Below are 106,426 nucleotides of genomic sequence, written 5' to 3' on the forward strand. Positions count from 1 at the left end.
GCTCTCACTTTGTCGGGAGAACAGCATAGCCTTAGACACAATGTAAAAGAAGTGGCTCTACTCTGCTCCGAGTTTTGTTAGGTAAAAAACTATTAGCTGGAGTCGGGAGCAAACAAATTAAATTCCTTGCGCTATGCTCTGGCGTAGCGGTAGCAAAAAATTGGGAGCGGTAGCACGGCAGCGCTAAATGAAAAATGTCATGTCGTACAACTCCCGAAGAACCGCATGTGTTTGTTGTTTTTTTTTCTTTTTGTGCTCATTTTCTGTCAGTAATATTGGAATTAATTGAATAATTCAAACAAAAAAATGTTATGCAAATCATATTGGCACTTGTTGCCGGTCAAGTGGACTTTATAAATCTAAAATCAAATATTTTAAGAAATATATTAATAAAGAAATATCCATAGATAATAATTGAATAAATTATACATATATATTTTTTTATTATGTAAAATATTTACCATTTATTTTACCTTGGAAAAATACCATACAAAAAAACTTCCTTGAAATATTTAGCCCTAAATATTAACATTAAAAACTGGACCAAGGAATGTAAAAACCGTCCATAGAAAATACACGACCAATCCTGATTTTTTATCTTGAAAGGTATTTTAAGGGCATCGCTTGACTTTAGGGACGCATGTTTCTCAGAATTGATAACTCTTCTTCTTCACAATTTCGTGCGAATGCGAATTTCTTGGAAAAATCAAGTTTAGAGCCCCGTAATACCTCGACGGTGTGAGTTTCCGACTTTGTTGCTGTGGGCACTTTTGTCGAGTGAAAACAATTCTGAGAAACATGTGTTCTAAAGTCAAGCGCATCATTACTAAGACCTCTGATCTGTAGGAATTTAAAGATAAGAAATCAGCGATTGTCGTGTATTTTCTATGGACAATTTATTACATGCCTTGGTCCAGTTTTTAATGTTAAATATTTAGGGCTCTAAAACATTTCAGGGGAAACCTGAAAAAAAATAATAGTTAAAAAAAAAACCCCTAATCGTATATAAAAAAGGGGAAAGTAAATGTAGTTAAAATTAATTTCGAAAATTCATAGAATTTGAGTATTGTTAATACATTAGGAATAGATGATGTGTTTGGTAATATAAAAACTGTGTAAATATTTTACTACCTAATAAAAAAATATACATGTAGAATTTACGCCAATTATTATCCGAACTCTCGGACTATCCGAAAGCGCCGATTATCCGAATCCACAATGTAGGAGAGTGGATGGCTTGTGACAACGTCTGGACCATGGTTTTCAAATTCTCATTGACGATGAAATTGTTGTAAGTGTGAGGAGAAGATGTTGAAGTGGAATTGGAAGAAGAACTTCTTGCTGGTGTTGAAGTAGACGCTGGACCATCAGCGAGTGAAGCATTCTGCCGGCCTCGAGACTGCTTGGGAAGTGGGTGGAGCGTCAGCCCGAGTGTGACCACTTGCAAACTGAATCAACCGTGCAAAGCGACCTGCGTGACCTGGCTGCCTGAAAACGGTTGAAGACGCCCAAACAGCTTACATTGACGGAGATGTTTAAAAAACTATGGATTTTTCTTCTAAACTTGTACCTAAGTACATTTTATTTATATTTACAACATGTGAAACATTTAGGTTTATTTCATTAATTCAATAAAAATAATAGCGCAATATAAAAAACGTAGCTTTTATTCTCTCCAATGGCAAGTTTAACAAAAAAAAATCCGATTATGCGAATATTGATTATCCGAATGGGTCCGAGTCCCATTAATTCGCGATATTGGGAGTTCTAGTCGTATATATAATTATTCAATTATTATCTAATGACTTTATTAATATATTTCTTAAAATATATTGATTTTAGATGTGATAAAGTCTACTTGACGCAACAAGTGACCAAAATGAGTTTGCATAACATTTTTTTGTTTGAATTATTCAATTAAATTCAAATTATTATGAACAGAAAAATAGCAAAAAAAGAAAAAAAACAACAAACACATGCGGGAGTTGTAGCACATGAAAATTGTCATTAGCTCTGCTGTGCTAACCGCTCCCCAATTTTTGCTACCGCTACGCCAGAGCATAGCGCAGAATTTTAACTTTTTTGCTCTCCGCTCCAGCTCTAGTTTTTTACCTAACAAAACTCGGAGCAGAGTTAGAGCACGTCGTTTACATGGTTATGCTACGACTATGCTGTTGGCTCCCGGAAAAGTGATAGCGGTTAGGCGATTTAGCATAGCAATAATTCTAGAAATTGTGCCTGCTACGGAGTAGGTAAGTGGAGAGCCCTGGTGAAAATAATCATAAAAGCTCAGGACCAATTTGCTCGATATGACACATCCTTTTGCCCGTAAAAACTTATGGCCTCCAGGGACGGTCAAAAAACGACAGTCTGTTTGTTTCATTATTATCGAATCGACGTGAAATACGGGGTAGCGCATGGATCGGCAGTTTTAGTTTGGGAAACTAGAATAAATAACACTTCACACGGAAGATGGCGGTTGATGGACTGAATTCATGGAAAAATTGATTCGTGATTCGTAAAAAAAGTTCAACTTTATCGGCGACGAGACCAAAATTAATTAGGTCCGTATGTCATGAAAAAATAAGGCCGTCCAAATATGGTGCCTTTCATGCGGTCCTTTTCAGATAAACAACAATTTTTTTGAGAACCAATATATTTCTAGGTCACATAAATCTTATAATATCACACGGAGTGGGGTCACATTAGTAGCTTTTTAGAAACCGAAAAATATGGATCATAGACTTTTTTTTAGGACTATAATAGCCAATTGCACAATGGTCTGTTTGTAAGCGGATGGAGTCATTAGGGTATTTTTCAATGTATTGATCCAGCGCAGAAAGAGCGTGTTTTGTGCGCACTGTAAGGCTGTCTCTGAGGTTGCGCAATATCCACTACACTTATTATGGTGCGTGACGAGTCGTGCGACCCGCCCGATTGTTGTGGTATAATAAAACTTGGATCGTATTGTAAGAAATGGAAATTAAACTGGTTCCCCTTGGGAATCACGTAAGAGGCTGTCTCCGGAATAAGTATTCTCCAATTGAACCATCAATACGTCTACGAGCAAAACACTTCTATATAAAAATGTGGTTAGTTTAAATGTAATTATATATATCCAATTATTTGATTCTTTACAAATTTCATGGATACTGAAACAATAAAAGTATAGTATAGTAATATAACCAACTTTGATTGGGACTCAAAGTTGCACGCAAATGAACGTGTAGAAAGAATAAAGAAAAACTTGTATTTTTATACACCTAAAATTCGTTCAACATTAGAGTTAAATTAGTGCCAGCAGCGCGGGATAGTATTAAAATTGCAAATAAAAAACGAATTTAAATGTAATTTTGTGAAGTGTTTGTGGGAGTAATATGTGGAACAAGTAAAAGACGCAAATTGGCGGCAAAGTTTGAATAGCCCAGAAAAACACGCCCCTCATTATTCACACATTCCGCATAAATGCAGGTGTACACAAACAAACTTTTACAAAGGTGGGAAAACGTGTCAGCTTGCTGGGGATGAAGCGCGTTGAGCATCATAAATGGTCACGAACTAAGCCTTATTAACTGAAGTAAGTGGGTGTGAATGCAGTTTTTCGCTACACTCTTCATTATGCCGCGGCGTATACGCAAGACTGTCGAAGTGGCTTTTGAAAACTTCTTTTCACTTTCTAATAAAGGTGAAAGATGCTAGGTGTTTCGTTGAGGCCGAGTAGCAGACTGATGGTAAACCTCACGCAAAAACGTAAGGTAAGCTAAATATAGCTCTTAAAGTTGAGCCCATTGACTCCGAATTTCGACTGTAAATTTGAATAATTTAATTAATTGTTGGATCGTATATCATTTCATGATAAAATGGTAAACATTACCAAAGAGAAATTTCAAAAGAGCTGGAAAAAATATGGCGTCGTTTGTTGTTACTGTCGATCTACTCTTATAGTGTCCCTATTAAAAAACCTGTTATATTTTGCATAGTTTTTCAAATGTTTCGCTTTGGAGAAAGCTTTGTTTGCACAAAAGTTAAATCCACCCTTAATTCTTCAATATGGACTTCCACGGTGGTATATCTACTCAACATCAAAACTAAGTTTTATTCATAAAATTCTATTTATTTAGCAGACTCATTTTAAAATAAAAGATGTATGAAAATGCTGTTGCTCTTTCCTATTTTTCGCTCTTATTGTCTTTTCACGATTTTGTAAACTGAGACAACTTTGTTTATACTGAACATGTTATGCTTAATACATATAAGTATCTAATAATTTGTAGGCCAATCGCTCTTTCTCCACCCAACTGTCAACCAGCAAATGTAAAGCTATTCGAAAGGAATATTATGAAATGTAAAAGTTTACTTTCTGACGCAGCAAATGGATATAGTAAATAATCTTCGAATTTTTATTCTTCTCAATAAATTTGTCGTTGTGCTTTGAAATCTTCATGCATTTTCTTACATGAGTGTAGTTTGCTATGCGTTATCCTTCACTATACTGGCATTACTTTTGAAACTAACATACGAAATATTTAAGAATGAATTGAAGCTTCATTACATTTTTATAAAATGATGGTTTTAGAATGTTTCTAAAGAGACTTATACCTAATAATCCTTATAGCCCCTTTGATGGAGTATATATGTCTTTAAACTACTCATATGCTTAGTACCAACACAAACTATTTTATTACAAATTATGTAACATTTATGAAATCAAACATAGTAATCTATATAAATAAAAATGATCGCCAAAAAATTATTCCACTTTCATAATCGACTGAACCCAAATTGAATTTTTTTTATAAATGTTCGTTGAGGTTCAGGGGAATGGTTTATTGCGGGAGAAAAAAAATCGAAATAATTGCCGGAAAACCCCTAAAACCAGCACGTTTCTTGTTTCCCATACAAAAACGTAATGGATATGTTTGTTTAGTAGTAACCCTGAGAGAACGACTGAACACAATCTTGATGAATATTTTCAGAGAGAATGTCTGTGTGGATTTGGGGGACAGGTTTAGAAATAAAAAAAACATATGCTTTTCTTGAGGAAAAGTCGGAAAATTTGAACGATTCCAAAAAATTAATTTTTTCCATACAAATTTTATTGTTATTGTTTCTTTCCAATTTATTTAAATCTTTCAAATTAGTGTGCTTCAAAAAAAATTTTTTTTAAAAATTATTCAGTGAAAATGTTTATGTGGTTTCACACAAAGTGATTCAATTACAGACCATTGATTGCTAATATCGGTCGGTGTTCTCTTTGGCCATCAAAACATACATTAGCAGGCAAGGACCATGAACGAGTACTCCCATGATCGCGATGACATACGTGCGGTATATGGGTCGCGATCAATCAGAAAGCGATCGTCACGATGTCACAGCAAGAATTTTCAAGCAAACAGCTTTGATGGACATTATCTTGAAGCAACGCATATATGGTGCTGTTAGATGCATTGATGTACTATGGGTTGAGTGGCCAAAAGAGAGGTTTGCCGCACGCACACATTCTTCTTTGGATGGTGGAAGGTGGTTACACCAGATCAAATTGATGAAATCATTCAATAATGCGGCAATTCCTGATGCAAAGAAAAATCCAGTATTATACGAAGTGATGAAAACCAATAAGGTTCATGGACCTTGCGGACGGCACAACCCCACTTCGGTTTATATGTCTGTCAATAAATACACGAAACGGTATCCATGTACTTTTCTTTCGGAAACACAAACTAGAAATGATGGATATCCACTCTATCGGCGTCACTCACCAGACGACAATGGCAGAACATTTAGCATTCAATTTAGAGGCGTGAGTATCGAAGTTGACATCACATGGATCGTACCTTATTCGCCACTGTTGTCTAATTCACATTCAAAAGTCATGTCAATGTTGAGTATTGCAGTTTGGTGTAATCGATAAAATACGTTTGTAAGTAAGTCACTAAAGCAAGCAACATGGCGGTTGGTCTTGAACGATACGGTCGATACGTGAACTGCAATAAAGCGCTCTGTAGGATATTTACTTTTGCAATTCATGAACGACTGTTGTACGTCTCGCAGTTAATTTGGAGAGATGGCCAAACAAGCTGTATATTCAACCCAGAGAATACAGTATAGTCAGTGGAAAACATCGAGAGCAGCAAAATTAACATTGACGAGTTTTTTCTCAACTTTCGTCAGTGATGCGTTTGTGAGAACATTGCTCTATTCGAAAATACCTTGATATTATACTTGGAATGCATCGTCGAATATATACGCAGAAAGCAAGGCCAACCAGTAGATTGACATCCAGGTGTCTTATCAACTAATGCATTAGGACGAATTTACACAATCCACCCGAAAAACGACGATTGTTTCTACCTTCGATTGCTATTGATTAATGTACGCGGTTCAACTTTATTTGAGTCATTGCTTTCACTGTGAATGGTTCGACGTGTGCAAGTTTTGGAGAAGTAAGCCAGCCAATTACAAAAGCTGGAAACACGTTAATCACTGGAATGAAAATGAAGTTCGCATACTTTTCGATATAAACATCGACATTGTCCAAAGACATTTTACATCGTCTTCGCTAAAGATAGGAAATGGTACAATTTCGGTTTGATACTTCCCGGTGGTTCGATATCAATTCAATCTTCCCTTTATCAATTCACGAAAGATTGAACTCATCACAAATGTTCGGACATTGGCCAAATTATCGTAACTAAGATTCCTTAATGATGTTGATGACGATGTTGTTGACTTCAACTGGAAGATTCAAAGTCAAATTCCGGGAGACTTGCGCTCATACAAATCGACCGATTGTCTTGACTATGAAGACGACGTCGTGAATTATCCAGTGGTATTCCTAAATTCTTTGGACAGGCTTGGTATGCCACCGCATCATTTGCGTCTCAAAGTAGAATCCGTCGTTATTATGTTTCCCAATCTTCATGCACCGAAACTGTGTAATGGAAACCGACTGATTGTGACGCACCTATCGAATACAAAGGGACAGAGTGCTTGATCCTACGAATCCCTTTGAGTTCTAACGATTTGCCATTTTCTCAGAAACGTATTCCGTTTCCGTTGAGATGACAGTCAACAGGACCTAAAGATAGTCGCATAGTGTGAGGCACAAATTTGGAAATGCTATGTTTTTTACACGGCCGTAGCGTGCTCACGAGTTGGAAAACCATCTTTTCTGTACACCGGAACAGAAACCGAAAAATGTTGTTTATACAGCTGCGTTACATTGAAAAAAAAAAATGAACATAAAACTTTCTTTTCATTTCAATCTTTATAAATTCACGCAGGGCAACGGCTGCGGGGTCAGCTAGTTTATAAAATTTTTAAAATTTGTTTTGATAGGATTATTATTTTATTATTATTATTATTATTTACTTTAACAATTGACTTTTTCTTTTTTTATAAAAAATTATTAATGCTCTATATTAGAGACTCTTGGTCAAATTCAATGAGACAGCGTTTACAGGTAAAACATTCCACCAACTCGACTATGTTTTAATGAACAATATTGTCAGAAGTATCTGTTTGACGGTAACTTGTGGAAAATAAAAATAACAATGAGGCTCTGTCTACCAAACTGTCGTAGATATTGGCTCAAGCAAAATATTAATTTATCACATAAATACGGTATATAAATAATTATTTCAGATCATCCATTTAAATATTGTCTCAATTTCCGCTCCTTGAACTGTAACCGCGCGAGTTTCATATATTTTTCGCTGGTTTTTCGCTTCGCTCTATGGGCTCTTGAAAAATTTCAAAAATATACGACGTTTTCAAGACAAATTTTCTTCATCGATGAAGCCCAATTCTAGCCCAATGAGTATGTAGATAAGCTAAATTGCCGTGTTTGGGTCGAAGAGCTAGAGAGCAAGCTGAGGACTGTCGTGCATGACTATTACGGTTGAAAGAGTTTATATGTATAGTGTATTTTTTTAATAATACTAGTCTAAACAAAAACTGCACAAATAACTTTTTTAATTATCTAGTAACAATTAAATAAAGAATATTATATATACAAGGTGCGTTCCAAAAAAAAGAGGACTTTTTGAATCTAGCGCCCCCTGGTGGCGCCATCTATATGTCGACTGGTACGTTACAATCTTTATCGATTGTACAGTGACTATTTCATGAGATTTCATAAATGGAAGTGAAGTATTGCATTTTAAGTGTAAGTATGTTTGTGTTATCGGTGCGAAAATAAGCTTCGAACAAACAGCCAACATTACATTTTGTTTTAAAAGTTTTACCGACACTTTTCAATTGATAAAACAAGTTTATGGTTTATGATTGCATATCTCGTAGAAGGGTGCTCGAGTGGTTTCAACTGATTTCAAAGTGGTTGTGAGGACATAAATGACGATGTGGGCCAATCAAAATCCGTGATCACCGGAAATTCCTTCGAAACTGTGCGTGAATTCATCAAAAATCAGGCGAAATCATCATTGAAATTAATGGAAATGGAATTGCACATCGCCAACACATCGATATATCGCATTTTGACCGAACATTTGGGCTTACGAAAGGTGTGTGCACGGTTTTTCCGCACAAATTGACTGACAACCAGAATTCAGCATTCGAAGGACGATTATTTGACCAAAAATCACATTTTAACCATTAACCACTCCCCGTATTCTTCTGCGTGCGATTTCTTTCTTTTCGGAAAAATGCATTTGCCCATGAAAGGAAAGCGTTATGCAGGCGTGGAGGAAATCAAAAGGCTTGCACCGGCATACTTGCGGCCGTACCGACCAACGAGCTAAAAACACTCATTCAAAAAGCTTTATTAAAGCAGAAAGAAACTATTTTGAATACAATAAATTGATTTTGCCGAAAAGACCATTTGTTCTGTTTTTTTGTAAGTCCTAGTAAGATATGGTAAGCGATACATAAACATAACATTCGGTAAGTTTATTATTCGATATATCTTTGATACTGACTCCCTTGGGAAACTTTTCAACGCATAAGTGCCCATAAAAAAAAGGCTGTATAATATATATTTTATGTATTAATGTTAACTATTGACTTGCTATTCATTCTCACTCAAATACAGAAGCAAAATAAAAAAATAGATATTTGTTTTTGGATGTGTTAAGCTCGTTTTTTGTTCAACATTAATGGGCGTTGTGAAGCCTGCGGTTATGGGCAACTACAAATTCATGCCTTACTGTGCCTTGGACAAGAGACAGCAGTAAAGTTACGCCTCTGAACCGCCTTTGATAATAAATGCTGTGAAATATCTCATTAAATTAAAGAGAAATAAAAAGCTGCTGTCTTCACGTTTAGTTTTTGATGATTTTGTTTGCCTGACGTTAAATTTGGTTTGCAGTAATTTTCGAACACTTGAACACTGCAATTTTAAATTTACTGCTGCCATAAAAGATGTATGTCAAGGTTGCTGAGCCCTTTGCAGGCTATGTAAATTTTATTTGTGCACTATAAGTATAAGTATGTAAGTATATGTTTGTATGTGGTTGCTCACGTTCGGAAAAAAACAAATTTCTTCAATAGCTATGTTGAAGTGGTAATCATGTGTGAATATGTGAGAGCTAACCTGCATCAAGCAAAATTTTCTATGCTAAAAAGAAAACACATGCATACCAAATAATACGTTAAGCAAAGCCAAGGAAGGTTAGAAGGTTAGAAGCACGCAAGAAGAGGTGGTAACATGTGGAATAATAAATTACGATATTTACATGCATATATATAAGCACGGATGTTTAAGTTGCCACCACGACGAAGTATTGAAAAGCATAATTCCACAAATATAGGGTGGGCCATATAAAATTTTAAATTTCGAAGATAGGTCGTAAAAGATTGAGTGTAGCGTTTGCTGTATGGAACGTAGCGCCGTCCTGCTGGAACCAAATGTTGCTTGAAGAAAAATTCGATTAACATTGGGCGATATCGCTCACCATTGATGGTTACGGTTCCTTCTTCATTTTCGAAGAAAAATGGGCCGATGATTCCACCAGACCAAAATCCGCACCATACAGTGATTCGTGCATTGCATTGGTTCATTGGCTTCTCGACGATTACGTGCGGGTTTTCTGTGCCCCAAACGTGACAATTCTGTCCGAAAAGATGATTTTTCGGTAAAATTGACCATCCTCGGTCAAACGATCTTCTGCCCAATCTGCGAACTGTAGAATAGTGAATAGCGACCCATTTCGTAAATTTTAGACTTTTACTGAATATCTGTCACTTTCCGAATGGTATTTGACGTTTCCAATGTCGAAATATTATCTATATTCAATTCAAATTTAAAACGTTAGATGGCCCGTTATATGAAAATTTACAGTTCTTGTCATAGTGGTTGAAAAACTAACAAAACGCTTTGTTTTCAAACCCGTAAATGGTGAAAAGACTGGTGAAGTCACTACAGGTGGCGTGAAAATCCTCACCTTTCGTACAAACTGTTCATTGTTTGCACTGTTCATTGTTTGTACTCCTACTACGGTTTTCAACGATTAAATTGAAGTTGAAGCAAGTACGGCTAAAAATCCAACCAAATCTTTTCAAAGCCCTAGGTCCCGAATATGTGGACCCCTGTATCTACAGTTGAGTATGAGATTTATAATTGAATTTCAGTAATAGCTCTGTGTATCAAAAAAGTGTTGACTCTGGTCAATACTTCCCTGAGATCCCATATACCTGATATTAATTTTTCCGGCTGATTTAAGGGGATATACCAGAGTAAAACATGAAAAATTAGACAATTTTCGTTAATTTTTCAAAAGAAAGTACTCGACTGAAAGTTTCGAACTTCTTTGTCGCCATATAACAAACAAATAACTTCCGGGCGTCTTCATTTCAACGATTGGTGATGATATGTAAAGTATCTTAATGGATATGAGGGAAAATAAAGCATGTGCAAAACAGTAAGAAAAAAACTATGTTCGGGTGCCACCTAAATTTTATACTCTTCGGTATTATGTCAAAGTTTTGGCAGGTAACAGTTTTTGTGATCTTATAGTCATTGAACAAACAACATCATATTTTTTCATTGTATTAAAAATGTACAATTTGTACCGCAAAGTGATGATTTGCAAAAAGCATTAATTTTTTGCTTCTATTTAAAGAAAAGTGCTGCAGAGTCGCATTGAAGTCCTGTCAAGGAATACGGTGATAATGCTTTATTCAAAATATGGTTTCAACGGTTCAGGTATAATGAATTTGATGTGAAAAATTAATAATGTGGAACTCGTGGATGTGGAACTGCAATTGATATTGGATGAAGATGATCTTTGAGTCAAAAATAAATGGCTTCCATGTAATATGTTGCACAAAAAATTTCAGACCATTTGAAAACTATGGGAAGAATCCGAAAAAGTGAAAATGGCAGCTGAATTGTCACTGGCGATGAAAACTGGATTTATTTTGAGAATCCTAAATGGAAAAAACCACGGTAAGAAGCAATGCTTTGTTTTTGGTTGAATCAGAAGGGTGTGGTATATCTTGAGCTTATAAAACCTAGCGAAATTTTTACCAAAAGTACAGTTGGTTTGGGAAACTAAGTTTATGTGATTACAAAGCGAAAATCGTTTCTACAACTCCTTCGGCAAATATGGACGGCATGAGAACACACATATACACACAAAACTTTCAATGCGGTATTAGATGAAAGACTCTATGCCACCGTCAACCGAGTGCCCTTAGATCTGTAAAATCAACAACTTACCAGATATTCACCATTCGCTTTTTCTGAAATATAGTGCTGGAAATGATACGCGCCGCTAACCTGAATCACAAGTCACCCAAAGTCCAAGGGAGCCAATTTTTATGAGTAACGGTAAAATTACTCAAAAAAAATCGCTAAAACTTTAATTACACCGCTCAATATATTTAAATAAAATTTGGTTTTAAAATTGTTTTCTGCAGTGTATCGTAAAATTATGACGCAATTTACTTTCCGTTTAGTGTCCTATAATTTTATAAAGTAAATATTTTTTTGAACAAAACAGAGTTTTTAGTTATGTTAAACTTTCATATTTCGTGCATATTTTCATTTTTTGAAAGGTATGCAGAGAGGTATCTCATAAAAGTGTCAAGTTGTCAGCAACAGATGTTTGCTTTTTATTCACAAAATTATTTCACAGCAGGTTCGAAGTCAAATATTTAAATACCTATGTGACAGAAGAGGTAAATGAAAAGATTAATATGGTGGTAATAAATTAGACTATGTTAGAATTAGGTGACAACATGCTAGTTATATTGGTATATTGGTTATTATATTTTAACACAAACTCGTCGTTTGTTTTCTCAAAGTTTTTAAAGAAGTTTTAAAGTGGTAACATTTTTTACAGGATTTGGTTCAGGAAATGTCAGTTAAAAATGACGAAGCATCTTCTGGTAAAAGAAAACAATATTTTTTCTTCATAAAAGATAATTAAAATAAAAGCTGTGAACTTTGCAAGTTAAAATAATGTTTATCCGGTTTTCTCCATCTAACAGTTCGGCTTGTTCAGGTTAAAAATTTAAAGTTGTGAACCCAGAACAAGATATTCTGTACAAAGTATTTAATTATTAATAATTGTAATATAAATCCACTGTTGTTCTGTGTAAGATTAACAAGAGTTCTTTCTTGACAGGGAGCTAGTGCGTATGAGAAACATTTTCGCTCTATACACGAATATCGGAAATCTGTTGACTGAATAGAAAATTTCACATTCATATATGAATTCTTGTGCACATAAAGATGTTTGCAGGTGAAATTGAATCAATATATTTAATTTATAATACTAATAATACTTCCAGTACCATATTTCTTAGTAATTTCTTAATTACCTTTTCTTCTCCTTTGAGAATAATTTTCTAAAAAAAATTTACAATCAAATTTCTGAATTTTTTGACTATTACAGCGTAATTGCTTTTGATTTGCAATAAAAATTATAATTAATTTTAAATATGTTTAAATATTTATAGTAGCAATATAGAAAAAAATACAGATATTCGCCCTAAAATTATTTTTTACTATATTTACGATATTAATTTTTGATATTTTGATAAGCCAAAATTTAATATAATGCGTATGTGTCCTGGTGAACCAATATACACACATTATGCTAAAAACTTATGTGTATGCAATTACCATCAAAATTCCACCCATGGCGTTTCGCACCGTAGGCGCGCTGGAAAATAAATTTATTTACGAAATTGCTGACTCTGTTTGCTAATTTGCGTAAATATTTTTACGTGCTCACAGTCAACCAAAGAATACTAATGGAAAGGTGCAACCCAGACAGGTGAGGACCTGACGGGGGGTAACTAAGTGCGGAAAACAAGCAAATCGTCAAACATGCATATAAATTTGTGTACAAGTAATGTGACAGATCCAGTAAAAAACACTTTACTCTTATAGGCAAACAACAAAGGCTATGTAGATATTTTTTGGCAACTTTGATTTAAGCGACTTTGTAGATGTCGTGCTGCGAATTGTAAATGAAAATACTATATATGTATGTTGAATGCATGATGAAAAAGTTCTGCGTTAATAACACAAGTAACGAAACAAATATATAAACCTTTAAGCACATACATATGTATAATGAAAAACCAACTGTTCATTAGCTTAAATAACTTGGCAAGTGATCAAACACTGAGCTTTCAAGAGCACGTAAATCCAAAGGCTTCAAAGGTAGTGGTACTTTATAATTTACAGCGTAAATAAAACGGACAAAATCAGTATTAATAATGAAATACTATGTATTATGTCTGATAATAACAGGAGATCAACATTTAAGAACACTTAACAAATGTACCTGAGACTTTTAGTAGCAGAAGATGGATACTTGCTCAGTTTTATCAAGGCACTTATTCCATTCAGAAACAGTCTCTTTCTAATAACGGTGTATCGCCTTGCCTTAATTGAATGAAATCACGGCGATACTTTTTCTAGTCCTTTTATGATAAAAAATTGTCAATCTGTTAAGATTATTAATTAAATACAAAAAGCATATATTTCTAGTAATGGTAAGTCGAAATTCCGAAACTGGATACAATTATATTTGATGAAAATATTAAAAAAAATGAAGGTATTTGAAAATCATCAGGCGAGTATTAGAGAGATGACAAGAGAGCTAGACATCTCTCGCGTTCATATGCTCGACTCGTGTGAATAAAGCTGATTTTTTTTTAATATTACCATAAACAGGTCTCTTTGGATATTCTAATGATATGAGTTTGCCGTGAAACAACTTCACAATCATAAAACAAAATTCACTGAGGGAACTGAAACCTATGAAGGAGGACTGGAAAACCCGTAGGAATATGTAGATGTATTTCATCTGGTGGGGTATACTTTGAAGGCGACAAAATAAATATTAATAAATAATTGAATATTTTACGTTTTGTTTACAATTTCCAAGTAATTTTTTATCACAACTTGCAGTAATTTTCATTATTTCACTAACGAAATTAGATTTACCATCCTTTGGTTGATATTTTATATTTTTCTTGATTTAGTTTATATCACATTTATTTGAGATAATTATTGATTTAATATTTATTTTTTATACATGTAATATATAGAGATAAAACCAAGTTTATGACTTATAATATACACTCCGTCGAATAATGTATGTTGATTTATTACGCAATTGCTTTTGCCAACACCTGATTTATTGCTTTCGCTTTGATTCTTGAAGGTTGCGGTAGTATAAAATGTTCGGTTACTCGATAACTTAGTTCTTTCTTGCTGTTCTTGAATCGAATTTGGCATTTGTGGTCAATTTTTGAAACAACATTTTTTCTTTTCAAGTATTCCTAGAAAAAATATATCAATTTATAATTTGTTATTTAAATATCTACGTAAATATAATATCATTATATGAATTACTAATTATTTATTTTAATAAATCTGGAAGGAAATAGCGGATATGTTATTTATACTTTCAGTTGGTGCCTACCATTTTCTCTGTTGTTTGTGGTATTCAACTATGTCCGGTTGCGCAAATTTGATAAGAATTTCTTATAGATACGTATATATTCGAATATTGCGAATATTAAGACACAGCTCTGAAGAAAAGTTTGTCCATCAATAATAATAGTCGAGAATATTATATTTATAATGTCTAAATTAATTTCCAGTAGGACATACATATCTATAAGATATATCAGACTTTCAGTAATCCATGTTTCCGAAATTTTTTTAATATACGAACATTAGTTGCAACTTTCCAAGCACTGGGGGCCTATTCTGTAACTCGATTCGAAAAAAAATTTACTCGAATTCGGTTTTGTATATTCTGTAGCTCGATTTTCGGATTTTCAAGCCAATTTTCGGATAAAATATTCGATAGCTTTTGAGTTGTAGAAAGAAAAAACGAAAATTGTACGTATTTATTCTGGCACAGGGTGGTACAACTTTTGCATAATTATAAATTAGATCCGAATTTCGAATAGAATACATTTTCGAATCGAGCTACAGAATAGGGCCCCCTGTTTCAAAATAAAAGTTTCAAATCAAAAAATTAATAATTATACTATAAACTGTTTAATGCTCTCCACGATTGTTTGTGTTACGCAGTTATTCATTGTAGCATGTAAACATCAAAATAAAGCAACCTTAACAACAAGTCATCTGCACAAAGTCTACATTAAACACCCTTTCCTGGGTGCCCCAGTAGTAACCAAAGTCGCTGCATTAACATGATTTATGTCAGCAATGATTTGTGCGTTGACAGTTACAAAGAAGTGTTAAAGCATATGAGTCGTTTACAATTTTACATATACAAAATAACTATTTAACGTTAGGCCCGCACATAGAGTCTTGAACTAACAGAAATTAACACATTTGAGCCCGAAGGGGCTGCATTCTACCTAATGTTGTCAAAATACATTTATCATATTGTAATGAAGCTGTTTGCTGCCCCTGCTTCTTACAAGAATAAATTGCTGAGGTATACTCGCCGTGTCCAGGGTTCGTTACAATAAATTTGTAAATATTGGGGCTCTTCTGCGAATCGTACTTTATTTCGTTCAACTTATATTAATATGTAATATATAATTAATTTATGTTACACAATTGTCTTCTGCGTTGTACTGTCGTCGCCCGAGGACGACGCTGTTCGGGTAACGGTTCTGTGTGGCCCGTTAGGGCAATACCGTTTCCCGCTTTGTTGCGCTCCTGGGTGCTAGACGACTTGCTGCTCTGTACCAGGACGATCATACTCGGCTACTTCTGCCGGCGCTCGCGTTGGCTTCGCTGACACTATCCTTTGGCATACGTTGACTCTCCCGTGCTACGACGACCACGCTCGACTGTTTCTGCCGGCGCTCGTGTAGCCTTCAATGAGGGTGTCCTGGCGTACACGTTGACACGTTGTTACGACGACTGCGCCCGGCTATTTCTGCCAGCGCTCCTGTAAACTTCGATGACGATGTCCTGGCGTATACGTTGACGCTCTGCCGACGCTCGTGTAGGCTTCAATAACGCTGTACTGGTGTACACGTTTACGCTCCTCTGCTACGCTGGAGAGGTCCTTTTAATCACTTTGCCGCGTAAAGATCCCGGATCACGGAAGACTGCGTTAGCGACCGCGATGTTAAAGGTTGAATTGGTCAGAGGATAAACTCACTACCAAGCTCACCTGTGCCTTTATGGGTTGTGTGGACTAAATTCTGTATAGATATTTAGTTCTCACAATATATATCCATATATATTTAATATAGTCATAATATTTATACGGAAGAGAGAAATTAGATAGTATAATTTTAAATTCACATACGTAAGTGTGTACGGCAAATTATTGAAACTTAATATAAACAACGTACTAGTTTAACATGCCATTGAAGATAATTAAGGAACGGAATTCCTCTTTTTGACAGCCAAAAGGCGGTAGCGACAGTAAATTGTCACATATTACGCAAAATATTTGGTACTACAATTATAAAGTTGGCATTCACACCACATAAACACAAAAACAGAGAAGAAGAAATGATAAACAACACAAAAATGCCAATAAAAAAGCTTGATAAAAAATATATATACGTAATTGATAATTATTACATTACTATCCATTCTCACACTTATAGGAAAAAAAATATATGTGTTTTCGTATGTTAAGTACATTTTTAGTTTAACTTTAATGCGTATTGGAAAGCCTGCGTCTATAGGCTACTAGAAATGCATGCTTAACTCTGCCTCGGGGTTGAGCAAGAGACAGCAACGAAGTTACACCACTGAAACGCCTTTGATAATAAATTATGTTTTTTATTACATCAAATAGCATTTCGTGCTATTGGTCAAAAAGGAATCTCCTGCGCTGCGAGCGCAAATAAATATCGGTTCCAGTTGAAAAAGCACTTGATGATATTTGTGTTTGCCGGTGGATTTTGTTACACTCTGAACAGCTTATATTATATGTATAAATCAGATTTAACGTTTTTAGGGTTTTGTTTAGCTTTGAAATTTATTTTTTGGAATTTTTTATAAATACGAAATAACTCAATACACTATTTATTTGCTGGTCAATTACATGACTTGATTATATGATCGAGTGCAAATTAAGAAAATTTGCTTATACTTCGAACTCTTGTGAGAACGTATGCATATAATCAAACATTTTTGATGCAAAACATTTTAAGTTCATTTTACTTTGTAATTTTCATCCACTGCAATATGAAATTTACTACTGCCATAGAACATGCAGGTCAAGGCTGCTGAGCACTTTTCACCCCATGTAAACTTTGACTATGAGTACATTTGTATGTGGTTGCTAATATTCTTAAAAAACTAAGTTTCTTTTAATTAAAGTTAGTAGCCAACGAATTGGAAGTTAATACTTATACGTCAGCCTTGCTCAAGTGGTAAACAAGTGTGTGAGGAAGCTGACTCACATAATGCAAAATTTCTTACGCCAGGACATACACACATGCTTTGCGAATTCGCGAGCAGAAGTGGTATTATGTGGAATATTGAAATTACAATATTTATGTATATGCATATATGTTTAAGTTGCTACCATGATGCAGTCATTTAAAAGGGTAAGTTTACACATATACAAAAAATATATTAAGTCTCATTTTAGGAATAAAGTGTTCATGTTTCATTACACTGTTGGATAGTGAAAGTGCTATTATATTTATTAAATCTTATCTTTTATTCAATCTCCTGTAAAGCGACAAAATTAAAATCATCAGAGATTACTAGGAAATAACAGTTGCGAAACAAAAATTATAAACAAAGAAAACTAAGCCGTATACGAAAAAATGTTCACTTAAATATATAGTATTGTAAATGTGTCTCCTTTTAGGATATTTGTTGTCGCTAGCAAAGACATACAGGTACTCTCAAAGATTTGTTAAACTTTTCATAGGCGAAAAATTAATAAACTCCTTAACATTGGTAAAAGGTTTCAAATAAGTAATGTAAAAATGTAATGTAATGTAAAAGCGACAACACAACATTAAATTTAAAATAAAAGAGGTTCATTCTTAAATTCTTTCAGTGACAAAAATAATTTAAAAAAATTTGCATTAAAATTTCAAAGAGCTAGGTCTGTGGTCTTATACTTTTTTTCGTCTAAAATGTTAATTTAGTATGCATTTCAATGTCATTAAAAAGCAGCCAACTTGTTGATATATATGTACATATGTATATATAATACACACGACTTCTCTCTGAACGCATTATTAAGGGGTCAGTAGGGTAGTCTTTTTTATTTTTTTTTTTTTTTGCATTTTCTGTTCTCTCATACCATTAGAATTAATGTAGAAACCTACTTTACTATTGGAAGGTTTCGAAAAAGGCCCAAAAATAATAATACCGCTCGACGCTCGGAGCGCTTGTAGTGCAAGTTTAATACCACCAGTTCATATTAGCATGAACATATTCTTTATCTGTCCTAAAGATTGTAACATGACCGTATGACCCATATGGTCCGTATTTAAACATTATATATATGTACTTTGCTAATACTGTCCGCCTTAGGTGGTCCAAAAATATAAACCTCATAGATTGTAAGATGAATCTTTCCACTTGAAACATATGTCCTACATTTTGTCCTATCTCAAGTGGATTGTAGATTGTACTTCCTAGAATGTAAGATTAATATTTGTATCTAGACTTAAGCAAAATATTGTATTTAAGAAAAAGATAATAAAGAAAACGGCAGTTGCCCGTGGTTGCCCACGAAACTCAAACCAAAACTATTAATTGGGCGATCCTGCCAGGAGTATCGCAAAACTCCTGTTTGGACCATAATGTGAAAATAAGATTCGGCGGTAACCATTTAAGGGGGCAAAAAATCCCCGTGTTACCGTTTGAAAATCAACAAGTATCAGTGAAAACTGAGAAAAGGAAAAACAAAAACGCAAACGCAAACAAGTATCGCGAACTCGCGAGAAAATAAATACAACAGCAATTAGAAACGAGCTAAGCAATTAACGGCAAATTAAAAAAGATTGAAAAAATGCTAAGTCCAAAAAGAGACACATAAGCAAAAAAAAATCTTAGCGCCCCTTAGAAAAATATTGAAAAAATTTCGAGTGTGTGTTTGTGCCACCAATTGCCAATCGAACGCGCCACGTCTAAACGGATTACGGGCAAACAACAAGCAAACGTACGCGTTACAAAAAAAAACATAAAAATTTTAAAACAAGAAACTATAACAACACATATAAAGTGATTTCAAAGTTTGGATTGAAAAAAACTCAAAGTGAACATTTGTGAAAATTTCAAAAAATAAAATAAAAGAAAGTGTGATCCACACTACAAACTACAACAGTTTCACAAATAAAGTGATTTTAAAATGTGTATTGAAAAACCAAAAACTGAAAGTGAAAATTTTTGAATATCTCAAACAAATAGAAGAAAGTGCGTGGATCTATAAACTATCCACATAAAAACAAATAAATAAAAAAATTCTGTAAATCAGAAATTTCACAAAAAAAAACTGATTTCATTTAAACCTCGCACACGGCCGCCAACGACGACCATTGCACAACCAACCGCCAAAATTCGTCTTAAAAAGCAACAGCAGCAGCAGCAAAGTCAACAATAGCCGCAACAGTAGTAGTAACAGCAGCAATAGCAACAGTAACAACAGCAGCAGTAGAAGCAGCAACATAAAATTAGTTGTAAGTAAGGCTTATACATATGTATTCATTAATTAAATTAAGTATAAAAATTGTTTATTGTGAGTATTAATTTGCTTCATGAAACTCACAAATACATATAGTATATAAAAAAGGGCAAACCCGAAAAATAACGATTATAAAAAAGAGGCGATAGGAATAAAGAATTTTTAAGAGATCAAGATAATTTTATAATTTTTCAAAATGGCAGTGAATAGTTTTACTGTAGACGATATAGCTAGATTAATAGCTACACAAACCGGCAAACTTAAGAACTGAGATAGCTCAGTTGAGTAATAGAATTAAAATTCTAACAGATGCGTCACACGTAACTGAGTATGAAACCCAAGGAATTAATGATTCCATAACATGTGACGAAAATTTAGACATAATAAAGTCTTTGCCAGAATTTTCCGGTAAATCTTATGTCAGCTGGAGAGAAGCTGCAAAGAATTCGATGAGCCTATATATTGAAGGTAAGTATGAAGGTATTTTGGAGCATTAACTATCGCTCCGAAATAAGATTGTAGGTAATGCCAATGATATGTTAACTAATCATGGGGCACAGTTTTGAATTTTAGAAGCAATATTTGCAAGATTAGACTTTGCTTACGCCGACAGAACGACCAATTTCACGTAATTGATCAAGAAATGAGCGTTATGAGACAAGGATCGACATCCTTAATTGATTAATTATAATGAAGTCAATCAGAAATTGACATTACTAATAAATAAAACTATTAATGACGGCACGGCACCAATTCAGATATTACAAAGCAATTAAATATCAAGAATCGAGAAACCGCGTTAAGAACTTTTATAACTGGTTTAAATTACCCTCTAAATCAAATACTATTTGCATTAACACCTACCGATTTGCCAAATGCCCTTGCTAAAGCACAAGAACTTCATTCAAATCAAATACGATCGCAATTTGCTTTGCAATTTACTAAAAAACAATCATGAAATTGGTTCACGAAACAAGCCTCAAGTTAACCGAAGTTATTCGAATTTTCAGAATAACTTAAGGTACCCCCAAACAAATAATAATTCATACCAAATGTATGCCAATCACCCAGAACCTATGGAAGTGGATCAATCAATCCAATTAACAAATAAACCCAATAACGTGCAAAGAAACCAACCACATGTGAGGAGTAACAGAAATAATTGGCAGACAAATTATCAGCTAACAAAATATACCAAAAAGGTCCATTGAAAGTGCACAAATAAGCACACAACCTCAACCTAAAAATTCAACGAATTAATAATATTGGTGAGAACCATTTTTTAGGGTAAACTCCGATTTGCCGTATGTTATTAAAACCGACTGGGCAAATCTTCAGAAAACTGGGCAAATCTTTACAATTCTCATAGATACGGGGGCAACCAGCTCATATATACGAAGCCGGAATTTTATAATAATAAAAGCATTTTAGTAATTAAGAAGAAGGTTAGAACCATTCATGTTTCGACCATAATAAAATATTTCATAATATCAATCTGTTTGGTATACAGGAACGTTTTTTATGAAATTAACAATTTAGAGAGCGATCTTTTAATTGGCATTAATTTCCTAAATAAAATCGGAGCGACAATTGATATTCCCGAATAGAAAATTGATTTATGGGAATAATAAAACAGAGAAAATAAATTTTCTCAATGATTTAATTATACTAAACCCCTTGGGACCAAAAAGTCCTGAGGCACCCGTCGCAATAATAATATTAGCAAAAATGATACTAAGGATAGAAAAATTAATGAAGCAAATGATCGCAACATTTTGAAAATAAATAATGTTGAAATTTCTAACGAAGTTGCTGATACGTATAACTATAATAATAATGAAAGGAAAGATATCAACATTCCATTGCTAAGAGAGGATGTTATTAAATAATAAATAAAGCTCATCAAAACGTGAACATGGATTTACCTTTTAGAACAGATATTAAAGCAGAAATTAGAACTGAGGATGACAAGCCTATATGGTCCAAACAATATCCTTATTCTATATCTGCAAATAATTTTGTTAATAATGGAATCGAAAGTTTACTCGTAAAAGGGATTATACGACATAGTGAAAGCCCGTATAATTCTCCCGTTTGGGTCATTCCAAAAAAGGAATAAATGAAGGTGGTAGTCCGAAATTGAGAATGGTCATCGACTTTAAAAAAGTTAATGAAAAAACAATAACCGACAGGTACCCAATTCCTAATCCCGAGGTGATACTTTTCAATTTGGGAGAATCAAAATACTTTTCCACAATAGATTTAGAGTTTGGATTTCATCAGATAATGGAAGAAAATGACATAGAAAAAACACCATTTTCTGTAAATAAAAATGCTCCAAATATATTTAAGAGAGCAATAAATAAAATTTTACTTGAATGTATATGAAAATTTTGTCACGTAGTATATGTTAACGACAGAATAGTATATTCAAAATCTCTAAAGGAACATACTATATATATTTGAAATATATAGTACAAACCCCCGAAGAAGCCCATGTGAAAATATCTATGGAAAAATCAGAATTTATAAAAACCGAGGTTGAATTTTTAGAATACGTTGTATCCCATAAGGTTATAAAAACTGATCCCTAAAAAGTAGAAACAATTAAAAATTACCCATATCCTAAGACGTTACAACAACTTAGAGGATTTTGAGGATTAACGGGATACTATAGAAAATTTATAGGAAATTATGCAACAATAGCTAAACCACTAACAAAACACTTAAAGGGAGAAAATGGTAAAATATCGCAGTATATGTCCAAAAACACAATTATTAATCTTGATCAAGAAGGAATTGTTGCTTGTGAAACCTTAAAAAGAGCGTTACAAGAACAAGTTGAATTAGCTCAACCAAACTTTGAGAAAAAATTAATTTTAACTACTGACGCATCTAATGTTGCTGTAGGTGCAGTCTTATCCCAAGAAGGAAGACCAATAACATTTATTTCAAAGACATTAAACACCACCGAACAAAATTACGCAACAAACGAAAAAGAATTATTCGCCATAGTTTGGGCATTAAAGACATTACGCCATTATCTTTATGCAGTAAAAAATTTAGAAATTCATACGGATCATCAACCATTAGCATTTGCAATGTCCGAAAAAAATCCAAATGTTAAAATGAAAAGATGGCGAGCTTTTATTGAGGAGTTTTCTTCAAAAATAATTTATAAACCGGGAACAACAAATGTAGTTGCTGACGCATTATCAAGACAAGTATTAAATAATTTAACTAGTTCATGTGAGTCGAGTGACTCAAGTGAATCACTAATAGAAACCCAACATTCCGCAGAAAGTAGCGATGAGTACCAAATTCATGAAACAAAAAAACCTTTGAATCATTTTAAGCAGCAGATAGTAATCGATAATGGAGCAAGAATTACTGTCTCAGAGACTATTTCTTCTTTTAATAATAAACGTTTTTTAATTGAATATGACAGACCAGAAAATATAATTGGTATTTTAAAAGAATATATGAATCCAAAAGTAGTTACAGGAATATTTGCACACCTGAAGTGCTATATGCAATAAAAAACATTTTGAAGGAGACATTTCCCACGATAAAATTTCTATATACTAAACTATTCCCTAATGATATATGCAATAAAGAAGATCAAGGATCGATAATCGAGCAAACACATAATAGAGCGCATAGAAATTATAGGGAAAATTTGGCACAAATTAGGCAGCAATATTATTGGCCTTTAATGATAAAACAATTTAAACAGTACGCTAAAATTTGTAGCATATGTAATAGTAATAAATATGAAAGACGTCCGAAACTAATTCCAATAGGAGAAGCACCAATACCAAACAAAGAGGGAGAACAACTCCATATAGATATTTTTTCGCACAAAAGCTTAAATTTCTTACATGTATAGATTTCATATTCCAAATTTCTAATCGTAAAATATATAGAAGACAAATTAAATTTAGAAGAAAAGTTTTGGAACTGTTACAAACATTTCCAAATGTTAAAAGTATAGTTATTGATAATGAACCAGGCTTAAGTACGATACAGTTCAAGTCTTTAATGGAAAGGATTAATGTGCAAATTTATTATTGTACACCACGCCACAGCACAAGTAGTGGTCAAATAGAAAGAGTTTCATTCAACACTGATTGAAATCTCCAGATGTTTAAAGCAAGAACACAACTTAATTAGTAATTTTGAATCAATTATGAGAGCAGTTCAACAGTATAATAAAACAATTCATTCTGTAACAGGTAAACAACCTTGCAACATTTTATTTAATAAAGAGCCTCATGATAATATGAAAATGTGTTACAAAATGCTCAAGAGAAAATGCTAGAGCATCATAACAAGAAAAGGCTTCAGAAAAGCTATAAAAAAGGAGATATTATTTATGAAAAAAATTTATGGGGAAAGAAATAAATTGAACCCCAAGTACAAAAGACAAGTAGTATTAGAAGATTTAGGAAATACAATTAAAATACAAAACAGAAACAGAATAATACATAAAGATAATATCAAATCTTAAATTAATATGCAAGAAAAAGAAATTTTTGTCTAAAAGTTGTCACATTTAAAAAGACTTCAATCAAAAAAATAATTATAAGTCAAAGATAATATAAAATGTATCTAGGAGTCAAATTTAAATAAATTGTACATATAAATTAAGATTTTAAAATGGAACTGTTTAAATTGATAAAATAGTCAATAGCCTCACGTACTATATCCCTTTGAATCGGGACGCTTCAATTTAGAGGTGGGGGAGTTAATACCACCAGTTCATATTACATGAACATATTCTTTATCTGTCATAAATATGTAACATGACACTTATGACCCATATGGTCCGTATTTAAACATTATATGTACTTTGCTAATACTGTCCGCCTTAGTTGGTCCAAAAATATAAATCATAGATTGTAAGATGAATCTTTCCACTTGAAACATATGTCCTACATTTTGTCCTATCACAAGTGGATTGTAGATTGTACTTCCTAGAATGTAAGATTAATATTTGTATCTAGACTTAAGCAAACTATTGTATTTAAGAAAAAGATAATAAAGAAAATGGCAGTTGCCCGTGGTTGCCCACGAAACTCAAACCAAACTATTAATTTGCACACCTCAAACTTTAAACGCGTTTTTCTCAAAACACACTTTTTAAACTGGCGGACACGATTCCGGTGGAACTACTCAACCGATTTCTGTAATTTTTCTTTTAATATGTTCACAAAACGCTTAATTGGCCTGGTACAGGCTGCAGCTTCGGCTTTTCCCTCACAACCTTGATGCCTTATACTATACTTCAACACACTTCTAACATTTGCTTGCAAAATTTTCACTCCTCAATGCAATTTTAATTGGTGTATAAATATTTTTCCAAGAGTTGTTATGACAGCCGAGTTTTACTAGCTGGTTGACTATGCAGGCTCTCCTAGTGATTGGTTTGAAGACCGGAAGGAAATGGGGTTCCTTGTTATGTATAACGGGTGATTTTTTTGAGGTTAGGATTTTCATGCATTAGTATTTGACAGATCACGTGGGATTTCAGACATGGTGTTCAAAGAGAAAGATGCTCAGTATGCTTTGACATTTCATCATGAATAGACTTACTAACGGAGCAACGCTTGCAAATCATTGAATTTTATTACCAAAATCAGTGTTCGGTTCGAATGTGAAAATCCGCTTTTTTTATCGACAAATTTTGTTCAGCGATGAGGCTCATTTCTGGTTGAATGGCTACGTAAATAAGCAAAATTGCCGCATTTGGGGTGAAGAGCAACCAGAAGCCGTTCAAGAACTGCCCATGCATCCCGAAAAATGCACTGTTTGGTGTGGTTTGTACGCTGGTGGAATCATTGGACCGTATTTTTTCAAAGATGCTGTTGGACGCAACGTTACGGTGAATGGCGATCGCTATCGTTCGATGCTAACAACTTTTTGTTGCCAAAAATGGAAGAACTGAACTTGGTTGACATGTGGTTTCAACAAGATGGCGCTACATGCCACACAGCTCGCGATTCTATGGCCATTTTGAGGGAAAACTTCGGACAACAATTCATCTCAAGAAATGGACCCGTAAGTTGGCCACCAAGATCATGCGATTTAACGCCTTTAGACTATTTTTTGTGGGGCTACGTCAAGTCTAAAGTCTACAGAAATAAGCCAGCAACTATTCCAGCTTTGGAAGACAACATTTCCGAAGAAATTCGGGCTATTCCGGCCGAAATGCTCGAAAAAGTTGCCCAAAATTGGACTTTCCGAATGGACCACCTAAGACGCAGCCGCGGTCAACATTTAAATGAAATTATCTTCAAAAAGTAAATGTCATGAACCAATCTAACGTTTCAAATAAAGAACCGATGAGATTTTGCAAATTTTATGCTTTTTTTTTTTAAAAAAGTTATCAAGCTCTTAAAAATCACCCTTTATTTCGTTTTTGTGTTATGCTTTAACGGGTTGTGCTGTATGAATTCGTATTCGTATTCGTTGTGTAGAGTAATAAATTTGTTGATTTTGTATTTATATGCTCTTGCAACCAGTTGCTACAAAGTATTATAGTTTACGGTTGTACGTATGACCTATACAATTTTAAATTTAAAGATAGGCCGTAAAAGATTGAGAGTATGGCACGTAGCGCCGTCCTGCTGGAACCAAATGTTGTCCAAGTCTTCCTCTTCAATTTGATTGAAGATGAATTCGGTTCGGTTCGCAATATCGCTCACCATTGATGGTTACGGCGGTTCCTTCTTCATTTTCGAAGAAAAATGGGCCGATGATTCCACCAGACCAAAATTCGCACCATACAGTGATTCGTGCTGGGTGCATTGGCTTCTCGCCAATTACGTGCATGATTTCTGTGTCCCAAATGCGAGAATTCTGCTTTTTAACGTAACCATCGAGGTAGAAATGAGCCTCGTCCGAAAAGATGATTTTTCGGTAAAATTGACCATCCTCTGTCAAGCGATCTACTGCCCAATCTGTGAACTGTAGACGGCTTTTTCTAGTGAATAGTGACCCATTTCTTAAATTTTAGACTTTTTACTGAATATTTGTCACTTTCCGAATGGTATTTGACGTTTCCAATGTCGAAATATAGATAATTCAAATTTAAAACGTTAGATGACCCACCCTATACAAATGATCAGAACGACGAAAGTTGAAATCCGGTTGACTGTCTGTCCGTCCGTGCAAACTGTAACTTAATTAAAAATTGAGATATCATGAAACTTGAGACGGAGGTTCCTTAGTATGAAAAAAAATTCGAGTTCATAGATGAGCGTGATCGGATCACTGCCACACCCACAAATCGTCATTAACCGAAAACATATAAAATGCAATCAATAAGCACAAAATTAAGATATAAAGCTGTTTTTGGTATAGAAGATCGCAGTGGCAAGGAGCACCTGTGAGAAAATTTTTTGAAAATGTGGAAGTGGCCTCGCAGTATAACAAATTTAATGCATATATAGCTTAAACCGCTAAATCTACAACAACCAAATTTACTGAGTACAAATCTAATAAGAAACTCTACTGGCAGCGTGGAAACAGATGAAATCGAAGGATAACCCCGCTTCCCATATAACGATACTGTTAAAAACTACTAAAAGCGCGATAAATCAATAACGAAATAAACACTTCAGAGACATTAAATTTTTCCACCGAGATGGTACCAGAGAGCTTACTGGGAACCGGCGTAAAAATTAGACAACAGGCGTGGCTCCGCCCACTTTTTGGTAAAATCCCATATCTCGGGACCCGACCAACCGATGGGTTGAATCTAACCAATATAACTTCGGGGTACCGCATATATCGCTCAACAAATGAGTTATCCCAATGAAAGCAAGAGAGCGTGTTTTATTCATAACAATGTATCGTACCTAAAATAGATAAATTTGAGCGAAAACTTTGTCAATCCTCTATATAACTAATATCTTGTTTTGCGAATATCCGGGTGACTTTACTATATATGTATAATTGGTTTTACACCTTAAAGTATTTCCCTGGCTTTGATTCTTACAAGTTGCAAAGTGTTCGGTAGCCCTTTCTTACTTGTTGTTATTTTCATTAGTTGAAGAGGGGAAGACCGTGCAGTGACCACGAAGAAAAATGCAAATGGCAAAATATATGCGTTAAGGCACTTACAGTGTGGAATTCTCACTATTTAAAATACATTTACAGTTGTGCCGTTGTGTCAGTCTTTGTATAAACAGCTCATCTCCGAGTAATATAAACTTTCGCTTTTCGATTTAGATCGCATTTAATTTCGGATCATTGGCTTCGCAAAACTGTTTTGTTCAATCGTTTCATATCTTTTGTGTTTGCTCTTTGCTTAACTAAACTTTAGAGTGTTTGCTATACTTCATGGTAGCTTAAACAGATTTTCGTTGAAACTATCTTGCCTACTGCCTTCTTGTTGCGTGTTGTTCAATCGATGTGCGTGTTTGCTTGTGTGTTTTGAGAAAATAACTAGTTATGTCGTTATTCAAAATGAAAAAACAACTTTCCACTTCATTAAATACAACACTAAGTGACAGAAACAACAAAGCTGACAATATATATTATTGTTCATCCAGCTCGAAGGGTAAGGGCAGCCAACAATAATACCAACAACTTTAAAAACACTCTCAATACTTTAAATGTAGTAAATCGTTGAGAATGCTAGTAATTTCAAATGTTCTTAGGGATTCAGATAGATAAAGATGAAGCCCATCCCAAAAGAGGAATTATAAATACCGTTGGTATAATTGTATTATATCTTGTGGGAATTACTTTTAAAACGACAAAATAAATACTGATGAATAATTAAATATTTTTCGTTTTATTTACAATTTTCTGGTCAGCCTGTAAGTTCGAGTTTTGAAAATCAGGATGAAGACATTTGTGATAAGAACCAAAAATGGTTAAAACCCGATCAGTACTTCCCTTAGCTTTCATATACCTAATTTAAATATTTTCGAACTTCCGGCTGACTATCGGTCAACATGTTCAGAAAGAATTATTTTTAATAAAAGTGAATATCTTTGTCTATATGTAGTCCATGCAAAACTTTCTTTAATTAAAATGTATAAGGACATCTCGTACATCTACATATATTTTAGTTTGTGAGAATATAAAAAGTTGCTTACTTTTTTCCGTTTGGATTTAATTTATTATTCATAATTATATCGTCCTCTCAATATAACAATAGCGTATGTGCTCATACGCCATTATTTTTTTATTGCATATTTAGAATCTCCATCATTGATTCTATGTCTGGTCAAAATTTCGTCAAATTCTACTTCCACAAAGTGGGTCAAAATGTCATTGGAAAAAATGGTGTATAATTTCATGTTCAAAAATTTCCTTCAATAAGTGTATAAGCTGATATACGCTATTTTGCTTGAAATTGCCACTGCAAAGTTGTTAAAAGAATAATAGTGTATGCGCATTATACTCCAATTTAGCCTGTAGAAATAAATACAATTTATCAAAACTTTAAGTTATAAAATAGCTTATAATGATATACACTATTGTTTGAGAAATAGTTTTATTCCGACCATTTCTATACTCCACATAAGCTGTTTTATTTTCAATACAAATTCGAAAGTTTTATCAGAAATTTACAAGAGTAGTAGCCTATGCGATTTTTACGTTGTTTTGGCTACATGAATGCCAAGGAAATATTGTAGTCATTTGAAATTTCAGCTTGAAAATTCATTTCGGAGAGAAAGTTTTTTCATTAAAAATATGGATTTTAAACATCTGAGTGAGTATCGTCTTTTATATAATGTAAGTGAAGTAAGTAAGGTAAATATCAACAGGCTGTGACACGAAACCACCAGTCATTGTGGAAATTGCTCCAAAGACTGATGAGTTTGTTTTCGCTGTGGGATTGTCGGACATTGAAATACCTCAAATGAGGTATGATGAGAATGGTATGAGAATAGTACAGACTTCTCTACAGGATCGTCGGACGAGTATGTCCCCGATTCGGATGATGATGCACAGGCCTTGGCAGTTGAATTAGATAATTCAGTGATAAAGACAGCAGATGTAGTTTTAGAAGAAATCGCAGACTGTGGTGATACTTATATCAATAACAAGAATAAAAATGGTAGAAATATACTTACGCGAAAGAGAAAGGTGAGTACAGCAAACAGCTTTTGAGAAATATTGTTTGGGTCTAGCCACGTCTAACTCTGAAATATTTTTGATCAATAGATTGAAAGTCATAAATGGGTGCAGAATAAAAGGAAGTATCATCGCAACAAAGGGAACCCGTATGTCACTAAGAGTGGCAAAAGAGTTGAAGAACGTGTTCCGAAACCCATTGACTGTAAGTGCCGCCATAATTGCACAGAAAACTTCTCAGCAGAAGAGCGCACAGAGATCAATGCAGAATATTCGAATTTAGGCGACTATTCGAGGCAGCGACTGTTCCTGGCCAATTGCGTGAAAATTGAGAAGTGCAAAAGGACGTTGACAATTAGATCACGGCGGCGGCACATTTAATTATACACTCAAAGCCAAACAGGAATGCAAGAAGTTTTTTTTAAATACTTTGAACTTGTCAGACGACGCAATATCTGTGTTAGCCAAGAAGATGTGCCAAAATTAATTTACTGTTAAGAGGGGTCAACATGGCCACCAGAGAAAATTAGACGAAGAGACTGCGCTTATCAAACAGTATATCGAGTCATTTTCAGCCGTCGAAAATCATTATACTCGAGCAAAAAGTCAACGACTTTATCTTGCTTCCCACTTAACAATATCAAAAATGTACGAATTATTCAAAAAACTCCACCCGGACGCTATCATTAAAGAAAACCGGATATTTTGCATGAATTATAATTATTCTTTCCACCGTCCAAAAAAGGACACCTGCTTAACATGCGAGAGGTACAAAAACGCTGGAGACAAAGACTGATTTCAGAAATCCTATGATGAACACATCTTAAATAACACAAAGGCAAGAACTAACAAGCAAACTGACAAGGAATCAGGTAAAAGTAACAGTGATTTAAAAGTGTTACCTTTTGACCTCCAGTCAGTGTTAACGACTCCTTGTAGCAACGTAAGCACGATGTATTACAGTCGAAAGTTCGCCACGTATAATAACACATTTTACGACATTGCCAGTGGAGAAGGTTACTGTTTTCTATGGGATGAAAATCAGGGTCAACGAGGATCGGACGAAATTGGGACCACAATATGGAAAATGATGAACTCGTTAGACGAATCGGTAACCGATGTTATTCTCTACTCAGACTGCTGCGGGGGACAAAACAGAGACAGGTTCATTGCTACACTATTGATTTATATCAACAATACCTTGAAGCTTAATTCGATAACAATTAAGTACCTCCAAAGCGGACACACACTAATGGAGGCAGATTCGATGTACTTTGCAATAGAACGTGCGAAGAGAAGTATATGCGTTTATTCGCCGGAAGAATGGCCAACTATTATGAGACTGGCAAGACGGAAAAATCCATATGCTGTAGAGAGGCTTCAATACAGTGATATGATTGATCTCAAAGCCATGTTTTCGAGTTTAGGCCATAGCCTTAAGAAAAATATAAAAAAATGACTCGGTAAATTGGCTTAATGTTAAATTACTCCAAGTGAACAAAATTCAACGAAAACAATTATTATACAAGGAGGAATGGGATGGAGACTTGAAAGTAATTGATATTGTAACGCGAAAAACAAAAGAGGTGTTCAACTTTTCGTTTACTGGCAAATAAAATAAAGAGCTGCCAATTTGTAATCGAAAGCTGCATGATATTCAAAATTTGTGCAAAAAAAATGTAATTCCTCGTGGCTCGCAGTAATTTTTTTTTTAACTTACGAGGTGGAAACAAGCGAAATTGTTTAGATGAGCCAGATGTAGCAGACGAAGAGAATGAAGACGAATGAATTTCTAGTTAATTTTGATTTACGCAATGTATGCCTTCCTTTCTCATAATTTTTTGTTTATAATAACCCAAATTGGAAAGTAATGAATAAATGCCACTGAGTTAACAAAACTATGAATTAATTACTGTTTTATAATGTTACAAATTGATATTTTTGAGATCAAATATTTTAATAAAAATACCGTAAAATTATTAAATAAAACAGCGTATACCATACAAAATAAAATAGTGTATCATATACATAATACGAATGGCCTATATGGAGGACTTGCGCTTTGAATAACATAATTATGGTCTTAAAGGATGCGTAGAATAAAGAAACTTGGTAAATTTAAAGACAAGAAACGGTATAATGTACTCATCGAAAAATCCCCTATGAAGAATTTTTATTTACCGCGATATTGAGGTTTTAATAGACATCTGATTTGACAAAAACTTTAAACTCGATTTTCTCAAAACCCCCAAAAAATTATACGCTATTGTTATATTGAGGGGACGATACATATAAGTATATGGCAGAGTTTTATTAAGCGGTGAGTACAAAATTTGCATTCCTTTGATACGTAATCTCTAATTTTAGATATGCTGAATCAGCAGAATTTTGCATTTATCAATATAAACCACACATGTATGTAAGTACATGCATACATACGTTTATGTACAAACAAATTAAAATGCATACAAGGGTGTAATTATATATGTACGTGTACACTGCAACTAAAGCAACACTTTCTCTTACCAATTCAACTAGGTTAGTCGGCTAGCTGTATTGCATTGCCAACGACGATAAATCACTTATAACGGGTGTTTTTTTTGAGGTTAGACACATATATTTAGAATCGTTGTTGCCAGATATTTTTCCATTGCATCATGTTTGTACAAGATGTTTCATGTTATGTTAAGCAACATTTTAAAGCTTATGTGCATGACGCTGAAATTGATATTTGAAAATTTAATATTTTAGTATGTATAAACATATATAAATAAAAACAACTACTAATTTAGTTTCAAAATAAAAAAATTAATTCTAAGTAAAATATGTCGATTATTATTTATATTAGAATGGTATTTTAGTTAAATTAAGATTTCATGAATTCAGTTACAAAAATAATCAATTAATATTTGGGTGAATATGTATAGGAGTCTACCATTTTGTAAATTATCACAACATTCTGTGTACTTTATGTTTCAAATGATTAATCTATGCAATAGTAAAGGAAATTTTTCTAAACTTATCAATTATTGCTTTATAAATGTATAACTGTACATAAAGGGGAGCTGTATCGAATTTGGAAGGAATACTTTCCCGTATTCATTGGTTAGCAAAACCGCAAAATAAAAAATTTAAGTGGAAGTTCGCGAGAATTAAATAAATGGGTGGTTTTTAAAAAAGGGAGATTATCTTTTATACTTTTGTTAAGTAAAATTAATAAGATCATGGCTTTAGGCGAATAATGCTTCAAGATATAGAAATCTGCTGTAAATGCTTCACACATTAAGGTATCAGCGCTATATACATAAATATTTATTTTAGGTTACCTCGTCTTCACAAACTGTATTCGTAATTACTGATGACTTATTCAAAATCCAACACGCATATCGTTCATAACTCCAGAATCCAAAAGACAGGAAATTATGTTATCATACGCCATGCCATACTTAATTGTCTACAGCGATTTGTTGCGCAGCGAGCATCCACATTTGATGCAACTATAATTCAGTTAATACAAGTATTTATAATAACTAAGATGTTAAAGGATCTCTCGAAATCTCGAAAAGAATCTTGAGAAAAGGTTACATGGTATAAAGTATTTTAAATGCTGTACATCAAACGTATTTTCAACTGTTGCTTTCTTTAATTAATTCATTTATCACTGACTTCACTAAACAACGTTGCAATAGTATAGACTATAAATCAAGAATTTGGCATATGTGTAAACATTCGCTACAAATTTTCGCATAAATCATTTGTTGATTCGAAACACATGGTTGTTAAAAGTACATTGGAAAGCTCTAGACTGACTGGCTATGTCCGACTTTTATAAGCGGTTATGAGGATGGGATTGCTATAGGCACTAAAACTAGCGGCGATGGGTGGTGAATGAGCGGAAATTAAAGGCGTTAAATTATTTTCGCATGTCAAACGTTTGGCGTAATGCGATGTTTTCAACTTTATCAAATCCCATAACTCAGAACATATAGTTGGCATACGATAGATTTATGCATTCATACAGATGTATCTCGATGAAACTTGGTATGTGGGTTCCTTAGAACAAAAAAAAATTCGGGTTCGTAGGTGGGTGTAATCGTAATTAAAAAAAAAAAATAGTGATTTGGAACCAATCTTTTCTTAGGCCCATACGATCTTTTAAATGTTTTTCACTGATATTTCCAATTTTCCTCAAGTACTATTCTAATCGCCACGGCAGCAAAAATTTTATTCGGCATACAAAAATTCTTCGCTGAAAAAAAAATTAGAAAGACAAGCGTATATTAACACGAATGGTTATTTTGATCTGACATATCTACCAACCTAGAAAGAAAATTATTCGAAGAATGGGATCTAACGCGAAATTTAACTTAATATCTTACTATAGCTCTTTGAACGTAAAATTAATGGGAAGGCTAGACAGTTTTTTAAAAGACCCTCTTTAACAAAAGAAAACAATTTTTTTCATTTATTATTATAAAAAGGTGTTGCCAGGAAAATACATTAAAAATTATTTTCGAAACTCTTAATATAACAAAGGTTAGAGTTGCTCTATGTGTAACCGGTTCAGTAAGTCATAACAATATTGCCATATTCTTTGTGATCTGATTCGTATTTTATATTTTTTATTGTCTATCACCGGTTCCGTAGAGATATATGCCAAACTTGTAGCCGTGAGTACTGCGACAGGGATATGTTATATTCATTGCGTTCGAAACAGTTACAATAACTAAAAAGTTTTTATTCTTCCAATGCTATGCATATGCTGGAGTGAAAAACCAAACAATCAATATCTCAAGCTCAAGATCACTTTACTTGTGCGAACTCCACCAATTTCAACCCATATAAATCTTTTGCACCTAGGAAAGAGTGTTTTCGTGTGTTTTGTTCTTATTATTATTCATCAGGTGTTAATATAGAATAAATTGTTCATAACCTCTTCTTTTTGTAATTCAGATCCTTGACTATTGTGTATTAATTGGTATACTTCTCCGCGTTCTGTGGCTAACGACAAATACAATACTACAACAAAAATAGCAAAGCTTCCTCATAATAACCCAATCAATGTTTAATTTTGCATAATTATTATTAGGGTGCCCGTTATTTCCCAAGCTGATTGCGCTTTTGGAAACGTCAACTGAATCTCTGTTTTTTGCCCTAAAACTAAGAATTTTTGTTTACCTCAGCATTTCTACAAGTGACTTATGCATTCTACGGTAATCAACGGCGGCAGGGTGACCATATGAATACCGAACGTTTGATTCACAAATTTAATTGCATATAAGTTTTAAAGCAATGAAAAAAAAATCATTAACACTCCTTCGGTAGAGCGGAAACTTTAGTCCTATAGTATCAACTTTTTAAAAATGCTGATTAATTATCTTCAATAAAAATTCAATTTAATAGCTAAACATAAAAAAAAACCAATTTTTGACCAAAATTTCAGCCTTAAAATATTCAGAAAAAAATACTTATCGGTCAGAAAAAATCTTCGATTTTTTGCTAAAAAATATATTTAAGAAGGCCATGTTGAAATTTGAGAGCAATCGGTCTAGCAGTCTGTGCAAGAATATAGTTAGATACATATTATGTACATATGTATGTATTGAGGATTTATGCTCTATCTAAAAATCGATTAGTAGGGGTATCAAGATAGGAGAGAACTTAATAGTAATGATGTTTTCAATGTTTATTGAATTTGAGGAAAACATTTCAAATAAATTGCTCAAAGTTGCCATGAGCTCTGAGAATTTACTATTCTTATAGACTGTTTAAATACTTTACATACATATATATGTATGTATGTACACTCCGCCGCGTCGACACCTCACGCTAATCTCTTCCGAAACCAAAATTCAACCACGATCCGTGTCCACTCGATCGCAAGTAGTGACAAACCGTTCCCGGAATTGGAGTATCCCCGCCTAGCCCGTCGATATAATTTTTAATGAGTTTGTACATATGTATAATAAAATCAATAAATTTAAATAAACTTGTTGAAAATCGGAACGTACACAAAATAAAACGGACATTTTTATTTAATTTAACGTAGTGGTGAGTGCTCTACAATACATCCAATATACATTTTAAACATAGACTTCTTTTTAAAAGTTCCTTTAATTGCATAATTTTCTTTGGACTTCAAGACTTACGACAGACTATTTTGATAGTAATAAACTTTTAGTCACATTTCAGTCAACACGAAAACCAACAAAAACCAGCGCACAAAATGGTATCACTAATGTGAGTGATTTATGACAATTTAGTATTCACTTAGCTAAATTTTCAACTTCTGCTGGTCAGTTCTACTTAAGCGGTTAATAGGCTTTTTCTAGTAGCATCTCATACTTCATGCATACGAGTAGAATGAATTTAAGCGTTGCCAAATGTTTGTGTGCATACATTTTCAATTACATTGCGACAAAAATGTTTTATTAGTCAACATAGACATTTATATTTGGTACATGGTAACAGCAGCCTCCACACAGCAGCTTCTAACCTCTGAATGAAATAATGCATTTTTAGCAAAAAACTACTGTTCTACTCACTACTACTACTCAGTAACTTAATCTCTACATACATACTACTTAAAACCAAAGTAATGAAAGCAATAAGAGCGAAAATGCGTTTGCATATTTCGATTATATACATACATATGTATGTAGTCGAGTGTTAGTTGGATGTGACATTCTGACATTTTCACGGAACGACAGCCTTAGCTTTCGTTTTGAAAACCATCCCAGTATTAATAGAAAAGTTATTGCTATCGCATCTTTAGTTCTTTATTGTCTCATATTTTTACAGCTCATTTTCTTTTAGTGCATTACACAGCTCCCTTGAATTCAAAATAAAACTCAAATATTACGTTGAATAATATTTTCAGTCTCAATCTCTCATTCAGTTACTCAATTCTATTGTTGACTGGAAGAGTACAAGTTACTCACTCGAGCTCTCACGAACTTAATACCTCACCTAAAACATGATTTATGCTGAGTTCGGCTTTCGAAATATACAGCTGACTTTAGTTACGGCGAATTCATGCAGTCGTTCTCTCATTATAATTCACTCAGTAATGGTTGTAAACAAAACTGACCTACAATTTCATTAACTTTATTGACTACATTTTATGTAAACTTAACAGAGGCTTTGCAGAACCGGTATGTGTTAAATTTGTATTTATAAACAAATTTAAGGAGCTTGTTTAATGGTAGATGCGGTGGTCTTCAAAATTAACTGGAATTTATCAAATTAAATAGTTCAGTTACAACTGAAATATATCAATATTAGTGCATAACTGTAACTACACACGAGTGTTCCATATATGACTTCGAACAATCGACAGTGAGAGTTTTCTATCATCCGGTGGACTTGGAAGTAGTAAATAAATTGGAAGGAACCTGCTATGGGCACAAATTGTATATTATGTCCCCAAAGTTTGTTTTGGAATTAAAAGTGATATGTAACTGATATTTATTATTATTCAACTAGAATTCTCTTAAAAATTATTAATAGTGTAAAACAAAATTAGCAAACTTGCTTGTTGGGCTTCTTAATATGCAAGTACTGGACGCTGAAGGTAATATTTCTAGCGGATGCATCTCATAACTCGCAGTTGTTTCGAATAAGAAAACTCTACACTTGTTGGACAATATTTATGTTGAGCACAGTGAGAGTATTAACAAAGCTCAAATTTATACTCAGTTATGTTAAAACCAACTTTACGTTCATGCAGTTAACCTACAGTATTCAAGAACGTTTCGTAAATACTCCTCATACATTTATTTACTACTAGCAATTTTTGGCCATATAAACACCAGTTTATGTTTACTTTGAGTTCTGTTAAAACTCTCTACAAACTCTCTGCACGCGCGTTCCGTTAAAATTAAAAATGTTCGCATCTTTCGAAATTACTTCTTTTATGTTTCTGTATTGCAAATAATATTTACTCTTAAACATAATCGGTTCAAGTTTAATTCACTTCTATTTTAAATCTCTACAAACTCCCTGAACGCTTACTCTGTAAAAATTCAAAATATTAACATTATTCTTATACAGAATCGGTTTACGTTTAACTTATTTATGTTAAAAATCTCTACAAATGCTCTCCACGTTTATACAGTTAAAATTAAAAACTATAGCATCTTTCGAAATTACTCTTATATGTATATTTATATATTACAAATGGACTCGGAGAATCGATTCTAGTTTAACTCACTTCTGTTTAAATCTCTACAAACTCCCTTCACACTTATTCTGTTATATCTGAAAATGTTAATCTCTTTCGAAATTATTCCTATATATTTATTATTGAAGGTTACCGTTTCTCTGATACAAAATCGGTTTAAATTTATCATACTTACGGCTTACGCTGTAAAAATTATAAATGTTTCCTTCGAAATTGCTCTACATACATACATATGCTCAGTTATGTTAAAAACATTTTTATATTCATGCACTTGACCTAAAGTTTTCAAGAGTTTTTCGAAAATACTCCTAATAGATTTATTTACTGTTAGTTATTTTTAATCTCCTACAATACCATTTTAGGTTGTATTCTGTCTCTACAAACTCTGTTCACTTTCATGCTGTTAAGATTAAAATGTGAGCATCTTCCGAAATAACATCTTGCTTTTTACATCAATGTTTAGGCATATGGTGTTTCGAAATTAGCCTTCACACATTTATTTATTGTTAGTAACCTAAACTCTTTTTATTTAGTACTACAAACCGTTAATTTTACACTAAATCGGAATAAATTTAAATCACCTATGTTGAAAACAAGATAATTTTATTTCTGCATACTGTCTAGTTTTTTGAAACATATCTTCTGATCTTAAACAATAACACTCACTGTAACTGACATTAGCAATCCAACTAACCAAAATATCATTGTTCTTAGTCCAATCCAATGAGCGGTTGCTAAATGTTTAGAAAGCGCCACCGTACAAAGCGCTACTTCGTGATTCGGATTTGCTAAACGTTTTTCCGACAAATTTCATTCGCCGTTGGTTAGCTACCGAAATAGAACTGTTAACTCACATATTTAACTACACAGTTGTAAATACCGTTCAGACGTCATATGCTCAAATTGATGCTTCGTTTAAGCCTTTCGAGGTTTCGTTAAGCAGCGCCGTCGCTAGTAGTTTCCGCACTTCGCTGGTTGGCCGATAGGACGACTTCGCCAATATAATTTGGTCGTAACAGTGCATGTCGATTGAGATTTAGTTCAGTTTTACTTTGGACTTCGGCGTTAACGGTTGTGTAACGGTGCTGAATTTTTAACCGAACGCGCGCTAAACTTTGTGTTAGTGTACCATATGTATATAAGATGGTTATTGAGAATATACTTATGTATAAGAATATGTAAGCATAAAGCCGGTGGAATCGCCACAGTTCAAAGTTGAAGGTAGAAATAAGTTTGTGGTGGAGTTTAAAGCTGAATTCGATATTACTGCACGAATATGCTCGAGCAGCTGTACTGCAATCGTGTTAGTTTGATATTGTTAAGTTATGTGAAGAAAGAAAGTAATATAAATAATTACGTAGTTATTTTTTTACAAAATGTGAGCAATTAAAAAAAAATAAAATTAAAATCTGCAAAGGAATCGAAAAACATTTAAAGGTAGTAAAAAGTGAGTGAAAATTTGTAAAATGAAAATAGCTTAATAAATTAGTATTAAGTTAATTAGTCATTAAAAATTCTAATCATTTTAGGAAAAGAAAATTAAGATATCTTATAAAAAAATTAAATAAAATCAAACAAAATCACATATACAAAAATTAAAACAAATAAAAATTTGAAATTAATAAATTTAAATAAATTAATAAAACACAATAAAATTAAATTAAAATAAGAAAAATTTAAAAGTAAAAATAAAATAAATTAAAATAATAAAATAAAAAATTTTATTTTTTTTTAAATATTTTGAAATATTTATTTTATTCAAAAAATGAGATAAATTTTATTTAGTGAGATAAAATAATAATAAATAAAACAAAACAAAATAAATAAGAAAACAACAAAGTTAATACTAATATGTACAATAAATAACCGGACAAATGTATAAGGGTCAAACAACGTCAAGTGGGCCATGAAAAATTTGAAAAATCTCCGATTTTGAAAATTAGCAGTTTGTTAGAAAGGGGACCAGACGCATACCCCGTGATATAAATATTTCGTCAAAATTCTTTTTTTTTTGTTAAAGTTGTTGAAGATTGAAATTTAGAGCACGATAAAATTGTGGAATTATTTTACGAAATTTTGTGAAGTCAAAGCAAAATATTTGTGCTACCTTATAGATATTTTTCCACGATCCATTTGTTTAAATAATAGTATTAACCAAAATTTTTTGTTAAGAATTGAAAATTTTCAGGTGTTTTTCAAGCTAAATAAAAATTGTAAAGAATGTGACACTACGCGGAAAGTATTCACCTTTATTAATCTGCAAAAGAATTTTTATTCATTAATACCATTCCAAAAATATTGAATTTTTTGACCCCATAACGCTCTTAAGCCGTATGGCACATCGTCAACCCTATATATACGTACTAATTGATAAAAGTAGAATAAGGTAAACCAAAATAAAATAAAAAAAGTATAGTAAAAAAATAATAATTAAATACTTTAAATGAAGTTTAATAAAATATTGTAAATATGACTTATTAATCAATATTTTTGGTAAAGAGTCAACTTTGGTACTGGTTTCGAAAAATTTGGTACCGAGGGACTTGAACAGATTGATTGGATTGGGACAACTTTTGGCCATAAAGTGCCAGATATAAAGGCATAATTCGTGCATTGCTTCCAAAGTCGAAAAATGTATTCATTATCAAAGTCCAGAGTTGCAAATAAATAATTTTTCGGTCATATTACACAGAAAAAAATAACGATATTATATAAATTTGCAAAAAATAAACCTATGAGTGGCGCAAAGCTTTCAAAAACGGTTGAGATATCGCTGAGGACATGCTTCGTTCTGTAAAGTGAATGATATGGTGCTTGCAAATCGTCAGGCAAGTGTTGGAGAGATGGCAATAGAGTTTGACATCTCCTGCAAGTCTATTTTAAATATTTTGGTACATCATTTGGATATTAACTGCGTTCTTGCTCGACTCATCAACATCCAGCGAAAACGTCCGGAATTGTGGAAGAATAATTCATGGATTTTTCATTCATGATAATGGACACTCGTATCGAACCACGTTTGCGAAAGGATTTAAAGCCAAAAACGCAATGAATACCACTGACTAACCACCGTATTCACCAGATTTGGCTCCGTTTGATTTTTTTTGTTCCTTTAATTAAAATTGCCTCTTCGTGAAACCCGTTTTCATTCTATCGAAGAAATAAAACCAAAGTTGCTGAAGGAGATCTAAAAAGTGCCTATGAAAAGGGTTTTCTCTGACTAGAAGTCTCATTGGCATAAGTGTATTACACCTGGTAAGGATTTCTTTAAAGGCAATAAAATAAATATTGATGAACATCTACGTACAATATATTATTTACAATTTCCGGCTACTTTTTTCACAATATGTGTTTGGAGTGTTGTTTGATTTTTCACATGGCTCTCTTCGACAAAATTTGATGATCGTTCGTGCTTAGTCTTCTTAGTTCGTGAATACTTTGAAGTCGTTGTTATAAAGGTCTTTTTGTGTCATAGATTGATCATAAAAAAGCCTTCGCCTAATCTCCAACGTTTTCGCATAACAATATTCCTTATTTCCTTACCAAAAAGTTTACAAAAGTACTTTGCTCAACAAAATCAATCATTTAAAATACCAAACAATTTCACTTTAATTGTTTATACATATAACTCGGAGATAATTAGAGGTTTTCACAACCAGAAGCTTGGCAAATATTATGGGCAGCCCCTCCAATCTCAAAACATGTGACCTACCTTCCTGATCTAAGGGAGTTTTATATGATAATTTCACCTTAATTAATATTAAATATATTATAAAAAATGTGTTGAGAGCTCCAAGGTAATATGTATGTAAGTCCGAGTTAATTGCGTCGCATAATCTAGGACATCTTTGTTCTGGAATTTCCTGCTAATTAATCAAAATAGTTTAATTGGTGTAGGAAAATTTTTCTTCAATTAAAATAACAAATGTTTTGAAAGTAATGAGTTTCAAGAAGCAACACAATGTTAATTAAAAAATTAATTGTGTACCAGCCTAAGGATCAAATTGAATGTGCATTAAAAATTACCAACAACAAAAGTTAGTTTAAGCCTAGCTGGTTTAGTAATACGGAGTTTTAGTGCGCCGCATTTGCTATCGGCACTTGCGGAAGGCCATGGCGTATACGTTATCAACTGCATGCTTATGTACAAACAGCACAGTGCATATCCCTACAGGATGCGGATGAACAAATCCCACTTGTGCAGTGTCTGTTCTATCTGGCTCGCTGCAATTTTGGTGTTTTGTTTACTCTTCATAACAAAAAAATCCTTCCGCGTTACAGAGTGTTTTTTCTTTAAGGTAGTAGTCTGCTAAGTTATGCCTATTTTCCACTCTTCTTTGCAGGGTGATGAGTATCTTTATTTAGGTAGTTACAAATTAATCTTCTGATAACGGGAAACTCAGCCCAACTTTGCATAGCGTCGGGTTCTCAACTCTTGACCAGATATTTGCTCAACATACACTCCAATTTACTACGATATTTAATGTAGTGTAGAAGTGTCAAAAAAGTTTCGCTGAGATTTTGAAGTTAGTTCGCTTCCGTTAAAACATTAAACACAATACTATTAGCGATGAAAACTATCTTTGACACTGAAGCGAGAATATTCGATTGTAATGAGCATTCAATACAGCTATACGCAATAGTTATCCGATCTGAATTATTTCTCCGAAGATTGCACTGCTGTCTTGAATAATAACCCATGCCCACATTTTTAAAGATATCTCGTCAAACGACAAAAGTTTTTTTCTGGATTTACCAACTTCTTGGAAAACTTGAGGAGTATGGCTATTGTAGCAAATATAAAATCATGTGCGGATTTATTTACTTTTTTTAATGAGAGTACCCATAGAAATCCACGGAGAAATAAGAAAATATTATTTTCTTCACAAATTGTAGACATTTTAACTAAAAAAAATATTTTTAATCAATAATTTCATAATAAACTGGGCATAAAAAAGTTTTGAATCAACCAAGACTTCTCTTTACGTATGTAATTGTATGTTGTAAAAAATAATCGCTCAAAAATGCTGTTTAATTATATATTTTGGCATCTTGGCCAATGCTTCAAGTTACTGTAAGCAACACAAAAAAAAAATTCCTGACCACAATTAAACTATGTACAAATTTTTATGATTATAAAGCAATAAAAATCAGTTTTATTCTACAGTGACTATGCCTCCTAACATACTCCGTTCACGGTATAGTATTAAATGAGAATAAATGAATGCCATTTTTAATTTTTGAAAACTCAAAGAAAAATGCTGTCAAACTTCTAACAAACCATTCACCAATTTCCATTTTGCTTGTCGCCACAAAAGTGTAACATCAAACTGTCGGGGCGATAGACTCCAATTTGGCTTTCATAAATTCGGAATGTTACTTCATTGATGGCAGATGCTCGCCTCTTGGATTGATTAATTGATTGCTGAATTGATCAGTATTAATTTGCAATACTACTATGGGAAAAACGGTCACACTTTTTAATTTAAATTTCACACCAAAAAACACACATTTGTTGAAATATTCTATTCCTATAATAATAATTAGTGATTAGTCTACGCTTATCTTTCTGGATTATGTAATTTACATTCGGAGATTTTTATGATGAGTGAAATCATTCAACAAAGAAGTTCCATTAAATGTTCTGTGAGGAGTTAAATTTCTGGTGCGAAAAAACATTCAGAATGTTGGAAAAGGCTTTCGTTGATAATTGTTTATTTGTACCGAGTGTTTTTGATTGGTAAAGAAATCTGTGTTTGAGAATGGGCGATTAACAGTCGGAGATCTTGCAGGCGTCGTTGCAATGTCGATGTATTATAGTTTTGTTTAACTAACGGTTGTACGTATCACTTAAAAATAAGAGAGATAAATATAGGGTTATATAAATAATTGATTCAGTTTACTGTCTGTCCGTCCGTCCGTCCATCCGTGCAAGCTGTAACTTGAGTACAAATAGAGATATCTTGATGAAACTTCATATGTAGATCATTTAGTAAAAGGAAAATTTCGAGTTCTTAGAGCCCACACACGCCCACAAATCGCCACTAATTTCTGGTTGTCCTAAATGCGCAATGAATAATTATATCTGTTATATTTAGATTCTCTTACTAATACTACATTGCGATTCGATTAGTATTTAGATATTGTACAAAGATTTGTATATTAAAATTATCGATCGAGGGGATCTTGACGATATTTCGCAGGTTGCACAGATAAAACTTATCATACTGATGAACTTAGTCATAACCACAAGCTATTTCAAAGACGCGGCTATAAAACGGATTGAACGGATTTTGGTGCCGGTGGTTTCCCAATGAGCGTCGTAAAGTTTTGGATGCGTCGTCAGACAGGCGCTCTACCAACCTGCCTAAAAGTGTTTACAACGGGAATTGTGTTATGCACTAATAATCCAAAAATTAACTATTTCTCTGACTTATAATTAAATATTAATTAATTATTTTCTTATTTTATGGCACAATAGTATTTGCAACAGACAGGAAGGAAATAGCAACCAAAATTGTTGCAATTTTTATGACAGAAGTGTTAAATGTACAGAGCGGAAGCAAACACATTTAATTGACGCTAAATGGCAGCGTTTGTTTCGAGATGCAGATATACTAGTGCATCCACACATATAAGCAAATAGAGTAGAAGTTTAAATAGTGAAATGCTAATTTGCATAGCATTGTATGCGCTCAAACTCAAACCGCTAATAGATACCGCAAGTGAATGCGCTTTGATAGCACCAAATGCGTGAGCGGTTTTAAATTCGTAAAGACATTCTAGTCACGGTTTGTGCAGAAAATCTAGTTGAAAATTGTGAGAGTGTAGACGATAATCACCAGTGTGTATGAGTAACATTTTCGATGAAATTAGTTAGACACTAGAGACTTCATTCTAATTTGTTCAAATTATGCATTTAAGAGCAAATACTTACTACATAATTTGAAGGTAGTATCAGTTGGGATTATATGTTATTTCGTTTTCGAAAAATTATATAAAATAATCGGTTTTTTTAAGTAAAATCATAATTTTTTTTTTTTGAAATTTCGCCATTTTTGTTTTTTGTTTTTTTTCCCAAAAAAAAAACTTTAATTAAAATGACAACTATCGCTGCTAGTCCCGGAGTGGGCCGATTTTTTTTATATTTTTTTTATTTAAAAAGTGAAAAAAAAATTTTAATAAATAAAAACAAATATTAAAAAAAGTCGGATCATTCCGGGATTAGCAGGGATAGTTGCAAATTAATTGAAGTTTTTTTTTGAGGAAAAAAAAATTAAAAAAAAATGGCGAACTTCACTTTTTAAGTAAAATCGTACTTTTTTTTGGAAGGTCGCCATTTTTTTTTTTTTTTCAAAATTTCAAAAAAAAAATTATGATTTTACTTAAAAAAACCGATTATTTTATATAACTGATCGTGTTCATTTTTTTCGAGTATTTTTTCGAAAAGTTCATTCAAAAACAAAAATTAAAAAAAAATGGTCCCCAAAAGTCAATTTCTACAAAAGTTATGGCTATTTGAATATAAAAAAGTCATTTGTTAGCAAAAAATAGCAAAATTCATAACTTTTTTGAAGTTGGACAAAAAATTTTGAAAAAATTCTCAAAAATGTTTTTCAAAGGGTAGAAAAGGATGGATAAGTTTCAGCAAAATCTAAAGGGGTCGGGTTCAAAAGTGGTCGATTTGGTATGGAATACCCCATATATTATAGATAAAAAGTTACTAAGAAACGTGTAGCTTTCGATAAACAAATTTTCATTTTCTGAACAGTAGGGTATCCTAAGGCGTAATGCAAGGTTTTTTTCTTCAAACGCGTACCCTTTTATTATTCTAAATGACCTTACAAGGATAAGTAACAAAAAATATTGCGCTTAAGTAACAACAGCCTCCGACTCCATAGCTTCATAACGAAGAAATATATGAATTTTTGTACTGGAAAATAGACAATTGTCAGAAGTTAGAGTTTATCTGGATCACAATAAATGGATCACATACGACAATATCAAACGAAAACGGTCGCAGTCGAAGGCCGGTGAATCGTCCGGAACAGTGGCCAAGCCGGGATTGACGGCCATGAAGGTTTTGCTGTCTGTTTGGTGGGATTGGAAGGAAATCATACACTATGAGCTGCTCCCATATGGCCAGACGCTTAATTGTACCATCTGGTGCCAACAACTGGACCGCTTGAAGCTGGCGATAGACCAGAAACGCACAGAATTGGCCAACAGGAAGGGTGTAGTGTTCCACCAAGACAACGCCAGACCACACACTTCGTTGATGTCTTGTTAAAAACTACGGGAGCTCGGATGGGAAGTTGTATCGCATCCACCATATAGCCCTGACATAGCGCCAAGTGATTACCACCTGTTCCACCATGCCGAACGCCCTTGTTGGTGGAAAGATGAACTCAAAAGAGGCTTGTAAAAAGTAGCTGACGAATTTATTCGCAAATAAGGAGAGGGGTTTCCGCGAGGGGGACATGTTGAAGTTGCCGTCAAGATGGAAATATATTATCGAACAAAACGGCGCATATTTGAACCAAATCCGATCACTGTAACACTTTTTATAAAACACTGAATAAAGAGCAAAAAAGCGGATGGGAGATATTTGTCAACCTAATATCTCGATAAAACTTGGTATGCAGTAGCACGAGGCACCTGTGGGAAAAAATATTATTTAAACTCCTATAGACTATGTGAAAATTAATTAAATCACTCCCAGCCAATATTTGAGTTAAATGAAAATTGCAGAACATGAAAATAGTTAATAGATGAAAGCGAGTCGACCGGCTTTAAAATAGTCCTCATTACATTATTATCGGTATTCTGCGCGAGACGATTGTCTCATGTCTCTAATTGTCACAATAGTTATTTAGTGATTCTGTTAGTCAGGAGTCTCATTTTGGTATTCTGGCAGATACAGAAGAGTAGTATACTATATAGTAGTATACTGTATCTGCCAGAATATCAAAATAAGACACCTGACTAACAGAGTCACTAAATGAAGATTGTGACAATTAGAGACAAGTGACAATCGTCTCAAGCAGAATACCGATATATATGCACCTATGTCAGTACTTCTTACAATCATCGTAACACTTCCTTAACTTAATTTTTGGGGTAGCCTTTAGCTGTTCCAGCGATTTTCATCTATTTTCAAACGACGGTTCTTTGAAGTTCCCTAAATTTTTGAAAATAGAAATAAGTCACATAGAGCCATATCTGGCTAATATAGAGAATCCACAAACAAGCAACAAAGTGTGATCTTGTAACAAACGAATATCATCTACCTTATAAAGGCACATCTGCTGCATTTTAGACGAAAAGCAATTTGAAGAGATGCAAGAGCTGCCATTTCACCTAAAAAAAATGACGGTCTGGTGTGGTTTGTGAGCCGGTGGAATCATCGGTCCATACTCGTATTTCATAGAAATTGATGGGAACGTAACCGTCGATGGCGATCCTTATCGTGCCGTGATAACCAACTATATGATGAATGAAATTTAAGTCTCGGCGATATTTGGTTTCAACAAGACGGTGTTACTTCCCACACATCGCATAAATCAGTGATTTAATGGAACACTTTTGAACTGATCTTGGAGCCAAACATCATGCGTGTCATTCGCCAGTTACCAGTGCTCGAAATAGTCATCGAAAATTGAACTTAATGAATGGACCATTTTTGACGTAGGCTCGGTTCACATTTGAAAGAGATAATCTTCCAAAAATGTTCTTTCGGATGATAGTAAATATTTCCCGTTCAATTTCAAGTTTCAGTGTTTTTTCTTTAAAAAAGTGGGAAACCTCGAAATGGATCACTGATGCAATGCTTTTTTTTCAATGGTCGAATTTTGGTTTCAATAGTCGCACAACATAAATTATTGACTAAATTACAAATTTCTTAGAGTATTTTAAAATAGTATTACCGCTTTCATCACTGCTTTTAATTTTTTCAACAACTGTTAAGTTATTACCTTCCTTATCTAATTTATTATTTTATAAAGAAAGAACCATTCCGCAGCACTTTATATGCAAAATTATTTAAAAAAAAAGCTTTATTAGGTTGAATTGTGTCATCTTTAAGGTGATAATATGACAAATTACCTAATCAATTTCTGGTGCCATCATGTATTGTAAACGCCGCACATCATTTATCATAAACGCCGCACCCAGGCAACCTAAAAGTCACACGAGCTAAACAATTATCAAAGCAAAGGTTCCACAAATGTCGGGGTTAATGAATTTAGCACAATATCGTCTCATCCCTTCAAATTTTATGAATGGATTTTTATAGAAACGGGTATTTGAGTCCTTACACCCGCACTATAATGAACACAACTAACAGAGTAGCGGATAAAGCGAAAACCAGTTCGTAAAGGAAATGACAAAGAACTGCGTGTCACATCGCATTCCAAACGCCAATCGGTTACCGTATCGCGTGTGATTTATTTCTTGTGGAAATTCTCTGAAAGGAATTATTTATATTTGCTTGCTGGTTTATTTACATAACAATCGATGGCAAATCAGCAGCATTTATTGTATTGTTGTCTGTTTAGCAAAAAATATTATTGAGTTATTATTTTCTTTCTTCACATTACGTGTAAAGTGAAATTGTGAAGGGAAGTGTGGTATTGATATTCTTTCCTCTATTTTCTGTATATATATGCCCTTCAAAGTTTGAATGGATATTTCAAAAATATTCTAGTTCCACTGATATATTGGGTTTTTATATGTTTAAAAGTCAAGTATATTGAGAGAATATATTTAATATTTTAATTCATGACCTTGAAAAAGCAAGACCAAGCTTTGATACAAATATATTGATCGTAAAAGTCAATTATTAAAATATCAAAACATTTCTTATTATATTGAGAAATTAACACCACATACAAATACAGATAATACACTTTGGAAAGCTGTAAGAGTATTTGTAAACCAATATTGTCGAATACTCCCCTCAGAAAGCCAAACGGATCCTAGGCCAAAAGCGACGAAGAAAATGAAAGTATTTTCAGAGAAACTAACACTAGATTTGAAACAAAGAGGTCACCCGGCTTCGACTTGGTTACTGTTGATGTACTAAAAAACCTAAATCACAAAGCATTAGCAAAGCTTATAGCGCTTATTTAAATCTCAGATACATTGTCATGGAAGGTATCTAAAATCGTTATGGTACAAAAACCTGGGAAAGCGTACATGAGGTGTCATATCGTCCAATCTCACTATTGCACATATTGTCCAAATTACTTGAAGCAGTAATTATAAGAAGACTTCAGAATATAATTGAAGGAAAGGGCCTTATACTAATTCATCAATTTGGGTTTGGATCTCAATTTACACAAGAGTTCAAGTTCATCAAATAACACGGCGAATTATCTCGGTCATACCAAGGACGCAAAGTTGAATATCCACCAAAATCATTCAAACGGAATCGCAAGAAATGTTGTGCTCTCTTGCCGTCTCGTTGTCTTGCCTTCACTTTTTTATTGTTTTCATCAGTTGAAATGATTGAAGTGGTCGAAAGTCGTCCAGAACGAGGTATGCCTTTAACGTGACCGTTTTGAAGGGTTTTTGCTACTCGTAGGCTGTGTTTTTGATAAAAATTAATCACCGTAAACCTTTTTTAACATTTGCAACAATTCAACAAATGAAATTTGGTTGGAAGTACAAAATGTGATATGAATACTTTGTTCTACATTTTTTCATTTTATAACTTCAGTATGTTTCAATAAAAACAAAAAAAAAATTATTTTTATCGATCAGTTTGCATGGCGGTTATATATTATACTGATTCTATTTGAATAACATATTTCAGGTTTTAATCAGTTCTATGACAGCTATGTGCTATAGTATTTCAATATCGGCCGTTCCAAGAAATGAGGAACTTCTTGCAGAAATTTGAGATAAGCAACTTAAAAAATGAGGGACTATTCCGTGTACATACCTACAGACGGACGGACATACACACATACGAAAATGGTATAATCGATTCAGCTCTTAATGCTGATCATTTATTCTGTGCATTCATTAACACATCAACTCACCAACGCATCAGTGAATTCACTTAACGGTACTTCTTAATTCGAAGCGTAGTTAGAAGTTATAAAAATATAAAAATAGGAAATGTTAAGCAACTAACTAATAGAGCGTCGATGCCTATTTTATCGCTTCTACGCGATTGCCGCGCACTGTGATGCTCGCTTGGAACTATGGTTAAGCATTCAGGCTTTAAATTAACTTTTTGAAAAGCAAACCAGCAAAGCTGTTGAGACGAACAGCTACGAAAGTGGTTAAACTATGTATAAGTAGCCGCAAAGTTAGTCGCTAAGCCGCTTTTTCAACTAAACTCATTTCTCAACAAATAACACTTCTTAGTGAGTTAAAAGGGGTATGAATTTATTTATGTACATATATGTCTATACAATGGGCTTTTATACATTTCTTCTTCTTGGAAGCAACTTAACTTCTCGCAATGTTTTTTTCAGCTGTTACAAGTATCTCTCACTCTAATATTGCGTTGAACTCAATCGTTAAATAGCTGAAAATGTCGAAACACAAGCGAGGATATATACTTGAGCAAGTACCAGAATAAATGAAAAACTTATATTACCTTAATTTTCTTGTTGATATTTTTTGAGAATAATAATATTTCCGCCCCTCCATACCAAGTATTTTTGTTTATGAAACTACTTGTATTACAAATATTACCATTTATCATACTATTTTTATACTTTTGCAAACAGTTACTACCGAATATTATAGTTTTGTTTACCTAACAGTTGTACGTATCACCTAAAACGAATCGAGATACATACATATAGGGTTATATTTACGTATATATATAAATGGTCAGGGTGACGAGAAAAACGTTCGCCGGTCCGTGCAAGCTGTAACTTGAGTAAAAATCGAGAAATCTTGATGAACATTCGCATGCAGGTTTCTTAGTATAAAGAAAAATTCGAGTTTATAGATGGGCGTAATCGAACCATTGACACGCCCACAAACCGCCATTAACCGAAAACACATTAAGTCATATTTGGCACAAGTAGGCGTGGCATCGCCCTCTAATAAGCTCAATATGCATTACTTCTAAACCACTTAACAAATTTGCTGTCTACAAATCTTATAAAAACCTTTACCGACAGTGTGAAAGTGGATGAAATCGGATGAAACTCGCGTTCACTAACGGTACTGTTCAAAACTACTAAAAACTCGATATGTCAATAAATAAATACGCCAGAGACGTAAAAATTTGCCGCCGGGATGATATGAGAGAGCTTTATGAAAGCCGGTGTGAAAATTGGACCTACTTTTTGGTGAAATTCCACATCTCGGGACCCGACTGACCAATTTCGATAAAATTTGGAAAGTGGCATTTTTTATATTCTTAAGTCACGTCGTGAAAATGATCGGAATCGGGCTACAACCACTTACCTTAACACAACCTTAGTGTATGCCACCTTATGACCAAAAAGTGTTCAAATGCAACAAAAACTGTTCACGCCGATACCGAATATTTAAACCGCGGTACCTATGGTTGACATTTGTTAGAAAATATCGGTCAATGTCTGAGATGTATAATTGAAATTAAGGGATAGTAGTTTTCTGACAATGCTCAGTTTGTATGTCAAAAAATAGCTTGAATCGGACCAATACTTCTCTATATATTCAAAATAAAGGTAATCGAACTTCCGCGTGACTTTCTACCGCATATGTGAGTTATCTCAATGAAAGTGAGCTAGTGTGTTTTAATCATAACAGTGTATCTTTGTGCCAAAAATAAATAAATGTGAGCGAAAACTTGACATACCTAATATCAGGATTTTCGAGCATCCGACTGACTTTACTCAGTGTGATTAGGTTTTTAGTATTTGGTTCTTAACAGTACGTGGTGTTGGGAAAAATAGAAAAAGTTCGGTCGATACTACCCCAACTTCCATATACTACATATAGTATAGTGGTTTTCGTTTTTCTAAGAAACCTTATGTGACTGTCAGCGTGTGAGTGATATACTCGTATAGTACATATAATATACATATGTATATTAAATTGCTTGAATTTCGATCCTCAGGTTGACGTTTAAATCTTAAGGTATTTGCCTTGCTTTGCTTCTTGAAAGATGCAAAAGTATAAAATGTTCGGTTCCACCCGAACTTATCCCTTCCTTACTTGTTCAGTATGATTTTCCTTTTGCTTCAAAACAGGTCTCAAACCAAATCTGGAGAATACGGTGGACGCGGAACAGTTCGAAGTTTTATTCATGGATTTTTGTCAACGTTTTCACTGACTTGTGAGGCGGTGAAACAGCACATTCCTTTTCTTAAAATGTCATAGTTTTTCTACGATTTCGTCCTTCAAATGGCCTATTATGCTATGAAATAGCTGTTGTTTATGGTCTTCCTTTTCAAGTTACTGCATAAAGTGAGCTCGCGCGAGTTAATATCGTTTCCACGATATGAGTTTAAGAAAACAATTTTATTTCTACGCCGAAATGCGTGTCTTTATTGATATTCTTAAGAACTGATTTTAATACATATAAGATCTTACAGCTATTTATACTAATGAAATGCGGCTGCTGTTATCTGCTTGAAACTTCTTTGTTGTAATTTGATATCTGTTATCTTGCTATCACTTGTTTGTTATACAAGTAGAAGAGATGCGGAGGTGGTTATCGCAGTGGATTATTCCATTGCCAGATGTTTGTCGTTTATATGTTGAGAATGCATTTCTAGATAATGCATGTTTGGTTGGTATTGTAACAATAGTCAATTTCTATTGTTCGACTGATAATGCATGTCAATCATCGGTTTACATAGTTCGTTCGGGATGTATATTAAAAGATAAGATGTATGAGAGTGTGTGTGTGTGACCCGGAGCGAGGCTATATCGTTAACTCGCGGCACCCATTTTGCACAGAGCTTTCTCATACTCAAATATTCATGGATGATATGATGTACACGTTTAGTTGATATCGGTAGTGCCTGTTATCTTCAGTTACTTCATTTTAGGGTCATCCAAATTATTTTGTAGAGTTTTTTGATATTTTCGTCGGTATCAATCTGTTTTGAGCGTTCACTATGTTTACCTTCTTCAGTGCTCGTTTTACCCCGTCGAATCTTAACCTACTAATTTTTGACTAAACTATATTATTATATTATACGTAGGCTGCTATATATATCTCTGACGTAGGCAACACTAAGTGTTGCCAGGTGCAATCTGACATTTCCATTGGAAAGTTTGACTTTTTTTGGCATAACATCACTCAGAACGTTTTGTCATTTAATCGTGAATTGTTTTATTTACAGGGAATTAAAAAATTCATCTCGGCCAAAAAATGGAATTAACTCGTGAACATTTTCGTGCGATCACTTTTCACAACTCACGACAAGAGTGCGTCGATGAACTAAAATCTTTGTATGGCTATGAAGCACCATCCTATAGCACTGTGAAAAACTGGTACAACGAATTTTATCGTAGCCACCGCTCGCTCAAAGACGAATTCCGTGAAGGTCGTCCAAAAACAGCCGTTGTGCCAGAAAACATCGATGCCGTACGTGAACTGATAATGCAAGACCGTCATGTAACATACCTTCAGATAGAGGCATGCTTATGCATTTCTCCCACCAGCATACATTCGATAATGCATGAATACCTTGCCGTAAACAAGGTTTGTTCTCGTTGGATCTCGCACAATTTGACAATCGCTCAAAAAAAGGTTCGTGTGGATTGGTGTAAAGAAATGCTGAAAAAATACGATCACGGTGCTTCAAAAGACGTTTATAAGATCGTCACAGGTGACGAATCATGGATCTATGCGTATGAGCCCGAAACAAAACAGCAATCGACCGTGTGGGTCGAGCCAAATCCATCGAAAAAAAAAAACATTTCCGTTGATAAATATGCCAGAAATATATATATAGCAACCCTCGTATTAAGCGAAATTTCTTTTTATCTACTTTGTCGTAATAACAAAAGTTGCAACATGTTACGAGTATATCTCAGAAATTACAGTACTTGTCCGAAAATTACGAGCGAGAGCAAAAATTTAAAGCGTTTTAATATTTAATTCGATTGTGGCAACTTCATTCGCTTTTATTTCAAAAACTTACGCAAACATGGTAAGCTATGTGTTTGTTTTTTTTTTGTAGATATGTCTAGAATGTGAAGTATTGAGTAAGATTACCGTTATATTGCTCTTTTCTTGGCGCCAGTGCTCTTTTTCAATGTTTATCATTCACTTTTTACCAAGTGGGAGAACGACTTACGCTGAGTTTTCGTAAATTATAATTTTAAATAATTAAGAATAGTGTCGAAATTTATTGCCTAAAGAAAAATAAATATATTAAAAGAAAAGGTAAGTACAAAAGGGAGGATGGAGTCACGTGTAGAAGTTCACGCAAGTGAGGAAAGCTCTCTGATCGCCATTCACTTGGGAGTGGTCAGAAACGATTCTTTTGCGTATGACTCCAGCAGCTAACGACTTCCGGTCTTTGACCAAGTATCCTCTGGGTAGCCTAAGAACATCCGTTTGAAGGCGAGCCAAAGTGAGAAGGCGAAACATCCCCTGCATAAGGTTGTGCGCTGGGTTTGGGACCCGCCACGTAAAAAAACACTCCCAATGAAAAGGAACAACAAGCCTCGGATGAGTGACCCCCCTTTTGATGACGACCGTGGCAAACGAAATAAGGAGCGCACTTATGAGAGATGCCCCCGCCACGATGTCAAAATCGTGCTTGGCGACTTCACCGCCAGGGTGGGCAAAGAAGGTATCTTTGGCACTACGGTCGGTAAATTCAACCTCCACAACGAAACATCCCCAAATGGGTTGAGGCTGATCGACTTCGCCGGGGCCCGAAATATGGTTATCTGTAGTACTAGATTCCAGCATAAGAAGATACATCAAGCTACCTGGCTGTCTCCGGATCGAAAAACCACCTACCAGATCGATCATGTTGTGATAGACGGAAAACACGTCTCCAGTGTGTTAGATGTGCGTGCGCTCCGAGGTCCTAACATCGACTCGGACCACTATATTGTTGCAGCCAAAATTTGCACCCGCCTCTGTGCAGCAAAAAACGCACGCCAACAAACACAAGGAAGGTTCGACGTCGATAAGCTGCAATCACAACAGACAGCCGAAAGATTTTCTACTCGGCTTGCACTCCTGCTCTCTGAGAGCACTCGTCAACAACTCGGTATAAGGAACTGTGGGACGGCATTTCAAACTCCTTACGTACAGCTGCAACCGAAACCATTGGTTTTCGGAAAGTGCAAAAGAACAGCTGGTACGACGAGGAGTGCCGTGTCGCAGCGGAGAGAAAACAGGCTGCCTACCACGCAACGTTACGATCGACCACAACACGTGCGGGATGGGATAGATACCGAGAGTTGAAGAGGGAAGCGAGACGCATTTGTAGACAGAAAAAGAAAGAGGCCGAAATGCGTGAGTACGAAGAGCTTGATAAGCTGGCCGACAGGGGTAATGCTCGAAAATTCTACGAAAAAATGCGGCGGCTTACAGAAGGTTTCAAGACCGGAGCATACTCTTGTAGAACCCCCAAAGGTGATCTAGTTACCGATGCCCAGAGCACACTTAAATTATGGAGGGAACACTTCTCCAGCCTGCTGAATGGCAGTGAAAGCACAACACCGGGAGAAGGCGAACCCGATTCCCCAATCGATGACGATGGAGCAGACGTTCCATTAGCCGACCATGAAGAAGTTCGGATAGCAATTACCCGACTGAAAAACAACAAAGCGGCAGGGGCCGATGGATTGCCGGCCGAGCTATTCAAACACGGCGGCGAAGAACTGATAAGGAGCATGCATCAACTTCTTTGCAAAATATGGTCGGACGAAAGCATACCCAACGACTAGAATTTAAGTGTGCTATGCCCAATCCATAAAAAAGGAGACCCCACAATCTGCGCCAACTACCGTGGGATTAGCCTCCTCAACATCGCATATAAGGTTCTGTCGAACGTATTGTGTGAAAGATTAAAGCCCACCGTCAACGAACTGATTGGACCTTATCAGTGTGGCTCCTCAACATCGCATATAAGGTTCTATCGAGCGTATTGTGTGAAAGATTAAAGCCCACCGTCAACGAACTGATTGGACCTTATCAGTGTGGCTTTAGACAATCAACAACCGACCAGATATTCACCATGCGCCAAGTCTTGGAAAAGACCCGTGAAAGGAGAATCGACACACACCACCTCTTCGTCGATTTCAAAGCTGCTTTCGACAGCACGAAAAGGAGCTGCCTTTATGCCGCGATGTCTGAATTTGGTATCCCCGCAAAACTGATACGGCTGTGTAAACTGACGTTGAGCGGCACCAAAAGCTCCGTCAGGATCGGGAAGAACCTCTCCGAGCCGTTCGATACCAAACGAGGTTTCAGACAAGGCGACTCCCTATCGTGCGACTTCTTCAATCTGCTGCTGGAGAAAATAGTTCGAGCTGCAGAACTTAATCGAGCAGGTACAATCTTTTATAAGAGTGTACAGCTGCTGGCGTATGCCGATGATATTGATATCATCGGCCTCAACACCCGCGCCGTTAGTTCTGCTTTCTCCAGGCTGGACAAGGAAGCAAAACGAATGGGTCTGGCAGTGAACGAGGGCAAGACGAAATATCTCCTGTCATCAAACAAACAGTCGTCGCACTCGCGACTTGGCACTCACGTCACTGTTGACAGTCATAACTTTGAAGTTGTAGATAATTTCGTCTATCTTGGAACCAGCGTAAACACCACCAACAATGTCAGCCTAGAAATCCAACGCAGGATAACTCTTGCCAACAGGTGCTACTTCGGACTGAGTAGGCAATTGAGAAGCAAAGTCCTCTCTCGACAGACAAAAACCAAACTCTATAAGTCACTCATAATTCCCGTCCTGCTGTATGGTGCAGAGGCTTGGACGATGTCAACAGCGGATGAGTCGGCGTTGCGAGTTTTCGAGGGAAAAATTCTGCGAAAGATTTATGGTCCTTTGCGCGTTGGCTACGGCGAATATCGCATTCGATGGAACGATGAGCTGTACGAGATATACGACGACATTGACATAGTTCAGCGAATTAAAAGACAGCGGCTACGCTGGCTAGGTCATGTTGTCCGGATGGAAGAAAACACTCCAGCTCTGAAAGTATTCGACGCAGTACCCGCTGGGGGAAGCAGAGGAAGAAGAAGACCTCCACTCCGTTGGAAGGACCAAGTGGAGAAGGACCTGGCTTCGCTTGGAATATCCAATTGGCGCCACGTAGCGAAAAGAAGAAACGACTGGCGCGCGGTTGTTAACTCGGCTATAATCGCGTAAGCGGTGTCTACGCCAATTAAGAAGAAGAAGAAGTAAAAAAGTAATAAATCTTTGTCAAAAACACTTTTGTTTCCTAATTGAAGTTTTTTTTAAAGGAAATGGGTAGGAAAAGTGACATTTCATCAGAAAAGAAAATGAAAGTTGTAGTTCTTCTGAAAGAAGAAGCTTCGAGCTACTCAGAAATTGCCAAAATTGTTGGAATTTCTAAAACATCAGTGGCTGAAATAAAAAAAAAGCTTATTGTAGTTCCTAACGAGAATATGATTAGTGATAATAATCGCTCAAACTGCGAGAGAAAAAGAGTAACAAGTGGAAGGTAAGATCGCCTAATCGTAGGAAAAGCGCTAAAAAATAGAACTGCGTCAGCGCAAAGTATTTTAAAGAACATTAGAAACGCAGAAGATTTTACGAAAACGGTTTAAAATGCAGGAAACCAGCGAAGAAGCCAAAATTGACGGATTTGATGCGTCGACGTCAAGTGTTGTGGGCTCAGCTGCACAAAAATTATGATTCAAGATATTGGAGCAAGGTACGTTTCTAAAATATTTACATTCTTTTAAATTTATTTCCTTTTTTATTAATTTTTTTACTGACAATAGTTAGCATATTAAAATTGTATTAACCATTTTTAAAGGTTATTTTTAGCGATGAATGTCGTTTGAAAGTAGTGACTGACACGGCAAATTACGTTCATAGAAGAAACGATATTCTAACTCCTGTGTTCTTCCCAGGGTAAAACGCCCGCCTTCAGTGATGATTTGGGACTGCGATTCTGCAGAAGGCGCAATGCGATCTGTTCAATACATATCTGTACTTAAAGATACGTTGATGCCTTATGTTAACCAACTTAACTTTCCGCCAGAAGAATATAACTTTATGCAAGATGGGGCTCCATGCCATACAGCTAGAAACAGCATGAATGTCCTAAATGAATTGCATTTGGAAGTCCTGCCTTGGCCTCCGGACCTAAATCCAATCGAGAACTGTTGAACATATCTTAAACGACAGGTCTATGAACGAAGTAAAACAACAATTGACATTTTAAAGCGAAACATTGAAGATGTCTGGACAAATAACGTCGAATTGCACAGCATGATACAAAAATCAATTCAAAGCTTGCCTGATAGAATAAAGGCTGTGTTAAAAAATAAGGGCGGAGCGACAAAATATTGAATATTATTCAATATAAAAATATAATAATTTAAAATACATTTTTCTAAAATACGCCAAATATTTATGTTTTTATTAATGATTAAAGTTGGAACTCTGCATATTTTTTCTTCATTCGTAATTTATTGGACAAGTACTGTAATAATCCGGCAAGTGTTAAATTCGTGCCCACGCCTTTTGAAGGTTAAAGATCATATTATCATATGGATTTAATTCTAGTGGCGTCATCTTTTGCGACATTTCAATCGATTTGTCAATTTTCGCAATTATCCTTATCTTTAATTTAAATCTCTTTAATTTTTGTGCATATTCGCATTTTCTTGAAAATTGGCTTCCAAGGCAACTTATCATTTGGTTCTTCTTCGTGTTGGAATTTATCGGACACTCTCCCGTTTTTACAGACGAATATACATATTCACAGCTTACAGTCTTTTATTGACATCAATTACCAGTTTTAGTGGTTTGCTATAGGATACTCTTCGTCTGGCTTGTACCTGTTCTTTCCCTATTGGATTTTACTTTCTCGTTAACATCTATCAAATCACGATAAAACCGTAAGCGCCTACACAAAGTCATCCCATTCCACCTTTTTATGTGTTGTCAGGAATACTTTTCTTTCACTTTTTATATTCTTATACGCAAATTTTGTTTATGAGGTATATATTTAAATATTTGTGAATGTGTTTGTCACGATTCGGTCGCCGTGGTGCTTCTGTTTAGCAGCAACCAACTCTTATTCATTTTTATCTGACTAAGTGGCTTGTAAATGTAAACAGCATAAATCAGGTTGAATACAACAAAATAAACCACGTATCACGAATTCCAGGCGCAGTCCTTCTGCTGTTCTAGAACGATCAATTAATCAGTACAAAGTACTAATAACTAGTAAAAAAAAACTGAGAACACATTTTCAAAACAAAAATAATAAATAAATAAATAATTAATTATGATAATACTATATAAAATATAATAACCGAAAAATTCCTAATTATATTACCACACGAGCTTACCGCACCATCGAAATGTTAAAAAGTCTGGCGCAAAACAGATCTCGCTTTTCTCTCACTGAGGTTGAAAATCTCGGCAATCTTAACCTCGGCGAAACAGAAGACATAGCCAAAATTGGCATAACATGGATTAAAACATTTCTAATTACATCAAACGGCTTTACCGCATTTTGACCAATAACATACGAGTTGTAGGTACTACAGCAGACCGGTGTTTTAAGTTGTCAAGTAAGATCTCTGGAATGATAACTTAACCTAACATGTTAACATAGATATTTGATACTTCTAGTTAGCTGCGCGCTGCATTATTCAAGTGAGACTTTTTTGCAGTGCATCTCAAATTGCCCAAATTTATAGCTATGCCACAGTGCCACTCAAATATGTCTATTGGAGTTTCAGTGCCACTGAAAAAATTACATACACACAAACGTTTAGGTAAAGCTGAAGCAAAGCAAGTAAGGAAGAGTTAAGTTCGAGTTCAACCGAACATTTTATACTCTTGCAACTTGTAAGAATCACAGCTAGGGAAATACTTTAAGGTGCAAAACCAGAAATATAGAGAAAGTACAAAAGTCTTGCTATTAAAGGGTGATTTTTTAAGAGCTTGATAACTTTTTTTTAAAAAAAAACGCATAAAATTTGCAAAATCTCATCGGTTCTTTATTTGAAACGTTAGATTGGTTCATGACATTTACTTTTTGAAGATAATTTCATTTAAATGTTGACCGCGGCTGCGTCTTAGGTGGTCCATTCGGAAAGTCCAATTTTGGGCAACTTTTTCGAGCATTTCGGCCGGAATAGCCCGAATTTCTTCGGAAATGTTGTCTTCCAAAGCTGGAATAGTTGCTGGCTTATTTCTGTAGACTTTAGACTTGACGTAGCCCCACAAAAAATAGTCTAAAGGCGTTAAATCGCATGATCTTGGTGGCCAACTTACGGGTCCATTTCTTGAGATGAATTGTTGTCCGAAGTTTTCCCTCAAAATGGCCATAGAATCGCGAGCTGTGTGGCATGTAGCGCCATCTTGTTGAAACCACATGTCAACCAAGTTCAGTTCTTCCATTTTTGGCAACAAAAAGTTTGTTAGCATCGAACGATAGCGATCGCCATTCACCGTAACGTTGCGTCCAACAGCATCTTTGAAAAAATACGGTCCAATGATTCCACCAGCGTACAAACCACACCAAACAGTGCATTTTTCGGGATGCATGGGCAGTTCTTGAACGGCTTCTGGTTGCTCTTCACCCCAAATGCGGCAATTTTGCTTATTTACGTAGCCATTCAACCAGAAATGAGCCTCATCGCTGAACAAAATTTGTCGATAAAAAAGAAAAGAACCGAACACTGATTTTGGTAATAAAATTCAATGATTTGCAAGCGTTGCTCGTTAGTAAGTCTATTCATGATGAAATGTCAAAGCATACTGAGCATCTTTCTCTTTGACACCATGTCTGAAATCCCACGTGATCTGTCAAATACTAATGCATGAAAATCCTAACCTCAAAAAAATCACCCGTTAGTTATACAAGGTGCGTTCCAAAGTAAACAGGACTTTTATAAAAACCAGAACAAATGGTTTTTTCAGGCAAAATCAATTTGTTTCATTCAAAATAGTCTCCTTCTGCTTCAATACAGCTTTCTGCACGTTCCAAAAGTTTGTCGAACCAGTTTCTTAGCTCGTTGGCCCTAATGGCCGCCAGTATGTCGGTGCAAGCCTTTTGAATGACATCTACGTCTGCATAACGCTTTCCTTTCATGGGCAAATGCATTTTTCCGAAAAGGATGAAGTCGCATGGTGCACAGGTGAATACGGGGAGTGGTTAATGGTTAAAATATAATTTTTGGTCGTCAGTCAATTTGTGCAGAACAAACCGTACACACACCTTTCGTAAGCCCAACTGATCGGTCAAATGCTATAAATCGATGTTTTGGACATGCTCAATTCGATTTCAATTAATTTCAATGATGATTTCGACTGATTTTTAATGAAATCGCGCACACTTTTGATGGAATTTCCGGTGATCATGGATTTCGATAGGCCCACATGTTGATAGTCATTTATGTCCTCACGATCACTTTGAAAACGTTCAAGTTCATTAATTGAAATGTTTCAGTAAAAGCTGTAGCAATTTTGAAACAAAATTTAATATTCACAAAGATAATGACACTTAAAACGCAATAACTTCACTTCCAATCGTTGAAATGTCATGATTTAGGCACATATGTTTATACACTGTTGTGAATAAAACACGCTCTCTTTTTTTCATTGGGATAACTGAAAATCTCTATATAAGTATATTGGTATATTAATATATGAAGCGATTACTTAATTGCAAAACTTAAATAAAACTTTTTATGTCGAGTGGTTAATTTAAAACTTTTATTTATTTCTTTACTCAACTTGGTTATAGGAATTGGTTAAGTTTCGCGAGTCGTTGAAACACGTGTGTGCTTAGCAAGCGCAAAAGATAGAAGAAAGATATCTTCTGTATGCATTACAGACAAAGCGGGCGCTGACACGAAGGACAGTGGAAACGTCAGTAATGAAGGAAATTCGTCAGGGCTGCATTTTGGTAATGTGGTTGCCACCACATGTCTCCCCTTCTTTGTGAAATAAATTAGGTTGCGAAATGAACGTGTTTTTTTGTTTTTTCCTCGTTCTAGCGTTTTGGCCTGCTGCGTCCGAGTGGTCGAGTGTTCCTTGATCATTCGCTACGATGTACGCCGGTTTCAAACGATCGATAGAAACTGGGATGTCTTTTCCATTGATATGAACGGTGAAATACTTGGCGTATCGGGCCGCGACTCGGTATGGGCCGTCGTATGGATGGCTAAATGAAGGACCAATTTGTCCGCGGCGGACAAGAACGTGGCTAGTGTGATCCAAGTCCCTGAATTTAAAAACGCGATACTTAGCGTGGCGTGACATTTCTGCAGGTGTAAGTCCACGGAAGTGATTTTGCAGAACTTTGCAGGACGGCTGGTAGAGCGTCGTACCACGACTCGTTGTGACAGAGTAATGCTGCTTTAAGCTGACGATGAAGTCTCTCAACGAGGCCGTTTGCTTGTGGGTGGTAAGCCGTGGTTACGATGTGTCTTGCACCTAGGAGGTTATTGAGTTTATTAAAAAGATCTGATTGGAACTGCATACCTTGATCTGAAGTGATTCTGGCTGCCACGCCATAGCGGGCGATCCAGTTCAGCATGAATGCACGTGCCACAGTGTCGGCTCGTGCGTCTTCTAGCGGTATGGCTTCTGGAAATCGGGTAAAGCGATCGACGGCAGTAAGGCAGTATCGATGCCCCTTTGATGGAAGCAAAGTTATTAAATCGACGTGAACATGCTGGAAACGTTGGGTTGGTTGTTCAAAGTTTGATATGGGTGAGATGTTATGTCTCGTTATTTTATTTTGCTGGCACGCAATGCAAGTTTTTGCTCAGTTTCGGCAGTCTTTGTTGATAGATGGCCATACGTAGCGCTCTGCGATAAGTTTTCTGGAGCCTCTTTGTCCTGGGTGTGCCAGAGAATGCAACGACTCAAAAACTTGTTTTCTTAATGGTGCTGGCACGTAAGGGCGTAATCTCCCGGTAGAAACGTCGCAATATAGCTCTATATCTGGTTCTTTATATAAAATTCGTTGGAGTTTCAATGATGAGTTGGTATTTTCCATTATGTCTTGAAGCTGATTGTCGTTTTTTTGTTGTGTAGCGAGCTCAGTAAGTGTCACGGCGGTTGAAATTGCGTCTACCCGAGACAGGGTGTCGGCCACGATGTTTTCGTTGCCTGCAACGTGTTTGATTTCGGTGGAGAATTGCGCGATGAGGTCAAGTCTGCGGAACTGCCAAGGGGATGCCTTATCTAAACGCTGTTTAAAAGCGTGAACCAGTGGTTTATTGTCCGTAAAAATTGTTACGTGCCGCCCCTCGAAGATGTGTCTGAAATGTTTTACAGACTCGTATATGGCTTGTAATTCGCGATCGTATGTCGACCGCTCGGACGATTTTTCGTCCAGCTTCTTGCTAAAAAACGCAAGTGGTTGCCATGAGTTATCAATTTTCTGCTGCAAAACAGCGCCGACAGCGTGTTGTGACGCATCTGTGAAAATAGCCCACTCTGCGTCGCTGCTAGGGTAAGCGAGCTGTGTGGCCTTGGCCAGAGCGTTTTTGCAGCATCCGAAGGCGGTCTCCAGTTCTTGGGTCCATGCGACAGGTTGAGAGCTTTTGGTGGTGGATCCTTCCAAAAGTTTGTTAAAAGGCGCTAATAATTGTGCAGCATGTTTAATAAATTTTCTGTAGAAATTGATTGTACCTAAAAAGGAGCGTAAGCTCTTAATTGTTGAAGGTCTGGGGAAGTCCAAAATTGCCGATATTCGTTCAGGCAGTGGTTTGATGCCTGTTTCTGAAATTGTGTGGCCCAAGAATGCGACCCCTCTTTGTGCGAGTTTGGTCTTTGCGGCGTTTATCGTAAGTTCAACGTCCTGTAGGCGTTGAAATAAGGTTCGCAAGTGTTCCATGTGTTGATTTTCGTTGTCTGAAGCGACGAGGATGTCGTCAATGTAGGCGTAGACAAATGGCATATCTCGGGTGATCTCGTCCATGAAACGTTGGAACGTCTGTGCCGCATTCCGAAGCCCGTAGGTCATGAAAGGAAATTCAAATAATCCGAACGGGGTTATAATCGCTGTTTTGGGAATGTCCTTCGGAGCGACCGGGATTTGGTTGAAGGCGCGGACGAGGTCAATAGTAGAGAATATTTTTTTTCTGTATAGAGTGGCGGCGAAATCTTCTAAATAACGGACGGGGTATCTGTCGGGTATAGTCCGATCATTGAGGCGTCTGTAATCCCCACAAGGGCGCCAATCTCCTGATTTCTTTGGCACCAGGTGTAGCGGTGATGCCCATGGGCTGTTGGATCGCCGGGCGAGGCCAATCTTAATCATTTTTTCAAATTCTGCCTTAGCGATGATAAGACGATCAGGTGCAAGTCTTCGTGCTTTGCTTGAGACAGGAGGTCCCTCCGTAGTTTTGATATAATGTCGAGTTTGGTGTTTGGTGAATTTTGGTAGGCCGTCTGGTTTGGTTACGTCAGGGAATTCTGAAAGTAATTTCCAAAATGGTGTTGAATGATCAATTTGTAAAGTTTTGATTGAATACGACTTAACAAAAGGGGTGTTGCCCCGTGAAGATAACTGAGTTTTCTGGTCTATTATGCGTTTATGTTTCAGATCAACGATGAGACCGAAATGGCTGAGAAAATCTGCTCCGATGATAGGTCGTGGAACATCAGCTAAGACAAAACGCCAGGTTAATTCTTTTTGAAGACCAAAATCGGGGGTTTTAAAGGCGCATCCGTATGTGTTGATAATTGTGCCGTTGGCGGCATAGAGTTGGTAATTGAGTGGTTTCTGAAAACGAGTTGATTGATTGTACGGGAAAACTGAGAGGTCGGAGCCTGTGTCGATTAAAAATTGAACGTTTGTGGACAGGTCTTTTACGAAAAGGCGGCATGAGGCTGCAGGGGAGTCGACTGCCGCTACTAACGACTCCTGTTGAAGTTTTCCTCGTATTTGCATCCGGTTGTACATTTTTGCGCGTTGGCGCCAAACTTGGCGTGGTACCAGCAAAGCCCTCCGGATGAAGTTGCTGGTAGCACGCGAGATCTGCTACGTGATCTAGACCGTTGCCGAACGGTCCGTTCACGTGAGCGCGCTACGATGGCTGAAAGTTCTGCTAGGTGTTCTGCCAAGGCTGCTACTTGCGTCTCCAGGTCTGAAACAGCTGCTATGCCGGCCGGTTTAATCACCTCGTGAAGCTTGTCGGCTGCAGCCCCGAGTTTATTGAGATCAGCCTGTTCCTGTATGACGAGGCATGCGCGCATTTGAGGAGAAAGGTGTGATAGCCATCGCGCCTTGAGAACTTCCTCATCAATGTCCGGGACGAGACTACGGAGATGACGCAGGTGTTGAGATGGAGTTTTGTCACCTAGGCACTCTCCGTCCAATAATTGTATAAGGTTAGCTTCTTTAGATTTTGAGAAGCGTGCAATAAGTGCCTCTTTGAGTTCTCTGTATGGATTGGTAATAGGTGGTGCCAAAATTATATCTTCGACTGTGGAGGCTGATCTAGTGTCAATTAAAGGCACGACCACGTGGAATTTGTCGACTTCTGTTAGAATGCTCCGCATTCTGAATTGCGACTCGAGTTGCGCAAACCACAACGCTGGTTTTCAGCTGTAAAATGGTGGAGCTTTGATGGAGATTTCCCTAGAAATCTGAATGTTTGATTGCGACGGAGCGCTGATTGAGTCGTCCAGAGACATTTTGCGTTGAAATGTGGTGTTGAAAGTGCGATTGCAGCGTTAATTTAGGTTATGGCTGCTTGAAATGTTCCTAACGTGCGGGGTCACCAATTGAAGCGATTACTTAATTGCAAAACTTAAATAAAACTTTTTATGTCGAGTGGTTAATTTAAAACTTTTATTTTTTTCTTTACTCAACTTGGTTATAGGAATTGGTTAAGTTTCGCGAGTCGTTGAAACACGTGTGTGCTTAGCAAGCGCAAAAGATAGAAGAAAGATATCTTCTGCATGCATTACAGACAAAGCGGGCGCTGACACGAAGGACAGTGGAAACGTCAGTAATGAAGGAAATTCGTCAGGGCTGCATTTTGGTAATGTGGTTGCCACCACATATATTATATTAATTTTAGTTACACTTATCACATATTGACTGACATTTCCGACCACCAGTCAAGTATAGGTAACGAGGTATAAATATACGGTAGCTCGAACAATTTTCTATGGATTTAAACAATTTTTGGTCATAAGCTGGTATACACTAAAAATTAAACAGGCCAGCACTCAATTTGCTTCTTTGAATTTATCAACTGATTCTAGTTTATTTGGGTGCGCTGAATTCAAATCTGTAATCAGTTTGTCTCTATCAGCTCTAGTTTTCATGATATAGCTTTTTTCATTTTTTTTTCAGATCATAAGTTAAGTGGAGGGTATAACTTAGAATTAGTTGTTCAGCAGTGGCTAAAAGCAAGAGCGATTGCGCCTTCGTGAAAGACTTGCAAGACCTAAGATCTGAACCTTAAAATGTCTCAAACGATTCCAAATAATTTTTAGTAGGAGCAGTTTCTGTATATTGTATATATAAAATGAATTTACTGTAGTATAAATGTGGGGGTTACCACAGTGACCACCACCCACACTCCCCGTCAGGATATTAAACACAATATTTAAACGTTCAACCAGTGTTTATTTTTTAAAACAAAGTCTTGAATATAGTTCTTAAGATTATATGTATTACACACATACGCACTAGCATAAACGTTTTCGCGGACAACGGCTCGGCACGACTTACAGTTCACGGCAACTCAAACTCAACTGAACTTTGGCTGGTTTGTCTTTGTTCGTGTTTCGTCAAAAGTTCGTCCAGTTAAAGGGTTGCGTGTCATTGTGTTCTTTTGTCAGCGTTGTATTGTTGACCACTTCTAGTCCGGTGTTCGGATCCCACATAAAATGTATAGAAACATATAGTATAAATATATTTAATACGTAATTATTACATACAATTTTTTGTATAGATTTTTATAATGTTTTTCTATATCCGTTTTCAGATTTCGAGAGATATCATCAAAAAGTGAAATAAAATTTCTTTGAATGTGAAAGTGAACTAGAAATTCTTGGACAAATATGTAATCTAAAAATTTTAATGCCAAAAGGAAACAGGACAATGTTGTATAATAACAAATAAAAAACGCAGCCGAATATATTTACGTAACAAATTTTTACCATTTCATAAAAATTTTGCAAAATCTGAAATAGAAATAAATTTCTTAATTTTCTTCATGATTGTTTAATAATAGCAATATGCAATAAAATTATAAAATTAATAAAAAAATGTAAAGTTTATAAATTATTTATGTAATGGCAAAAGCTATTCACGGCAGAATGTGCTACTAATTGATAGAATATATTTATCAATTAATTTCTAAATAAAGCCCTAAAATATGCAAGCCAAGCGAACTCCACAGTGGTTTTAGCATAATATTTTACAGTCAATCAAAATAAATGCATATAACTGCAACAATTGCAGCAAGAATAAAATTAACGCACCAAATATCGTGAAAACATTCTGACATCGGCAAACGCGTAACATAACAAACTCTGAAATTGTCCAAGTAAAATTGCCTGCGACGAATGCGAACGACGCTTGCTAAAGTGTCGAGAACGATTGTGAGAACAAGAAGAAAAACAATGACAAATTCCACCAATATAGTACCGCAGCCAACGTGTATAATGAAAAATAAACGAAAAAGTAAACTACCAAATTTTTTGTTGTTAATTACCGCAATTTGTATTAACAGTTTCTGGTCGTGGCTTGGCGATGGCGGAGATGCTGGCAGTAGTTTACTGCCGCTTGCTTATGGCACGCATATGACCGTCACAGCTGGTGATGCCATCGCTCACACGTTCACCATCGAAATGCGTGGTCAAAATCACTATCACGATGGAGGTGGAGGAGGCGGAGGAGACAGTAGCAGGAGTGGCAGTTTGGAAAATATGGATATGGAGAATATGGATATGCATGCCTTTGATAATGATGCTGGTATGAGTGGTATACCAGAAGAGTCAGAGGAGCGCGATCATATTGCGCATCATTTTGGTAAGTTAGTCTCTCCACAACTACCATTATTAACTTTTCACAAACTCTAGTTTTAAAGTCTTTCTTAATTAAGTATTTTTGGTAGCATAGGCTAGGTTCTACTATATGTATAATATTATGGAACCCCCAAAAAAAAGCTCCGATATCGGACCATGTAAGTCGACAAGGCCCCTTGAGGTTTTTCCTGAGTGACCTCCCAAAAGTTTGAGCCTTAACCTCTCAAAGCCTGGACAATTAAGATGGAAGTGTTGAGACGTTTCTACCTCGTCTTCCTTCAAATGGTTTCTACAGTTGAAATACCAAAATTCTCACCCTTACATGTCAAAACTAATGCCATTTGTAACAAGATTAAGAATTCCTTAATCAGCCTTAAATGCATGGTTAGTGAGCTCAAGGCTAGTATCGCCGTCCTCATATCAGATCGGGTGCTCATTTCCCTAAAGAAGGGTGCACTCCGCATCAGTAAATCGCGGCTTGGAAAAATGTATATTAATCAAGCCTGAAACAAATAGAGAGTTACTGAAAAACCCATTTACCAACATTTCCCCCAAATTTTGACCATCCATCCTTAAAGAATACACTGTCCCTCTCATTCAGCGTTTTCAACCCACCCACATCGCCCTTACATGTACAGAGCGGAAAATACAGCCAGCGATTTGCTTAGCCAACCGTTTCCTGTAGTCTTTGCTACATATCTTCTCTTTCACGCAACTCTTTCCAAATTTGCATAACTTGATTCCGGTTTTTGCTATCTCAATAAGCCACCTTAACCTAATTAGAAATAAGGGGGAGCCTGCTTTAGAGGCTTCAAGAATCGAGTTTTTGGGGAGGAAAAGAAATTGATTAAAAGGAAATTTGTAGCGTTTATAGTTATATATTTAAACATCATCATTTGTAACAAACTATAAAAATATAGACTGCGAAATATGCTAATGTCTAAATTTTTATGTCTATATTTTGTCTGTACGCGTGTGAACGTTTAGTGAGTGGCCATTTTTTATGCCAGATAAGACGATTTAGTCATGTTCGTCCCTCTGTCTATTTTTCTATGCGTTTGTTTTATTTACTCGTCCTAGTCCCTCAGTTTTGAGATATCAATTTGAAATTTTGCACACGTCATTTTTTTCTCCTCAAAGAACTGCTGATTTGTCGGAATCGCTGATATCGCATCACAATAGCGTGTAGTTGCCATACAAACGGAATTGTCATAATCAAATTCTTGTAAGGAGTATTTTGTATTTGTGAAGGGTACGGTTCATGATTTGACAGTCGTCTTTCTTGATCAAAGTTAACATTTTCCGACGTACTGATGATTTTATCATTCATGTTACTGAAGAGATTTTCAATGATCCGACAAGTTTTTTTGAATATTTTGCGTATTACGTCATTACATTCCTTTGATCGCAGGAAGAAGAAGAGATATGCCTACGTATCAAAGAGCAACGTATTACCAAAACAGCTCAATCACTTGCTTGAGTCTGTCTAGTTTTTAAATAGATTTAAGATTTTATAACTTATTGCTAGGCTTAAAAAAAGCAGATCCAACAAACAAAAAATATTGAAAAAAAGTAACTCTTAAAATTCTTTTCTCGTACTTGGTGAGAGCAATAAGAAGCAGGTATCCAGCAATATCTATTCCCTTTGTGGTTTTATTTTTTACGACCAACATGGTCGTTACCCATTTAAGCGAAAATTTCTGACAAACCTTTGGATGTAATGCAATTTGTAGATCGCTATTGCATCGCGTTATTTTGGTGGGAGGTATTTTTGGTCAACATGGAATTATTTTTATTCAAACTAAAATAATAAATTGATAGATTGTCATATGAGAATTCAAAACTATTAATCGTTTCGTATGTGAAAATATGAATAGTAAATTTTGTAATGTAAAATTTTTCGTGAATTTTTTGTGAAAATAATAATTCTTCGAATAAATGAATTCTTAAATATACATTTAAAAAACTAGAACCATAAACTTTTCAAATCGGGGGCAGCTCTCATAGATGCGCTTCAAGCGTTCATAGAAGGCATCTTTCATCACACCGTCCTTCACTTCCGTCGGGGCGTGGGCGCAAATCAGCGATATGTTGAAAAACTTCGCTTTGATGTTAATTGTGGTTAGACGTTCATCCACCGGAGTGTATGACAGTACTCTGCGACGGAATCTTTCTCCCACCACGAATCTTCTGCAAGGAAAGGATTCTCTCTGAATTTCAACTGTATATCCAATGCATTGACAGATATTTTTGTTTAAAAGTCAATTATAGATACTTGCGTCCACATATCCGGGAAGGCACAGTTTTTGTTCGATTTGGACAATTTTCGGTAATAAGGTCGCATACACTAAAGACATTATTCGTGCAAAGTTCTATACCGTTTTATTAGTTACTTATTAATTTGTGTACTGCAACGTAAAAGAATCAAATGGAATTTAAAATTTTGCTATATGGGAAGTAGGTGTGGATATGGGAAATAGGTGTGTTTATGGACCGATTTCGGCCATTGTCTCACTGTAACATAGAAAGACAAGAAGAATAACGAGTACTAAATTTAGTCGAAATCGGTCTGGCTCTCTCTTAGTCCATCTATTCATAGTCTTTAGAAAATTTATATTATTTGTCTTAAAACATATTTCTAAAGTAAGAAAAACATCGTGCCTCATTAGTTCACACTACAGTTTATTTTAAATTATAAATACTAATTAATAAAATTTAATAAATTTGATTTTGCTTACATTGACTCTATTTTCATTTCATTAAATTTATCACTCCTTGATTGTCTTATCCACCCTAGAGATGAAACATCACGAAGAGTTGCTTGAGGATATTAGAGAAGACGCATCTACGAATTTATTACCTACCAAAGGTGAGTATGTGATGAATGAGAGTAAAAACCGTATTTAAGTTAAGGCCATAAAGTTGTATTGTTATACGCTCTGATAGATTATCTATGTTAAAAATAAGTTATTGTGAAAATGCGTACGACTTCGGAACAATAACCAAAGCCAGCTTAGTTCATATTGTTGGCACAGATATTTCGACTCCAGCTGGTTAGACTAATGAAAAAGGTCAAGATTTTAAAATAATTTTATTATAATATTGCAAAACTGATATCTCGTCGCTAGGAACTTTTGGAAACTAAACTTATTCTATATTAAGGCTCACACAATGCCTTAAAATATTTGCAAACTAAATCCTGATTATGCAAAATAAAACTAAATATTACCGATACTACCTTAATTTTCTCATTTCTCTGCAATTTGGATTCTATCCCAAAAATATCGTGGCCCATATTGAATCACCTTTTTGTATCCTGCTCTGATGTGAAGCAGTGAGACAGACAAAAAGGTCAAAGGAAGGGTTATAAGGCGGGTCGTAACGGCTGCCGAGTGTTGTATTGTTGAAGTCGCTTCAATTTATTGATTTGGTGTTGATAGCATTCCTCATTAATGGTTTCATCGGTTTTGTAAGTCCAAAATACAGCATGCTGTTCTGATCCAATCAAATACAGAGCATTTCCTTGATGTCATGAATGTTTGGCTTTGCTGGTCTTAGCAGGTCTTTCAGGTTTCACATACAATTTTTGGTGTTTAGTGTATTCATTTTTCACCACCAGTTACAATCCTATGTAAAGACTTTTTTGTAGCGTTTCAGTTAAGTGAACCTGGAAAACTCATAATACGCATTCCCATCTGAAACCTTAACATACAGATCATTGCTTTGGCGTCATGGTTATTCCATTCAGATTAACGACAAAACTACTGTCATTGAGGAGTATAGTTATCAACATTTTCACAGAAAAAGTTATTGAAATTCTACCGAAATGATAAATTAGATTGACCGAAAATGGGGAGGAGAAAACAACAAAAAAGATAACCCAGTGGTTATTAACATTTGAACGCCGTCTGAGGACTGTCTTAGTAAATAAAAGTTGACACGCACACAAACATACAAAACTGCTTAGGTATGCATCAAATAAGTACATGTGAGCAACACCACCAATAACATAGTTCGCTATAACATAACAATTGGCATGGGTAGCTTGAGTAACTCATTTTGGTATTATAAATAACTTTCGTGTTGACGATAAAAACAACAACCGCGATTGAGCTTGCAAAGCCACACGCCACGAGTCACAAATCTATCGCTTGGAAAAGTTATGTTCATATCATAGGCAATACGTTAAAATGTCACGTCGCCAAATTGTACTCGAGCTTAATGTAGCAACAAGTGAGTAAACAAATACGCTCGTCAAAGTTTAACAGTAACAAATGTTTCAGATGTCAGCACTTACCAGCGATAATAATATAATGTTACTTATGTGTGTGTATGAAAAAAGGAAAAATTATTGTTTCATTAAGGTCGCGTTGATCATTTATATAACGGGTGGGCCATCTAACGTTTTAAATTTGAATTATCTATATTTTGGCATTGGAAACGTCAAATAACGGGTGATTTTTTTGAGGTTAGGATTTTCATGCATTAGTATTTGACAGATCACGTGGGATTTCAGACATGTTGTCAAAGAGAAAGATGCTCAGTATGCTTTGACATTTCATCATGAATAGACTTACTAACGAGCAACGCTTGCAAATCATTGAATTTTATTACCAAAATCAGTGTTCGGTTCGAAATGTGTTTCGCGCTTTACGTCCGATTTATGGTCTACATAATCGACCAAGTGAGCAAACAATTAATGCGATTGTGACCAAGTTTCGCACTCAGTTTACTTTATTGGACATTAAACCAACCACACGAATGCGTACAGTGCGTACAGAAGAGAATATTGCGTCTGTTTCTGAGAGTGTGGCTGAAGACCGTGAAATGTCGATTCGTCGCCGTTCGCAGCAATTGGGTTTGTGTTATTCGACCACATGGAAGATTTTACGCAAAGATCTTGGTGTAAAACCGTATAAAATACAGCTCGTGCAAGAACTGAAGCCGAACGATCTGCCACAACGTCGAATTTTCAGTGAATGGGCCCTAGAAAAGTTGGCAGAAAATCCGCTTTTTATCGACAAATTTTGTTCAGCGATGAGGCTCATTTCTGGTTGAATGGCTACGTAAATAAGCAAAATTGCCGCATTTGGGGTGAAGAGCAACCAGAAGCCGTTCAAGAACTGCCCATGCATCCCGAAAAATGCACTGTTTGGTGTGGTTTGTACGCTGGTGGAATCATTGGACCGTATTTTTTCAAAGATGCTGTTGGACGCAACGTTACGGTGAATGGCGATCGCTATCGTTCGATGCTAACAAACTTTTTGTTGCCAAAAATGGAAGAACTGAACTTGGTTGACATGTGGTTTCAACAAGATGGCGCTACATGCCACACAGCTCGCGATTCTATGGCCATTTTGAGGGAAAACTTCGGACAACAATTCATCTCAAGAAATGGACCCGTAAGTTGGCCACCAAGATCATGCGATTTAACGCCTTTAGACTATTTTTTGTGGGGCTACGTCAAGTCTAAAGTCTACAGAAATAAGCCAGCAACTATTCCAGCTTTGGAAGACAACATTTCCGAAGAAATTCGGGCTATTCCGGCCGAAATGCTCGAAAAAGTTGCCCAAAATTGGACTTTCCGAATGGACCACCTAAGACGCAGCCGCGGTCAACATTTAAATGAAATTATCTTCAAAAAGTAAATGTCATGAACCAATCTAACGTTTCAAATAAAGAACCGATGAGATTTTGCAAATTTTATGCGTTTTTTTTTTTAAAAAAGTTATCAAGCTCTTAAAAAATCACCCTTTACCATTCGGAAAGTGACAAATATTCAGTAAAAAGTCTAAAATTTACGAAATGGGTAGCTATTCACTATTCTACAGGTCGCAGATTGGGCAGAAGATCGTTTGACCGAGGATGGTCAATTTTACTGAAAAATCATCTTTTCGGACGGGGCTCATTTCCACCTTGATGGTTGCGTTAACAAGCAGAATTGCCGCATTTGAGGCACAGGACAGCGCTACGTGCCATACAGCAAACGCTACACTCAATCTTTTACGCCCTCTCTTCGAAAATCACATAATCAGCAAAAGAGGTGATGTGAATTGGCCTTCCAGAAGCTGCGAACTAACCCCGTTGGACTATTTTTTGTGGAAAGCTGTTAAAGATAAATGTTAGGCCAACCACCCAGCAACAATTCAAGATCTAAAGTACGAGATTCAAGCTGTTGTAGCTGCCATAAGACCTGAAACCATCAAGAAAGTATTCCAAAATTGGGTGGATCGGATAAGCTACTGTAAACTCAGCCGTGGTAGTCATTTGTCCGAAATTGTTTTCCACAAAATTAATTTCATAAAACAACCTTTTGAATAAACCTTTGAAAAATATCAAGCCGTTTTATTTTTATTTAAATTTAAAATTTTATATGGCCCACCCTTTATGTATACAAATACTTACTGTTAAATATAAGATGTTCAGTGTATAATTATTCATATGTTATTCATATATACAAAATATGAGTACGCTGGCATACGTGTGTATGTGTCTGCAACAGTTAATACCACATAAATGACTGAACTTAATTTTATTTCACATTTTTACGCTTTTGTAAATCGCTTTTCACTTTTGTGCTCAACTCTGCCGTTTCCACCATCGCTTTTACAGAATCTCGTGACACTGAGTACTTGGCATTTCATTGCATGCTGTGTGCATATACTCGTATTAGAGAACGGAAAAGAATATACGTAGGTGTGTACGTGTTCGTATGCTTTTTCGTTCACGCATTTTATCATTCACTTTTGTTGACAAATGCCTACTCATGTTTCTGTGGTGTTTTCACCGCGTGGGAGCACAAAAGCATGTGAGAGTGCATGAAAAATAAATATAAAGGATCTCTGCTTACAAGTGTAAAGAGGTGCTCCGTGAAAAAAGCAGTGCTTGATGAAATCCCGTATTGCTTTACATATTCAGTTTAATTCCACTCCTCCCTCGAATACAAAAATTGTTTTTTTCAAGCAGTCGCGAATAGTTTTTCAACTTTTCTCAGTATCGGATATTTCGACATTATCTGAGAATTTTTTTTTTTTGGTTTCACATTTCTAGGAGATTTGAAATTGTGGGTATAGATAGAAAATAATTAAGATTTTCCACTGTGACCTAAGTGCTTGTGTGCCCTCTTCTATATCAAAAAATTTGACGAAAGTCACTCTGAAGAATTCTTGTAGCTTGCTGGGCGCGATGGGTCCACGTTGATGGGTCCAAAAGCCTTGAGCATTATTCTACAAATTGCTGGGCAATCTAGAATAAGGAGTTCTTGACCTTCCGGTTATATGTCGCAAAACCGGCAGTTTGTGCAAGAGACTATGTCCATGTTGAACAAGTGTTTCTTGAGCCTCCAGTGGTTAGTATAAAGCATGGCAAGTAGACGGAATTTATCTCGTGATAGGTTGATCATATTTCTAAATATTGCTAGAAGCAATCTCCCATTATTAATTTCACGTGGCGCATTCCTTTTGTCTGCTGCCAGTACTGTACTCTTCCATTCTCACCTCTGTGCGGTGTAACTTCTTTATGGTGTGGGACCCCAACACAATTCATGGTTCTGACCCCATTATCCTGGAAGCCGCTGTAGTACGGGCTAGTTCATCGACCAGCTTATTGCCGGTTACCCCTTTTTGCCCCGGCACTGATATACTGAATGACGGCTCAGCCTTCCTATATACTTCTCATTTTATAGCAATTTGATTTTATAAGCCGAGATCGCCTTTAGTGCCGCTTGACTGTCGCTAAGTATGGCGATAGCCTGGTTGCGAAAGTTGCGGTGCAGATTGATTTCACATACTGACTTATAGTAAATACTTCTGCTTGAAAGGTGCTTGGAAAATACCCCATTGGTATGGATAGGTTGATATGCGGTTCTATCTTTGTAACGCCATCTCTTGGAAGAAAAGGCAGTGGTGTGTCTTCACGGACGATTGTTGTTTTTGAAGGGTTGGTATTTAACCCTATCATATTGCTCCATCCATTTGCTAGACTTAAGCCCTTTGGACTATGTCGCAGAGAGTATAATTATTATTTGGGAGCTCATCTACTAGGCTCCACAATAGCGGGGATAGAACTCCACCCTGTAAGCAGCCTCTTATAGTACCAAAGCGAATCTTATCCTGCCCCCAGTGATTTCAGCAATTCTAGTACGCAGAACAGCCTCTATCCATCCTTATACTGGAACCGACACATTCCTTTTCTCCAGTGCCCTGATGACGCTTGCGTGGGACGCATTATTGAAAGCACCTTCGATGCCGAATATTGCAATTGTATGGGTAATATCAATAAATAACTGCTAACAAAATGAAAGTTAAATACATTAATTGCCATGTTTTACGACACTAAAAAATTACCTGAAATATTTGCCTCAGGAGTATTAAATTAAAAATGAGAATATATTTTATTTCTTCTTCATCTTACAGATTTACCAAAATTTGGTGTGCAGTTACAAAATGTCACAGTGCCTGTGGGACGAGAGGCGGTACTGCAATGTGTTGTCGATAATCTGCAAACCTACAAAGTAAGTTTTTACAAAAAAGTAAATATGTTAGAATATATATAAAGAAGAAATGTATGAATCAGTAGGCATGAAGTGAATAAAAAGGATTATAAAAGTTACTTACATACAAACTATTGGTCAATTATTCAAACGATTAGTCATAAACCAATAAATTTTCATTAGTTATGTAATTATGTAATATAAGTGTAAAAAAGTCAGTGAAAGAACAATTGTACCCGAAATTGTTAAGGATTTATTGGCACCACGAAACTACATTTTCCACAGATTACACAAATGAATAATATTTACCAATACAAATAGAAAACTCGCTGCTCGTTGAGGGCACTCAACCATTTTACATGTAAGTTGCTATGCGTCAAAACTACAGGGTAGGCCATTTAAAGTTGACCCATCTGGCAACGCTGTAACTTTTAACAGCGCTGACAAATCGGCTAATGTCATACCGCGTTAGAAGCGTCATTCGAAGACAATTTATACCATGGAACAGTACACTCCAAAAGAACGCGCTGAAATTGTTCAGCTTTATATTCAAAATAACTTTTCAATTGTGTTAACTCAACGTGCGTTTCGCAAAAAAAATAAAGTGAAAAGTGCTCCAGTTAAGAACACAATTAAGTCTTTATACGCAAAATTTGTGAACACCGGTAATCTCAGTAATGCCAGTCATGCATCCAGACAACGCACAAGACGTTCTGATGAAAATATCGAAGCTGTACGAGCCAGTATTGAGGAGACTCCATCGACATCGAGTTATCGCCGCTCTCAGGAATTAGACATCTCTCGCACCACTCTCCGACGCATAATTCATAAAGATTTGAAGATGTTTCCATATAAAATTCAAATGGCACAAAAACTAAACCCAGCTGATTATCCGCGACGCCTTAATTTTGGCAAACGGGCCATCGGGCGATTGATATCGAAAAATGGTGATGTTGACTGGCCACCGAGATCACCAGATTTGACGCCACCAGACTTTTATTTGTGGGGTTATTTGAAATCCAAGGTATACGCTAATAAGCCAAATACCTTAGCTCAACTGAAAGCCAAAATTCGACGTGAAACAGCCGCCATATCATCCGAAACATTGGCCAAAGTCATGGAAAATGTCGAAAAAAGAGTGCATTTAGCTGTCAAAGCTAAAGGTGCCCATTTACGCGATCTAATTTTTAAATATTAGCTGAAACAAATCCCCTTGGACCAAAATAAATTATTTTTGAAATGAACAAAAAACATTGTTTTCTTTTGTTCTTTTTTTTTAGAAACAAATGGGTCAACTTTAAATGGCCTACCCTGTATATGTAATCTTGTGTGCACATTTTGTCTCAGTCGACAGGTACCAACTTTGTCGGCACCTGACTTAACACATGCCAAAACTAAGCTTGTAGTGGTGACGTACTCACGTACTTTTTCAGAATGCGAACCATTCTTTCCTATGTGCGTAAATAATCAACGTAACGAGCTGAGTCGATTAGCCGTGCCCGACTGTCCATGTGTATGTATGTGAACTAGTCTCTCAGTTTTAGAGATATTAGCTTGAAATTTTGCACACCTTCTTCTCTCCCCAATAAGCTGCTAATTTATCAAAACCATCGAAATCAGACTACTATAACAAATATTAGCCATACAAACTGAACGATACGAATCAACTAAATTTAACTTGTATATATGTACATATTTATTAACAATGTATAATTTTTTTTATTTGAGGATATAACATTAAAGTTTCATGCTTTAATTTTCTCCACAATAATTCCCAAAACACTTTTTTCTTTAGACGGTCACACTAAATGTGCCTCTTAAACAAACATTAAGATTTTCTTGCCCTATTAGTGGGGTAAAAATAACACAAAATAAATAGACGTATGTAAATCGATAACAATATGTAGTATATGTATAGCTATGCTTACATGCATAGAATACGAATTCGTCACCCGAAATTAACCCATTCATCCCAATGAACTTGTTTATGGTCTTTAACCTCAAACGGCCCAAGCAATCAGGGGTATATTAAGATTTATAAATATACTTTTATATTTATTAGCACATGTCCTTTTTGATACAAATGTATTTTTATATAATGTATATGTCAGCAAGGCATGAACGTATGTGTATATATACATATATATGCAAACACTACCAAATAAGGGCTAACAAAAGTTCAACTATTAAACTAAAAGTAAACAAACAATTTTCATATTAATTTTCTTTTCTTTTCTTTTTCCTTTTCCTTCCTTACTGACACTAACCTACACATTCACATGTGGCCAACAAACTGTGAAACTTTGGGAAAATTGAACACAACCACTTGCATGTCCAATGGATAAATAAACGAACGGGCATACGCGGTCCACCTATACGCACCTCTGGATAACAAAATATGCAAATACAAATAAACAAAAACAAACTAATGACCGAACGTGCATATGAATGCGTGCGTCTTGGGGTTTATGTACTATTTACTAATATGGAAATGCATGGTTTGTATCGAACGGGTTGACACGTCTCGAATTATGCTTTTTCCATACGCAAACACACACCTTCGCGTACCTGTGCTATGATTATTTTGAGCCATCGCCTAGATTGCGTGGCTGCGCGTCGACACACAAACAATACTGACGATACAAAATCACGTTATAACGAAAAACCACCGAATGAGCATAACTCATGCTGAGAAGCGTGCTTGGATATTGAGAATACGTGACGTGAAGGAAGCGGACAAAGGCTGGTATATGTGTCAGATCAACACGGATCCGATGAAAAGTCAAGTTGGTTACCTAGATGTTGTGGGTGAGTACGATAAATTTAATTGAGTCAATTTGCTCATATATTAAGTATAATATGAAGCAGACATATCCAAAATACTCATATCATCAATATATGTATCTTAAGTTAAATTTAAGCGAGAGGGATACGTACGTTAGGGTGTTTCATTTAAAACTATATTTTTATTTCTTGGAACACTTAAAACTTCGCTGAAAACTCTTAGTTTTAACTTTATGTAAGCACTTCTTTTTTGACTTGTCGTATATTTCACACATTTTGTGGGAACTTTGAAACCAACAACAATATCAGCTTTGAAATCCAACATAGAATCAGTCTTGCCAACAAGTGCTACTTTGGACCGAGTAGGCAATTGAAAAGTAAAGTCCTCTCTCGACGAGCAAAGTCCTAATTCTACAAGTCACTAATAAACCTCGTCTTGCTATATGGTGCCGAAGCATGGACAATAACATCATCTGATAATTCGGCCTTGGGAGTGTTCACGATAAAGGTTTTGAGGAGGACTTATGGATATACGACGATATTGACATAGGTCAGCGAATCAAGAGACAGCGGCTATGTTATCTAGGTCATGTAGTGCGGATGGAAGAGAACACTCGAGCTCTGAAAGTATTCGATTCATTACCGGTAGTACCGGTGGAAGCAGAGGAAGACTTCTACTCCATTGGTGAGATTAAGGGGAGAAGGGTATGGCTGCATTTGGTATCTCGAATTGATGCCAAAGAGCAAAAAGAAGAAAGGACTGGCACGATGATGTTAACACGGTTATAACCGCGTGGGCGGTCTCTACGTCAGTGAAGATGAAGAAACAATATGTGTTTATTGACGGCGTATATGCACCGCTGTTCTTGGTAGTAGTTCGCTGGTTGGCGACTCTTTTAAAACCACGCGTGATATATAGGGTGATTTTTTAAGAGCTTGATAACTTTTTAAAAAAAAAACGCATAAAATTTGCAAAATCTCATCGGTTCTTTATTTGAAACGTTAGATTGGTTCATGACATTTACTTTTTGAAGATAATTTCATTTAAATGTTGACCGCGGCTGCGTCTTAGGTGGTCCATTCGGAAAGTCCAATTTTGGGCAACTTTTTCGAGCATTTCGGCCGGAATAGCCCGAATTTCTTCGGAAATGTTGTCTTCCAAAGCTGGAATAGTTGCTGGCTTATTTCTGTAGACTTTAGACTTGACGTAGCCCCACAAAAAATAGTCTAAAGGCGTTAAATCGCATGATCTTGGTGGCCAACTTACGGGTCCATTTCTTGAGATGAATTGTTGTCCGAAGTTTTCCCTCAAAATGGCCATAGAATCGCGAGCTGTGTGGCATGTAGCGCCATCTTGTTGAAACCACATGTCAACCAAGTTCAGTTCTTCCATTTTTGGCAACAAAAAGTTGTTAGCATCGAACGATAGCGATCGCCATTCACCGTAACGTTGCGTCCAACAGCATCTTTGAAAAAATACGGTCCAATGATTCCACCAGCGTACAAACCACACCAAACAGTGCATTTTTCGGGATGCATGGGCAGTTCTTGAACGGCTTCTGGTTGCTCTTCACCCCAAATGCGGCAATTTTGCTTATTTACGTAGCCATTCAACCAGAAATGAGCCTCATCGCTGAACAAAACACGCGCGCGAAACACATTTCGAACCGAACACTGATTTTGGTAATAAAATTCAATGATTTGCAAGCGTTGCTCGTTAGTAAGTCTATTCATGATGAAATGTCAAAGCATACTGAGCATCTTTCTCTTTGACACCATGTCTGAAATCCCACGTGATCTGTCAAATACTAATGCATGAAAATCCTAACCTCAAAAAAATCACCCGTTATATTTAAGTTGTGATATATATTCTAGCGGTACTACGAATATAATGTTTGCAAAGGTTACGTATACGACACGTATGTCACGTTCATGCCCTTTAATTTACCCGCACATGTTTCACATATTCTATGCATCGAGGTGTTGGACATGTACGTACGCATGCTCAACTATCTTTTGCCGTACCTTTTATTGCTTCAGAAATAGTTGAAACCAACAATATTGTAAGTAGTGCTAATTAAAGTAAAGTTTCCTTTCGAAACAATGATACTTTTTCACTGTCCACCGCTATTGCTATATTATAATTGTTACTTTGTTTTCTAGGTACAATAATGAAAGCAGAAAGTGAAAATTCTGTATTTAGATAAACTTAGAAGAAGTGAACTTCGTTTCATTAGAGAAGATAGAAAATAAATAAAGGAATTATAAGTTTATAATTCTTAATCGTTCGTCCTTAACTATTAAACTTAGAATTTTGTAGGAACGAAAAAAATGTTAATCCTGTCACGACTCTTTCAGTATATTACCCCTTGTTCTAAGTCGCTAGTAATGTATTGTATTAGATATGATGTACTATAATAGCTCATTAAATGCAAATCCTATATGAACTAGTTTCGCTGTGAGCACCTTCTCAGGCAGTATGAAAATGGATGATATCGAATGGTAACTGACTCAAAGTCTAAATTAAGGTTATGTTGAAAACTAAAGTTGCCATAATATATAAAAACTACCCTTCCGAGGCATAGAACTTCGCAACCAATATGGATTATGGTGATATCTTATTGTTGGTGTGTCTTTTTCGTGAATTGGTACCGGTAATTGGTATTTGACAGTCCATATCCGGATAAAAATCTTGGACCTTTCCGGTTACTTAAATCTAACATGCATGACCGATTTCAACTTTATTTGGTTTATAACACGCGACATTCTTGATTACATAACCTGCTGAAATGAGAAAATCGGACCATTGAAAGGTGAATTTTATCCATTTAATTTCAAAGTAATCCCCACTCGCTGCAATACATTTATGCCAACGAATTTTGCAGTTATCATAGCACTTGGAATAATCTCCTGTCATGGTGGCCATCAGAGCTTTCCTCGATTCAGCTTTTATATCCTCAATTTTGTCACAACAGTGTCCTCGGAGTGGTCATGTTAATTTTCTGAAAAGCCAGAAGTTACACGAAGGTAAATCAGGCGAATGCGGTGGTTGCGGCACGATATTAGTTGAAAATGTCGCGAAATGATCACGAATAACCAATGCACTTATTTTTTTTATAAATTCTGATATAGTAAAAATCGAGGAATTCACACACAAAACGACGCTCATCTTAAATACTTATGAATATTTGGACGTGAAATTTAGCATAGATGTCAACTAACTACCAACTTACAGAAAAAAAATTCAAAAACCGCATGGAGTATAAATTAAAAATTTAGCTTTCAATTTGATATGATTTTAACTCCACCTAAGTGTCGTGCGATATATTATAAATGTTAATGAAAGTCCAATAGAATCTTTCCTGGTAATAATTGAACTCAGTGGCAAACATAGATAAAATTAGGTTAATATTCCTCGCAAACACTATATACCTACTAGTTATAAGTATTTTCAAACTTTAAGTTGATGTTATTATATATATAAATATCGGTTTATCTTGTTGAATGTCGCAAAAAATGGAAAAAATTGGCCTAATAACATTTCTAACATAGGAATTTCTATTTTTTCCTAAAAAAATGAAATTTTTAAAAACGAGTTTTAAGAAAAATAGTATAATAAAAAATTTTATTTATGTCTGCGCGATATTTTGTAAAAGATGTATTGCTCTTTGTCTCTTCAGTACTGCTTATTAAATGTGATTGAAAAAGCATGCAGAAACTGAAAAACATGGAAATACCTAAATTAAATAATACCACGAGTTTACATATTTTGGTACAAAAATGCTTCATATTGGACATCGGTGACTTGAAATAATAAATGATGATGGAGATGTGCATATTAACCGATTATAGTTCTAAATCACTGTCCTTTACAAAAAAAAAACTTTGTTTCTATTTTAAGACAAATTAATTTATATTTTGTATATTATATATTATTTATGCATGTGCTGCTGTGAACAATCACGACAGTGTTTTCCACAAAAATATAAAATTTTTCATAAAAATAAATATTCCTGCATTAATGAAAAATATTCGCACGTTGTGCATATGGCGGACTAAATTTGTATAGCAAAATATTTTACTTAATTATACCCTGAGCAAAATATATCAAATTTGTAACGAAGTTTTTAACTCACAGATGGGAACTTCGGAGATCCTATATAATCAGGATGATGAGCCAAGTCGATTTAAACATATCCGTCAATACGTCTGTCTGTCGGTCAGTACTTACGCAAATTAGTCCCTCAGGTTTTGAGATATCGATCTGAAATTTTGCACACGTCCTCCTCTTCCGAAGAAGCAACTAATTTGTCGGAGGCACCGATGTCGAAAAACTATAGGATATATCTGAGTTATCGGAAGCAAGCCCTTTAATGGAAAACTGTTTGATTTGACGAGGTATCTTCAAGAACGGATTATTATCTAAGGCAAGTGTAATCTTCGAAAAAGTTGTTCAGTCCGGATCGCTATAGCATATAACTGCCATACAAACTGAATGATCGGTATTAAGCTCTTGTAAGGAATCTTTTAGATTTCTGAAGGGTATTATTGCTTCTATGCCTTGAATGAAGTTATCGTTTTTTCTTGTCCATACTTAGGAATGACTAAGACTTTTGTAAAATGAGTTTTAAAAATATTTCGATTAATATATTTTTCCAAGTTCAGAGTTTATTACTGCAATTTTAATATATATATATATATAAAAGAAACAGAAATTGTATATGTGTGTTCCTCATAGACTGCAAAACAGCTGTGCCGATTTCACTGACGTTTTAGAATAACCCAGGGAGTGTTCCTGTAAAATTTGGTGGTGACCAGAAATTTATTTTAATATTCTTGAATTGAATTAATGAGTGCATATCCATTTAGATTTCTAAATAACAATATTTCAAACTCTCACTTTTGCTTTCAACAATTAGAACGAAGCAGTTAAGCGATCGGAGGGGACGAAACGTTACTTAGTTATTTTAGTTATTTTTTTATTAAGCGATTTTATTTAAACGTTTTTAAAATTTGAATAAATTTATGTTTATTTTTATTTTTACGTAAATTTTATTATATTATGTAAATAAGCTTTAAGGTGTCAGTATTTCTCGATAGAAATTAGGCATTATAATAATAAGATAAAAGAATTCCGTTGAAACGAGGTACGTCAACAACGCATTCTTGGATATCTTTGAATAATTTTTATCAATCAAAAACACTTGCTCGCTATAAACAATTATCGCCGAAGGCCTTTTCCAACATTATGAACGTTTTGGCACCCGAAATTTAATGGAACTTCTTTGTTGAATAATTTCACCCATCATAAAAATTGCAAAATGAATTTTATGTACTTTATAAAGACAAGCATATACTAAACACTTATAGATATTTTGATTTGACATTTAGCACAGATATCACTGACAGTTATAAAAAATAAAATTTCGAGGATGGGTTTTCATTCGAAATTTAAATCAAAAGGTCTTACTATTTTTTGCCCATAGTAGTATGTACACTACCTAGAAATATTTGAATATAAATTAAAGTAGAAAAGTAACATTAAATGGCAGATTATTTGACACTGAAAAAAATAATTTTATGATTTTGTTAATTATAAGTTCATGAATGTTTAAATAAAGACCGACGAAGTGGGCTTGGTATGCTAAAAAAATATATATTTTAACATAATATACAATATATAATAAACATTGAATAAATGTATAGCCATTGTTTGAACCTTTTTTACTTCATCCACTAAACACATTTTATTAACAAAAAATATGTCTTCAATTATGAAGCTTTTACAATATATATTGTTAATAATGTACATAGAACAAGTTCAATATATACCGGTACATAACGCAGTCTTTTCAAAGTAAACAGCAGAACAGAATTAAGATATACATTAATCATGTTTATATATATTATATTTAACTAACAAAATACGTATTCCCTTCTCTTCCTTTTTTCCAATTGCAAAATTCTTGTTCTCGTCGTTTGCAAAAACAACACTCACAAACTAAATATGATGATTTTATTTGCATGGAAAACCTAAATGTTATTAAAATTTTCCTGCCATTCTATCTAATATAATAATTACAAACGCAAAATGAAAATCATTTCAACTTTCACTGTGATGGCCAACAACAACAATATCCCAACTTGACACGCCAATCTTTCCGCTGGAAAAATTTAATATTTCAACGCTGCTGTTGCTGATGGTGCTACATACAAATCATGTGTGTTGTGATCTGTTGCATCATGATGATGGCGACCATGACGACTTCGCTGGACAACATAACAATGATTGTGAACATTATGTCACCGCCATGCAACGCCATTCAATGCAACATCAACATTTCTACTGTTTGGTCCATTACTGTTTTATTTGTTTCGTTGTTGTTACGGTATTCGCTTTCCGCGTAAACAGTCCCACCTGATATCCTCGATTATCCCACCAGCACGGACATGGTGATACGAGAGGGCGCCAACGTAACACTGAAATGTGCAGCAGTTGGGTCACCAACACCGACCATAACGTGGCGACGTGAAGGTGGTGAACCCATACCGCTACCCAACAATACCGAAGGTAAGTAAAAAATATAAATATTTTTTTTTGTTTCAGAAATATGAAGTTTTACTTAACAGTAGCATATAGCATAGTTGAACGGGACGTATGATGGTAGTCGAAAAAGTCTTTTCGTATTTCTAATCAACCTTCAACTTATTTTTTTTTATATTTATAACGAACTTTAATTAACCAAATAGGTACCATTTTGGTCGATAACTTTTTGCCATTTTCCGTTAGAGGCATTATTTCATCAGTGTAAAACTTTTCTGGTTTCTCGGCGAAAAAATGCCACAAGTAATTTTCACAGGCTTCTCTTGAAGCCGACTTTACTCCGTAAGGGAGTTGTACATTGACCGAAATAAATGGTATTCCGATGGGCTATATATGTTGGATGCATAAAAACTTCCCAGCCAAGTTCTCACAGTTTTTGTCGAGTTTTCAAAGATGTATATGGTCTAGCATTGTCCTGATAGAAGACAAAGCCCTTTCTGTTGGCCAGTTCTGGCCGTTTTCTTCGATTGCTTTCTTCAAACTCTTCAATTGTTTACAGTAAAATATATAATCAAGCGTTCGACCGGGCTAAAGCAGCTCATAAACAATGATTCCTGTCTATGTAATCACAGCAAACACTCAGCATAACCTTTCGGGGCGTCAGTCCTGGCTTTGCGACTATTTGTTGAGCTTCGCTACGCTTGGACCATATTCTTTTTCGCACAATATTATCGTATTTGATTCACTTTTCGTCTCCTGTTATCATTCACCTCAGAAATGGTTTATTTTATTTCGTTTCTGCAAAGAATTGTAGATGTTAATTCGGTCCATTAATTTTTTCACAAACATTTCATGTGGCACCCAAACATCGAGCTTCTTCTTGTAGGCAGCCTTTTTGAAAGAGTTCAAAACCATTTGATGATGAATGTTTCTTAGCGATTTCATGGCTGCTTTCATCGACATTTTCAAGGATAGGTCGACCAGAGCGAGGGGCATCTTTCACATCGAACGGAAGCAAACGAAACATTGTTATGCTACACGAATTGGTACAACATCGTCTCCGTAAACTTCACAAATTTCATTGGTAGCGTGCGTGGCATTCTTCTCTTTTTTATATCAAAACTTCAAAATATAACGAATTTCTTCATTATTTTCACTCACTTTTAAACAGCTGTAACTTTTCCGAATTTTTTTTTTGGATAAATGAAACATAAAATCTCATCTTTCTAACACTATATGGTATGTCACAATGTGATTAATATCACTGGAGATATACGACTGCAAAGACATCTATTGACAAAATACGAAAAGACTTTTCGACTCCCCCCTATAAAAAACGAAGTAGAGTGTATTATAAAAATTCGGAGATTATTCCTTTCTCATAATAGTATACCTGTTCTGCCAGTAACTTATTTTAACAAAAATGATTTGATCATGTTACGATCCTTTTGCATTTTATTTCGAAACTATTCAGCATATTTTGAATTAAAAACTTAGTTTTACTTTCAGGAAGGCACAGGTCTACAAAATACTTATGCATCACACACATATTAGTATAAGGCCATAAAAGGTCCAAAGGCACCGACATTTAATTCAATTTTTCTGTGCTAACAAAACTCAGAGATGTGAAATGTGCGCACCACACCAACATACGCCCTCAAAAAAACTATCGTTGAAATTGGCGCACAGCCAAAATTTGCTTTGTGCCACTTGATTTGCTCGTTAAAATTTGACATATTGGTGCGTAAATATGGTGACGTTGGAAGGTCCGGCAATGTTATTGGTGCATGTAGTATTGGCAAAGACCCGATCGGTGGTGGTACCAATTATATTTTCGTTCAATTTTGCAATTACAATACATGTATGTTGATTGAATTGATTTGCACACTTTTTATCGTTCCACCATGCTCGATGACCTATGGCGCACACCGCTCAATATAAGTAATTGAATCTGCACTGTTATTATGTTACTGTGCCCAAATTAGTGGTAAATAAACATAATGTGCTGAATTCTCTGGCTTGCAATTAATGAAGCTATCGCAATTTTCAGGAACAAAAGCAAATGAAACTATTGAAATGTTGAAAATTTCCAAAAATTTTTTAAAGTGGATAAATGTTTAGCCATCCTGATGAATAAGCGCTCAATATATGTATATACAATATATTGTATGAGCGTACGTATGTGCAAAAATGTGCTTGAAAAATTATTGTGGAAAGCTGCTTTTATTATAGTCTAAAATATGCATATGTATTTAATGTTGAAATCGGAAAAACAATGGATATGAAGAAGCCTTTTGTTTAACAAATATTGAAAAATTTGTAGAAAAGAAGCGATAAAAACAACTTTTTGAAATTTTTTTAACGAGCTAAATGAATCCAATCAAAAAAACTTGCTCGCAAAAACCAATTATCACCGAAGGCCTCTTCCAACATTCTGAAGGCTGCGGCAACAGATATTTGATTCCGCACACAAAATTCAATATAACTTATTTTTTGAATAATTTGTCTCATCGTAAATAACGTTGAATGCACTTTATGTACTTCAGAAAGACAAGCGTGTTCTGAGATCTAACGATTATTTTGATGCGATATTTGGCACAGATGTTACGGGAAATTAATATCAAACTAGAAAAGAAGTATTTCATCGAATGGGTTTTCGCGCGCAATCAAAATAAAAAAGTTTTATTATTTTTGGCCCACAGTTGGGCAGTACTTACATAACGTTTCCATTGTGTGTTATAAACATCGTAAACAAAGTTAATATGCACTATTGCGAGTATAAAAATAGTGTGAAACAATTGTTTTCAGTTTTGGACACAATAACCTTAATAATAATTGAAAAAAATGTAGTCAAACAAATATGAATAAGTGTGTATGTCAAGATAAGCTATACTTCGTTTTGTAAAAAATCAGTACACAATAACTGATGCAAAAGTTATGAAATGGATTTCTATAAGCGTATTGACTTTTAAATGATGATATGAGAAAAAGTAATTAAATACCGATATATTTCAATAAACGACTAATTTATAATACTCAGGTCGAAGTTAACCTTCTCAAAAAATTTTAATCTAGGATTATATAAATGTTCGGAATCCAAGTAATTTTATATAAATAAGGTGACATTGTATTTATTTTGAAAATTCTTTATTTATTCTTCCAAATCAATTTCATCCCCTTCAAAGTAATCCCCTCCCGATGCAATGCACTTGTGCCAACGGATTTTACAATCTTCGAAACACTGGTTGTAGTCACTTTCCGGGATGGCCTTCAGTTCCGTCTTCGCTGCGGCTTGAATCTCATCTATCGTATAAAAATGGTGTCCCCGGAGTCGCACGGCGCCAGATCAGGTGAATACGGTGGTTGCGGAACAATATGGGTTGAGTTTTTGCCGAAATGATCACGAATTACGAGGGCAGTATGGGATGGTGCATTATCGTGGTGTAAAAACCAATAATTGTCTTTCCACAATTTCGGCCTTTTTAGGCGGATAGCGTTACGCAAACTACGCATAACGTTCAAATAATATTCCTTGTTGACTGTTTGACCGGTTGGAAGGAATTCATAATGCACAACACCACGATAATCGAAGAAAACAGTCAACATGACCTTGATTTTTGAGCGACTTGGCGCGATTTTTTTGTTCTCGGCTCTCTTTTGACACGATATTCCCTCGATTGATCGGTTGTTTCGGGGTCGTAAGCATAGATCCAAGTCTCATCGCCAGTTATAATGCATTTCATGACACCCTGGTAGTCGGAAAGCATCGTTTCACACACTTCAACGCGAAGCCTTTTTTCCAAAAAATTCAATGTTTTCGGTACCAGTCGAGATTTGACGCGCTTGAGGCCCAAAACATCCTTCAAAATGATATTGGCTGAAATCTTTGATTTGTTGAACGTGAGCTTCGTCGGTTGAGGTTGATCGTCGCCCTGGACGCTCTTCGTCTTCGACACGTTCACGGCCGGCTTGGAACTCACTATACCACTTGTAGACATTTTTTTTAGACATAGCCTCATCACCAAAGGCTTTCTGCACCATCCTCAACATATCCGCAGCAGAAAATTGATTCCGATAACAAAATTTAATGCAAATTCTTTGCTCAACAAATTTCGACATCGCAAAAAACGAAAAACTCACTTTTAGCAGCTCACAAAACGACACGTATCTCAAACACTAATAAATATTTTGACATGAAATTTGACGTAAATGTGACTGACAGTACTACCAACCTACAAAAAAAAATAATTCTCCAAATCTTTCGCGCGCAGTTTAAATTCAAATGTCACCTTATTTTTTGGGCACAGTATATGACTCATACACTGATCGACATATTCTGCATACAGTTTGTTAGAAAAACGAAAATCATTATATCGTTACCTAAAATGCAAAACATCGTATCATCAAAAAAATGTAAATAGAATTTGTTATTGATTATAATGAACTACACTAAATTACATACATACATATGTATATCTGCTGAATTGTAAGTTTCTGCAATCATATATCATACATATCATCAAGATCCAAGCAAATTAATTTTTTTCCAATAAGAAGACTTTCTGTTTTATACTGTCTTTTTCTTCTCCGGAAAACTTACTAAAAATTATGTTAAGTTATTTTGCATCTTAGGTGCAGATATGGAGTATATGGAAGTTGGAGGTAATATCCAGCAATTTCAGGCAGATGTTTGAAAAGTCTGTATTCATTTTTTAAGGTCTAGGGCAAGTTTTCGCCCCACGTTATCTATTTTAGGTACAAATAAATAAAAAAAATACGCTCTCTAATTTTCATTAATATAATTCACTTGTTGGCCGAAATATGCGGTATAAAGACTGCCGGAAGTTCGAAGAACTTTTTATTAGGTTTATGGTGGCTTAGGGATTCAACCCATTTTTCAAACACAGAGATACTATTATCAGGACCAGATTCTTTGCGAATTGCTATAATTTTGTTTAAATTTGGACAATTTGTGGCCATAAGGTAACATACTTTAAAGGAATTATAAGTAAAAAATTGAATCCCATTATATTAATTTCTTCTCGGTTTATGTACTGGAAACTGAACGAATCAAGTCGAATTTAAAATTGTGTTATATGGGAAGTACTCACTCACTCAGTTTCGCATTGTCACATAAGAACGTAAGAAAAATGTTACGTACCAAATGTCGTCGAAAGTGGTCGGCCGAGATATGTACATATATGATTTTACCTAAAAGTGGACGATGTCACACGTCTCGTCCAAATTTCATCTCAGCTTCCACAAATCCTTCTCTTACTATCTCGGGTGTGTTATTTATCGCACATTAAGTTGTTTTTAAAGTACCCTTATAAGGGGATTGGACGAGGTTATCTACCGATTACAACCATTTTTTGGTAGAGGTGCTTAAGGTAGCCACTACGAACCCCTTTGCTAAATAAGAGTTCTATATCTAATTTAAGTAATTTATATTTTTCAGTTAATGACGTTTTGTGGGCATGACAGTGGCCCGATTACGTCGATCTACGAACAACTTGTAAGGATTAACGGACAGTCAACCGGATTTGAATTCGCATCGTCATCCTGATCATCACCTAAAATGCAAAATAACCTATCATCAAAAAATTCGAAATTGAGTATCCTATTGACTACGATTTACTACTTCAAATTAAATACATAATATTACATAAGTCCAACATTTTCAGGTTCTGCGCTCATAGAACCAGTTTTAACGAATATTAAAATTTTTTTCATTCTTGTTCCATATTATTTCGTGTTTCTTCCACGCCACTGTAAATTTTCGAAAATGTTACGTTATTTTGCATTTTAGGTGACGATATAATATAAGCATTATTGTATTTTTTATGGATACATGTATACACATTGCAATTAAATTTCAGTAGAAATGTGAGAGAAAAAAATTAACTATATGTAATAATCCATATTATTAGATAATTTAAAATGCTGTTCAATATATGAATAAACGTTCCAAATGATGCAATAGTTTTGCTTCAACAGTTTAGATCCAAGTATTCCTAACAGAGGAATAAAAAAATTATAATAATTCTATCAAACAAGCAGCTCCCATGGAAAATTTGGCATATCTAGCATATTACTGAAGACTCCCCACAAACTAGTATTTCTACAATTCAATCAGCACCATTCAACCAAATACATATATTCAATTGGTCGTGAAGGATAGCAAATTTGGCAGCTAGTCAACCAAGTCAAATCGTTCCGCCCAACCTAAATAACAAACTGTTTTCGCAACAAAATCGAAAAAATAACAACAAATACATTTATAAAATGATATTTAAACTCTTTTCACGTAACTTTCACAACAAGTTGGTCACGAAATGCCAAAGCATGCAAATATATTTATAAATGGCATGCAGCAATTGTTGTTGTTCGCTGTCAGTTCTTATTATGCTCTTGCAGCATATTGCTACAGAGTATAATACTAGTTGTATTCACCTAACGGTTGTACGTATCACACAAAACTAATCGAGATAGGGTTATATATTTATATAAATGATCAGAATGACGAGACAAGTGAAATCCGGTACCGTTAGATATTTCCCAGATTTTGATTCAAGTTGCAGGAATATATAATATTGGGTTACAACCGAACTTAGCTCTGCCATACTTTTTTTCAGTATGAAACTCCGCAGTTACACTCACTTCTCCGCTGTAAAGTAACTATAGTAGGAAACTTGTTTTTATTAAATTTGACAGCAGGCACTGTTTTTGCTGTTATATAATATTATTTCTATTGTTACAATACTAAAATGTTATAAATTTTGGCTGATTTCACTCAGAAACACACAGAAGAAAATCAAAAAGTTTCATAAAATTGCTGAAGACATGTGAGAAATAGAAATATTAGCGTGAAAACTGTTCGCATCCGAGCCGTTTCAAAGTTCACTAAATTTTTTGTTGTTGTTGCAGTATATATTGGTTTTTATTTCGCTATACGACCTATTGCTGGCTGTCAATGTTGTGAAATGCATAATAGTACAGCGAAAAGACAACTATGGCAACAACAACCATAGCACCATAGAGAATAATGTCAGTGGTAATGGCAATAGCGGGATATGCGTCGAGAAATACGTTATGATTTGCATTACAGAGCTTTTTACACAACCAAAACACACCTCAGCGTACATTTTTATCAAATAATTCGCAGTTGTACCGCCAGAGAATAAGGACGTTAGTAAACGCTAAAGCGGATCGATTGTTTCCTATGAAATGTTCTACGGATCATTCTGAAAAACTTTGCCTAAGAGACTATTTCGAGCAAGCGAGTTTTTAGGCGAAGTTTACAAAATCTGAATAATCAATTCTATGGGAGACATGTGATATTGACCGATACCAACAAATCATCAATATAATATCAGAACGCAATTATGCATTAAATTTCATTCAAATGCCTCAAAAATCGACGAAAAAATGTATAAGATCCCTGAATATCTTCTCCTCAAAAATCGCTGGCTCGGAACCGATTGTTTGTTTGCTTGGCACCTTGTAAATTGATCCACTCTAGTAAGCACACATCCGTAAATGAGGGTGTGCATTTACAAAAAGAGAAAGAAAACTTCAGATGAAAAGCGTTGTCACTAAGTGACGTCGATAAATGATTTGAATTTAAAATTCAATTTAAAAGTTGTGCATGCACGATTGCACTGCGAATAAATATAATTTTAAGAAAAAAACTGTTCATATTACTCTTTTAGGAATTGCTACCAATTTATTACTTTAAATATTATGAATATTTATGTTTTGTTATAAATTTGCCATTCTAATATTTAGGAGAAATTTTAAAACTGTTTGCTCATTTCGTAACTAGCAAGTGAGTAAAAATTTAGTTGACTTCATTCTACAAGCTAATTGTATAAATTAGACGAATGTAATAACTATGCACCTAAATAAGTTTTCTAGTTAAACACAAATAATATTCATTACTTTTTTGCTGAAAATAAATTCACTTAAATTGTTTAATTATGCTACCTAAAAATATTTTTTCTGTGCTTAGGAATGAATTTTAGCAAAATTGGCAATTTATTGAGGTGAACTAACGGTATTATATACAAGTTCGAATACAACCGAACATTTTATACTCTGATATATGCGGTATAAAGTCGCACGAAAGTTCGGGAATCTTTATATTAGGTATATGGGAGCTAACCATATAACCATTTTAAGGAAAATATTACGCCTTAATTTCAGATATTATATCACTCATTGACCAACGTTTTCGATCAAAAATAAACTATAAGAACGGGACTCAAATATTCGGTACCTAGGGCTTGAACAGGTTTTCGAGCAAAGTTTTATCCCATTATGTTAATTGCTTATTAATTTGTGTACTGTAGAAAGGAGGAATGGAATGGATGGATTTTCACACTATGATATAAGAATATGAAAAGAATGTCACACTAAATTTTGTTGAAATCGGTTTGGTCGGGTCCCATGGTATTGGCGATTTCACCAAAAACTGAGAGGAGCCACGCCCATCGTCCAATTTTCACACTGGCTCCCACAAAGCCCTCTCGGACCATCTCGGAACTAAAATTCGTTGTCTTTGGCGTATTTAGTTATTGATTTATTGCACGTTTAGTAGTTAACAGTACCGTTATATGGAGAGTCAGTGGGGTCATCTTCCGATTTCAACCATTTTCACACTGTCGGTAGGAGTTCTTACAATATTTGCGATTAGTAAATTTGGTTGTTGTAGCCGAAATAGTTTAGGAGACCGAATAATCGCAAACGATCCAGTGAGCTCTTTGCTAGGCTAGGCTAACCCTGGCTGTAGGAGTTTTAACAGGAGTTTTAACATCAGCATCCATGCTATAGAGAATCTTACCCGATGCCAGCTGCAGAAGATGAATGAAAGATGAGGTGAGGTGGAATCATATCAGCACTTCTTTCTTGATTGTTCAGCGTTTGCAAAATCAATGCTTAAACACTTGATTGTTCACACTTTCAGATCTTTCACCCAACTGGTGGGAATAGAAATTATACGGCTAATAAAATTATTGGTCACAAGGCGCTATATTGATTTGTTAGTTCGAATTACAGGGGTTCTATTTTTATGACAACACAAAAGGCTGTATATAGCAGTCCAAGTGTGATCTATGGATCAGTCAGCTAACCTAACATATTTAGTTATCATTATCCACATTTGTCCTCCACTAAGTAGATCATAGTACTCTCAAATGGGTTTAGTGATACCAATAATGTTTGATACGAATTGTATTAGTATTATAATTACGTGTGCATTTGAATGAAAATTGATTTAACGATGCAACGCAAAACTTTATCAAGGCTCGTTTAATTTCACTAAATGCTATGTGTATTATCAAACCATGTTTCTATTGCTCGTTTGATTTGAAAAGCTACCAGTATAAAATATATTATAAAATATAAAAAAATAACCAAATTAAAGAGGGCATCTTGAATATAATACATTACTTACCACATTCAATTTGATCACAAGTTTCAAAACTATTAGTTTTATTAGCCTAACGAGTTCGAAATTTTACAGGCATTATATAAATCTGATTTTGTTTTCTACATATTAGTTATAATTCATCACATGAGTACATTCATTATGTATCGGAATAAACAATTACTTATTTCAAATATTTTCGATGGCATTAAAGCTTTAAATATTTGGACTGCCTAGCGATTGAGTAAGTTCTCCGATATATTATACATATTCTTTCCATTTACTTTAAAAACCTCTAACATTTTAATTACCAAGCCACAAAATGTATATGAAAGCTCATTAAAACTTAACCACGACAACAAGTACACTTATGATAATATTAACAGCACCGATAGCATAATTAAACTAAACAATATTTTTGAGTAACTTTCTAAATCAAATATAAAATTTTTGATAATAAAAGAAATCATGAACACTTTAATTTATAAAATCTGACTGTACTGAATCGTGGATAGAAATCTTGGACTAGAAAATATATACTTTTGTTTAATTGCGATGAAAATTTAAATCAATTATAACAAACTCGATGAGTCGATTTTTCTTTTTGAATTTCAATATTTATTGGTAGAGAAGATTAGTCAATATAAACAGAAGACAGTACCAGTTAGAGCAAACTGGTGCCTAATAATATTTTACTTCAATATGGCAACTGCTTGGACCTCTCTTTGATCTTGGAAACTCGTTTGCCGCTACCCTTGCTATTAACCCTATAGTCAAGGCAGTTACTACTTGTAAAGGTCTGTTCTGAAGAAAAAATGCACCTCTAGAGAAGCTTATTAAAATCCACTGTCCCACATAGAAAACATAGATATAATAAGATCTAATTTTTCCAAAATTCAAATAGACTTCAACGTTGTGAGATACCTAATTGGATTAACCACTAATTTGTGTGAATGCTGAAAGTGATTTCGACATCAAACATAGAAAATAATATTAAAATACATATGTGGTTGTGAAAATTGAAATAACACACTGCTATATAAACACATTACATTAAATTTAATAAAGGGAAATTTAGACAATACTAAATTGCGCATCCAAATCCAAAGTTATAAGTGACAGCTGTCATATGATTACAAAGCAAATTTCATATTGAAATTAGCGCTAATTTCAGCATTTTAAATTTCGCTGATATTGTGTTTAAATTACATCGTTTTTGGCATTAAAATAACGGAAATGTGGTTAAAAGGGTGTCATTGTGTAAGTAGTATTTTAGTTTTACTTAAAGGGTACTCAGTGATAACCCTAGCATATTTAAGTTTGACACATTTACAACTTAAGGAATAAGGTGTTATTCTAGTGCAAAATTAAAATATAATAAATATTTTGATATTCCAATTGTCTCGTTATTCAAAAATATCTTTTAAAAGCATTTTTTAATTTTTAAATCATATTTAAAATCATATTCGTTTTAGTGTTGTCGTAACTCGAATGGCTTAGTCTAGGCTTCAAAACTTTCTAATAATAATTAAATATGTAATTAAATTATTTTTTATTTCTATATTTTTTTTTTGAAATTCGCATGTCAAATACTTCTTTTAGAAATCTTTTCATATTTTGTGTAACTTCGATCCCTATACTTTATTCTTTTGCAAGGTTATGTCATTAAAGGGGAGCTTTTGATAGTCGTTTCAGTTCACAAATTTCGAGAACGACTCATGTGGATGAGATTTTAGAAAAATAATTTTAAACAATTTTTAAAAATAAAGTATTTTCATTGAAAATCTCCAGATAAGTATTATATTTCTCAGACCGCGCTTTCTGATAACGGCATTAATTGAAACAAGATATACTCGTAAAGTAAACCATAATATAAATTCTATATAGAGATACAGGGTAGACTTAAGTGGCCTGGTGATGGTCGCTATCCATTTGATTTTAACCAGATTAAATAAATCTAAAAAATAAGTGCTGTTTACATTAATAAAAAAAAGGATATAGTATCCATTCATGAGCGTGCTCATTGTCAAATTTTTATAACCGTGAAATTTATATATGACGAACACAATTCGACAAAATCATAAAGCTATTAATTTCAAAACTATGTATGTTTGTTTAATAAAAAGCGGATATCTAAAATTTCCACAATGGTATTGTTTTAGATAAGTTCATTGTATCCTGCATAAAAGTGCGCGTCTTTTCATGAATCTCCGGCAAAAACTAAGTAATTTGTTCACCAGTAAATGGAAATAGATAATAATGAAACGATTCTTTTTTTTAATGGGGGATGCATTAACGGGAAAACCATCAACGCCATTAGCAAAATGGCTATGCATTTTTATTGGATGCAAATTTTATGACATAAATTTTACAAGGATACGCTCCCCAATTGCATAGCAATTAGTCTTCATACATTGTGATTGCAAACGAAGTGAATTTGTAACCTTATTTGAAAAAGTTCTATGAGTATTTAGGCTAATTTCGACAGTTTCAGCTGGCATGCAATTCAAAATGCATCTCGTGAGTATATATAAAATTTAGTTTATTTAGCGAATTTCTTTCAAGCCAAATTAGTTAATATTTTTTTTAAATTTATATCACATCAATTGCGGATTTAGAAACAATCCATATTAAATCAGGAAAGTAGCTCACTTATACGAGTAGTTAATAGCCTAATTAAGGAATGTGTGCAAAAAAATTTGCCTCATATCCTAATTGTTATTCGAAACTCCTCATAGTCGAGCAATGGAACATCTATTCCATCGTCATCGTTTGTGGAATGGGGTTCTGAATCTCCAAACACCTTTACTGTCATTCAGAAGCCTGGAATTTTAGTATGCTTTGAACATCAGCCACCAGATCACCCCTTTGGATCCTACGAGAGTATGCTTCGGTCTTGAAACTTCCCGTTAGTTGCCGTATCATTTCGGAGAATCCAACATAACCCCTAACTATATTCATGTATTTCGACCTATTTCTTGTTTTGTCTGCATATGCGACTCGCTCGCCTCTTCAACTGTTGGTATTTATCCCACTACGATCGTAATATTGTGAGGAAAGCTGTCTCTCTGATTTTCCTTCACCCACCAAGAGTCCCACATAAAATTTGCACCATGTTATATGTCCACTTCAGTAAATGTCACAAAGACCCACTCGTATCCATCCTATTTCTGTCCAAGGCATTTCTTAAACGGCGGTGATGTCTGCCTTTACTCTAACGAGCACAGTCTCGGACATTCTAGATGCATTCCCTCAAATCATAGTTCTTATTACGTTCTCACAGAAGCCTGTTGTTATTTTATTATTGAAAATAGTTTCTACGTGGCGGGTCTGAAACCCAGAGCACAACTTCGCTAGTAATATAAAGCTATATATGTTCAAATAGTTAGCCGTTTGTTTAAATGCCAATGCCGGTGACAACCGCAACCCTGGTGAGCAGACATTAGAATTAGACTTCAGCTAACCGAAATTGTCAAAGTGGCTCCGCTGAAGCTTCCTCTTTTCAGCCTGGACCTCATTCTCTTCATGGGTTGGCTACCGCATCTTACACAAGGACTACTCACGTTCTCAGGGTGCACGGCGTGGATGCAAGAGTACGAATTGGGTACACCCCAATAAGAAACAATTCGACATAACAATTCTTAAAATTTTCTATCTCCACAAAATGTCACTAATATCTTGTCTTCTATTGATTTAAATTTAATATTCCTTGCTTCTGAACTTAAAAATGATTGATAGAATGTTTTTAAAACACCTATTCTCTCCTTCTATCTTTCCAGTCATCGCCTACAATGGCTCCTACCTGACGATCACTAAAGTACAACGCCTTAATATGGGTGCATATTTATGCATCGCCTCGAATGGCATTCCGCCAACGGTCAGCAAGCGCATAATGTTGGTTGTGCACTGTAAGTATATCTTCTAAATTAAATTAATATTTAAACTTGCTTAAGGAAAGGTCATGAAATTATTATTTAACATATAATATGGCTGTGAATTCATCTATGATTATCATTGTTTTTCTCAAGCAATTCCTTCATTATACCGTAAACATAATATATTTATTAATTTTTAAGAAAAGCAAGAAATCGAACGGTGCCATATCAGGTGAATACAGGGAGTAGCTAATGGTTAAAATGTGATTTTTGGTCAAATAAACCTCTTTAATGATGCCCTTCGAATGTTGGATTATGAGCAATTTTTGGTGGTCAGCCAATTTGTGCGGAGCAAACCGTGCACACACCTTTCGTAATGCGATAAATCGATGTTTTGGAGATGTTTAATTCCATTTCCATGAATATCAATGATGATTTTTTCACAGTTTCTATGGAATTTCCGGTGAATACGGATTTTGATTGGCCCACATGTTGATCGTCATTATTGTCCTCACGACCACTTTAAAATCGTTCAAACCACTCGTGCACTCTGCTGCGGGATAGGCAATCATCGCCATAGGCTTGTTTCATCAATTGAAACGTTTCGGTAAAAGTATTACCAATTTAAAAACAAAATCTAATGTTGGCTCTTTGTTCGAAGCTCATTTTCGCACCGATAACATAAACATACTGACACTCAAAATGCAATAACTTCACTTCCAACCAATGAAATCTCCCGTTATGAGATCTTATGGGTTTACAGACGGGTTGTCGCTAATGGAATACTGCTAAGGTGTGATATTTTTGTTCTCACCAGTTTATAGGGATGTCTGAAAGTGTGAGCTTCTTGTTGTCTAAGCTTTGATCTCGCATAAACGCGACAATCAAGAAGTGTTGAGTTTTCTTCCAACAACTTCTGTAACTGGCATACGGTAAGATTCTCAATATTACCACGTGAGCGCCAAAAACAAATAGACCAGTTAAAAATGACACAACTGGTAAAAAGCTAGTCTTACTGAGAGCAAGAAGTTCACTACACTTCTGCGTCCCCTGCGTCGCTCATCTACGACGCCGCCGATATTTGCTCACTATAGCATGAAGAGGCTATATAAACTAATCGATCAGAATCAAGGTATTGAATGGAAAAATTTTCATGAAGGATAAAAAACAACATAAAGTCTTTATAAAGAATATTTTATAATTTTTAGGTAGCCTTAACTCGTCTGAAATTTAGTTTCTCTTTCTGTTTTTTTTGCTTTCAGTTCCTCCAATGATTTCGATACAAAATCAGCTAATCGGTGCTGCCACTGGCCAAAACATAGCACTTGAGTGTCAGTCAGAGGCGTATCCGAAGTCTATCAATTACTGGACGAAAAATGATACGATCATTGTACCGGGTAAGTAAAATTAAAGAAATTTTTTAAATATTTATATTACATTTCTTTAAATATTTAAACTCAATTGATGCTCAACTAACTTAAGTTAAGTTAACAAAATAATGTTTTTTGACCTAAGTGCTCTGTAAAAAACATGTTAACAAATACATATGTAATTGTTAGCTATGGAAACAACGGACGTTTAATTAACTACTTGTCAGCCATTTTTTAAACGTGATCACACATGTGGACAGCAATACACTCAAACAAACACTCGTGTATTTAGACTCGACTTGGACAAACAGTCAGTGAAATTATTTGAAGTAGGGAGAAGTGATATCATCAGCCTCAACACCCGCGCCGTTAGTTCTGATTTCTCCAGACTGAAGAAGGAAGCAAAACAAATGGGTCTGGCAGTGAACGAGGGCAAGACGAAATATCTCCTGTCATCAAACAAACAGTCGTCGCACTCGCGACTTGGCTCCCACGTCACTGTTGACAGTCATAACTTTGAAGTTGTAGATAATTTCGTCTATTTAGCAACCAGCATAAACACCACCAACAATGTCAGCCTGGAAATCAAACACAGGATAACTCTTGCAAACATGTGCTGCTTCGGACTGAGTAGGCAATTGAAAAGTTAAGTCCTCTCTTGACGAACAAAAGCCAAACTCTATAAGTCGCTCATAATTCCCGTCCAGCTATATGGTGCAGAGGCTTGGACGATGACAACAACTGATGAGTCAACGTTACGAGTTTTCGAGAGAAACGTTCTGCGAAAGATTTATGGTCCTTTGCTCATTGGCCACGGCGAATGTCACATTCGATGGAACGATGAGCTGTACGAGATATACGACGACATTGACATAGTTCAGCGAATTAAAAGACAGCGGCTACGCTGGCTAGGTCATGTTTTCCGGATGGACGAAAACACTCCAGCTCTGAAAGTACTCGACTATAATAGCGTAAGCGGTGTCTACGCCAGTAAAGAAGAAGAGGGAGAAGTGTCACCAAAAAATAACTCACAAATACTATTAATCAGAGGTGTACGTGTGCTATAAAATAATTGCTAAGAGCTAACAAAGAAGAAGGAGAAAGTGGTATGGACACAATCCATCAATGAGCGCTGCGATTGCGATTCGTTAAAGAATCCGTTAAGAGGGGTTGCACATTGCATTGTCACCGAGTTGTTTTCGAAAACAAAAGAGAAATGTCCGAAAATATACATACATTGCTACAAATATATGTATGTGCAAAAGAGATGACAAATACATCAAATGACAAGACCTCTAGTGGTTAAATGAAAAATACTTTTGAGGATTGAGTTAACTTCTCGTATACCCCAAGTGACAGATAAATTACATAAAGCACTGAACGAGATAAAATTTAATTCATTATATTTTAACCCTTAAATGCATGATGATGTATATATACATCAGTGTTTTCTACCTTTCATAATTTCTAAACGGTAACTCAAACACAGTACTTTTTACTTTTATTAGGTGCTAAAAATATCTGTGTTGGTTTTTGAATGCAAACTTTCATGATATGAAATTTCACTTTTTAATTTTAATAATTTGACAGCTTGGCGCGCCATTTACAAATACACACTTGGTTTTTAAAAAGGAAAAACCATGCATTTAAGGGTTAAAGAATAACAGATATTTTTAAAGAACATTCAGCTTACTAAACCACATAGTTGCCACAGAGAACCACGCATCATATATTGCTATCCACCAACTTTCCGATGGAAAATCATACCACAAACCGTTCACCTTTAGATTCAAAATAAGGCTCAGGATGGTGCACTTAAAGTTCTTTCCGTTGGGCCAACCCTTAACAAAGAATGTTGTTTCCTGATTTTCGACTGAAACGGCCGAAGTTACAAGTTAAGAACTCCTGACTTCTTTGTCATTGCACTGCTTTTTCTCAAAACTCGGCTCATATTGTTCCGCAACCACCATATTGGGCTGATGTGGATTCGTGCGACTAATGCCTATACAGCAAAACTGAAAGGCCAATACATGGTCGTAATTTTTAACCGATTGAAGAGAGTTAAATAGAAGAAGGTATTGAAAACTATTCTAAATAATTCCAAGATTAGAAAAGGCATTGGCGAAAGTGCGTGCTATCGAACCGGGACTACACTGTAGGGGATAAAATTGATTTGGAACAATAAATTAAGAATTTTTAATTTACAAACAAATTCACCTTACCTTTATTATAGGAATATACCATAAGTAAAAAAATGTATAACGTATGATCCTACGCATACGTAGGAACTTTTAAAATGGATTACCTTTATAAATATTTTTATGATAATTCAGATATATTGTATATGAACAGAATTAAAAACTAGTGAAGATCGCAAAGAATGCGAGGTAATATGTTTTTAATCCTACATATACAATACAAGTTGCATTCCAAAGTACACAGGACTTTTTGAATCCAGCACCCCCTGGTGGCGCTATCTATATGTTGACTGGTGCGTTCGAAATTGCTATCTTAATTCATTTCATGACATTTCATTTATTGGAAGTGAAGTTATTGCGTTTTAAGTGTCATATGTTTGTGTTATCGTTTATGGCGATGATTGCCTATCCCGTATCAGAGTACACGAGTGGTTTCAACGTTTTCAAAGTGGTCGTGAGGACATAAATGACGATAAACAATCAAAATCCGTGATCACCGGAAATTGAAAATGTGCGTGAATTCATCAAAAATCAACCGAAGTCTTCATTGAAATTCATGAAAATGGAATTGAACATCTTACGAAAGGTGTGTGCACGGTTTGTTCCGCATAAATTGACTGACGACCAAAAATTTCTCTCATCGACGCTTGTGACCGATTATTTGACCAAAGATCACATTTTAGCCATTAACCACTCCTCGTATTATCTTAATACGGCACCGTGCGACTTCCTCCTTTTCAGAAAAGAAAGCGTAATACAGACGAAGAAGCCATTCGAAAGGCTTGCACCGCCATACTGGCGGCCATACCGGCCAATGAGCTAAAACACTCATTCGACATGTTTTGGACCATTCATAAAGCTGTATTGAAGCAGAAGGAAGACACACTGTTTACAGTTTCCTATTCTGATAGTAGCAAGTAACATAAGTGGTGTATTTAAACCAATAAATTCTACATACAATATTAGTTTTCTGGATCACCCGTATAAATGCGCATCTGTATATTATGTGGTGCTTTCGAAGCCATATGCAAACAAGGTTGCTGAAAATTCAAGAACTTAATGCATTTTTGTGGTTGAGCGACAAACATGCACGTTTATAAATTAAAATTTCGAAATTAATTAAGTTTAGTTAATTTTGGGTCAGAATCAATTTTTTATTCTGAGCGGATTTCTTGAACCTCAACATATGAGAACAAGTACAGGTATCCCTCGAATAGCACGGTACTTGAGTTGCACGAAATCTCGAATAGCACGGTTAAAAATTACGACAACCCTCGAATAACACGGGGTTCGGATTACACGAAGCCGCGAAAATTCCTTTTAAAAATTGAAATTTAAGGATCCTCTACCTCTTCAAGGAAAAACAAATCGATCTTTGGAGAGTGACAGTGGTTGAACATATGTAATTTAAAAATTATTGCGTTTATAAAGTTTTACCTTTTAAATTTCAAATAACACGATTTCGAATAACACGGAACCAATTAACCGTGTTATTCGAGGGATACCTGTATTAAGTTAAAATGTTTTTAATTTGCTAAGTAAGAATATTTACATAAACTATGAAATTTGTATTGAACAAGAATTCGGTATAAGAGATAACAATTATGTAAATTCGGTATTTAAATTCAGTTTAGAGGAAATTGCATTAAATGGCTGAAGTGATCTCTTTAGTAGATTACTTTTTCTAGCAGTGAACTCAAATAGAGAGCAGATCCAATCTTATTTTATCTCAAAAAAGTTTTCTTCTATACTCTGTGTACAGAAAACTCAATATGTTTTCTTGTCAAATGTTACCAGTGTTACAGTCCTTGTCAATTTCAAATCACAACTAATCCAAACGTTAGGAAATTCCACCCTTATATATTAATAGACACGTATTATCACATATAGGTATATGCGTTTTCGTCACACATCATACAATATTATGCTTTTATTTTACAGGTGGACACTTTGCATCCGAAACTTTTGAAAGTGGCTACAAAATAACTATGCGATTAACCATAAAAGATGTTGACACATCAGACTTCGGTTCTTACCGTTGTCTGGCGAAAAATTCGCTTGGTGATACGGACGGCACAATCAAGCTCTATCGTAAGTGAACGGTGAACATGAAAAATAAATATTCTTACACAAATATCTATATGTAATCACAACACAAACACACTCTAACATACTTATGTACTAAAGCAAATAGAAAATATGAGCTTGCACACCGTGGAGAAGAAGCGTGTACTGTAATCGGCAATCAGGCCATTGAAAAAAGAAAGGCGGTGTAATAATAATGTCCTTTCACTTCGAAGTCAAGATGTTAAATCAGAAATTTGTTGATAAAAAGAAACCTAGAACCACGTCTTGCGTTACTCCACTCGAAATAGGGTAGCCCTTAGTACCCTCAGAATCGAATAATAGTCGCCTGTTTTCAAGATAACTCATAAAAATTTTCATTAAATATTAAAGAGTGCGTATCTCATACAGACCCTTGATTATGTTTGCGCACTTTGCTGTGTTGAAGGCATTCTTCACAGGGCAATCAGCGCCTAACATCTTTTTCTTCCGCTTTTCCATCGCTTGCCACTTACTGCCCATTTCGCAGTGTCAACGACATTGTTTAGTGCGTTAATGGTACACCTCTAATGTTGCCATTTGACAACTTACAGTCCTATCGTAAAATATGAAATTTTTGATGTATAACTCAGAACGTTTTGTCCTAGGAACGCACATGTATTGTTTACGGCAACCAAATTTTTATCTCAGCCAAAATATGGAGTTAAAATGCAAACATTACGATTAGCATTTGCAACTTTAGATTCAGCAACAGTTCACTGATGAACTTAATTCAAAATTTAACGATGAAGCTCCACTCCAACATGAATTGCGTGTATGTCGTCCAAAATCTGTTGTTGTTCCGTAAACTATTGATAATGTGCCCAAAGTGACAATGCAACATCGGCATTTGACGTATCGTGAGATTGATGTAACTAGAGGCATTGGTGGAACCAGCTTACATTCAATATTTATTGACTGTAAAAATTTTCTTTTCACGTTGGAATCCACACAACTTGTCTTTCGCTCAAAAAAAGCTCGTGCAGATTGGTTTAAAGAAACGTTATAAAAAATAAGAAAGCGATACTTTAAAACATGTTTTTGAAATCGCAAAAAATAATGAATTGTAGAATTAAATACCGTATCTAAAAAAAGTGGTTCGCGCATGAAACACT

General features: G+C 35.2%; 1 protein-coding gene across 3 annotated transcripts; it reads left to right on the forward strand.

The window, feature by feature from the left end:
• The first annotated feature begins 39,414 nt into the window (after window positions 1-39,414).
• Window positions 39,415-105,644, forward strand: LOC125777189 (opioid-binding protein/cell adhesion molecule homolog). 3 transcript variants are annotated; one of them, XM_049451465.1, is made up of 9 exons: window positions 39,415-39,805; window positions 67,475-68,523; window positions 71,317-71,388; window positions 76,934-77,031; window positions 79,611-79,818; window positions 86,207-86,365; window positions 99,545-99,673; window positions 100,903-101,037; window positions 105,150-105,641. In XM_049451465.1, exons 2-9 carry the CDS (start codon window positions 68,058-68,060, stop codon window positions 105,305-105,307), a joined length of 1,425 nt encoding a protein of 474 aa, XP_049307422.1. In that variant the 5' UTR covers window positions 39,415-39,805; window positions 67,475-68,057; the 3' UTR covers window positions 105,308-105,641. The 3 variants fall into 3 exon arrangements, with proteins under 3 accessions (XP_049307422.1, XP_049307427.1, XP_049307432.1); XM_049451470.1 differs by having other exon boundaries at window positions 39,415-39,795; XM_049451475.1 differs by lacking the exon at window positions 71,317-71,388 and having other exon boundaries at window positions 105,150-105,644.
• The last annotated feature ends 782 nt before the right edge of the window (window positions 105,645-106,426 follow it).

The sequence above is a fragment of the Bactrocera dorsalis genome, chromosome 1 (assembly GCF_023373825.1).
Source record: "Bactrocera dorsalis isolate Fly_Bdor chromosome 1, ASM2337382v1, whole genome shotgun sequence".
Taxonomy (NCBI): Eukaryota; Metazoa; Arthropoda; class Insecta; order Diptera; family Tephritidae; genus Bactrocera; species Bactrocera dorsalis.

Coding starts and splice junctions, on each gene's coding strand:
- LOC125777189 (XM_049451465.1), top strand. CDS start 68,058: ATGCGAACGACGCTTGCTAAAGTGTCGAGAACGATTGTGAGAACAAGA. Junction 68,524..71,316: donor TCATATTGCGCATCATTTTG/GTAAGTTAGTCT, acceptor TATCCACCCTAG/AGATGAAACATCACGAAGAG. Junction 79,819..86,206: donor TGGTTACCTAGATGTTGTGG/GTGAGTACGATA, acceptor CCGCGTAAACAG/TCCCACCTGATATCCTCGAT.